Below are 138,534 nucleotides of genomic sequence, written 5' to 3'. Positions count from 1 at the left end.
ACTTCCCAGGGCTTAAAAGGATTGTAATAAACTAAAAATGGGGTAAAAGGCATCCCCTAAGGTTTTCTATACACTGGAAAAAGAGGGACATTTTTGTTGTTGACTTGAAGATTGGGGTGGTGGAGGCATTAATGCTGACGTGAGGAAAGAACTTTTAGAAGGAAAAGTACAGGTGATTCTTGTAATGACCATGTTCCCCTGCACATACTTGTGTGTGTGTGTGTATGTTTCAGGGCACAGAATTTTACTGTCAACTGTAGTCTTATGGGATAACATTTTTATAAAAAAAAAATCATGTCTTGTTTTTTATTTCCATGTGGAGTTTTATTTACCAATTTTTAAAATGTTGTCTCCTATTTATAGGGATTTTCAGAGGTGAGCTAACAGTACTCGGTGTGTGAAATTCATAAAGCAGTGACTTCAATGTTTTTTTCCACCTACATATCTCAGTTGGACATTGTAACATCTTGTGGCTCAAAATAAGCAAAACCCACAGTTTTAGCGTAAGGCAGTCATTCATACTCCAGGAGGGGTCTCGGACTGGTGCTGAGGTTGTTTCCATGGCTACGGGGTGGCAGAAGGTGCTCAAACCTGCGCCTTTGAGATGAGTTGGGCATAAGCTTCTAAGGACAGTGGTCTCAAGATTATGGTCAAAACACCAAACGTCAGGACACAGATCCTCTGCACACACTTGCATCCATCTTTTGTGTGAATTAACTTTAAACCTAGGGGTTAACGTCATGTGAGCCCCCAACACACACCCCCAGGTGGGGCCCCAAGACCAGCTACTCCTGAGTCGGGATAAGAACGTGGTCGGAACCAGAGCCCAGGGTCCAAGGTCACATGCCCAGGACCCCTGTCAGGAAAGTCAGATGTGAATGTCTCCTGATGGGAATGTTCTGTTGAGTGAGAAAACCATGTCAGCAGACAGAGAGATTCCACTTGGAAGGTGATTAAGAAGTGTGCAAGATTTGCAGATACTAACTACTATATATAAAATAGGTAAACAACAAGTTTCTTCTATATAGCACAGGGAACTGCATTCAATACTTTGTGGTAACGTATGATGTAAAGTATGGAGATGAATATATGCACATATATGTATGACTGAAACACTATGCTGTACACCAGAAATTGACACAACATTGTAAACTGACTATTCAATTACCAAAAAAAAAAAATGTGCTCTCAGCAGTCCTGGCTCCAGCTGTAAATCCAAATGAGGGACCTGTGGCTCTGTCATGGCCAGTCACTAGAAACACACATGTGTTCCTCACACACGCTCACGCATGTGCAGCCAGGGGCCAGGGAGCTGCAGAAAGACCATGTTTCTTTAAGACCAGAGTCGCATTTCTGGGAAATTGCCATAGTTTGATCTTTTGGTTATGGGATTGTGAGTGTCCTTCTGGGGGTAGAGTCAGGATGTGGCCTCCGTCCTGTTTTTCTGTAATACTCCTGAAATTAGACATTAAGTTTAGCACAAGGAAAGAGGAGGGAGGGAGGGAGGAGGCAGGTGGCATAGCTCTGTCCACAGGGTGGACTAACCACGGTGGCCAGGCCTCCCTGCCTGGGTAATGGGGCAGTTAGGGTGCACGAAGGGAGTGTTTGTGGAGCCAAGTCACAGTGTCGATCCTAGCGCTCTCGGCAGAGGGGCTTTCATGAGGGGTCACTGGGGAGCTAACCCCAGGGTCATACCAGGTCACTTCCAGTCCCCACTGGGGGCTCTCTTCCTTGTAACGGGGTGCAGGTGGGGAGCCGATCTGTGGGCCCATTTTCTAAGGGAATAATGGTGCCTGTGCTCCAGTCACTGTGTGGCTGGAGGGACTGGTGTGGAAAGACCCAGAAAGTTAGCAGAATTGGACATTGGAGAGTGCCTCTGACAAGTTCCACTTGGAAGACGGCTGCCAGCATGGGAAAGGCTGCAGTGCTGGGGCTCTGGCCCAGCTCCCCGCTCTCCTCTGGCTTCTGAGTGGACAACAGTACTACGGACAGTCCTGGAGCGAGCGCTGCACCGACAGCGGGGCGTCTGGCCGTCTGGGCTTCTCGCCAGGGTCCCAGCATCCGCACCCCTGCTGGCTGGCTGCTGGGAGGGACTGAGGCTGCCTCAGGATTGACAGTGTGTGTGCACTTCAGGGCCCGGAGCGGTGCTGGGATGAGGCTGTGGCCTGCAGTGGCCGTTTCCCATTGGCTTCCATCTCTCACCTTCCTAATGTTGGAAGGGAACCAAGGTCCTATGAGTGGCAAGTTCCGGGAGCGGGAACCAGTGGCCCTGTTGTCCACCTAGGGGTGCCCTGCATGCTGACCGACCCACCCACATGGGTTCCATCTTTCCTGCTTGGTCCCTAAGTTCTGGTTTCTGCTGTTATTGTTGTTTATTTTTGCTTTAACTGCCTTCAATTTCTTTTCTTTCTCATTCTCCAGTTATTACACACCAATGTTTTCTGTGAAAGGAGATGATTGTGAGTCTTTTTAGTGTGAAGAAGTGTCTAAGGGCTTTTTAGTGTGAAGAAGTGTCTAAGGGCACATGCTAAGAGCATGTGTCTGTGACGGGATCCACAAGGAGGGTGGTGCCTAAGAATGTGTGTGAATGTGACCCTAAAGGGGGCTGAAGTGTCTGTGTGGGTTTTCTGAGGAAGGATATCCTTGGAGTAGGCATGCTGCTATGTGAATGCACGAGATCAAAGAGGGTTTGAAGATGTTAGGTAGTCAAATAAATGGGGGCACCGGGCAAGCAGGTGGAGGAGAGGGAGGAGGGTCCGGAAAATGGCATTATGCCTGCCTCCAGCATAAAGGGACTTTATTTCTTCTGCGTAAGTGCCAGCAAGAAACCGGTTAGAACCCGACAGCCGCAACTGCACGGTAGAGAGAAGAACTTAACTGGACGTGACCCAGTGCTCACTGGATTACAATTAGCAATGCAGTTTAGGCCCCCCACCATGGGTTTCTCTGTGTGCATCACGGGTAAGGACATGTGCAAAGGAAGCAAGCATGACTAAGCATTCCAGGGACAAGAGCATCAGTCACTCGAGAGACCACCTCTGAGCCAGGTTGCAAGAGGAAGGGACAGACAAGACAACTGCTCTTCCCCCTGAGACCAGCCCTCCTGCGGTGCTCGGGGGTGTGCTTTCCTTTTCTAAGTAAGTCCTGTAAAATCTTTCTCCACACAGCACACTGTCTCCTGTCTATGACCTTATCTTTCAGCTACGACAAGAACTGGGGTCTTCTCCCTTTCCATTTCTGAAGTAACAGAGAGCTTCTGAATCTTGGACCTTCTCAACCCGAGGACAGGGGAGGACACAGTTCTCATTCAGGTTGGCAATGCTGGCCAGTGAGGTGGGCACTTCTCATTTCAATTTAACTCGTTAAAATTGAATAGCATCATCTGAGTCAGCCTCAGGACGCTGCTGAGAGACGGCCAGCTTGTGCAGGATCACCAGGTTAGAGACCCAGACCATATCCATTCACCCAGCACAGTGGCCTCCTGGGACCAGGCTCTGCACCTGGTCCCACCACACAGCGTGCTCAGTCTGCACAGAGAAGGGTGCACCTGGCAGGATTAAGTGGATGATGGGGCGCACCCTCAGGAAGAAAGCTCATCTTCAGGAGGAGGGCAAGAGGCAGCCCCAGGTCACACGGAGGAAAACAGAATTTTAAGCTATATTCTAAGGACATTTTTATAACATTTCCTGCTTAATAAAACTCATGAATGACCATCTGGGAAATTTTGGAAATTGCAGAAATCTATAATGGAAAAAGCCATACAATTTCACCACTAAAAGATAATCTTATTACAGCATTTTATACTCTTTTTTTGAACATTTTTTCTTTTTTTATGGCGGAAGTCATATTGCCTGCACAATGCGATTTATTATTTCCACCTTAATATAGTATTATCTCATCAGTCTCCATTTTATAAACATGAACACTCACCCTATATTCTACAATATAGATATATCATTCATTTAACTCCAAGAAGTTTACCCATGTGCTCTCACACACAAAGAATGGGGAGAAGCAAACACCAACTCCTGCTGAGCATTTGCTGTGAGCCAGGGACCTTCCCCAGCAAGTTCTCACATGTTAATGCTCATTCACTCTGTGAGCAATCATGCAGCTCAGGAATGACTGCTATCCCCCTTTTGCAGCTAAAGAAAGCAGATGTTTAAAACAGCTTCCTATTGTAAAAAATATGTATGCATTTGATAAATTAACTCAGGAAATTACAAAGACATATCCCTCTATCCAGAGGTGACCACTGTGGCCGTTTTGGACAAGCCCTTACAGGTGTGGCTCAGCACATTTACGTACTCATCTCTGACTTGATTAATACCTAATGTCTATTGGTGAAATTTTAGGGTGTTTTACTTTTACTAGAATTTCTAAGGTATATTAGTAAATCTTGAAAAAAAAAAGGTGTAATTTTAAAATAAGTGATAACGTATGCTTTAAGATGCTTTTACTTCACTTCTTTGGGGTTCACGAGGAGAGCAACTCAGTTCAGTCATGGTCACACTGCTCAGCCTCTCCTTCTGGTTCATTCACCTTGTTTTCCATGGAGCTCAGGTAACAGACAACCCGACAGCCAATGGGATGAAAGCTTGTCTCTGCATCAGTTCTGGAAGCAAAGAGCGTGCATTTCACCCTTAATTCTAAGCATGATAATTGTGGAGGGTCTGCAGTGATTTACTCACTACAAGCGTATTAGATTGACAACTGACAAGCAAAAACTGGGTCAGACTCTTTGAATTGCCCCAGACAAATCCCACTTAGACTCTAAAATACACACACTTCCCCCATGGAAAATGGACCTAAAACTATGTTAGTTCAAAAATAAATTACACTGCCAGATGGCCTGGGACTTCCAGAATGACTGAGTGAAGAGTTTGGCAAATCCTCTTTCCAAAAAAGAAATAACAAAACTTTAAAAAACAACAGTCATTTCAGGACTCTGGAAATGGGCCCACAGGCAGGCAACAAACTGAGAAGCACTTATTCAAGGAACTACTAACCCTTGGACAGAACAGCAGAAATCTGCAGCGGTCAGCCGGTGGCCGCTGCTGTCCACCCAACCCCACCCGCTCCGTGTGTGGTAGTTCCACTGGGAAGGGCTAGCTTGATTTGGAGCCGAGTGTGGGAACACCCATGGCCAGGGCTGTTGTCAACAACAGCGGCCTCAGAGGTGTCCCGTCAGGGAAGGCCAACATCGCAGCTGTCTGCAGCTGTGCTGCTATTTGAGGCAGATGCAAAAGCTAGGAGACCAGGTGGCACCTTAGCTGAGAAGGAGAACCAGGTATCACTGGAGTCCAGAGGTTCTTGGGAGTTCCGAAATGCACAAGGCTGCAGGCAAGCTCAGGAGAAGCCAGAGAGGGTCCTAGCTATGCCTTGTTCCTGGATGACCGTGAAGGCTTACAAAGGCTTACACGTGCAGAGAGTGAGGGCCAGGACAGGCCTGTGAGCTGTTGGAACTTTTTACATGGTCTGAAATGACACACAGATCCACTGGCCAAGGAGGAAGCTTCGCTGGCTCGTGGCGTTTCTGTGGACTGAGCTGTGTCCCCAAATGCGTGTGCTGAAGCCCTAACCCCCAGTGGGACTGTTACTGGAGATGGGCCTCTGAAGAGGTGATTGCAGCTAAGTGAGGTCACAAAAGTGGGGCCCTGATCCCCTTTGACTGGTGTCCTGAGAAGAAGAGGAAGACACTGGGGTTGCAGATAAATGGAGGGAAGGCCATGGAGGACACAGTGAAAAGAGTTCCCACCTCCACCCAGACTGTGAGATGGTAAGTGTCTACTGTTTAAGCCACCCTGTCGGTGGTGTTTGTTACGCAGTCTGAACCAGCTGACACAGTGTTTAAGTACAGCTTCCTGACTAATCATTGCCTTGGGCAATTTCAGAAGAAAAACATCTTTGTGGAACAAAGGCTTACCCAGTAGACTGTAAGCAAAAGAGAAGGAGATGAATCTGACTTATTTACCTGTATCTGCATGGCACCCAGCACAGAACCCAGTACACGGCAGGTGTTCTGGATATCTGCTGATGATGGGACGCACAAGTGAACCACAGAGCTGAGGGCCAGCCCTGTCTCCACCCACGTCAGAACCTCAGAGAGCTCCAAGGGTCAGATGAGGGATCAGAGGGTCCTCTGCTCCGCCCAAGACGATGGCTGGAAGGTCCCTCTGAGGTCAGGCTCGCCCTCTTTGACTGAGCCCCAGGTTCAGAACCTGCGCCCAGGGGAGGCGAGGCCCAGAATCTGCAAGGATGTGCAAGGGTTTGGGGTCGCCAGGTGCAGTCTCAGTGTCCAGACTCCTACAGGGGTTGATGCTTGCAGCACATCTGCTTGGTGATTCTCCAAGACTGAACTTCTGGAAACAGATGGAGAGATGCAGATTTGTTCACATGATGCTGCAAGGAAAAGCTGGGTTGTGACATGGTTTGGAATAGAAAAAAGGCCAATTTTTCCGAATATATTTTAAAAAATAAAATTTAGGGCCCCATTACCAATGGATAGAATCGTTATGTAAACTGCTGGCCGGATTGTAGAGCCTGGAGCCAAAGTGCCAGCACCATCAACCTGTAGTTTAAACAACCTGTCCCTCCTCCTCTCTGACTCCCAGAGCCACCTCCCAGCCCTCCTGTCACCTCGACCCGCCAGCCACACTGGCTGCCCTCTCCAGGTCTCTCCTGTCCAGCTCAGCCCAACTCTCTCCACTCTCACCCCCTCTGGTACCTCTGTTTCTGCACCAGAGCCCCTGCGTGAGGAGACGGCTCCAGCATCAGTAGTGTCCCTGAACCGTGTCCATCCCTACCTCACTCCAACTCTCCTCAGTATATAAGGAGATCCTCATAGTCAGTAACGAAAGGACACAGGTCCCAGTGAAAATGGGCAAAGACCAGACCAGAAAGTCACTCAAGAAGCAGAGGTGTCGGTGAGAAGTCAAAGACATGTCCAGAGAGGGGCTTCTTCCATCTTTTCAGGCTCTAAGCCAGCATCCTCTCTCCGAAGCACAGTCAGTGGCACATTTATTTGAAACGTGCCTTTGCCTGTACACTTGTGACCAAACGTGGGTTATCTATTGTTCATTTTTTCAGATGCAAACGTGAGTTTTGCTTTCATGCCTGAGGAGTGGAAATGTTGGAACTTCTGGGACTCTGAAATTAGGATTTCTCAAAATGTATTTCTTCCCATAGTCAGGTGAAACACAGGCTGACCAGAGGGAGCTGGTCCTGCTGGGACAAGGCCAGAGGGCCTCCCCGTCCAGCTCACGCTGGGCACTCTGGGCCCTTCTTTTGTCCTGCACCCTGAAGTCTGACCAGGATGACCACATTCCTTTTGGAGGGGTCACTGGCAGGGGTGGTTTTGCCAGCCCCTCTGGCTCTAGTGGCCAGGCCCATCCATTATATGTCCCACACACTGCAGCGCCCAGTGAACATGGACAGAAAGGAAGGGGACAAGAGAGTGCCCAAGACAGTCACCTCAGGAAGTGTTGGTGGCCAGGTGCAGTGTGGTGAGTTTACCAGGAAGGGGCTGTGGATGGCCAGGCAGCTCCTCTGATGCTGCCCTCCCCTGTGGGCCCCCATGGCCACCCTAGACAAGTGGTGTGGGGGGGACAGCCATGGGGAATCCTGGAGGCCAGTTCTTCTTGTCCAGCTGGGACAGGGTGAGGGGCCCTTTGTTTGTAAGGAAGCGGCTATCCCACAGTGACCAGCTTTAAGGAGGACCAACTCTAAGGCAATAATCCAGGGGCTTAGCACATCTGCTTTATCGTGAGAGTAAAAGTTCATTAGATTCCTTATAAGAGTGATTTGCCATGAATTTGACAGGATTAAAATGGCACCACATACTTATGGGTCCACAGTTATTTCCTGGTCACACGGCAGCCCTGGCAGGGGGTCCCCTGGTAGATGGCTCTTTCCAGCAAGTCATTCAGAGACCAGGTGTGCCTTCCAGCCTGTGGCCCTGCCTTCACCTAGGGCCATGCCACCTGTATCCAGGTGACAAGGGAAGAAGGGCATGGCGGGGGCTTGGCTGGCTCTCCTGAGGGAGGGAGGGAGAGACAGGGCCTGTGTACCTGCTCTGGGGGAGAGTGGACTTTGGTGGACAAACCCTAAAACTGTTCATGAGAAATGCTGAATAATGTTCTGTGTGTAAATGTGACTTTAGTTACAAACATTTGACTGTCTGCTATTTAACGTCGGCAGATTGGTCAAAACTAACAACCTAACGTGGTATTTTGCTTCACACATCGAAACTCACGTCTTTTGTAAGGAACTACAAAGTGCTGGGGGTGTGTAGGGTGGCCGACACTCCCCCGTGACCTCTTCACACTGCTCTGTTACCGAGGCCTGACATTCCACAGAGTACTGCAAGGTTTTCTGAAGACTGATTCAAAGCTGGGTCCAGACACCTCTGTCCAGGACAAAGAGGCAGGGCCTCCCAAGCCTCAGGAGGACCTTGTGGGAGGGCCTGCCTCTACAGGGGGCTCAGCCTGCAGCCCTTCCCATGAAGCAGCGCGCTGTGGGGACAGCCTGTGAGGTCGCCACTCTGGACCCCTTAGTCTGTGCTCTTTGGAATGGCCCTCTCCAGCCTGAGGGAGCTCCCTGACCTTGTGCAGGAAGTATCAGGTTAGGAAACTTCAGACTCACCTCCGTGACAAAGCCAGGCTCCCTCCTCATGCCTGGTGGGGGTGCCACAAGGTTGGGCCACTCACCCGGGGGTGCTTTGTCTGAAGCCCACAGACAGCCTTGGTTGAGTGAAGAGAGGCTTTAGGGCAGAAAGAAAAGTGCAGATCAGGAGTGAAAAGGGAGCTGGGCAGGTTGGTCTCCGACTGGGGTAAAGAGGGGAAAACGTGCCAGAAAATAGCAGAGGGCCAACAGCAGACATATGTCTTGCAGGGCCAGCAGCCCCAGCCCGCGTCTGCCGGGCCTCCTGGGCCCCGACTGCAAAGGGTGCAGCAGTGAGGGGACACTGGTGTCAGGAACGCAGTGTCTCCTGGAAGCTGTGGCTCAGCGTGCATTCTCTGCCCACTTGGCCAGATTCTTTTCTTCAGGGCACAGAAGGCCCTTTGCTTTCAAGCCCTGAGGCCCTGGGAGCTCCAGTCTCCTTGCTTTGGCTGCACCTGCGGCCCTGGAAACAGGGACCGGGGAGAAGAGCAGTGGGGGAGCCAGGAGGAGGCTGAGCCCTCAGGACTGCCTGCAACTGTGGGCACAGGTCACAGGGAGATACCCGATCAAAGAGGCTCCATCCTGCCTGCCCCACACAGGCCACCCATGGATTTCAGCTGTCCTCAGGAATCCCAGGGAAAGGTGGCTCTTTCTGTCTCTTTGGAACCAAGGTTTCCAGAGTGGAAACAGTCAAGAGTTCAAGAGGGGACATTTTGAAAAGCATTAATGGGAGAGAATTGCCTCCAGCATTACTGCTTTCGGCTTCCAAACAATGTGGGGTTTTTAAATTTTTTTTTTGATTTTAAGATTTCTTTTTATTTTTTAATTTTTAAAACTAAAAAAAATTCTTAATTAGTTTTTTCTTTTACTGAACAATGTGGTTTAATGAAATTTGTTAACTCATCTTTCATGAATAAAATGGTTGGATTGTAGGAACGCTCAACTCACTGTGCTGACGCTATGTTTTAGTTCACAGAGGCAGACTGAGTTGTCAAGGTAGGTTTCATAAATAACCTCATGGAAATTCTCAGACATCAGCAGGGCAGGTGTCGGTAAGCTCAGGGTGGGGCCCTGGAGTCTGGCAGCAGGAGGGACCCCGCGGGGGGATGTCGGAAGGAGTCAGGAGGCGGGGGGGGGGGGGGGGGGGGTTGCTCAGCACGGCCTCATACCCAGCTGAGGGTCAGGGTCAAAGGTGGGACTCCAGCCCCTCATCAGAGCAGGAGGTGGGAATGGGTTAGGTGGCTCTGGCCCGAGGGCCCCTCTGCAGCTGCGGGCTGAGGGCAGTGGTCAATCTGAAGGTCTGCTGGGTCCAGCGCAGGAGCTATGGCCACAGGTGGCAGCCAAGCACTTGAACTGGGGCTCCTTCAAATGGAGAGGAAGAGCAGACTTGACTCCATACTGGGTCTGTTTCTTTCACTTTAACCTTTACATCCCAAGGCTTTTGCTGGTGTTAATCGCTAAAGGGAGGCTGCCTATAGATTAAAGAGTGTGCCTAATGGCCCAGCCCCAGGAACCCTGCCTCCCACACTTGAGCCTGAAGCTAAAATACCTTTTCTGAGCTCACAGGAATATTTTGGCCAGGCCTACATTTGAATGTCTTCAAGAACAAAGACTTTAACGCATCGCCTCCAGGGTCTGGCAGGCACCAGAAATTTGCAATAACTTTCAACCTTAAGCTCCCGCTCTTTGCAGCACAAACAAACCCACATCCACACCTGGGCAAGATGGTTAGTCCGCCACCTTCTCAGTCCTCTGGCTTTCCAAATAAAAGTGCTATTCCTTGCCTCAACACTTGCCTCTCTTGTGCAGCAAGCAGTACAAGCTTGGATTCGGTGACAAGCATGAGGAACACATAAATTTCCAAGACCAATGCAGAATAAACAAAACATCTCAGTAATTTCTCTGTTGCATACATGCCGCCATAGCACTTCGGCTATACTGAGATACATAAAATATGGTATTGAAATACACTTCATCTGTTTAGGTTTATCTCTTTTTACCTTTTTAAATGCAGCTAGCAGAGACTTTCAGACGGCAGCCAGGGTTCCCATTCCCCTTCTAGACCCTCGCCAGGGGTGGAGGGCCTGGCTCCCCTCAGCAGGAGTTTGTCACGGTTGCAGGCTTTAAGCTAAGCTGTTCCTGGTTACTGGGATCCTGTGCAGTGTATAGGACAGTGTTGATCATTGCGGTGGGCAACAGAAATTGACTGGGGCCGCCCACCAGAAACTGCTGGCTGCCACGGAAGAGGAGTGTGACCCTAACAGCTACCTTCCCCACCCCATCCTGCAGTGAGGACACCAAGCAGGGTCCTCTTGGCTTTGTCTGCCCCATGGGGCTTCTGGTATCTTTTTCCATTCCAATGACCATCTTCCTGGAGCAGCTGCTTTACCTGATAAGGAACTCACAACAGTGTTTTCATGCTAAAGGAATTACACTGTAGCTGTGTCCTGGGTTTAAAGCCAGGTTTCTGTGGAATCTAGCTTCATCACTCTTGGAACTCTGCAGGTGGTGTGTGGGGGCATCACTTGGCAGGTCATCCCCAGCATGGTCCTGACTTCGCTCTGCAGCCAGCCCTTCATCTCTCCTGGCCCTAACCACACCCCCTCCCCTATAGGTTCTAGTGATTCGGGGACGGGGACGGGTGCTGCCCTCCTGGAGCAAAGCCCTACTGGGGAAGGCAGATGTTAGCCAGACAGCTGACAACAGCAGCAGCTGCAGCCTTTGGGAGGGACCCAGCAGTTTGCAGAGGGAGGGATTAAGCTAAGATCTGCAGATGAGCAGGAGTTGGGGTAGGGGTGGTGGGGACAGAGCATTCCAAATGGTGGGAACAGCATGGGGAACAGCATGTGTGGAGTCCCTGTGGGCACAGCTGGTGTGTAGGCTCTGTGTGCCCCTCCCACTCACACTCCACCCAACGCAGCTCAGACCTGACTCCAGAGCAGTCAACAAACTTCTGCAGCAGCTGATGCTGGGCCTCAGAGCCCTGCAGTATTCTTGAAGCCCAGCCCAGCCTGGGCCTGCAGCGTCTGAGCCCACACCATGCTTTGTGTTTACATGGGTCCTTCCTGTCCTCCAAGGCAGGTCTCCCTGTGTGCTGAGACACACAAGGCCCTGCTCTGAAATAACGCCCATTCCAGGGAGGGGGAATATGTCCATTTGTGCTCTGCTGCATTGATGGAACAGTTGTGAGCAGACTCTCCCGCGTGGCCCACTGAGTGCCCTAGAGGGGACAGTAGCTGTGCAGGGTTACAGCAGGCGGATTTCATAATACTTGGTTTTGACTGTTTCTGAACTGAAACAATTTTAGTTTATATGCTCCGTGATGTTCTGCTAGTGATGGAGGGTGTAGCTCCCATTTGTTTCTTGGAAGAATTAGCAAATTAACATGGTAGAAACATCTAACATGTTAAAAAAAATTTTTTGCAATTACATTAGAGTTTTAATCTTTATTGAAATTTGAAATGCCAATACTTTGAGACAAACACATTAAACATCAAAGCAAAACTTTTTAAAAAAATGCAGCTCTTTTCTTGTTGTGCTTGAGTAAAACTTTCAGCTGCTTCAGACAGGCACCTGTGGATCGTCTTTGTTTTCCTACTTTGTCCACAGTGAGCAGATGTTTAAGTGCTTTTGGAAAAGCTCAGTCAGGGAACCAGGACATGGGGATTTCCCCTCAGGCTATGTGGACAGGGCTGCCAGGGACACAAACCCTCTCAGCGAATCAACAGCGCCCAGTGTGCATGGTGACCTATGAACAGGGTCGGCGGCCAGTATCTTGTCACCAGCAGGGCAGACAGAGCGAAAGCCTGGCCTTGGGTCCAAGGAGACTGCATCTCTCGGCTGCTGTCCCTCAGCTGCTCTTAATGTTTGGTGACTGCGGACATATTTGCTGTGATCTATTGAAACAACAAAGGCTTGAAATAACGTGAAGTGAATTTGCCAGTTTTTACATGTGAGGTCTGTGAAAAAAAAAATGAAAAGTTAAAATGTTCCACAAACAAGTAAATGAAGAAGCGCAGAATTCACAACAAATTCGGGGCACTGAGCATGCTCAAAACGTCTCTTTATTTAAGACTTCTAAATGAACAAAGAACAGAACCTTAAAGTTCAAAAAGTAAAAGCTAACAGCAGCTGTGGCCCACAGCCTGCCAGGGTCGTGACTTTTGATGACAGAGCCTCATAGTCCTCTCAGCAGGGGAGTCCTGTCCCATTTCCAGACACTTCCTATTCCTGCCACTGACAGCCAACAGACAGCCCAGGTCACCCGGACCAGCCAGAGCCAACGGACAGCCCAGGTCACCCCCGGGACCACCCAGGGCAAACGGACAGCCCAGGTCACCCCCGGGACCACACAGGGCCAACGGGACAGCTCAGGTCACCCCTGGGACCACCCAGGGCCAACGGACAGCCCAGGTCACCCCCGGGACCACCCAGGGCCACACTGGCTGTGTCTCCAGCCCCCTCACCCACACACCCCTCGCCAGTTCTGGGGCACACTAGCTCTTTGTGGTCTCAGAGCACACTGTGTTCATCCTGCCTAGGGGCCACCCTGCCTGCTGTTCCCTCTGTGAGGTGGGCTGACCTCTGGGCAGTGAGCCCCTTTCCCCCTTCATCATCTACAGCTGAACCCTGGCCCACTCCCGCTATCCTTCTTCCTCATGGCGCCCCTCATAGCTTGTTTTGTCTTTTCATTGGCTGAGGCCTCTCTCCCCAGGGTACCGGGGGCCTCTGAGGGCAGGGCTTGCATCTGCCTCTGTGAGGCTCAGAGTCCCGAGCGCAGCAGGTGCCTAGGAGGAGTTACTGGGCCCACAAGTGCCTCCCTCATCTTCTTGCTGCTCCCCTAGAAGGTAGACCTCACGGCCACCCTGGGTCGGAGGTTAACAAATGAGCTGCATCCACACCCACTCCACAGACACAGTTCCTTCTGTGCGCAGCCGTCTCACAGGACAGACGGGGCAAGCAGGGAAGGAGGCTGGGCGCCAGGCAGGTGAGTGAGCGAGCCTGCAGGGGAAGGGTGGAACCAGGATGGGGCTGGCCGACCACCAAGGTTTGCCGAGGCCCTCCCAGTACCCAGCTCTGCCCAGTGCAGCAGCTGCTCCATGGGGTACACCCAGGCCTGCCCACAAGGGCTGCCCTCTGGCCTGTGAGTGGAACTGCCTTGCAGTGAGTCTCCACCACACTCTCTAGGTGTGCAGCCCCGTCAAGGGGCTCCCTGAGCAGGACGCCTGTGTGGATGGGGGCGGCATAGGCTGCTCCTAATGGAATTCTCATTTGATTCACACTCCATCCATCCTCAGCCTCCCCAAGACACCCACCTGTTTGTTTCACATGTAATTGTTGTCTGCAGCCAGGACATTTCCCAAGATAATCTTTGATTACAAATTCAAGTGAAAGCAGAGCAAATGCAGAGTAGAATAGAAATCTAAATTTGAAAAGCAGTGTGAACCATAAGCCCAGCCCTTGGCAGCTCCCATAGCAGAAACCCCGGACAGTGCACATTGCAACAAGCCTGGTGGTTCCTCATGCAACATCCCACTCAGAGAAAAGGCATCCAGGCCCCAGGGCCCCAGAGCCAGATCTGAGCAGACACACAGGGTGCTCCTGGAATAAAACCTGTGTGTCACCTCACACATGGCTTTACACTTTAACAGCACGAGCACGTGACGGTAGCAGTCCAGAGCACTGGGGGTACTTCTGGGGTTTTTACCTAAACGACACCATACTGTTCTGGTCCCTTTGTAACTTGCTGTCCTTTTACTCAGCATCACTTTTGAGGCTTCTCTGTATTCATTCACTTTACGTGCTACTCTCCTTTGTATAAAGGTCACGATTCATATTTTCATCCTCATGTTGATACACTTGGGGTGCCTCTGAGCTGAGCTCTTTCAGCACCGTGGGGAGGACTTTAAGCCTCCGCTGCCCAGTGCAGGCACTCCGCTCAGGTGTGTGCCCAGATGGGATTTGTTGACCAGGAATTCACTGCCATATCCACCAACACTGGGCAAGCACCAAACACTTAGGATTTTTCAACCTCAATATAGAAAAATATTAAATATTTTAGCTTTGTATTACATTTTAGAAAAAACATTTTTAACTTTAAATATTTTAGGCCTTAAGCATTTTGCTAAATGACAGGTATATGATGAGAGCTTGTTCACACTTGCACTAGAAAGACTGAACATCTTTTGTTTATTGAACATCAGGGTTTAGTGAGAGTTTCAAAACTGACCTTTTGAAATACCAGTTTACAACCTGCCTGATTTCCCATTAGTCTGTCTTTCTTATTGTAAGCTTTTAGGAGCTCTTTATATATTCTGGATTCTGACCATTAGTTGTCCACAAGAGGTCCAAACATCTCCCATTTTGTGGGTCATTTTTAAATTTATCACCCAGAAGTATGAAACTTTAACGCAGTCAGGTGTATCAATCATTTTATTCATAGTCTGTGCTTTGTACATCTCATTTATTAAATACTTCCCTATCCCAACTTTCTAATGATCTTCTTTTCTAAGTTTTTGTTTTGTCATATTTAGTTCTTCACTCTATTTGCAATTTATTTCTACTGAGGTGAAATTTATGTAACATTCACCATCTTAAAGTGCATAGTCCAGGGGCATTTAGTACATTCAGAATGTCGTGGAACCATCCCCACTACCTGGTTCCAGAGTGCTTTCATCTCTAGAAAAGGAAACCTTCTATTTAGCAATCATTACCATTCAGCTCCTACTCCCAGCCCCTAGCAAACAATCATTTGCTTTCTGTCCCTGTGGATTGATCTACTTTATGTATTTCATAGATAGAATCATACGATGTGTGGCCTTTTGAATCTGCTTCTTTGAGTTAGCAAAATGTTTTTAAGGCTCGTCCATGTTGTAGGGTGCATTAGAATTTTACTCCCACCTATGGATGAATGATACTCCATTGTATCATTCATGGACCATATTTTGTTCATCTGTTCATCTGTAGATGGACTTTGGATTTTTTCTACCTTTTGGCTATTGTGAGCAGTGTTACTATGAACATTTGTGTACGGGTTTTCATGTGACCTTACATTTCCATTTCTCTTAGGCGTGTACCTAGGAATGGAATTGCTGGGTTACATACTGACTCCATGTTTAACTTTTTGAGGAAATACCAAACTGTTTTCCACAGAGGCTGAACCACTTCACATTCTCAAGAGCAGTGTACAAGGATTCCAATTTCTCCATCTCCTCACCTACATTTACTACCTCTGTAGTCATCCCAGTGGATGTGAAGTGGGGTCTCATCGTGGTTTTGATTTACATTTCCCTAGTGATTGGTGATGCTGAACGTCTTGTCATGTACCTGTTGACTGTCTGTACATTTTCCTTGGGGAAATGTCTAAGTCCTTTGCACATTGTAAATGGGTCATTTGTCCCTGTTGTTTCTAGGAGTTCTTTCTATATTCTGGATGTCAGTCCCTTACTGAATATATGATTCACAAATATTTTCTCCCATTCTATGAGTCATTTTTTCATTTTCTTGACAAAGTCTTTTGAAGAACAAAAGTTCTTACTTTGGATGAAGTCCAATTTATATATATATATTTCTTCTTGTGTTGTTTGTGCTTTTGGTATCATATTTAATAAACCACTACCAAATTCAAGGCTATTCAGATCTATCTCTGCTTTCTTTTAAGAATCTTGTATCTTCACACTTAGGTTTTAGAGCCTTTTTTAATTAGTTTTTTGTGTGTGGTATGAGGTAAAGGTCCACCTGTACCCAGTTTCCCAGCATCAGTTGTTGAAAAGACTGTCCTTTCCCCACTAAATATTCTTGAATCCCTTGTTGAAAAGTATTAGACTATATATGTGATGGTTTATTTTCAGGATCTCTATTCTGTTCCATTGGGGTATGTCTGACCTCATGCCAGCATCGTACTGTTTTAATTGCTGTAGCTTTGTAGCAAGTTTCAAATTCAGGTTCTGTAAGTCCTCCAACTTTGTTCTTTTTCAAGATTGTTGTTGCTATTAGTGGCCATTTCCAAGTGAATCTGAGGATCAGCTTTTCAATTTCTGTGAAAAAGGCTGTTGGAATTTTTATAGGAGCTGTCTTGAATCTGTAGATCATTTTGGGTGGTATTGACATCTTGACAATGTGAAGTCTTCCTATACATAAACACCTGATGTTTTCCCATTTATTCAGGTTATCTTTAACTTCTTTCAGCAATGCTTTGCAGTTTTCAACATGCAAATCTTTCACCTCCTTGGTTAGATATATTCCTAAGTATTTCATTCTTTTAGATGCTATGTTATACATGGAATTACTTTCTTAATTTCTCTTTTGGATTGTTCATTGCTGGTGTATAGAAACGTGCCCACACTTAGAGGTCATGAGAATAGATGAGCCTCCTTCTCAAACTCTTCCAAAAAATTGAAGAGGAGAGAATACTTCCCTACTCATTCTCTGAGGCCAGCATTACCCTAATATCAAGGCCAGATAAGACATCACAAGAGAAGAAAATTATAGACCAAGATCCCTGATGAATAAAGATGCAAAAAATCCTCATCAAAATTTTAGCAAATAGAATCCAATAGCGTATTGGAACGATTATTCACCACAAACAGTGAAATTTATCACAGGAATACAAGGGCAGTCCAACATAAGAAAATCAGTCAATGTAGTACATCACATTAACAGAACAAAGGTAAAAAAATGATCATCTCAACTGATACAGAAGACGTATTTTTAAAATTTCAATACCCTTCATGACAAGAGCTCTCAGAAAACTAGGATTAGAGAGAAAATTCTTCAACAGGTTAAAAAATATTTATGGAAAGCCCACAGTTAACATCATACACAACGGCAAAAGCCTGAAAGCTCTCTCCTTAAGATCAGGAATCAGCCAAGGATGCATTTTGCTGCTTCTAGTCAACATTGTACTGGAACTTCTAGCCAGAGCCATTACAGACACAAAAAGAAATAAAAGACATTCAAATTGGAAAGTAAGACGTAAAACTATCTCTGTTCACAGTGACATGATCCTATACATAGAAAATGCCAAAGAATCCACACACACACACACACACACAAAAGGTTACTAGAGCTAATAGATAAATTGAGCAAAGTTGCAGGGTACAAAACTAACACACACAAATCAGCTGTGTTTCTATATACCACCAATGAACAATCCAAAAAAGAAATTAAGAAAGTAATTCCGTGTATAACATAGCATCTAAAATAATGCAATACTTAGGAATATATCTGATCAAGGAGGTGAAAGACTTGTATGCTGAAAACTGCAAAACATTGCTGAAAGAAATTAATTTCTAACCCTAACCCTAACCGTGGTCCCTCTTCCCTTCTGTCTGCACATTCAGTTCCCTCTAGACACACCTACGTGTGGATGCTTCCAGGCCGGTATTTCCTGACTTCCTCTCGGCACCAAGCTCTCACAGCAGTCCAACCACTCAACATGTCTAACAGCATCTCAGCACTAATGTGTCTTCTCCCAAATCTGCTTCTCCCATCTCAGTAAATGATACCAACTTCCACCTGCTCACCAGGCCTCAAATCCCTGAATTGCTGTCTTAGTGCTAATTCCTAACTGCAGAGAGCAGAATCCACTGAAGCTAATTTACGCAGTATGGGAAGCTATCAGGTGAGGTATGCCATCTGTGACAGGGTGGGTAACCAGGAACAGCCAGTAACATCAGCAACCTGGAAAAATTCCTGACAAGTCTATAGCATCCTTTTAGGAAAACCCCACGGCCCTGTTCCCTCCTACTCAGCGCTAGCGCTGCCAAGGACAGGCCTTAACTGCCCCGGATGAACCAAACACCTCAACCGCCAATTTGCTGAGACAGCCACCACTCCCGTGGTTCCTCCCACACCTTCGGTGGTGCATGTACGAGCACAAGCAGGCACATCTGTACCTCAGATGCAAAGGACCTGGGGCAAGTGTCTTTGCAGTCGCCAGCATCTGCACGCAGGGAGCACGCACGGTGGCTGGCAGGGGCCGAGATCAGCTAGTTCACTGCCTGCCACCTACCTCCTTGGCTTCTTTGTCCCTCACTCTCCAGACAGCTATCAGCCAGTCCTCTCAGCTCTACCTTTAAATGGATCCTGCTTCGATCATTTTTCACACCCTCTGTGATTCCCACCCTAACCAGCCCCCATCGCTCACTCGCCCCAGGATCACGGCAGTCACCTCCTGACTCACCCTGCCTCAACCAGCTGTGGTCTCCACCCTGAGCCAGGGTGAAAGGTTTGGAACATAAATCAGATAACATCACTTCCTGCCCAAAGTCTCTGCGCAGTGGTTCCCCATGACACTCAAAATAAAACAAAACTCACCTCTATCACTACATATCCCTGCAGACTTTCCCATCTGGTCTCTTCACCTGTGCCCTTGTTCACAGTGTCTTAGGTACAATGGTCTTCCCGTTGTTCCTCAAGCACACAGTTCTGTTCCTGCCCACCTCAGGGCCTCTGCACAGGTGGGTCCTTCTGCCTGGAAATCAGCTCCCTCCCTGGTCCCTGCACAGTCTTCCCTGGCTCAGCCATCTGCCTTACTCAGATGTGATTCTCTGTTCTTTGGTTTACTGTTTTGTCTCCCTCCATTGGAATGTCACACCCCCCAGGAACCTGACAGGTGTCATACAGTGGCTGGCAGAAAGGAGGTGGTAAGTACCTTCTGAGTAAATCAAACCATTTCAACAGTCCAAGTTTGGGAGGAAATTTCTTAGGAAACATCCCTGTTTCTATGCATGCACAGCAAAGGACTCAGATCCCGGGACACTGCAGCTGGAGAGCACATGCGGACTACCCTGTGCAGGCCCGGCTTTCCTTCTGCACAGCAGAGGTACAGCATCTGTGTGCCCCAGATCTCTAGTAAGAGCTGCACCCTGACCAGGCATCCAGGTCACTGGTGACCTCCCCTGCTGCCAGCCCCTGGATCCTGGACGACAAAGCCGCCGTTCTGGAGGCATGCCAACAGCCCGAGGTGTGTCCTGGCAGGACGGCAGAGGTTTACGCAGCGCAGCATGGCTGCTGTCCCTAGAGCGTCAGGCAGGTGAGCAGGTGAGAAGAAGGTGGGGGAGGGGCTGAGGGAGGGGCACCCAGGTCCCCAGCACCGAGAGGAATCCGGGAATCCTAGCAGAGGAGCCAGGCAGGGAGCCAGCAGAGGAATTCAAAGCCCGGTACTGGGCGAGGGAGCCGAACTCAGGCCGCCACCTCAGCTTCCTTCACCCTATACCTGCCGCCCTTCGGCTCCAACACGGCTGAACTTCATCGCTAAGTGACTGGCCCGTCCCGCAGTGGGCGGGCTGAGCCAGTGCCCCTGCTTCTAGTCCGGACGCCGTGCTGGATGAGGCACCGGACGACGGGCGGGCGGCTCTGAGGCCCCTGCGTTCCCCGCACACCGCGGGTGCTCCACGAGCCGGAGCCCCCGGCTCGGAGCTACAGGGAAGGAGCTGGCTTCCCGGGGTCGGGGAATACTTCGTTTTCGGAGGTTCTCCGCAAACCTAGGCGTTAGTGTCGCAAACCCAGAGAGAGCGCGTTCAACTCTGGCGCCCGACTCCCGAGGAGGGGAACGCGGCCGCTCGCTCGAGGCCCAGAGGCGCGCCAGCTCTGTTTACCCGGCAGAGAGCGTCCCGTCCGGCAGGCAGAGAGGCCAGCACATCCACGCCGGCAGAAGGCGGTCCGCTCCACCTGCCCCAGGGGGAATCGCGCGCTGTTGTCTTCACTAGTGTGTCTACCCCGGCGCACGTCAGGTGTGAGTCTGTCTACCCTGGGGAACATCACGGTGCGATAGTCTTCACCAGCACAAGTCCGGGTCCGGTCCGCCCCCGCGGAGATCAGACGCCGTGATACAGACACTGGTCCGAGAACAAAATGGCAGGTCTCCAGCCCGTGAGAACAAGAGCAACTGGGAACGCCGCCCCTGTCCGGCCCCGCCCGGCGCTGGGTGGGGGGCGGAGCTCGCCCCCACCCCCGCCAGGTGAGGGCGCGGCGCCGGCACCCGCCTCTCCCCCGACCCGGCCGCAGCCCCGGCCGCGCCCCGGCTCCTCCTCGGGGCGGGGAGGGGGCGCGGCCTGGGAGGGTCCGCCCCGAGCCCGGCGGGCGGGCGGCCTCCGCGGCTCTGTCCTCCCCGCGGCCGGGACAAAGGAGGCGCCACCATGGCTCTCCCCGCGGCGCTCGGCCGAGGCGACCGGGGCTCGGGCGCCCAGGTAGGGACCCCGGGGACGCGGCGGCTGGAGCGGGAGGGCGCTTGCGCTGTCGGTCACTTAAACGAAGGTGTAGCAAACTTTTCGCTTAACCTCATGAATATTTATGAGAGAAGTGTGCTTGTCAAGACAGATTTGCATTGCTGGAGTTTGAAAGGGGTGCAGGGGGAGGGGCTGTAGGACAAAAAGAGGCCTGAGAAGTTGTCGCCGACAAGGAGAATGTTCCTAAGCTGTTCACTACCTCAAAACTGGTAGGGCAAACCAATGAACTTTGCTCACGAAGACAACGAATTTTACTTTAAAAATACCAGGGTAGGCTTTTATATACTGGAACAGCCGCTGATTTAGACAACCGACCCTGCCTGGTAAACAAGGCCCTCCATCCAGGTTCGGCAGAGTGTGGCGGGAGCGGTTTCCTACTTCACCTGATCTGCAAAAAGCGTGTGGGGCGCGCCTTTCCCTTTTTCCTGTGAAACGGGATCACAGAACAGTTTGGTACAGTAATTACACTCTGCTTCTGTTACCCAACAGCACTTTCACTTCAGAAGTTTAGCTGGTACTTTCGGGTGTCTAATTAAGACTTAAAACATATAATTTAAAAATCAAGTTAAACATAACTGAAACTGCATAATTTACAGTGAGTGTTAAGTGAGCTTTGCTGCATCCTGAAGAGCGATTTCAGAGTGGGCAGAGGGGAAGTGAGGGTGGGCTTCCCCTTCTTGACCCTCCCTCGGATTCCCAGGTTCTCTGGGCCAGGAGGAACTTTAGAGACCACTATTTGCTCTCAGTGGACACGTTCAGACTTGGAGATGCTCCTGTTCACGATAGAGCCACCTCCCTGTCCTGGGGGGCTGGGTTTCCCCCGCAGAGACCATGCACCCACTTCTGAGGAGACACCCGGCTTTGATCTCACTGTTTGGTATCCAGTCTGCAAATAGAAGGGAGGCCTGGGTTGGGTGCACAAGTGGACTGTCCAGGTGGGCCACAGAGGGCAGAGCACTGACCTTCCCAGTGGGCTAGGTACCCAGGTGCAGGTGACCTGTGGTTTCATCCTGTTAGAAGGGCCCTATGTGGGTCTAGTCTGAAATCGCCTTTGTGAAAGGTAGGCCTTTATGTCTGTGGTATCTGTTAGTTCCCGAGCCTGCTAGTGGTCTCACATGAATACTTTATTATTTGTAAAGCATCCCAAATGCTGTACTAATGAAATAAAGTTGGCCCTGAATTTGCCCTGAGGCTCTCTGAGATATGTGTTCACAGCTTGTATCATCCAAGCAAATACAGAAGACCCCAGATTCCCAGATCTCAGCATTTTTTATGAGAATCGTTCAAGCACAGCTCACATGCCTCCCTCCTCACAGGCAGATAATGTGCCCTCTATTTGTGCTTAAACAAAAATCAAGTCACTCAGAGTCTGCTAGCCCTAACAGGAGTCTGCCATGGCAGGCTACCCATTCTGCAGATGGAGGGAGCCAGGCTTCTGTACTTGTCCTGTGGCTCCCAGCCGAGAAGCAGCCTGGAAGCAGTGGCTTTCCTCTCCACACTCTGGGCCCTGAAGCAATGGTGCCTCTGCCCAGTACTTACCCTCCTGCCCTGTAAGAATAGAGCTTCTATGCCCTGCTCTCCGTGGGAGGGTTACTGGGGATTACAGACTCCTTATCTGTGTCCCTCTGCCCCTGGCAGGGCCTGGCACTCAGTACACGTGCACAGGCCAGTGCTCACTGGTCTGGACAGAAGAATGAACCCAGAGAGATGACTGGTCTGACCTTAGAGTCCAACACACTCCTGAGGGGGGAGTGAGGTGGGGGATGGAGGGGTGGGCTGTGAGGTGGTATGTCCTGTCCTCCACCAGTTGATCCTAAGAGGTGCTGGGAATCTGGGGTCCTGTGAGCAGAAGGTGTCCCTCAGTGGCCATTTACCCTACAAGAGGTCCAAGAAGACAGGTGCCCGTGGAGTGGGGAAGAGGCTCCCACCCTGACCCAGATTAGAGGTGCACCCACACTCACCCTCTGTTAGCTGTCAGCCCTGGGCAGGAAGTTCAGCCTCTTGGAGGTTGTCTGTTTGTTTACAGGAAGAACCTGTGCCCCACCCACCTCTTGGAGCTACAAAGGCTCTAATTTTAAAATGGATGTGTAGGTGCTTCTTGAAAGGAAACCTAGGTCATCACTTACCTGAACGTTCCTGAGTTGAGGGCTGCCTCTGTGCTGATGTCTGGGACAACTTTCCAGGTGTCTCAGTTCACACCTGGGCCCAAGCTCTCAAAGACAGAGCTTTCAGATACTTCTAGACATCATATAACCTTACAGAATTTTCCCCCAAGGTGAGAGAATCAGGTTGTGCAAAAGATACTTTGTGGTGAATTTCTTCTATATGACATTAAAACTACGTCTGTTTCTGAGACCTGGGACAGGGATTAAATCTAATGCCAACAATGGTTTGGGACAGGAATTAATTCAAAGTTCTGCACTAGAATTGTTCAAGTTTGCCAGGTAATGAGTATGTGCACCCCCAGGAGGTGAATTCTCCTGGAGAAGTCTCACCTGCCTGCAGCCGCACAACCTGGGACCCCCAACCCTGGTAGGCTTCAGCCTCAGAAAGCCCCCTCTGCAGCATTCCCCCCCCTCCAGGCCCTTCCCTGCCTGGTTTCTCCAGACAGGATTTGAACCCACATCACCTTGTGCCTGACTCCTCAGTTGCCTGTCTCCCCAGGTGGCACTGGCTTTATTTCATTCCCCTGTTTCTCTGGTGCCTGGAATAGTACATGGCACACAGCAGGTGCTCAACATGGTGACGACCCTGAAGCTCACTCTCACCCCCCGCCCAGTGCTGGCCTCTGGGGTGGCACTGATGCACAGCTTGCCCTGTGGCCTGAGCTAGCATGATTCCTGAGACTTTTAAGAATAAAGTAGCAGTGCCAGGTTACAGCTGATTCTGGGAAACAACTTGTCCAAGTGTGATATGGAAAATAAGGCCCAGGACGCTTGCAGCAAACGGCTTGGCAAGACCTGGTGTGACGTAATGCATGTGCTTTGCGTGTGGTTTTTGAGGTGGGGATGATGATGCCACAGAGCAGAGGAGAAGAAATGCCTGCATTAATTTTCTGGGACTTTATTGCCAAGTGGTTTGATAGAAATGCTCTGACCTGGAATTAGCTGCGGGCCATCAGGTGACCTTGCCCGGAGAGTGAGGAGGTTGGAATGAGTTTCTGAGAGCTCTTGGGCTCTGTCCCTGGCTAGATTGAGACATCAGGCAGTGTGGACGGAGGCAGAGGGCTCGATGGTTGGGGATGCAGGCTATGTGGCCAGTGTGGCCTGGGATCAGTCCTGACTCCCACACTGGGTGGGTGGGCAAGGAAGCCCCTCAACCTCACCATCCTTAGAATGGGGAAGACAATCACATTACAATGTGCTTAGGATAGTGTCTATTATTCTGTGATTCTGTGAGTCTGTAATAGAGAGGAAGAGTTTCATACAAATGGGAGATAAAAAGATCGAGTTATCATTTTTCTGTCAAATCATTTAAGGAAAGATGTTTGTGAAGCTGTCTTCAAGATATGCTGATACACAAAGATATCCCCAAGGGAGAGGAATTGCAACTACGATTATGTGCTATTTTAACAATGTGTTCGGGTAGCTTTTTAAAGAAATGCTTTGTACAAGTGCCAAGATCAACATGTCATGAACTCCACTTGAGTTCAAGGGTCCCAGAACTCTCTCTATGGCTTAATCAGAAGGACGAAAGAAGACTTCATTGGAGCAAGCACTTAGCTAGCCCAGAGCACCAGGCCTGGTAACGCAGAGTGTTCAGTTCTCGGACTGATTCTTGCCTGTCCAGAGACACCAGCAGTCTGTGACGGCAGCCCAGAGAGTCACGGTGACGTTGGCCTGAGCAGACCAGCCTTGGAGACCAGTGTGACCTCTCCCAAAGCACATGTTCAAACAGGAAGAGCATGTGGAAGGCTGCTGGGGACAGCGAGCAACAACAGCAACAAATGAGGAGAGAAGTGTCATCCCGATTTCTGGAAGGTGCTGGAACTAATTTTCATTTTAATTTTAATGGGGTTAAATTCACACAACACAAATTTAGCCATTTAAAGCAAACAATTCAGTGGCATTTAGTCCATTCACAATATTGTGCAGCCACCACTCCTGTCTAGTTCCAGGATTCCAACACCCGAAAGCAAAACCCCACAGCCATGAAGCACTTTCTTTCATTCCACTCTCTCCCCAGCCCCTGGAAGCACTACTGTGCTCTCTGTCTCTATGAATTTTTCCACTCTGAATATTCCATATAAATGGAATCATAAAATATGGGACCTTTTGTTGTGTTAAAATACGTATAACATGAAATTTGCCACCTAAGCCATTTTAAGGGTACAGTTCAGTGATGTTAGATACATTCACATTGTTTTGCTGCCATCACCACCATCTGTCTCCATGGCTTCTCCAAGTTGTAAATCTGAAACTCTACGCCTGCTGAGCAACAGCTCCTCACGCTGCCCTGCCCCCAGACCCTGGCAACCACCATTCTGCTTTCTGTCTTTATGACTGTGCTACACTAAGTGCCTCTGTGAATGGGCTCACACAGTATCTGTCGTTTTGCAACTGGGTTACTTCACTGAGCACAAGTCCTCAAGGTTCATCCACATTGCAGCATTATCAGAACTTCATTCCTTTTTATGGCTGAATAATACTCTGTTGTACGGATGGACCACATTTGGTTTTTTCATTTATCTGTTGATGGACATTTGGACTGTTTCCATCTTTTAGGTTTTGTGAATGATGCTGCTATGATCATGCATTTAAAAGTTTCTGACTCTAACTTCTCCCAGCAATGTTTTGTAGGTTTCAGTGTACAAATCATTTATCTCTTTGGTTAAATGTATTTCTTGATATTTCATTCTTTTTAGATGCCATTATATAATGGAAACTATTTTCTTAATTTCATTGCTGGTGTAGAGAAACATAAGTGATTTTTGCATGTTGATCTTGTACCCTGCAACTTTGCTGAATCTATTTATTAGCTCTAGTAGCTATCTTGTGGATTTTAATTTGGGATTTTCTGTATGTAAGATCATGTCATCTGCAAGTAGAGATAGTTTTACTTCTTCATTTCTAAATTGGATGCCTTCAATTTTTTTTCCTTGCCCAGTTACTCTGGCTAGAACTTTAAGGGCAGTGTTGCATAGCAGTGGAGAAAGTTAGCATCCTTGACTGGTTTCTAATGTTAGAGGAAAACCTTTCAGTCTTTAACCACTGAGTGTAAAGTTAGCTGTGAAGTGCCTTTTTATCATGTTGAGGAAGGTACTTTCTATTCCTAGTTTTCTGAGAGTTTTTTTTTTATCATGAATGAGTGTTGGAGTTTGTCAAATGCTTTTTCTGCATTATTTGAGATGATTATAGGGTTTTTTCTCTATGTTCTATTAACATAGAATATTATTTTGATTGGTTGTTGAACCACCCTTGCATTCCTGGGATAAATCCCACTTCATCATGGTGAGTAATCCTTGTAATATGCTGTTAGATTTGGTTTCTTAGTATTTTGTTGAGGATTTGGAACAAATGTTATAACTCTGCTTTTAAATTTCATTATATTATGCAAGAATACTTTTTTCAAGTATATATATATAATTTTAATTGGAGTATAGTTAGTTTATAATGTTGTGTCAATTTCTGGTGTACAGCATAATGCGTCAGTCATACATGAACATACATATATTTATTTTCATACTCTTTTTAACCATAAGTTACCACAAGATATTGAATATAGTTCCCTGTGCTATACCGTATAAACTTGTTGTTTATCTATTTTATATATATTTGTTAGTATCTGTAAATCTCAAACTCCCAATTTATCCCTTCCCACCACCTTCCGCCTGGTAACCATGTTAGTTTTCTACCTCTCTGAGTCTGTTTCTGTTTTGTAAATAAGCTCGTTTGTCATTTGTTTTTTCAGATTCCACATATAAGTGATATCTTATGGTATTTTTCTTTCTCTTTCTGGCTTCCTTCACTTAGAATGACAATCTCCAGGTCCATCCATGTTGCTGCAAATGGCATTATTTTATTATTTTTCATGGCTGAGTAGTATTCCATTGTATAAATATACCACAACTTCTTTATCTAGTCATTGGTCAGTGGACATTTGGGTTATTTCCATGTCTTGGCTATTGTAAATAGTTCTGCTATGAACATTGGGGTGCATGTATCTTTTTGAATTAAGGTTCCCTCTGGATATATGCCCAGAAATGGGATTGCCGGATCATATGGTAAGTCTATTTTTAGTCTTTTGAGGAATCTCCATACTGTTTTCCATAATGGCTGCACCAAACTACATTCCCACGAGCAGTGTAGGAGGGTTCCCTTTTCTCCACATCCTCTCCAGCATTTATTGTTTGTAGACTTTTGAATGATGGCCATTCTGACTGGTGTGAGATGATACCTCATTGTAGTTTTGATTTGCATTTCTCTGATAATTAGTGATACTGAGCATTTTTTCATATGCCTATTGGCCATTTGTATGTCTTCATTGGAGAATTGCTTGTTTAGGTCTTCTGTCCATTTTTGGATGGAGTTGTTTGTTTTTTTCTTATTAAGTTGTATGAGTTGTTTATATATTTTGGAAATTAAGCCCTTGTCAGTCTTGCAAATATTTTCTCCTGTCCCATAAGTTGTCTTTTTGTTTTGCTTATGGTTTCCTTTGCTGTGCAAGTAAAAATACATTTGAAGAATGTAAGTTTTGAAATAAGAGGTGACCTCTTTAAAAACAAATTGTTTCAAGGCCGAAACATAAAATTACTAGGAAATCTGCAGAAGTTTAAGACTAATTTTTAAGACTTCAAAATGTAGCAACTGGGAAAAAAGCCACTGGGGAAGGAGTGCTGTGAGGTGAATCCCTGTAAAATGCTTAAGCAGTGTCTAACAGGTACCAGTGCCTGTGGATCCTTGTGAGGATTCAGCAGCCTGGGTCAGGCCTTTTGCACTTGAAACACCATCATCTGAAGGCACAGATGTCAAATGTTTACTACTGTCTAATTAAACTCCTGAGCCATTGAACGGATGTGCAGACCCAGCAGTGACAGCGCTTCAAGTAGAGTCTTGATTAAGTGGGTGTTCAAAATATCCTGAATTGGTTTTAAATAGAATTATAACTGGAAACTACAAAAAAAAAACCCAAACTCCTCACTCCCCTCCACCCCAACCTCCGCCCCACCTCAACCTTCACCCACCCCAACCTTTTGTTCGATGGTGTACTCATTAGTGGTACCAATCAAAATGAAGATTCAGGATTAAACTTTGGTTACTTGAGCTGAGAACTGTCACTTTATGGGCTCAAGGAAACCTATGTTACAAGCAGAGTGGGTCTATCACTTGTTGTCCAAGTTGAAACATTTTGAGGCGAAAAGAGAGCTATTGCCTTAATCACAAGTGAAAACCTGGACTACGTGGGAAGCCCTGGACAGGACTCTGGCCTATGACTTGGGGCATCACTGCCTCCTGGAGATGGCGTTCTGAACAATGAGGGTCGCTCTCCACCGTGGATGGGGGACACTTATGGACAGGTGTCTGCCAACTTCCCCCCTGGACCAAGTGTGTGACTCCCAGTGTGAGCACCTCAGCTGGGCAGTGTAGACCTGCTGCCTACATGGCCCCCAGTCAGTCCCCAGGGAGCCCCCACGTGGAGCCAGCTGGACCATCAGCAGGCGGGGCTGCACCCTGTCTTCACGAGCCAGCACCCGGCAGCTCTGCCTGGTCAGCTGCCCACACTCTGAGCCTGGCAGCCACTGATGCTTCTCATTTGCACTGACTCTGCTCTCCTGTGTGGACTCCAGGAGTCGTAAGCCCCTGTCAGGCCGTTCTGAGTGTGGTTTGGGGCTCCAGGCTCAGCCTCATCACCAGACTCAAGATCCCACCAGTGTCATGTGGCACGTCTTTCTCTGTCCCTCTCTCAGGCCCCCACGTTGGAAACCCACCACCCACTCACATTGCAGCAGCCACACTCACCCATCTGCCTGTGCCTGGGACCTTGTGCTTTGTGGTCACTTTCTTGGGGCTGGGGAGGCAAAATCACTACTGAACACTCCAAGTACACTCATCACAGATTTCTCCTTAAACTGCCTGCTTTGCTGTTCTTATCATGCATAAAGGTACTTTGGAGGGGTGGGGGTGCAAATTTTGCTTAACTGTGCTGCCGCTTCCCTCTGCCTTCCTGCATCCCAGTGTCGCCTCATGAGCTAGCCCTGTAGAGCTTTCCCTGCCAGAACTTCTGCAAACTTAGAGCCTCCACTCCACCTTCTTTCTGAAAACCAAAGGTGCTTCAGCCCAGGCCCAGCAGAGATTCCCGACAACCTCAGCCCAGGGTCAGCAGTCAACATCTGTCCCACCAAAGCTGAAGATTAAGTCTAAATCACGAGGTCCTTTAGGAAAGCACAGAATCAGGGGTAATTTAAAAGCATATCTGTGGTTTTCCAGTAACACCAGAAATTGTGGGCTTCGTACCTTAATGGTTAATATCAAATTAGGACCTGTAATCAGCCGCCTTCAAGGCACTGTCAGGCAGAGGAGCACTGCCAGGCTGAGAAGCACTTTCCTGGGACTCCTGCACTCCCGTTTGAAGAGCCCACATCAGACTGACCCCAACTTTGCTCACAGCTGTGTCGGGGGTCCCCACTCAGGATGGTTTGGAAAGATGTTATTTAACACTTAAAACTAGTAGTGCAAACATAAACTGTCACACTCCCACTTACCACGTTGTATCTGATGCTCTTGTCTGTGTAGGAATGTAATCTGAAAGTGTAAAAAAAACCAAAAACACAAACTTGCAATTGGTGATTTAGGTGAAGTCTGCTGTCATATCTACAGTTTAGAGAAATAGTTCCAATCGTCCATCAAGAGTGTCACTTGGAATTAGCTGTTTCTCTGTGGGAAACATGTGAACGGTGTGGGGAGGCCAGGTGTGCTGGCTGAAGCCAGGATACCAGGCAGACACCGGCCAAGCGGCTGGGCTCAGACAAAAGGAAACTTAATCTGCTTTTGAAGTTGTTCTGGTTTGGCTCAGTTTAACAGTGAGGTGAACGACAAAGGACGACAAAAACTTGGAGGGATGAAAATAAGTTTTCATCTTCACACATGAGAAGCACACATCTGACCGAGCTGAAAAATTTCAGGAGCACTTTTCTCTCCTGCCAAAGGGTCTTCTAGATGCATTAAGCGGGAAAGAAAGGCTGTTACCCATGTTTCTCCGAAAGAACTGTAAGTATGGATGCAGAGACAACAGATGCGCCTTGGCCGAGCAGCCCAAGCTCGCCCACAAGCCTCCTTGCTCACTCGCACTCTGCCTGGACTGCATCTGAATGGAGGAACCAGGGTAGGAAAGCTAAGTTTGTTGTCATTAAGACTACAGGAGATTTTTTTTTTAGGTTGACACGATCTTTTCTGGTTTAGCATGGTTTAGAATAAACAAAACTCTTACTTCCAGCTGAAAGCATATTTCAGCATGAGGACACCAGTCTGTGCTGATGGTGGTTAACATCAGTTTTACACACTTTTTATCGGGCACCTTCAAAGAACTGAAAGAACTAAAGAACTAAGTTCACCCAAACTGCCTTAAAAACCAGTATTTCGTTGTCAGTTTGCATTTTGTATTAAAAAATAAAAAGCTTTGAAGTCCTTTCAAGATGAAATACACTGTTACCCTTGTGGACTAATTGGTGGGTTAGATTCAGAGTAATCTTCCATTGACAAACAAAGAAAGCAGATAAGCAGAGGTCTGGGGGCTTTGTGCTGTGCCACCGCTGATACAGAACTGGTTGACGTTTACTTGTGGTGCCCCCAGCCCGCCCTGGCTCAGCCCGGAGACCAGCCCGCCCTGGCCAGCCTCTTCATCCTCTGCACCTCCACACCTGCCCCTCGCTTCCTTTACTTCTTTGGTAGGTCCGTTTCCCCTTCACACTGAGGGTGGGGCCATGTGTGTTGACCGACCACTGCAGGATCAGCAGGTGAGCAGTAAGGTGGGGTCACTCCCTGGTCACTGCTGGCACAGTGGGCTCCTGAGCCCTGGGAAAGCCTGGATCCGGGACCTTGTGTTTGTAGCTGCTTCTGTCCTGGGCAGAGACCAAGTGAACATGAGCAAGGACTTCCTGTGTGTCCATCATTACCGAAGGGTAATGCTGCGTGGGAGGCTCCTCCCAGGACTCCACAGCTCCTGGGTTTTGAGCTCCTTGATGAGGCCATGAAGTGCGAGAAAGGATAACTGCTTTTAGACGTTTTCCATGCACTTGACCATGAGGAGAAATCAGCAAGCCCCCAGAGACAGAGGCAGTGGGTGGCCATCCCCTCAGCCTCAGGCTCAGACCACTAACTGCCCAGCCTCCAAGCACAGAGTGAAATAAGGAGGGATTCCATGTCACCGTCAGTCATTTGGAATTTGTGTTGGGTCAGAGAATGGTGGTGTTAACACAGCACTTGCTCCTCCATGTCTTCACCCAGAGGTAGCTGGGGCCCATGGGACTCGGCTCAGGAGGCAGAGTGGGGGCTGCCTTGTCCTCTGTTCTCATGCCCCTCGCAGCCTTGCAGGGGTTCCTCCCCGGAGGTGGGGTCAGCAGGCTTGCAGTGAAGGGCCGGACAGAAAGCAGCTGAGGCTTTGAGGGACCATTGGGTCTGGGTCCTAACTCCTTACCTCTGGCTGTGTCACAGCAGTGACCATGGGCAATACACAGAACGAGGGTTGCTGCATTCCAATGAACTTTACTTATGGCCGCTAAAATTTGAATTTCAGATAATTTTCACATGTCATTGACTAGTGTTTTTTTCCTCAAGCACTGGTTCCGTGGTTTGCCGGCCCCTGAGCATCAGGTAGAGAGCTGGAGGTCACCAGGGTGCCCCCCACACCCCTGCTGACGTCCTGGTACCCCGTCTGCTGGGTGGAGGCTGAGAGGCAGCCTCTGCAGAGAGCGCCCAGAGGAAGAGTCTGAGCGCATCTGGTGGAGGGCGACTCACCAGAAGATAAAACAAGCCAATTCTGTGAAGTCGGGCGGACTCAGGGGTAAGAGAGGGGCCACCTTCATGCCTGCAAAACTGATGCAGCCTCCTAGGCCTAGCCTGCAGCAGAAGAAGGTGTGCAGGAAGAGAGGCAGGCAGTCCAGGTGTGCAGCTCCTGTGGGAGAGTGGCCAGCAGGAAATGGCCCCCACCTGCCCACTCGGCTTCCCCACCTCTGAGGGAAGGCACTCTGATGTTCTGTCCGGGGAGGGCTGGTTTTAGAAATGCTTGAGAAGTTATGTTTATTTGATTTTGTTGTCTAACCTAAGGTTGCTTCTGTTTGTGATTTGTTTAATGCCAAGCCTGGATAGGAAAGCAGGCCCCTTAAAACATGATTAAAATGGAAAAATGAGATCCTGCTTGAACAGAAAAGGGAATCGTGTTGATAAAAGGCCTGTGGCTTTGGAGCTGAGGGCTGCAGGGCGTGTTGGCAGGGAGGGTGCAGGTCCGCTGCTTGTCCCTAGAAGAGAGCCTCTGGTGGGCCCTCTCAGATGCCCGCTTGGCACCTGCGTGGCCAGGGCCCCTCCTGAGGTCCAGCCCTCCGTCCTTGCAGCCACTCCGTGTAACAGCTGAGGGAGCAGAGGTGAGACTACGCGAGTGCCGGGCCTGGCCTCTTCCTCACACCTCGGTCCCCCGGACACATGCCAGGGACCTGCGGGGCTCGATGGCAGGTGTGGGGGAGGGTCCCGAGTCCTTCCCACAGAGCAGCCTCTGCCCACCACACTGCCAGCCAGCTAGTCTCAGCGAGTCCCTAAACCTCGCGCTGGTCTGGAGTCTGGGTGGGCCTGAGGAGCGAGGATCAGTTTTAAGGCGAAGTAGATGGGATGTAAGCCTTCCTTGCTCAGGGTGGACTCGGGGGTGGACTGGGGCATCTGATGCGGGAGGAGAGTAAAGGAAGTGCAGCCTCTATCCTCTTGGCCCCAGAGAAGCGGCGTACCAGCTCCCCGCTGGCAGAGTGTCCAGCGCTGGTGGATTTCCAGTGATTACACGCCAGCTTTAGAATTATCAGTCAGGGATAGCGTGATGCAGCCTCAGTAAGTCATGTGTAAATTCAGAGAAGACATTTTCAGGGTTTATTTGGAATCATTATTTTCTGGATTCACCTGCAAGGCCTGTTACAGAAAGTACAGCCCTGAAGCTTGAACCCTGAAATAGCTCCTTTGTTTTGGCATCATCCTAATTTGGCCCTGAAAACTGAAAAGTGTTGGTACCATGAAAAAACAAAGTCTGTGGATGAAGAAACTCAGTGTGGAGATGTTTCTGGAACACTGTCAGTCCCCCCACCCCTGGAAATACAAACACCTAGAGCCACCAAGCCAACAGGGAGGCTGGAGCCCAGGGTTCTGCTCCTATCCCACCCCCCCAGGCTAAGTCCACCAGAAAGCTCCAGCTCAGGATGCACCCACGTGTCTGCACACAGCTGGTCCTGCAGGTACACTTATCAGGAGGGCACCTCAGTGTGGGTGTGGCTACCCTCGTGGGAGGGGTCCCAGATGCTGCAGTCACCAATGCCCTGCCTCCCAGAGGGCATCACATCAGCTTCATCTGGGATCTGGGGTGCTGCCCAGCTCGCGGCAGAGGGAGGGGTTCGAGGCGGAGCATGGGTCTGCTTGCAGAGCTTCTGCTCAAACCGTGTGTGCACTGCCACCACGTTTCCTTGCCAGGAGCCACTCCTGATGCCAGTGGGTGGGGGCATGCCATCCTCCCAGGGAGGCAGGGATCCGTGGATAACTGTCCCCACAGAGGGTGTGCAGTTTCTGCCGGCTCCGTGCCCATGTGGAAGGCAGGTCCTCTCTGTCCAGCACCCTGCAGGACAGGTGTTCCTCAGAAGGGTCTTCCATGTAAATTCAGCTCCTTTAGAGCCTGAGCGTCTTGGTCATAAGATTTGGTCAGGCATTTCCCTGCCTCCCTCTTCTAAAGATGCTGTAGGTGTAACTCAACTCCGTGAACGGTCCAGGCGACCACGTGGTGCACTGGCTGGGAGCAGACCCTGGTTTTGGAGACATGGGCCCAGAGGACAGCTAAGCGCTAAGTGAGAGTCTGAGCTTACAAGAGAGCTCTCCTGGGTTAGGGAGGCTGAGAAGTGTCTGTGGAGGGTGTGCAGTGAGCCACAACAGCCTGGGATCAGTGCCGGGAGCACTGGCCAGAGAGAGAAGACCTCAGCCCAGGAAAGGCCCAAAACTGGAGGCTGGACTGGGTGGTCCAGCTCCTGCCTCCTCAGCCCAGGACAGGCAGGCCACACCAATGTGGATCTTGTCCCCGGGCCCTCCATTCAGAGGCAGCTGCAGCAAGGCCATCCTAAACCTCCAGTCCCCTGTAGAACGGACGCCTCCCACCCTTGGGGCCCTTCACACAGGGACGTCACTAGAGCAGCTCCTGTGTGCATCTCGGACGTGGGGACCTGCCGGCATCTAAGACTGGCAGGTGACAGGGGCTGCCAAGGCTGCTTCCAGAGTCTGGCAGTATTTCTACTCCTTGTTACGAAGCCCCTGCCTGATTCATAGTTCACTGAATCCTTAGAAACCAACTCCTGGGCATCTGCTCAGAGGAGCCAGAATTTCCCTGGAGACAGCTGCCTTCTGCATCTGTCTGGACACCTGCAATATGTTTAATTAAAGACCACATCTCTTTTAGGCCTGCTGCTTCCTCCACAGGCCGGTAACCTTAGCAGTGTTGCCATGGCTCACTGACAGAGCTGTGGCAGGTCTAGTCCAGGAAGGAAGTCGTGGATGCATGAGTCCTGATCAACATCCACACAAGACCCGTGCTGTTAGTATCAGAAAGGAAAGCAAGGAGCTCAGACAACAGGCTCCTTCAGAGGCTCTACTCGCTGCTATGAAATTTACGGACCCTTAGTTTGAATATGGAAGAGCTGGGAATAGCCTAGTCTGCTTCCTTTCCTGAGAAAAACACCGGTGGGGCCCCGTCCAGCACTTGTATTTTCAGATGAAGGTCCTGGTCCTTAGATTGAAATTTTGCTTTTGAGATTTTAAAAACACCTTAGGCTTAAATACAAAGTTGTTTTTTAACATTTGCATGTCTATTTATTTTAACACTTTTTTGTTTTTAGTCTGATAGAAAAAATTGTATGCAGTGTTTAATATCATAATTTAATAACTATGTAGTATTTAATAATGTAGTATTTCATTACACACTGCACTTTTAAAAGTTTCGAGTTAGACAGTATTTTCTCATGACTGTCTCTGCCATCTCCCTGCGTTTCTGGAGTTCTGTCCAATGGCTCCTCCCACTGCAGAGTGGCCGAGAGCAGCTCTCGATGAAAAACAAGGCTGCAGAAGTGAGAGGTAGAGTCCAGGGAGGTGCACGGCAGGAGTGAGGTAAGTGTGGGCGTGCTGAGTGTTTGTGTACATGCCTGTGCCTCGTGCTCATGTGTGTACACGTGTGTGTGCATGTGCATGTGTGCAGGGAGGTGAAGGTGCAGGGCACTGTTCTGTGTGTGTACATGTATGTGTGTGTGTGTGCATGTGGGGAGACCGAGGTACAGAGTGCAGTCCGGTCCCCTTGTCCTCCCCTGGGGTTTGCTCAGTGTGCACTGTGGATGGCAGGCTGGAATGTGTGGCTTTCTGGGGCCTGCCCGCTGGGACATGCTCTCAGGCTGTAGGAGTTAAACACAATGGGCTGATTATCAGTCTGTAAGCCAGCTCCAGCTCCGCCCTCTCTTGCTGCTGGAGGAGGGGTGTGCCCAGTGGGACAGCCCCTCGTGCCCCCAGGGCACTTCCTCCCAGGACCTAGCCCACACCGACACCTGCTTAGCCCACTGGGCTCTGCCGGACTTGCTGTTCTCAGCTGATTGCCCCCATCCCAGGCACCCAGGCACCCAGACCCTGGCCCCACCCTGTCCTCCTTGTGGGTTCCTGGACAGCCTCTGGCCATTGTAGGGGACTGGGGGGGCCCTGCAGGAAGGCAGAAGGAATCCCTGGAATGCTTCTTGCCCACATCTGCATTCTGCTTCCATGGTGAGGCCGGCCTGGACCCCAGGCACTGCTATCTGCTTGCTCTGTGCTCCCGCCTGCCCTTCCTGCCTGGGGTCTGGCCTTGTTCCCTGGGGTCAGTTTTGAGGGTCCTCTCCACCTCAGATTGTGAGTCAGTGAAAGGCAGGGTCACCTTGAGCAGGGGTTTCTGGGAATGTTGGTGTGGATGGGGGTAGGGAACTGGGCCAGGCGTGGGCATCCTGAGGCTTCAAGCCGGACATGCCTGGTGTGGGAGGGGGCTCTGGCCAGATCACAGGGGTGTCTCTCATGGCTCACCTGGATGCCCCGCAACTGAGTATTCCAGGTGGGGCTGCAGCATGAGACCAGATTCCAGGTGGGCCAGGTTTTCTGGGCTTCAGAGAGGACAGGTGTCAGAGGAAAGGCGGAAAGCTGTGCTCTTTCTGCAGTCACCACCCTGGGCTCAGTTACAACCGAGAGGTTTAAAAGGCAAGTGTTGAATGGGCTGTGGAGTTGGGAGAGAAGGGGTCTCAGTGACATAGGGCTCCCTGGAGCCCCATGCCCAGCTGCTGGCACCCAGAGTCTCCCGGAGGCTTCTTGTGCCAGTTTTGGTAGAACAGGGCCAGGAAGCTGTGTGTCAGGGAGCTCGACGTTTGTGGACAAAGCTCTCACCAAGGCCCAAGGTCTCTAAACCCTGTCAGAGAGATTAGGGTGTGTGATTAGGACGCTCTTGGTGATCCTGAACTCTGACCTCTCCCTCCCCGTGCAACTTTGGGCCAAAGGAAGCTCCACCCCTTAGAAGCATCTTCAGCCTCCCCTGCTGGGGTGGGGCAGGGAATCCCTAACGAAGCAGCCTACCAGTGGAGAGCAGGGCCGGGTACAGACAGATCGGTTGTAGACAGGCTAGCACACCAGCCCAGCTGGGAGACTAAGCTTTCCAGACACGTTTTCTTTGACTCAGAGGTGGCTTCCTGGTCTCCACACACAGGAAACAGAGCCGGCCATCAGTCCCCTTGGGCAGGACCCCACGACCATCGCTGGGTGCTTTCAGGAAGAGGCCTCTCTTAAGAGCACCTGAGTGGTTGGAACCAGGTCGGCTGCCCAGAGCAAGTCTCCTGGGGAGTGTGGGTTTCACCCCCACAGGGCTGAGAAAGTGGCTATTGATGGAAAGTGGGCCAGAGCGAGGCCCAGTGTGGACGCCCCTCCATGCCTGGGGCCCCTGCTCAGGGGAACTGCAGGAAGGGCTCCAGTGCCCCATGGCGGGTGCCTGCTGCCCCCACATCCTGATTTTTGTGTATAAAATCTGGCCAGAGGCAAAGGCCACAGTGGTGAATTAAACAGTTACCTTGACCTTGTGGGATGGAAGTGCCTAGCTGACGGACCCTCCTCAGATGGTCCCATCCTAGGCTGTCGCCACCAGGGGTATCGTGGGGCTGATCATGGGGCTGCAGGAGGGGCCTTGGTGACCACAGCCCCCACCCCACCCACCACTCAGGCCTTGCCATGTTCTGCTTGCTCTTTGCACCCCAACGTCCGCTGCCTGTGGATTCTCAGGACGAGGTGACTGGCTGGGTCCAGAGAAGCCCCCGCCTAGCTGATGGTTGTGGACAGGCTGTGCCACACAGCTGCCTGGTTCTCCCCTCACCCCATCTGAGACCCCATCCTGTGTCCTAGACACCCCTACTGTCCCTGGGTGCAGTGACCCAGGTATCAAGGGCCCCCCACAAGACTGGGCATCTGGGCTCCTTGGTCACCTGGGGTGGTCACAGGGCAGGCATCCCGAGGTGGCTGTGCTGCTGCCTCTGACATTCTTGCACTTTCTGTCCCCATGGGGACATCGCACCCTGACTGTCCAGCAGTCTGTCGTCTTGGTGCCTTCCCTGGGGGTGGCCCTCAGTGAGTTCCTGCAGACCCTCTCCCGATGTGTGGGTCTCCCTGCCTGTGGCTGCTGGCGACCAATGGCTTTGTCCTGGGCCCGCACCTTTCACTCCCTCTATGAGACGCTGCACTTGAATTAAAATGAGAGCACTGAGGGGCAGTCTGGTAGGCTGGGCTCGGCCACATCTTTCCAGTCAGCCAGGCCCTAAATGGGTGCCCCATTCAGCTGGCATCGTTTAGGTCCTCACACACCTGCAGAGAGAAAACATCCCTTTCCTGTGACATTTAGCTGGTTCTTGCCTCCAGAGGAGAAGCAGTTTTTTCCAGCGGGTGTCCTTCCTGCATCTCTACGACAGGCCCCCCACGAGGCTCCCAGCCCCTGTCGTCTCATCGCCAGCACTTGCAGGGTGTAGAGGGTCATGGGGAGGGCCTGTGCACTGAGACCTCATCGTCTCCCCCAGGCCCTGCGCTGGGAGGAGCCTGCTGAGTCGGGGGCACCGCTGTGACGAGAAACGAAATCGCTCTCGTGTCAGTAAAATTTTACTAAAGTTCATGGGGAAAATACATCCCTCGTTGAAGAGCGAAGCTTTCAAATGTTTTCCCAGGCATAAATTTCCTGTTGTTAAAATGCAAAGGCAGCTCTGCTGTTGGCCAAATGACAGGGAATTTCCAGTGCAGCGGAATGGAAGTCACATGCTTTTACACCAGCGCTGGGTGAGCTGTCCCACTAACTATGTCACACTGGCCACAGCCTAAGCCACGGTGAGGTTTATGGTCCAGTAAACAGATGCAATCCTGAGTCCTGAAGCCAACTCGTGTTCGTGTGGGTGCGTTTGCTTCAAATTGGAACCCTGAGTTACCTCCGGAGAAGTCAGCCCTTTCCTGTCTACCAGGTCACTGGGATGTTTTGACAGTTTGCTAGGTTTTGGTGAATGAGTGAGTTACAGCTAACGGAGAGCGGAAGCAGGTGGAAACAGAAGTGCTCGACGGACATACTCCCACCCTGTGTCCACGCCCTCCTCATCCTCTGCACCCGAACAATTTTAAGATTCGCCCACACATACTTCTCCTGGGTCAGTACTTACGTACACGCACACATGCACACACACACTCGGCCAAGCAAACATCAGGGTGCTGATGCCAAACAGGAAATATTCCACGTGATGGAAACTTACCCTTGAAGATACTCAAACAACATTCTCTTTCTAAGCATTCTTATGGAAATCTTTCTGAAACATACTGTATACTTTCCTATTTTCTTAAGTGGAATCGAAATATTCCAGGTAACTTGGTTTTGCTGTGATGTGGTAGTTTTTGCCTCTCTGCCCGCGGGCTCCTGTGTGTCTGCTACTTCCTCATACAATTTGTATGTCCTAAGCACACTAAGTTGTCTGAGTCGTGTGCAGGTGGAAACGGTTTCCTGTACCCATGGCTCCAGCCTGGGGCCGCCCTTCATGCTTCGAGTGGTTTGTATCTGTTCTGGAGCGCAGACCCTAGACGTCTGCTCTGGTCAGGTACCTGGCTTATCCACCAGAACCCCCTCCCAGGGCAGGAAGGGCACCATCAGAGTGACTGGGGGCTCTGTCAGTGTCCTGAGCGCAGCCTCATGTTGCCAGCTCTCCCTGGACAAGAAGTGCCCAGACAGCAGTGTCAGCAGGAGGGGCTGTGCACGCAGGGGAGGCTGGAGAAGTCGCTCCGTTGGCTTTCCCAGGGATTCCTCGACTTACGTGCCCAGAAGTAGCCTCACAGTCGGCAGGCAGCTCCCCTTGGCAGCTCTTGCCCAGCCAGGCTCTGAGTAGGGATGGCCACACAGGGCGTGGGGCTGAGTGTGGGGCCTGACCCAGGCACGGCGGGAACCAAAGGGCAGAAAAAGGCCATGGAGGCCGCCATTGCCCCATAGGTGACCAGGGCTGTGGGATCTCGGTGAGTGGCGGTCCCTCCTCCTCACACTGGGCAGTTTTCAGAAGGTGAGCCGGTGAGACAGAGGCTGGAAGGCTGCTGACCACAGCTAACCTAGAAGCAGACCTGCCCCGTGGGTCTGGGAGAGGAATGGGCCTGGGTTTGGGCATCTGAGTGGCAGGAAGATATCTCTCCCCAGGAGGGCCCAACATTTGCGTTTCAGTTCAAGGGAGGTCCTTCAAGACTGTCCCCAGGATCACATCCCACTTTGTCCTGCCAGTTTCTGTCTCAAGTAAGCATTTGCTTCCAAGGAGGGTGGGTCCTGCCCCTGCTCGGAACCGGCTCCGTTCAGTCCCTGCACTGATGCTTGGCCCTAAATCAGGTGTGATATGGGCCCTTGGAAGTCAGAGCACATGGGCACTTTGGGGATGCAATAGTGTTTAGAGTATTCCCATGGCCAGAGGAGTGGCCCTGCCTAGCGGGGAGGCAGCCGTGTGGAGAGGGAGCAGACAGGAGGCCTGTGCGAGGGACAGGAGGCCTGTGCGAGGGACAGGAGGGAGTGGAGCCGGTCCCAGCAACTGGACGGATCCAGCAACGCATGGCTCCCCAGGTGCTGTGTGGCCTGGCCCACTGGCAGGACAGACGGCTTCTCTCCTAGTCCTCATCCACTGCAAACCCAGAGGATTCCTATTTTATTTTCAATTTTCTTGAGATTAGCCATTCAGAAGAGTCTGAGACAGTAACCATTGTTCCTTTGAAAGTTGATTTTGCAATTTTAACCTCTTTGGCTTCTGTTATTTGTGGCCTTGCATGTCTTCTCCAAACGAATGAGCCTGGTGGTATTTCCTCAGGAAATGTTACATCTAAAAGTAGAATTAACATTTTTTAAACTAAAAAGCATTCTGTCTCTACATAGAAGCATGTTGCACCAAAAATTTAAAGAGGGATTCAGACACCAATGATACTGTTTTCCAAATGACTGCTTGAGCACAATCCTGTGGTTTTGAGGAAGGCTGCCGTAATGGTTTCTGTTTAACTTTTTAAAAATCATCAATATAAGTAAAATGTTTTCTGGGATGAAGTTTTCTGACTATAAAATGGGACATGGACCAGCTCTGACCTCCCCCAGGGCCCCGATTCCCTGCGCAGACTAGGAGTGCCGGGGAGAGGGACCAGGGAAGGGGAGATCCCCAAGAAAGTGTACAGGCTCCCAGAAGACCCTAAAACACAACATTTAAGGTGCATATTTCAGAATTTGATGGGATGGAACTTAAGTCAAACCTAAACTCACTTGTGCCTTGTGTAATAAGGGACAGTCGTCTCTCATAGGTGTTAGATAGGGTTCCCCACTTAGGGACAGGTGTCAGGTGTACCTGTCACGGTGTGCTTCTGCTCTGTGATGACGTGAGGACCAACAGCAGGAGCCCTGCTCTGTGCTGGGGGTTCGCCAATACCTGCTTCATTTCACAAAGATGATTCACCATCCCGGACGTGAGACAGGCGCCTTCAGAGTGGACACTTAAGTGCCAGCCTGGGAGAGTGTCCACTGCACCTGTTCCTAACTTCCGGAACCTCTCTTCCCTTTCAGGACCTGGAATCCCTTGACACCTGTATTCAGAACACACTCTCTGCTCTCTACCCACCTTTTGAGGCCACGGCAGCCACGGTGCTCTGGCAGCTGTTTAGTGTGGCCGAGAAGCTCTACGGTGGGGACGGGCTGCACTGCCTCACGGACTTCCTCCTCCCAGCCAAGAGGGCTCTACAACACCTGCAGCAGGAAGCCTGTGTAAGTACCTCCCTTGGGGTGGAACATGTGAGCCCCTCCCTCGGGGGTGGAGCCCGTGAGCCCCTCCCTCGGGGGGTGGAACCTGTGAGCCCCTCCCTCCGGGGGTGGAGCCCGTGAGCCCCTCCCTCGTGTAATACAGCCTATGTGAGATCCTCCAGCGGGGAACCCCTTACATTTTTGAGTAGCTTAGAGACAGGCAGTGCTTTATCTGGTACTTGGAGAGCATTTAATCTGAACAGTATGAATTTTAGATCCAAGGAAATATGCTGGTGAAGGGGCAAAGGAGAGTGTGCTTCTGTGCGTTTCAAATTCATCCAGGAATTAAGCAGATGTCATTCAAATGGGCGTTTGTCGTTTCCTTTCAGAAAGAAAGCGGGAGATTATTAAAAAATAAAAATAAATTGTCATCTCAGCCATTTTTTTTTTGTAGCGTTTAAACACACGACTGGGGAAACCGCCCCATTTCCTCTATTTTGTTGAGTCCACTAGGCACTGGCTCCACCCTCTTCTGGGTTCAAATAACGGTGAAATAGGCGCAGGTCCAGAAACAAGGCTCTTCAGCCTCCAGTGGGTGGGGGCCCGCTGTCTGCAGACCCCTCCGGTTCTCCCAGCCAGCTCCCGTCTAGTGGCTGAAGGAGGGAACTGAGTCCCTGCCTGAGCAGTGGTGTCAGGGGTTGGAGCAGCTCCAGTTCCTTCACACAGACTCTACTTAATAACTGTCCAATGCACTTAGTTTATTGGGGGATATTTTTGAGGCAAGTTGAAACTAATGATGGCTAAGTTGTAGATGTGTTGTAGTAGGCTGCTGGAAAGATTCATGGCTAGATCTTAAAAAGTACAGTCTTTATTCATCCCCAATATTCCACAGTATACGTGTTAATTTAGGAAATGGTGTCTTGATGTAAACCTGTGCTGCTAATCAGCTGGTACATCTGTTACTGTGACAGATACTGAGCGTGTCTCTTGATGACAAATTGGTCACGAATCATAAAAGACCCTCATCGCCTTTGATCCTGTAATCTTAACCCCAGAAAATGATAATTTAAAGGAAGAAAAAACTGTCACGAGAATGCTCCCTGCATTTTTTATTTACGGTGGAAATGCACAGAAGCACTGTCAGTTTCTAACAGTAGAGGCACCGCTACATAGTCGTCAGGATGGTAACTGAATAACAGAGAAACGCTTGCTGAGGGTGGCTGCCAACAAGAACACCGAACCTGTCTACATTATTATTGCTTTTAGAATAACTAATAATAGTAATAAATTGTGCATAAGGGCACAGAAAAGTTTAAAATCTCTTTAGATATATTAGGATGAGATTCTCTTTTTTTCATTTTCTCTATTATTGTAATAGTGTTTGTGCAGTAAGTCAGTGCTGCAATAGGGAAATTTGCGCACAACACAAAAATACCGGAACTAAACCCAAATGGTAGCATGCAGTCCCGTTTCAGAGCCTGTAGCTCCAGCTCTGACATGTCAGCGGAGTCCCGCCTACCCCTGCTCTCTACCAGCCTGACACCCCCATGCCCCAAGAAGACACTGGTTCATCCATTCCTTAAATCGAAACCTTTTCTAGAGCAAGTTCTTCTCAAAGAAGCGCTTGAGGACTCACCCATAGTCGACAGCTTGGTTACAAACTTCACTGACCCCTTCAAATAAGCAGAAAGGACCGCTGTTTTGGGTGGGAGCTTGCATGGTGTGGGGTGTCCTGCCCGATCAGTGCCCTCTCACCGTGGCCCCCACACTGTGATTCCAGACGCAATACTCAGCTTGGGGGCTGCCTGTAGGTGTCAGGAGCTTCCACCAAGGGCTGCAGGGACAGGTGAGACATCTCAGCCCTGCCCAGGGGGGACGACTCCTGGGAGGGGCTCACCCCTCGCCCCTGGAGCGAGACTGTGCCAAGGGTGGCTCCTTCACTTGGCTCCCCTTCCCCAGCTGTCCAGACCCCCAGGCTCCCAGGAAGAGCTGTCAGAATTAGTTTCTAGCTGCCCTGCTTTCAGTCCTGATGATTCCTTTGGGGTTTTGAGGTGCTGGGAGGCTCAGTTGCTCAGCCCCCTGCTGGACAGGTTCTGTGTTGGCTGCTAATCTCCCTCTCTCTTGTCCCAGGCCAGGCACACAGGCTTCCTCTTCCTGCATGAAGGCTGGCCACTGTGCGTCCACGAGAAGGTGGTGGTGCAGCTGGCATCCCTCCGTGGAGTCAAGCTCAGGCCCGGGGACTTCTATCTACAGATCACAGCGGTGGGGAGGCAGTCAGCCAGACTGGTCTTGAAATGCCTCTCCCGGCTTGGACGAGGCCTGGAGGAAGTTGCTGTACCTGAGGCCCTGTATGGCTGCGTCTTCACGGGAGAGTTTCTGGACTTGGTGAATGGGGAGCGGAACTGTGTCCCCTTGCAAAACTGTTTGCTGACCTCGGGCTCTGAGGTCTACCGCACCCCTTGGAGCAACATCACAGACCCCGTCTTTGTACCCACCACGGGAACTGGCCTGTCTAGCTTCCCCAGCCATCCCAGGCCTCAGCAGCTGCCACCCAGCAGCACCTCGGAGACCTCAGCCCCAGAACCAGCCGTGATAAGCTCCCCTCCTCAGGGGGACACCCCTTCCAAACACACTGCGACTGTGCCCCACCATGGTGGGCATCCTGGCAGAGACCAGCACCTCCACCTTCCTTCCTCCCGAAGAGCTGAGTGTGAAAGCCCCAGGAACCTGTCCAGGAATTCTGACAGAGGCATCTCGGGTGTCAGCCCCTCAGAGCAGGGCCCCTGGGAGCCCCCTGAAAGCCTTGCAGGACCAGGAGGGAGGCTGGACCCCAAGGACAAGAATGATGGCCCCCAGGACCTCACCTTCCATGCAGAGGGGGGCAGCCCAAGCTCCAGGAGGCAGCCACCTAGGGCGCCGGCCAGTGTGGAGGCCAGACGCTGGTTCAGGAAGTCCTACATGGAGGCGCTGCAGAACCCCATGCCCCTAGGATCCAGTTCTGAGGAGTCCACTGGGGACGAGGCCTGTGGTTTCCAGATCCAAGGCCACAGAGCCAGGGGAGCCAGGGCAGTGACCAGCCTGATCCAGAAAGAAACAACTGGCCACCGAGGAGACCCCCAGGGGATCCCGAGTCAAGAGAGTGTTTCTGGAGCCACAGGGAGAACCCTTCCCAGGAGGTCTCAGTCCTGGGACAAGTCCCTCAGAAGCTCCCGAGGAGACACCCAGCGGGCCTCGCACCACTCAGCCAGTGCCAGGCCTGGGGGCCTCCTGGGAGGACAAGCTGTGGGGACCAGACTCACAGGGTCCAGCCGTCCAGGCACAGCGGGGAGTCCCAGCTGCACCGGTTGCACCAGAGAGGAAGGTAAATGTCCGCCCATCCTCCCCCTGCCCTCCCCTCTCCTCCTCTCTCCCACCCTGTCCCTCCTCTCCCCGACAACTCCACTCGTCCCCACTCCCCCCATACACCCTGCACAGCCTCTCTTCCTCCCTCCTCCTGCTCCCACCCTGTCACATTTGGTCACTTGATTGAGTCAAAGCCCGTCCCCATACCAACTGTTGAGTTTCTGGACCTGGCGAATGGGGAGTAGAACTGTGTCCCCTTCCAAAACTGTCTGCATACTAACTGCTGAAAGCATTTACATGTATGCATTTCCTGGAGCCTCCACAACAAAGTACCGCAGACTGGTGGCTCAGGACAACAGAAGTTATTCCTTACAGTTCTGGAGCCAGAAGTCCGAGACCAGATTCCCCAGCACCTCGCTCCCTCCAGAGGCTCCAGGGGAGGGTCCTCTTCCCAGCTGCTGGGGCCCCAGGCATCCCCTGGCCACACTCATTGCCCTTCTCTGTGTCTCTCTGTCTCAAACCTCCCTCTCGGTTCCCTTGTATGGACACCTATCATTGGATTTAGGAACACCCTAAACTTCATTAATTCACTTCTGCAAAGCCCCTTTCCCAAACAAGGCCACATTTACACATTCTGGTGTGGACACTGCCTTTGGGGGTCACCATTCAGCCCACCACATTGCATTAGTACTCCTCCCAAATATACAAATCAAGTGTAATGTTCATTTTTAAATGGGACCAGGCCAGTGAGTTTGTGCTGCTTGAAGGTGTGTAACGTCACTGAGCTGTGCCTCTAAATTCTGGAATTGCTACCTTTCCTTACAGCTCTGGAGGGAGAAGGAGATGATATAACGGCGTGTTTGCAGGGTACAAAGAAAGAGAAAGAGAGAATGACAACGTATTTCTTAAGTCAAATATTTCTCTTTTTTGTTTTTTTTAAATATTTTTTAAAATTGAAGTATAGTCAGTTTACAATGTGTCAATTTCTGGTGTACACTATAATGTTTCAGGCATACATATACATACATATATTCGTTTTCATATTATTTTTCATTATAGGTTACTACAAGATATTGAATATACTTTCCTGTGCTATAAAATATTTCCCTTTTTTGAATAAAGAAATATTCTGTGGAGAAAAAAACAATGCCTTTGGAAGCAGTGAAGGTGTGAAAGTTCCGTTGAGTCTCAGGAACCTGATGCATCAGCTCTTCTCTCTGTGGCTCCCTCACCTGTGAGACCCACACCTGGCTGCCCACCTGGCCCTACCTGGGCTCTGCGGAAACTGCCCCTGGGCTCTGGAGACCCAGAGCGTTTCTTGCAGCTGTGGAGGGCCTCTCACTTCCAAAATTAGGTTGCCTGCTCCGCTTGAAATCCTGACAGAATTCCGAAAGTGCAGAACACACACTGGACTTACTACAAAAATTTTTATAGCAAAATTATTTACTTAGGGTTAACACTTTTAAAATATATTCTATTGCCTCACTGCAATTCAATTAAAATTAAAATAAAAACTGGACAGCTACATGTAAAAGAATGAAATTGGAATGTTCTTTAACAGCACATACAAAAAAAAGTTCAAAATGGATTAAAGACCTAAATGTAAGACCAGAAACCATAAAATTCCTAGAGGAAAACATAGACAGAACACTCTTTGACATAAATCACAGCAATATTTTTGGGGATCTGTCTCCTAGAGTAATGGGAACAAAAGGAAAAATAAACAAAGGGGACCTAATTAAATTTAAAAGTTTTGTGCAGCAAGGGAAACCATAAACAAAACGAAAAGACAACTTACAGAATGAGAGAAAATATTTGCAAATGACATGACTGACAAAAGGCTAATTTCTAAAATATACAGCTTATGTAGTTCAATATCAAAAAAAAAAAACAAACAAACCAATCAAACAGTGGGCAGAAGACCTAAATAGACATTTCTCCAACGAAGATATACAGATGGCCAACAGGCACATGAAAAGATGTTCAACATTGCTAAGTATTAGAGAAATGCAAATCAAAACTACAATAAGTTATCAACTCACACCTGTCAGAACGGCCACAATTAAAATGTCTACGAATGATAAATGCTGGAGAGGATGTGGAGAAAAAGGAACCCTCCTACACTGCTGGTGGGAATGTAAATTGGTACAGCCATTATGGAAAACAATATGGATATTTCTTCAAACCTAAAAATAGACTCACCATGTGATCCAGCAATCCCAGTCCTCAGCATGTATTCGGAAGACACAAAAATCTAATGCGAAAAGACACATGGACCCCAGTGTTCATACCGGCACTACTTACAATAGCCAAGACTTAGAAGCAACGTAATTGTCCACTGACAGATGACTGGATAAAGAAGATGTGGTATACACTACTCAGCCACTAAAACTGAAATAATGCCATTTGTGACAACGTGGGTGGACTAGGGATTATCATACTAAGTGAAGTAAGTCGGACAGAGAAAGACGAATATCATACGATATCACTTATATGTGGAATCTAAAAAATGATACAAGTGAATTTATTTACAAAACAGAGACTCACAGACATAGAAAACGGACTTATGGTTACCAAAGAAGAAAGTGGCAGGGGACAAACTGGGAGTTTGGGATTAACAGATGCACACTATCAACTACATCTATAAAAACAGATGAACAACAAGGCCCTGCTGTACAGCACAGGGAACTACATTCAATACCTTGTAATAATCTATAATGGAAAATAATGTGAAAGAGAATATACACAGTATAACTGAGTCACTTTGCTGTACACCTGGAAAGTAACACAATGTTGTAAATCAGCTATACATCAGCTTCTAAAAAAAACTTCAAACAATAAAAATAATTAAAATGAAGCAATAACTCACTGACCATTGTTTCTAGGTCCTGAAAGTTCCTTTATGTCCATTTTCTTTCCTGTTTGTTTTGGACGGAAAACACACACAACCACACCCACAGGATGATGCAGTGAAAACTCATGTCTGCAACTTCTTCGTGGCTGGGAGACAGTCCGTCTTCAACTCCTGCGTCAATATAAACTAAATCCAGCGAGTTTCTCTCGAGGGAGACATGCTAGCTGTGCAGGGCTCCCCCCGGCATAGCCCAGCGTCGCAGGCATTGCACAACCGGGAGGTGGATGTGGGGCCTTGGCCGGCAACTCCCCTGCGTGGAGCAGACGTCTAAGAAACTCGAGGTCTTGTCCTCAGAGATGTCGTGATCTTAAGAAATCACATCTCTTGGCCCCATGGGCTTTGCCTACACACTATTCAGAAATTGCTCGTGAGTGGACACTGAGGCTGTTGGGTCCTGGGGAGGGGTTCACAGCCTGGGAGAGGCCTCTTCCTGGCTAAACACAAGCTGGCTGTGCAGGACAAAGGAAGACGCTGTGCACGTGCAGAAGCTGCTTCTACCCACGAGGATGTAGGTGGTGGTGCCAGAGGTCTGGTCAGAAGGGCCGGGACCACTGATCACAGATGCAGGAGACCTGCTTCCATCCCTGCTGCCTGGGACCGCACACCTGTCCCTGGAGCCCACAGTCCGTGGTGTGGGCCACACCCCATGTGCTCATTCACAAGGAAAGAGCCTCAGAGGGGATCCCCTGCCCCCGCCTGGGTGGGGCCCCACCCTTGAGGAGATGGGTGAGGGCGAGACCCCCTCTCTGAGGGGATGGGTGAGGGGTTATGTCATCCTGAGGTTTCACTCTAAGGTGACATTATTCAGTATTAAAATATTTCCCCTTAAGATGTTTTCAGGTGGTGAGGATCTGAGAAGCGACCTCCCTCATTGTCTCCTCTCTGTGTTATTTATTCATGACTTCTCAGGGAAAGCCTGACCCCTAGTCAGGCATGCTGACCTCTCCCACCGTAAAGAGGACAAATTCATAGAACTCTCGGTTTCTTCTTGTGTTTGTGGCTCACTGAGCCTCCTTCTAATCAGAGAAGTGCTTCATTTTCCACCCGGTCTCTCCCTCGTGCAGCCCCTGTCGACGCAGAGGCCAGCCCCCTCCGGGGAAGCAGCCTCAGCAGGTATTCAGAGCTGCCTGGAGGACTGCTGTGCCGGGAGAGAGAAGGGCGGACGCCCCGCACAGGAGAGCTGCCCAGCCCGGTGCCCAGGCCAGCGCTGGAAATCAGCCAGGAGCTGCTGCAGTCTGGGGTGGTCACCCTCCCAGGTGAGCATGGCTGTCTAGCCAGCAGAATACACAGAGATTAACAACAGAACTTTGTTCCTCACAGTCCTGGGGCTGGACGTCTATGGTCAAGGTGCAGCACGGTGGGTTCTAGTGACTGAGAGCCCTTCCTGGTTCATAGCCAGCGCCTTTTCACTTGTCCTCACGTGGCAGGTGGGCAAGGGAGCTCTGTGGGATCCCTTTCATAAGGGCACTGATCCCATTCATGAGGGCTCCACCCTCAGACCAAAGCACCTCCCAATGTCCCCCATCCAGATTCCATCAGAATTTCAACATGAAAAATATTCAGAGCATGCCGTTGGCCCTCACCCCCCAGGTGAGCACTGGGCTCTCCTCTCCCTCAAATCTCACACTAAGCCAGTAACTCAGCAAACGTTTGCAAACCCTGGCTCTGTATTCCTCAAGCCTGAAGCCACACGTGTTCCCTTTGGGGTGCCCCTTTCACGACACCCCCTTGTTAGTTTGTAACCTCCTGAGAGCTTCCCAGGTAGAATCTGAAATTGGTCACATTCTCACAGAGGCAGAAAGAGACCCGAGAAATCGGCAGACGCGCCACGTTGGTAGGTGTGAGGATTAATAAGCAGGTAATTTGTGTTGGACGATTGCAGGATTTCTGCCCTTCCCACCAGAATCTTAAAGTTTATGCAGAGGCCTCAACTGGGCTCCTTCAGGTCATCATCCACGTGGCCTCAACACCACATCATTATCACAAAGCTGTATCCATGGGCAGCTTCTGGGAGCGGGGAAGGCAGAGGAGCACACAGGACCGGGGTCCAGCTCGGGGGTCAACCTGTGGTCAAATCCTGTCAAGTGACCCTCACCAACCCCTCTCTTTCCACAGGAACCCGAGACCGGCAGGGGAGGGCGGTGGTGCAGGTCTGCACGAGAGGCCCACTCTGGTCCAGTGAACACACATCCAATGTTGAGCTGACCCGCCTGCTCAAGTACCTCCACAGCATCCCCAGGTGGGACCGTGCCAGCCGCCACCTTTCAGACCCTTTGGGGGTGAACCCACAAGAGGTGTAACCTCGGGGGCTCCTGGGCTCTGCAGTCTGGTGCCACTGCCGCCAGCTCCATCTCCCATCTCCCCCTCATTCTGGGCCCTCGGCTGTCCCCACACACCACTGAACCCCTCTCCTCCCAGTCAGGCTCTGCCACACTCTGGCCTTGAAGTCTGCATTGCTCCAAGCATCCTTTATTCACATGTTTATACACCACCTCATTCTAAAATAGATTTGAAGTGGCCTTGATTAGGACATGAGCCGATACAAAGAGAATATTTAGAATAAAATGGAGGAGGTACTTGGTACCAGGAAGCAGGAAGGACCGAATCATGCTAACTGAGACTGGTGTTTATCACTGGGCCTCCGAGCAGTCAGCAGTGCTACGTGCCAAGAAATCTCAAGAGACACATCTCCCTGGTGTGGAATTCCAGGGGAACTCCTCCTGACCCTGCGTGAGGAAGCAGACGTGCAGCCTCCTTCGGGGCTCTCCATGGACCAAAGGTGAAGATGGGGGTAGACAGGAGAACTGAGGTCAAGGATGTTTAAAGTGCATTATTCAGGGCCCCTCAATCCCGTCAGGTGCAGACACGCTTAGACCTCACAGCTGTCAGACCAGGAGCCCCCGTGGTGCTGGGTGGAGGCAGTCCCCAGGGCTCAGTCCTGAGCAACTCAGTTCTAGGTCAACTGTCCAGGTTTGAACCCTGGCTCCGAATGACATGGGATGGTGGCAGCTGTCTGTCTCACAGGTGTGCTTCAGGGGTTGGAAAAAATCTCCACGCAGTCCCAAGACCAAAGCCACGTGACGCACCATCAGGTGATGTGACCTCATGTGAGAGCATGTTGGGTGATGGAGCACGTCTAGGAACATGGACCTGGTGCACCCCCACGTGACGCAGGAATGTTCCGTGTAACCGCACCTCTTCATGGTTTATCGACTTTATGTTGAAATGCCTTCTGAAGTAGCACAGGTACAATCGGTGTGGGAGCATGCAGGCAGAAAAGGAGTCAAGGTATCCTCCTAGACTCCTTCACGGAGCCAGGCTCCCCGTCATCTGCAGCGCTTGGTTTTACTGCCTTCAGGTGAGCCTAGGATTTGAAACATCCTTCAGTACAGGTTGCAAAATATCATAAAGCATCTCTGAAAAAAAATAGTTTCATCCTTGCATTAGTTCCTGCTCTATAAGCCTCCAGGAAACACCTCCAAAGCGTGGGATAACGACATTTTCTGTTTACCAGGAGCTCTCCTTCGGCCGTGACAGAGAACATCTCCGACTGACAAGGCCTGTTGGGGCCACACCCTTCCAAATGCTTAGCTTCTGAGCTGTGTGCAGTGCTCTCTGCCTGGCAGTGAAATGCCCAAGATAAAGGAGTGGGACTGCCATGGGGCCTGCGGGGCCAGGGCTCCAGCTAGGGGGCCAGCCCCCCGCTTTTCCACTTCGCTGCAGCCAGTGGAGACCCACCTCCCCTCACCAGCTCATGAAGCGCTGGGAGGAAAACGTCTCTAAAGACTTCGGGAAACTCGTTCTGGAGCCTCAGGGTTTGGCTGACTGTTTCCCCACAAGCGCTGTCACTTTGTTACATCCTGACGATGAGCAGCACCTTGAGAAGCCATGAGGTACCTGGGATGTCAGCGTCTTGGGGAGGTGCATCCTGCAGAGTCCCACTCCCGGCTCCCGCAGATGTGTTCTGAGAGCGTGCCTTGGGGACAGACCGCCATGCCAGTCTCGGATATGTGGCGCCTTGGAAAGGGTCTTGGCTGCCACTCATCCAGCCTCCTGTGGGTGCAGGAATTGACCTGTCCATCCCTCTGCCGACACTTACTTGGAACACAGAAGCTCCGAAGGAGACACGTGTGTGGACCCAAGTGATCACAGCCCCCAGCGTGAGACAAGCCCACGGAGCTTGGGAGGAGCCGCAGCCACAGCCTGGCTGGACCTCCAAACACGCTCTGCGTCCTGGAGGTGGGCAAGTGTTTGCAGACACAAAGCTCCTGGGCAGTCGGCCACTTTCTGAGTCAGGACACGGCCCTGACGCAGGCGGTGAGTGAGGATGAAGGACACTGTAGAGGCAGCAGGCCTTCCTGGGCCAGAACCATGGTGTGTGGCAGCTGAGGGGCCAGTGGTAGCAGGGCAGTTCTGTGGCTTCTGCAGAAATGCAGACTGGACGCCCAGGAGTGGTGTGCCCAGATGACCAGGGACCCCAGGGGCCAGCCTGCAGGTGGACCAAGGCAGGAAGCAGAGGGGCTAAGAGGCCACTCTGTCCACCATGGGGGCAGGGGGGTGGGCAGCAGAACAGAAGCGGATCTGGTCTGGGAGTTCACGGGCAGTTTCCTCCCTTCTAATCCAGTGCCAGCGTGGCTGCAGGAGTGAATAAAGGGTCTGTCTGGGGCGCTCAGGACCAGGGTCTGGCAGCTATCTGACCCAGGAAGGGCAGGGTGATCTCCCAACACAGTCACCAAGCGGACGATTGCGGAGGAGAAGCTGTGGTCCTGCCAGAGGCCACTTGCTGGACGCAGACTCTGGGGTGCAGTCGACTTTGTGGGTGAAGGAAAACCCCAGGGATGGGGGCCCACAACAGAGCGAGATCTGGCCATCCCTGCCCCGAGTAGCACTGGGACCCCAAGGAAGTGAAGTGTGGTGCCCAGCTCCTGGCAGAACTGACCAGGACTGCAAGGAGAAGGCCTCGGGGCAGGGACTCCGCGCCCACCACCTCCTCCCGCCTGGGCCTCCCAGAGCAGTCAGTGCTGGTGCGTCCATCCTTGATCTGCAGCTCCACTTCTGTCCTCAGGAACTGGTCTTCCCCAGGAAACAGCCTTCAAAATGTTCTTGAGCACTCATACCCCACAATGAACACAGCCTGACTCGGGGCAAACAGGGACTCGGCACTAAAAGTCGGTGTGATTCTGCCGCTTTTGTGTGAGTGGACGTCACGCCCCCGGCTCAGTGAGTGCTGCATGTCCCGTTAAAGACTAGCATCCAAACGTACACCTGAAGTAGAATGCTAACTGATGCTGGAGTCAGGGCTGGAGACAGATCCCGGGGAACACCGAAACCTTTGAAGAGTGAATGTATCAACTGCCAGCCTGTTATTCTTTCCTCCCGAATTTAGAACAGGAGCTTCCGCACACTCACAAGAGACAAAGCTTTTAAACGGGGATTTCAAAAGCAGGTGGCGAGATGTTTAGTTTCAGGGGCTGCTCTGCAGTCCTGCATCAGCTCTGGGTCAGTGACACCCCAACAGACAGGCTAGTGAAGGAAGCTCTGGAGCCCTGGTCTTCTGACAAAGGCCTGCCTCGTCCACCCAGAGCTGCCCCTGGGGGCAGTGCAGTGGGCAAGGGAGATGGTAACCCCGCAGACGTGGCGCTTCCCTGGCCTGGAGATGCGTCCGCTGCAGTGAGTCCTCTCTGCCCTGCCTCCAGCTGATAAGAAGCTGATTCCTCAGGAGCAGAAGGCTGATGTATGAAAAGTCAAGTCCTGAACTTCTGGAGCCAGGATCTGGGAGGGGATGCGTCCCCTCCAGCGATGGAGAAACTCGTTCTGGAAGAGATTTAATACCTCCTGCCTTTCTTTCTCCAGGAAAGAGGTACGGGAGCGGGGCCTGGTCATCCTGGTGGACGCACGCAAGAGGCTGGCCACCCCTGCCCTCTTGCAGGCCCTGGCAGCACTGCAGGTGAGTCAGTCAGTCCTGTCCTGGGGCCTGAGCCTCTTCAGGTGCAGGGGAACTGCAGCAGCGCTCCCTCTGCCTGGACCTGGAGGTGTGGGGAGGGCCTGAGCTCAGAAGGAACAGAGCAGAGAGCCCTCTCCTGTCCCCATCGGACCACGTGCCCCCTCCGGGTCTTGCTGCAAACCTTACCAGCCCAGCTGGCCAGGATCAGTCATGCAGGCTCGTGTCCTGACTTGGCAGGAATGGTAGTGACCTTCCCTTCACAGCATGTCCATGTCTAACGTCTGACTAAGTCGGGGTGCAGGGTGGTCTGTCACCTCCCAGACAGGGACAGAAGCCTGGAGAGGCAGCTGCTGCTCACGGTGGGGAGAGGGCCCTGGACTTTGTTGCCCAGGACTCCTGAGAGCCCTCTGGGATGGGGTCCAGGGAGGTGGTCTAGCAGTGGCCTCAGGGAGCCCCATCCTGGATTCCAGTTCATAAGTAAAATCCAGAGGGAAATGGGAGTCCTTGGAATGGGGAGAGAGGCACCACTGGGATGTCTCAGGGACCCAGAGCCAGACAGGAGCCTGAAAATTTTGTCTCCCTTAGATTTGTGTATAGGGGCCCCTGTGCACCCAGCACGGCGCGGGGGTCTGGGCTCTCACAGGTGCCCAGAAGCCTGTCCAGCTGCTCCACAGGCTCTCTGAGCTCCTCAAGTTCTGTCTCTGCTAATGGTGCAGCCAGCTCACTGTTCTCCCCCCAGTTCCTAAGTTTTGGGAACACTGAACAGGAGTTCTTTCAAGGAAAGATTCAGTGACAAGGTTGGGGCGAATCTGGTCCGCTAGAGATGAAACAGTAGGAACTGGGAGCCCTGCAGACAGGCTGTGCGCAGGGCAGGGGCTGGGTGGGCCTGGCCGGAGAGGCCTGGGGAGACGACCCAAAGTTCCAGGTAAGAGGAGAGGTGTGTGTGCCATGGCATGTGCGTGCTGGTCCGTGTGCATGCTGGGTGTGCTGTGTGCTGGACTGGGAGCAAAGCAGGGCAGCACAAGCAGGAGACGCAGGTGCACGCCCATACCCACACACTTCCACAGGCATTTCCTGAAGCCGGAGGACTTGGTGGTTTTGCTCCTTTGGCATTCGACAAAAACATGAATATTGGCAATGCCAAGGAGCAAGGAAAATCAAGTGTCAGCTTCAAACAGAGACGACTGAGTCTTTTGTGGAGAGTCTGCAGCGCTTCCCCACCTGCGTGAGCCCCAGACGGGCCCACCATCAGCTGCCGATCTGAGCTCTAGGCAGACTGGACAAATCAGCCCAGAAGCACCTACCTTTCTGCTTACCGGTTTTCCCAGCATTTATTTTGTACAGACTACCCCTAAATCCTGGGCCCCTTGAGTCCCACGGAGAAGACAAGCCCAGAGAGAGACAGTCCCTGTCCACCCACGTGTCTCCCAGAGCAGAAGCTGGGAGCCGGGGAGACATAAGCTACATCGCGGACTTCTATCACAAGCAAATAGTCTAAGGAGCTTTGTGACGGGGTGCGAGCCAAAACCCAATTCCGTTCCACATCTGGACAGAACGATTCTTTAAAACTGGCGTTCAGACCTTCCTGAGGACGTTGCTCTGCTGACAGCAAGATTGTGACCCACACAAAAGAAGGGGTAACAACAAACTGAAATTTAAGGGTTACGTGTCCATTTTCAGTTTAATTTTTGAGGGATGTAAAAAAGTAAATATTTTTACAGAGGGCAAAAATTTCAACTCTTTTTCACATTTACCTCAAGTAAGTATACTTCAAATTTATTTAATTACTAAAGTTCAGATATGATAAAAGCCTTCCATTTAAAAAAATTTTATTTTTTCTCGGTGGAAAAAAATTTTAAGAATTTGCTCATTCCTGCCCCACTCTCAACATGTAACTGTGAATTAACATAGTGATTGTCATAAAGCACTAACTGTTCTCACTTTTCTGAGAATTAACAGTAATTCTCTTTGCAATAGTAACATCCTAATAGTGAAAATTCACTCAAATAGGAATATATGAGAAATATAAAACACTTTGCCAAACTGTTTGTAGTTTTATTGCCTGATAACTCAAAATTTTAGCTAAACTGAATGAGAGAAACAGAATATGGCTCTAAAATAAGAAAGCAAGATGGTCTTTCTATGGCTTTTCTATGGCTTATTCATTTAACAGATATTTACAGAGCGTCGTGCACAAGAAGCCACTTAACAAAGATCTAAGTATATACGATGGACTTACTGCCAACAAGACATCAGTTAGTTCTGAGGCCCATCTAGTAAGTTCCTTTCAAAACAGGGGATAACAGAAAAGCCTAAAATTTATCACTACAAGAAAGTGTTAAAAAATAAAGCCTTAGGAAATATAAGTGAAGAAACTCTGGGTATATAAAAGCATTTTATTGCTGAATGATCTGGCCTCAATATAATCTAGCAAACAGAAACCAAGGAGGTTAGATTAAAGTCATAGACACATCAAAAAGCAAGATTTTTTTCAGCCAGTAGAGTTGGAACAATTGCACACCTGTATGCAAAAGAAAAGGAAAAAAAGAAATCCTCAACACATACCTCATATGATGTACAAAAATTAACTGAAAATGGGTCATAGACCTATATGTAAAATCTAAAACTACAAAGCCACCAGAAGAAAACAGAAAATCTTCATGACCTGGGTTTAGGCAAGTATTTCTTAGCTCAACCACAATAGCATAATCCATAAAAAAAAAATGATAAATTGGGCTTCATCAAAATGTAAAACTTCTCCTCAAAAGACACTAGCCAAAATGAAAATGCAGAGCCAAGACTGTGATAAAATGTTTGCAAAACATGTATCTGATGGAGGACTTGAACCCAGTATATATAAAGTCTTAACACTCAATAATAAGAAAACAAACAACCCAGTAAAATGTGGGCAAAATAAAAATTTGAGCACACTTCCCCAAAAAAGATTGATAAACGGCAATAAGCACATAAAAATATGCTCAACATCATCAGCCACTGGAGAAATGCACCTTAAAACCAAAATGAAATCACACACACAACCACCACAAACGTGCCAGAATAAGAGCTCGGTGTGCTGCTGGCGGAGCGCAGGGCAGCGTGGCCACTCGGGAAGACTGTTTGGCTGTCTCTTCAGAAGCTGAACACACACTTACTTAGCTCCCAGCTAAGTATCCATGGCTGGACGCTTACAGAAAAGAAATGGAAACACAGCATTTACAGCTGCTTTGTTTATGATCGTCAAAAACCAGAAACGTTTGAGATTTACAAATGTTAGGCACTATACATAAAAATGGATTTTAAAAAAAGGTTTCTGTTGTACAGCACAGGGAACTATGTTCAATATTTTGTAATAACCTTTAATGGGAAAAATATAAAAACAAATGTATGTCTGTACATGCATGACTGGGACATTGTGCTGTACACCGGAAATTGACACATGGTAATTGACTTCACTTCAATTAGAAATAGTAATAAAAATGAAAACAAATTTTTTAAAAAGCAAAAAAAACCAAAAAAAAAAAAAAAAACAACCCCGGAAACAACCCACATGTACTCCATCTGCTGAATGGATGCCTGTGTTTGGTGGGCTACGACCCAGCTGTGGGAGGAATGACCACTGATCTCACAGCAACTTGGATGGACTTCAGGGCACCATGCTAAGTGAGAGAAGCCAGTACTGCATGAGTCTGTTTTATGACATCTGGAAAAGGCAAATTTATTGAGACGGAAAACAGATCGCTGGTTGCCAGGGGCCTGACTACTAAGGCATGTGAAAAAATTTGGAGGGGGAGCCAAACTGCTCTTTATTTTGATGGTGGTGGTGCTGACATGACTATAAGTTATGTCAAGACTTAGAGAACTGTACACCAAAAAGGATGAATTTTACTTTATGTAAATTATAACCAGTAAACCTGATTACAAATTCGTAAGGGCAAATACTTCACACTCAGAGCAAAAGCAAGTACATTTTATGTGTTCTAGCTTCTTTGGGAAAATATCAAAATAGAAGTAGAACCAATTAAAATTGGACAATTCTATTAGCTCAGTGAAGTTAAAAATTAGAGAGTGAATCAATATTTCTTTCTAATTTCAGAACACATCTCCTCCCATAATCCATAGTATTTTGCTATTGGTGGAGAAAGAATCAGCATTCAGGCCTGACAAGGATGCAATAATTCAGGTAATGGTTTTAGACCCTCAGCATAAGAGGTGGCGCTGAGTGATGCATAAAACTGGATAGTCAGGCACCTGGATGAGAGAAAACGTATTGAAGAGTTTCTGTAGGTTCTGGTTGCATCCGTACAGGAAGCTAGAAACATGTCTCCGATCCCTTGAATTCTTGTGGGTGTCCTGCAGAGCATAATAGCAGAAAACTTTTAAATATCTGGTCTTTTTTCTCAACCTCTTTTGTTTTCTTTCCTCCTCTTTCTTCTTGCTTCTTTCTCTTTTACCTGAAAACGTCTTTACTTTGCCTTCATTCTTTTTCCTTTTTAAAGCAGTCTAATTTTATTTATTTATTTTGGTTGGGGGGAAGCAATTAGATTTATTTATTTATTTATTTAATGGTGGTACTGGTCATTGAACCCAGGACCTCACGCACGCTAGGCATGTGCTCCACTGCTGAGCTATACCCTCCCCCACTTAGCCTTCGTTCCTGAAGGATATTTTTGCTGGGTGTAGAGTTTGGCTTGACAGTAGGTTTCTTGTTTGTTTGCTTGTTTGTTTTTCAGGACTTTAAAGATGTTGTCCTGTTGTCTTCTGCCCTGCATAGTTTCTGATGAAAAGTTCATAGTGAATCAAAAATTGCTCATCTGTAGGAAACCTACTTCTGAGATTTTCTCTTTCTTTTTAGCAAATGGACTGTAATGTGACTCAGCTTGGTTTCTTCTTACTTATACTGTTAGGTTTGGCTGAACTCTTGAACTTTTACTTTTATGCTTATCACCGAATTTAGGAAGTTTTAAGTCATCATTTCTAAAGAGTCTTTTTTGCCTCATTCTCTTTTCTCTTGATTTAAATTACATATACGTTGCTGATACTGTCCCATAAACCTTTGAGAATCTGGAGGTTTTTCTGTTTTTAATTTTTTAAATGTCTTTAATGTATTTTATTTATTTATTTATTTATGTTGGTGGGGGGAGGTAGTTAGATCTGCTTGTTTATTTTTGGAGGAGGGACTGGGGATTGAACCCAGGGCCTTCTGTTTGCTAAGCTTGTGCTCTACCGCTTGAGCTATACCCCCCCTTCTCACTCTTTTCTTCTCTCTTCTTCAGATCAGACTGTCTCTATTGATGTATCTTCACGTCTGTCATCTTCACTCAGCTCTTTAGCCCATCCAGTGAATTTTTTTAGTTCAGCTATTGTATTTTTCAGCTATAAAATTTTCAGTGGGTTTTAAAATACATTTTCTGTACCTCTGCAAAGATTTCCTATCCTTTCATTAATTTCAAACATTTTTCCTATATATCATCAAGCATAGTTGTAATAGCTGCTTTAAATTTTAAGTCCTTGTCTAGTTTTGACGCCTGTGTCTCTTCTGGGTTGGTCTCTGTCGATCATCTTTTCCCTTCAGAGTGTCACGTTTTCCTGGTTCTTTGTAAGTCAAGTAATTTTGGATTGTATCCTGGACATTGTCAGCATCCTATTGTAGAAACTGGATCCTGTTACAAACTTTCATAGAATGCTGTTTTAGTGAGCGTTTGCTTGATTAGACTGAGAACGATCAGCTGTGTGGGTCCAGCTACACACGGCTGGAGCTCCCTGCCCCTGCTTTCTCCGCTGTGGAAACTGACCTTCACTTTCTACCACAGCTCAATCCTCTGGCTGTTCAGGCCAGAAAGATGCCCATTTTCTATCTGAGCTTCAGCCACACCAGTCCCACCATATTGGCCACCTGCCTTCAGACCAAAGCCACAAAAGCGAGGAGCCACCCACGCTGGTCCTTTTACACATGTTCAGCTGCCTCCACCGTAGCCGGGTTGTGCTCACCCTGCAGAGCTCTCAGATGGGTGTCATGACACTCAGCGGGCGTAATGGGTCTGTGTGGGGAGGGGCAACGTGCCAGACCAGGGGTAGCTCATCTGTGATGTGTCCTCTGCCTTTTCCTGTCAGCATCTTCCTTCTCTTCTTCCCTGATTTCTCCATTCCTTTGGCCTTTCCTTCATTTCTCTTTGCTGCCCTCTCCTTTCACTTCTCACCTTCACACCTGTCCCCAGTCACATGCCCTCCAGTAGTGCTGCCAGCAGGCAGGATAGCTGAACCCCAGACTCGCCTCTCAATGCCCTCAGCCCAGGAAGACCAGTTCTCCTGGGAGTGAGCCATTCTAGGGGTTTTCCTGAGAGCTGCCTCTGTGACCGTGACCAGTGAATGCCTGTCCTTGGCAGTGTGAGCTCGTGGGCTCCCTGAAGGCCCTGCACAGACTCATCGACTGCTCCCAGCTGACTGCAGATCTCGAGGGCTCCTTTCCCTACAGCCACAGTGCCTGGCTCTGCTTCCGTCAGGTAAGATGCAGCTCACAGCTGCTGCCTGGGCCAGTCCCCTGGGCTTCTCCTCGGATGCATGTGTTCACTCAAATCAGAAAAGGCTGTCACCCCCCTGAGTCACAGTCACCATCCGCAGTCTGTTTCTGGACAGCTGCACAGTGGCGGGCTCAAGACACCCAGCCCTGGGCAGAGCAGAGGCTTCTGTGGACACTTGGAGGTCACTGGGCGACTGGACAGCAGGCTTTACAACTTGGGAACTCGCTACTGCTGGTTCAGCACCTAACAGAACCTGCATTTCTGTCTCCTGCCTCTCAAACCTCAACAGAAGCTGGACCCTTTTACCACAAACTGCGAGGAGGCCATTGTTTTCCTACGACACTCAGTCTGCTCCCTGAACACCCCCAGGACCCTGAGCACAGCACAGGTAGGTTCTTGTGCATTTTGTTTTATTTGACAGGTGGGTGGGAACACAGAGGTTTGGCCAAAACCATCATTTACAGTGGAAATTTTTGAGCCTGTTTTGACTCTATATCCCTTTCAATTAGCAAAAATCTTCCAAACCACTTCCTCCCCTTTGTGACCATAAAAGTCCCACTCCGCCCAGAAGAGAAACACCACCTCTACGTTTGCTGATGCACCGCCGAGGCACAAGTAATTGCTGTTAGGAGTGAGACACAGAGGTGGACTGGTGGGAGGGACCTCGATGGCTTAGGGACCCAGGGTCTGGAGACGGTGCCCAGGGTGTGCGGTGAAATCCGCTGGCCTCATCTAAATGCCAGGGTCTCTTGCTGCTGCCTTCAAGCTCTCCTCTTTCTACCTGCCCTCAGCCCTTCCTTCCCTTGGCCGAGGGCATCTGCGGCTGTGCAGCCTTCCTGCTGGTCCAGGGTGGCAAGTGTGGGTGTGCCCAACCCGCCGCACTTTAAGCTCAGTTGAAGGAGAAGGGACATGGGTCGGAGCCAACATGTCCACGTAGTGCTAGGCTTAAGAGGAGTGGCCTGGAGGAGGAGTTCCATGCATGTTTCTCCCACCCTGTGCAGGAGGTCGCAGTGTTGATCAGCAGGCACAAGGCAGTGATGAAGCATGTCCTGGAGGACGCACTGTTGGTGGCCCTCCGGCTGGAAGGTGGCACCGTGCTGGCCCAGCTGAGAAGGGAGGGCTGTGGTGCCGGCCAAGACTGCCGGTGAGTGTCCCCCAGAGCCGCGCTGGACTGCAGCCCACCCATGGCGATTCCCAGTGCTCTGCCTGGTCAGGGGAGGCCCATCTCCATCACATGCAGTGTCTCCAAGGAGTTCAAACCTCCATTCCCCTGACGGACACTCTGTGACTGACTAGAGCTCAATTCCCTCCAGAACCAAGGGAACCTAGCAGATTCCTCTAGGGCTCAAGTAGAGACAGAGTTCATTTCATGGGATTCAGCAGCAGTCTGTCCTAAGCGAGTGCTTCCTCGTCATTCCCTCGTGGTGCTGGGTCCACCCACCCGCCTTCCTCTGCCACCAGTGCAGTGTCTGAGCCCATGGCTGGTGGGGCATCACAGCTCGCAGTCTGTGGGCCTGCTTGGGCCGTGAGCCTCCTCTGGCTTCCATTTCTGTTAGATGTAGAGAGTACAGTTGTGTTTGTAACCAGGTGGTCACAACAGATGTTGCCTGGGGACTGGCTGTGAACAAACAGGTGATCAGGACACCACACCGACTGCTGCCTTCTCTTTCCAGAGATGCTGTCGAGGCTGCCTCCAGGCTGTACAACCAAGTGGACGAGGAGGTCCACAGGCTGGTCCTTGCATCCAACAGGTGTCTGCAGGAGCTGGAGAGTCTACAGGAAGGAGGTGACCAGGTCAGTGTCCACGGGGAGGCAACCAGTCAGGGCTCCAGGAAGTATGGGACCAGGTTGGTCTCTGCCACCTAAAATGACTGGTGTAACACTCAGTATTTTAATCTAGAGTCTTTTCACATACATAGGCATATAAGGCTTTTTAAAAGTTTGTATGTATTTTCAAGTGAAATCTGTATTATTCCATGAAGCACTAAGTCCAAGTTACGAGTGTGTAGCCTGGAGCCCCCGCACGGCCGGCAACATTGGGCGACAGGAAGAGGGACTGGGAGACGCTGGATGCTTGTGGCCTTTGCGTCCCTCTGGTGGCAGCTTGCCATGGGGCAGGCAGGGTAGGAGTCCCCAGGAGGGCCAGCAGACCCGGTAGGGTGTGTATGCTGTGTATTTTCCCTCCCTGGTCTCCCCACAAACAACTCCAGCTCCCCGCCATGGGCCAGCAGGGGCCCAGCTGGTGGGAGACGGTGACGCAGCTTATCCAGGCTTCAGGGAAGGGAACGAGAGACTGCCAGCACCCCTGGGCAGGAGCACAGGTAAGAGCCTGACCAGCTGGCCAGGCCTGGTGGTGGCCGCCTGGAGTGTGGCTGGCTCAGGACGCCCCGGCCTGGAGGCGGCCCCGCCTGGGGCTCCTCTGTCCTTGGGAAGTCCTGGAGTGGGGTCTCCTCGGCCTCCTCCTCCACCCTGTGGGGCCAATTCCCTGTCCTGCAGGGCCTGTTATTTCTTATCCATCATGTATTTTGTTATAAACATGCTTCAGGGCTTTCTGGAGAAAGACCTGCGTGTCCGATGATACCTTTTCTGGCTTCACTCTTCTCAGTAGCTTGTCTTCCCAGTGGTGACTCTGGGTCATTTAGCTTCATGGGTGCAGTCGAGAGCTTGCTCTGCCCTGCTCTTGACTTCGGCCTGCGCCCTGCCTCTCACTGGGCGCTCGCCCACCCAGGGCCTCAGAGCACCTCCCTGGCCAGCCCCGGCCCCCTGCTCTGGGAACTCTGGGGTTTCCTGGATCCCGCGCTTGCTGCTGGCTCACTCATTTTCCTCCTGTTCCATCTTCGGTGCACCGGGCTTCCTCCACTTCAGCACAGGTGTTCTCGCCTTCAGCGTTTACCCTGCTTGAGAGTTCTTCCTTCTTCTCAGACGTCTTGGTTTCCTTGCAGTTCTGTTTGCCGGTTCCTCTCAGTGTCCCCTCTTCACGGCACCTGCAATGCTGAGCGTGGTGTCTGGCCAGCCTCTGCCCCTCCAAGGCGCTTTCTGCAGGCTTGTTCTGGCTTCTCCTTTTCATGCTCGAGGCTCCCTGGTGACCTGGGCTGCTGCCCAGGTCGCTGGTGGGGATGGGCCATTGGAGGCTTCGTGCTGGTCCCTCTTCCTGGGCTGGTCATCCCTCTGGAGGCACCTACAGGTGAGGGAGGAGATGAGACTGGGTGTCCACTGGCCTCCTGCCGGCCTCATCCCCGGCAGAGAACACCCCAGGCCCTGCAGTGGGGGTGTCCACGTGGGGCTCCTGCCCCTCCACAGCACCCCCAGTCTACGTCACCTCCCCCTCGGGTTCCCGACCGCTCAAGATGCCCCAGGGGCCCCCACTGCCCCTGCCTGCCCTGGCTGTCTGCTGTCCCCACCCTTTATACCTCAAAAGAGTTTACTAAAATTTCAGCAGTGCTTCAGGAAGGAGCAAAATGAGTTATGTTTTAATCTGCCATCTCTGCCCAAAACTAAACTCATTTTAACCTAAAAATGAAATCATCCTATACAGCATGTTAAATTGTCTTTTTGACCTGAGATATGCATGCACACTGTGGAAGAATTAGCAAGGAAATAGGTTTCACCGGAGTGGGCTCGTGCTGCACATGCAGCGCTGCTCGGCCCTGACTGGGGCCAGGGTCAGGTGTGGGTGCTGCACACTCCAGCGGGAGGCTCCTGGGCTCTGTCCCACTGTTGGCTGTTACAGAAGTCACCCCATGCGCTTCACACCTTGTGACTGTTTGCAAATTACTAGGCTGGGATGACAGGTCAGAGCACGCATTTTCTAAGGTTTTCGCACACCTGCCAGTGGCCCTCTGACCGTGGCCGGCCTGCGCTCTCTGCATCCTTTCAAGGCCCACTTTCTCATTTGCCAGTCTGACAGGTGAAGATAAAATGGCTCATCACTGTCTGAGTTCAGATTTTTTATGCTACAATTGAACGTTTTTGTCATATATTTATTGGTTATTTTTATTTATTCTCTAATAAATTGCTTTTTCGTGCATTTGGCCAATTTCTCAACAATTTGCAATAGTTCCACTATGTTACATCTAATCCTTTGATTGTGTTGCAAGTATTTGTAATTTGTCCTTTCATCTTACTTATGATTTAAATGGCCTTTCCTACCTTAAGGCTACAGAACGACTAAAGTATTCCATCAAAAGACTTTCATGGTTTGAATTTTTCCATTTAATTCTCCAAACCAACTGGAATTTATTAATTTTGGGACTCCACCGATAAGGTGCCTCTGCTCTGCTGACCCGTTCCTCTTTCTCACCTGGCAGTTCCAGAAGCTTCCTCACAAAAATCTGGGTTCATGGTGTTTTCCATGACTCTGTCCACAAAGAGCACATACACTGGTCTCTCTCCTCTGCTCTTACATCTAAGACCATTAAACACAATTATTCTGGTTGCAGATCTAGCCCAATGGCTCTATTTTTAATAACAAACCTTTTCCTGAGTGAAAACAACCAGATGCCCCTGCATTGCTTTGTGACAAGAACTGCTCGTGGAAATGAAGGCTTACCTTTGACGCGCTCAGTGTGAGCCCAGTGATGTTGCCATGGGAGTTATGTCTCTAAAGCAACAACCTTGACCTGGTGGGGCTACATCGCGGGCGGGCCTGCCATCACCCCTCCATCTCCCAGTGGCCCTCCAGAGTCCCAGCGCCACCAGCCTGAAGAGTATTTCTGGGGTTTGGGTACCATAGTAACAAATGTGAAATGGAAATGTCTGGATCTATTTTTCAATGACCTTAATTTCCTTTTCCAAACAATGAAAATAGTTATAAACTTGAGCTACAGAGATCTGTGGTCATCCCTCCCCAGCCCTATCCACAGACTGAAAAAGCGCAAGTGTCAGAACAGTGGTTCCAGCTGCAGCTGCGTGGCCTTCGTTGCCATGATTACGTAGGATGCAGCCAGGAGATGTGTCAAGACAAGGCGTATGGCTGTAGGAACCAGGTGTACCAGCCCTGAGGAGGCGTCTGATGCCTCCTGCATCCTCTGAAATCTTAGATCTGGACTCCTTCACATGTATAAAAGTAAACCCTTCTTTTCCTACATAGATCAAATCATGGCTTGGAAAAGGAGGGGAGGAACTCCTCGGGCCTTTGGAGCTGCTCTCTCCGGGGAGCATGAAGCGAAGGCAGGCGCCCCAGGACAGGCAGATGGTGGGTGCCCCCCAGGATACACGCAGGGATGCCCAGAGGAAGTGCCAGGGCTTGTTCTGATTGCTTCTTGGGCCACAGCGGTACTGTCAGAGAGGACTGAGGCCGACGGGAGGGAGCGCTCTGGGCACAGAGGAGGTGACCCAGGACTTGAGAAGGAGTCTAAGCACCACAGCCAGCCAAGCGGAGCAGAGGGAGGGGGAGTTCTGCAAGGAGGTAAGAGCCCCAGCGCAGTCTCTCCTGGCCCAATGCTTTGCTGCCAGCACTCACTGAGTGTCGTCTGGGGCCCGAGCGGGCCGGGCTCTGGGATGGCTGCAGCACCCCTGTCAGACCGCCCCTAGGCTCTCCATAGACCTGTGAAGAGTTTATTTATCGTACCAGACAGATAGGCCACAGGGACACGTGAGCTTTATTTCATGTTTGCCAGTTCAGTGATAAAAGCTCCGAAACCATCACTGCCCATGGCAGGCACCTGCACACTTGCAGTGCTCTAGAATTGCCCACCGTGTAGGTGCCAGGGCCGGAGCCCTCAGGACACAGAATCCAAGGGGCCAGGGCAGGGCAGGAACTCTCTGCCCTGTCTCTGCCCCTCGGACTCCCACACCAGGCAGAGGTGTAGATTGCTTCACGGTCTCTCCAGCCCTGAGGCCCCCAGTCAAGTCTGGTCAGCAGTTGTCCCTGTGGGCCGAGGGTCTTCCTCTCACTCTGGCCTTTGACTCACCCTGGTCCTTGGTTTGGGCAACCTGGTCAGCAGGACGAGCGTGACCTGAGTTTACTCCAGCTGCTTGTTGGCTACAAGCTACTGAGTGGGGCCCACCAGGCCATCTGGGCCATGACCATCCCTCATTGCTCTGACCAGTGCCCTCCTTTGCTGTGCAGGTGAGCGGGTGGACACCGCAGTGCAGTGAGTGCCTGGAACACCTGGTTGCTGAGGATCTGAAGCGTTGTCACCAGGAGACCACAGAGCCACCCATGCAGAGCCTCCCCAGGGCGAGCGTGGCAGTGTCGGGCCTGGGCGGCCAGCAGGCACTGCCTCAGGGGCACACCTCGTGGCTGCAGTGCCAGCAGACCCGACTCCCCTGGCAAGAGGCCTGTGGAGAGGCAGCCCTGGGCCCTAGCACCCCGCCTGTGGTCCACAGCCCCCCGAATCATGAGCTTCCCCGGGGGCTGGAGGAGCAGCCCCCTGAGCCTACCTGGATCCTCGTCAGTGACCCTGAGGGCTGCACTGGAGAGTGGTCCCAATGGCTGCCCAGCTGCCCTGGACAGGCTGCTCTGTGTGGGCAGGAGGGTGAGCACCTGGGCACAGGTGTGCAGGACCAGAACAGCAGCTCCACAGGCTCCTCTGAGCCCTTCCAGACACCAGCTTCCCAGCCCAGGAGGCACCCCCTGAAGAAAATTATGAGAAAAACACAAAGCTTTGAGATTCCTCCACCTGAGAGTGACCCCAGGGACTCCCACCAGCCAGGCCACAATGAGATCTTTATCAAAGGAGTGGAGGTGACCAGCATTGCGACCTCAGAGAAGCAGCCCCTGCCAAGACCACGTGCCAAGAGCCCCCTGGTCCCTCGGAACCGGAGTCTGTCCTCTCCCTCCAGGATCCACCCCACTGCAGAGGACAGGCAGGGGCAAGCAGGAAGGTAAGGTGAATGCCCTCCAGCCTGGTGGTCAGGGGGACCTAGACCAGCCTGAGGGCCTGGTGGTCAGTGGGGACCTAGACCGGCCTGTGGGCCAGGTGGTCAGGGGGGACCTAGAAACCCAAAGCTGTTAAGTGTGCTTCTGCAAGGTGGGAAATCCACAGACACCCTGCAGGCCCACCCCATTCAGTCCAGGTGGAAATGCTCAGGTCTGAATTTAAACATGACATTGGTTACCTCCCTGTGCTCAGAACAGAATCCTGAAAACTGCTTCCTTTTCTGGGCATGTGGTGACCTAGTACACCCGCTCTGATGCTTAAACAACCAACCCGAGTTATTTAGAGTCCATTTGTAGAAAATCATAATAAGCGAATCGAGCCCACAATATGAATAAATTACCTTAAAAACTGCTTTTTAAAAAGTCTCTAAGTATTGAGGTAAGAAGTGTGCTTGTTTATCTGTTGCCCAAAGATGTTTATTTCAGTTTGTTAAATCTATAGGAAGATGTTTGCAGAAAGATACTTTTTGTTAGTTGTTGGGATAAAAAGTGGTCGAGGGCCCCGCCCACCCCGGTGGTGGTCAGTGGCACTGGCCTGGCCTCGCAGCCTCTGAGTTGCTTGTCCCTGTTCACAGTGAGCGCTGGGCTGGAGGGGGTGTCCTCCTGGGGGTTTTTTGCTCACTTGAAGAGCCCATGTGTGCTTCCTCCAGAAAGCAGCTTGAATCTGAACTGAGATGGTTATAGAATTCTCCTCTGAAACACCTTCTACCTTGTTAAAGGTGGAACCTTGTAGGGGACGAGGAGGTGGCAGGGGTGCATGTTGTGGGCGGCCTGCTGGCTCCTTAAGTTTTCGAGACAGCAGAAGGCAGGAGTTAGCCGGTCCACTCGCAGAGAGCCACACGGTCACCCAGAGTGGATGTCTAGGGTCAGGGAGGGAGCAGGCTTATGAAGCTGTCCTGACTTTGCCACAGGGGACATGTCCCCCTGTACTGTTCACAAGTCTGGAACCTCCAAGCCCAGGTCTGGTCACCAGGACTCCATGCAGCCAGGAAGTCCTCACACACCAGGGCCGGGGCGGGGGCTTCATGTGAACCACCCCATCTTTCCTGGAAATCCAGACCTCCTGCCTGTTGTCCAGAGGGAGCTCCTGTCCCCTGGCCAGCAGTCATTTCCACAGAAATTTCTAGCCCTTATGACCTCGTGAGTCAATGTCCATTTACTTGGTCCAACTCTCCAGAACAACTGGTGTGTGTGTTTTAATTCTGGGTGCTAAAGGACACGTTTTCAGTGAATGTCGACAGGGCCTTCTGGTGTGTGGGGGCATCTCGCACCACAGCTCCAGGACCCTGATGAGCAGAAGGTGCTGTCTTCCCAGAAGCAAAAAGCACCTATAAAGTCTGTTCTGTGCTGTGGAATGGGGCAGCCTGGGTCTGCTGCAAACAGATGAGCTCACGGCATTCTGACCATAGTGCTTTTTTTCCCAATCGAAAAAAAAAGACTCAAGCAAGGACAAATAATGGCAGAAAACACCTGCCAGCCCCCATTGGTGTCAGCAGGGTTGGGCAGTTTAAGAAGGTCACTGGTAGGGTGCCATCACAGGGTAGAGAAGCAATGAGCCTCATTGCTCGTGATGGGGCCAGTTCACCAGCGACCACAACTTCGAAGTGCAGTTGGTGGGTGCCGTCCGCAGGACAGAAGTGCATAGCTGCATGGACCCCACACCAGCCAGAGCCCAGGGAGCCCTTGCAGGGGGACCCAGCCCAGGCAGGGGGGTGGTGTCTGCTGCTGCCCATCTCCGCCCGCACCGTTCCGGGCCTAGGCCAGGTCTCCGTCTTCTGCTCCAGCTGCTTCTCTGCCTCTGGGTTGGATGCCGCTAAGTAAAGCTGACTTGTGTGTGTCAGGAGCCTGTTTTCTCATGAATGTCCACTACAGCCTTCTTGGCAGAGGGCATGCTGTAGGGGGCCTGCGAATCTTCCTCTTGCCAGAGCTGACCCCCAAAGAGGGTGCAGGGGTCAAACCAGCTGGGCCTGGGGTTGACTTTAGGGAGCCTGCGAATCTCCTCCTCAGTTTCCAGAAGGGTTTTCCCTGGAAAAGCGTGGTCACAGCGTGGAAGTGCTTGTACAGCAATGTTCTTCCCGCTATGACCCCTCCATGCTACTGCTTGTATGTACGTACGTACGTATGTATGTACGTATGTATTGTGTATGTATGTACGTATGTACATATGTATATACGTACCGTGTATGCATGTGTGTACGTATGTACATGTGTATGTACGTATGTATTGTGTGTATTACGTACGTACGTACGTATTGTGTATGTATGTATGTATTATGTATTTTCGCAGCAGAGGGGCAGTAATTAGGTTTATTTACTTGGTTTTTTGTTGGAGGTGCTGGGGATTGAAACCAGGACCTCGTGCATGCTAGGTGTGCAACTCTGCCACTGAGCTACACCCTCCCCGCCCTTTTTAAATTTTTTTTTCTTGCTTCTTGTCTTTTCTCATCTCAGAGGAGCAACTCCAGTAACAGATATGCAGCATGCTCAAAGCTATTTGTTGCCAAAGACAGGAAACCTTATGGGACTCTTTTTTGTGCATCTCTGCTGTATTTAACCCTGTTAATTTCTCTGGAGTTTCAGCCTCTTCTGTTTCTCACGAGGCAGGAGCCTCATGAGGCCGCCAGCCGCTGGCCTGAGCATTTCCTCCGGCTCTGTCTTCCAGCAGCCGACTGCAGCACATAGTGGCCGAGATGATCTTCACAGAGAGGGAGTACGTGAGGTCCTTAGGATACGTCATCGACAACTACTTTCCAGAAGTGGAGAGGACCGACCTGCCCCAGGACCTGCGAGGGAAGTGCAGTGTCATCTTTGGGAACTGGGAGAAACTCTACACCTTCCACCGCCAGCACTTCCTCCAGGAGCTGGAGTGCTGCAGGCACTGCCCCTTGGACGTGGGCCGCGGGTTCCTGAGACACGTGAGTACCCCCAGGCCCAGTGTGAGGGCAGCGCAAGGCCAGCCCAGCGCCTCCTGGGAGAGACCCACGTTTCAAGCAGGTGGATCCTTGCGTCCAGGTCGGGAGACGCATCCCTAACAGTCACCACCGTCGATAGGCAGAGACCACAGCCCGTAGGTCTCCCAGCTCTGGGCTCTCCACCCCTCGTATCAGTGGATGGCACCCTTGTCAAGAGCCCCTGGCACAGGGGCTGCACCTGCATCATCACACCTAATCTGTCCACAGCCCCGCTGCTCATCACTTGAGGCTGGTTGGCCAAAAGAAAATTCCAAAACCAGTTTGCTCCCTGCATGTAGGAAGCCCACCTAGTCCCTGTCACAGGCCTCCTGTGAGCCCGCCCAGCTCTCCTCCAGGTGGGCCCTAGGACCTGCCTGGCCAGTTCTGGGAGCCACGTGGACGCATTAGTCTGAGATAAGTCTCTTCTCAACGTGAATGTTGAGTCTTCAATAAAATCCTTAATTTACTCTGAAAAGAAAGCTCTTTCAACAAGTAGTTACCAAGCACTGTTCAGGGCACTGGGGCAGTGTCTGTGCTGGTTATCAAATATGAATTACCGTGACCAAATGCCCGTGCATGAAAGAAACCTCACGTTGTGTCTTTTCAGCCATTTCTTAAGAGCTTTTTGCCATAATGTGCAACTTCCATGTTGTTTTATGTTAACAGCAATCCTGAGAATTTTAAATGTTAATGAATATTGCAGACTATCCGCAGGCCTTCACTCTGAGCAGCCCCCTCGCCTCTTCCCCAACACTCGGTACTTTAAGACCATTTCTAGGACTGTGGCATTGACCCCAGCAGCTCCCACCATGCTTGGGGAGCTGGCAGTGTCTAATGTAGCAGGGTCCCCTCTCCTGACTGCAGAGAGACCTGCAGGGCTGGGCGGGCTCGGGTTCTGACCCCAGGCCAGCTCAGGCACCCCGCTCTCCTTTGCAGGAAGAGCAGTTTGGCCTGTACGCACTCTATAGCAAGAACAAGCCACGGTCGGACGCCCTGCTCTGCACCCACGGCAACGCCTTCTTCAAGGTTGTCCCCTGCCCGTGAGCCTGCGAGCCTCGTGGCCCAGTGCAGCCCAGGCTGACCCTCTGCCCCCTTGCAGGACAAGCAGCGGGAGCTGGGGGACAGGATGGACCTGGCCTCCTACCTGCTGAAGCCAGTGCAGCGTCTGGGCAAGTACGCACTGCTGCTCCAGGACCTGGTCAAGGAGGCCAGCCACTGCCCCACCCGCGAGCAGGAGCTGGGAGAGCTGCAGGCTGCCGAGGATGTGGTCCGCTTCCAGCTGCGCCACGGCAATGATCTGCTGGCCATGGACGCCCTCCGTGGCTGCGACGTGAGTGCCACGAGCCCCAGTGGGCTAGAGCAGGCCTGCGGGGGAGTGTCCACGCTTAAGACCCCAAAGCCCCACCCGGAGGGGAGGGGAGGGGGCTCCAGGGAGACACAGTGTGGAAGACAGGATGGCTCTCAAGGTACCTCAGCTTGTTGGGCAATTTTTAAATAACTGGATGCCTGAAAATTTGACCTTGGCCTCAGGCTTTGGGCCTGGACCTACCAGTTCGCCTCCTCTGGAGGCTGGCAGGGAGGGCGGGGGCGAGGCCAGTGCTCAAGACCAGCATGGGACCTCCCTCCCAGGCGGGACAAGCCCAGAGCTCTCTGGTCGGAATGGAAACACTCGTAGCTTGCTAAAGCAGCATTAAGAGTCCCAAGACACCACAGATTAGCCCCAGGTGGTCACCCCCAGAACCCGCTGGCCTGATCTGATTGAGCGATTTGGGAGGGCTCAGCGCCACTAAGGACAGGGCCATCCACGGGAGGGAAATGTGGGAGAGACTGCTCCCCTGGGCTCAGTCATTCGGGAAGCTTTCCACAGAGAGACGTCAGCCTGACCCCCGCCCCAACACAGCCGGCACACGGGCTCCAAGGACCGCCTGGGCGTTAAACACACAGTGAGACTCCAGCAGCATCGACAGGGGGCTTTTGTTAAAGTGGACAAAGCGGCTGTCAGGTGGAAAGTTAAGTAAAACTGAAGAGAAGTTTCCGCTGTAACCTCTGCACAGCGAGTGGGGACGTGTGCACGCAGCCCCCACGGATGGATGCAGCACCCACGTCCCAGCACAGCTGGTGTCCTACAACCAGCCCAGTCTGACACTGTCTCCCCAGCGCTGGCGTCAGACCCCAGGCCAAGGGCTCAGTCACAAGACCACCCCCGACCCTGCACACACTCCAGACGCCAGTCTGAAGTCAGGCCATGACCTGTGCTTCTGACTGACTGGCTGTAAACCAGGGGTTCCCACAAGCCCCCCAGGGTTCAATTAATTTGCGAGCATGGCTCACAGAACTCAGGGAAACACTGACCACAAGGTCGCAGTTCATCTTAAAGGCTATGGCTCAGGAACAGCCAGCTGGAAGAGACACATAGCGCGAGGAGCGGGGAGGGGGCTCAAGCCCTCGCCCTCCCCAGGGGTCAGGGCTGGGGTCAGGTCCCACCCTCCCTGAGGGAGGCTCGCTCACCTGCAGGTGGACCTGAGGGAGCAGGGGCGGCTGAGGTGCCAGGACGAGTTCCTCGTTTGCTGTGGGAGAAAGAAGCACCTGAGGCGTGTGTTCCTCTTTGAGGACCTCATCTTGTTCAGCAAGACCCAGAGGGCGGACGGAGGCGGGGCCGTGTACCTGTACACGCAGTCCTTCAAGGTAGTGCCAGCAGTGTGTGTTGTTTTCTGTGGTTCTTCCACTGAATTCGGAGAGCCTTGGGCCTCCAGCGGCTGCAAGGGGACATTTGTCCTTCCCTGCTCCGGGTGCACATCCCAAATGTCTCCTCAACCAGTGGCTTCATTTCGGGCTTGGGTGAAGGCAAACAGAACACAGAGGAGGCATGGCCCCCGCCTGTCCCTCTGCTGGGCCCTGGGGGCGAAGTCTCCTGGGAAGGGCCCCACCCCAAAACCTCACCTGCCGAGCTGGTCAGTGGGGTCCTTAGAGGAGGAGCCAGGGAACTTTCCTGGGGAAGGGATGACTGAGGCCCACGAGGGAGCTGTGCGGTCAGGGCAGGAGTGCAGTCATCCAGCCTCGAGCCAACAGCTCGGTTTCTGGGGGACGGGACCTCCAGCACTGAGGTGTGGGGTCAGACATCAGCCAGGAAGCAGTCAGTTGTCCAAAGGGAAGAGTCTGAGGTCCCCTTGGTGCTTGTGGCTGCAGACGGCGGAGATTGGGATGACAGAGAACGTCGGGGACAGCGGCTTGAGGTTTGAGATCTGGTTCCTCAGGCGGCGGAAACCCCAGGACACCTATGTCCTCCAGGCGAGCTCCGCAGAGGTCAAGACCGCCTGGACGGATGTCTTAGGGAGGATCCTGTGGCAGCAGGCGCTGCGGAACAGAGGTGGGGCAGGGCAGAGGGGAGGGCCTCTCTGCATGCAGGTCTGGGTATGGGTCACGGGCAGTCCCAGGGCCCCTCAGTCAGCTCATTCACCAGGTAGTGCCTGGATCCACCCCTCAGCACACAACACTTCCTCTTAGAACAATGAGTAAGACCCCTGCCCCACACGCTAGAGAAGGATCCCACCCAGGCTCCCAGAAGCCCTCAGACCTGCTGAGTTGAGTTTCCTGCCCCACCCTGTTGTCAAGGCCCCCGGTCCCCTGGATGCTGCACTGATGGCCAGCCTGTGGTCTCCCCGCAGGGAAGGCCCCCCACCCCCGTCCTCTCCTCCCCTTGACTTCATCACTGGGGCACCTCTGTCTACCCCCAGGTGCCCGGCTGCTACAAATACCACTGTCATAGCGACCCCTCCAAGCAGGTGCTCCTCGAGGCTTGACCCCAAGGCCTGAGAAACCCTAACACCCTAGCATCCAAACACGACCACCTGGCCCTCAGGGCCTGCCACCCTGGCCAGAGCCTTGACTTGTCACCAGAGATGCCCCACAGCACCCTCAACTGCTGCCTCCTTCAGCACACCAACGTGCACAGACATGCACGTGCTCATACACAAACATACGTACAGACACACGCGCGTGCACACACACACACATGGCTGCTGTACTCAGGGCACCCAGTGGCTCCTCAGCCCCCTAGGACTCAGTCAGCCCTCGTGAGGAGTAGGACGCCTAGTCCCTCCACCCTGCCATCCCCTCTGCTCCTGTCTCTCCTTCAGCCCCCCAACCACAGTTGCCGTCTTGTTTCTCTCTGCTTGGTTTTCCAAGCATGAACTCACGCTCAGACTCTCACCTCCTCTCAGTATCAGGCACGTGGACACTTGTTAGTTTGTCTTTCACGTGGCCACGCCCTGCCTGGGGGCCTCTGTCCCCCTCCAAGATCTCCCTTCATCTGCAGACAGGGACTGTCCCCTCCCTCCCCGGTTGGACACCCAGTTTCTTGGCTCACCCCCCTGGGCTCCCTGAGAAAGGCCGGGCCGGCACTGCAGCAGGCGCAGTGTCCCAGCAACACCCGGGAGCAGGGCGGGGAGCAGAGCGTCGTCAGGGTACAAGTAAACCCAAGGAGTCGCGTGGAAACCTACCCCACACGCTCCTGTCTCAGAACTCAGGGTGCAGGAGACGGTGTCCTTGGGGCTCGGCAGCAAGCCGTTCGTGGACGTCACGCCCAGCCACGCAGCCATAAGCCACCGGGCCATCGATTGTACCACAAAGGGAGCAGGTCAGCAGCCGTCGCCCTCTCACTGCACCCTGTCTACCCCGTGGCCACCACCTCGGGCTGGATGGGTGGCGGCCACAGGGTGCCCGATGTGACCGTGGGGGAAGAAACCTGGTCGGTCTTCCAGGTGGCCATCTTGTTCTTGAATCTAGGCTGCACCTCCAGAGTAGAGGCCAGACTTGTCTTCTGTTCCCATCCAGAGGGACCAACCCCAGCATGCATAGCTGTGCCCTCCTTCAAGAGACCGCACTCCACCATCTCGGACAGCAGCACCTCCTCCTCCAGCAGCCAGTCCTCCTCTGCCCTGGGGCCGCTGCACCTGCAGGCGTCTGCCAGCACAAACCGTGCAAGCCTGCTGAGCCCTGCCTACTGCCCTTGGCCACAGGACATCCACGAGGAGGACGAGCCGGGGCAGGGTTCCGGGAGCCCACCTTCCCTGCGTGAGTGCCCTCGTGCACTGGAGCAGCTCGGGTCGGGTGCCAGCTCACGTGTTCAGTATTTCACCTGATTTTATACACTGCCAAAAGTTTCCAAACAATGTGGAAATTTTCTTTTATTAAAGCAAAAAAAAAGGTCTTCCGCTTCCACTCCAGACAAGGTAACTGGAAAAGATTTATAACAAACAAGCAAAAAAACAAAAACAGACAGAACAAATGCCCTCCAAAGCCCCAAATGTGCCACTGCTACCCATGAAATCATTTCTGAGGGTGTCCCCCACCTACCCCAAAGGCATCTCTGTGCCCGGGGGTGCTGGTGCTGGGCATGAGACCCACTGGGGGAGCCCAGGCGAGCTGCTCCATCGCCTGCCCTGAGCGACCACTCTCCTGGGCGCCTCCTTCATGCTCAGGCTGCAGGTGGCTCCATCTGAACTGCAGGAGGCAGCCTCAGGTCAGGCCTGAGTCTGGATGTGGGGTCTCTCCGGCATGGAGCCCATTTGTAAGACGAGGCAAAGGGTCTGTGCTCGGCCTCCTACCCCCAGCACAGCACGTGGGGAAGCCACCCGACTGCCACTTGCAAGGTTGCTGCTGAGCTCAGGCTGGGGCCCCACTGTGGGGAGCAACCCTGTGGGCCTGGACCCTGCAGCCGAGGCTCCATCTGGGGTGACACGGGACAGGCCCCTGGGAACACGCCTCCCATCCAGTCCTAGTCCCGCTTTCTGTGGAAGCCACGTGGTCCTTCTTGCCTCACTTCTGGCTTTCCTCCCGTGGACTAGCACTTGGTGCCAAGTCTGAGACTTCTGCTGGCGGAGAGCTCGGCCTGAGCACCTCCCTGCCAGCCTTCCCTGGCCTCCTGATTTCCGAAAAGCTGTCAGGACCCTCTTGTCCAAGAGCATCAATGTTGTCTGACCTCTAGTGGTGCCGTCCCTCCTGCTCTGACCGGCTGTGAATCTGCACTGTCTCATCCTCCCTTCACAAGGCTCAGGGTCCGAGTGCCGGCCAGGTGGTGGTGGGGCACCGTGAGGCTGGAGGACAGTCCTCACTGGGCCCCTCTTTGCAGAGACTGAGAGCTTTGAGCCTTCACACTGCACGTCGGGGGACGGCGGCCCTGGCCTCCACCGGCCGTCCCAGCACCCCACAGAGCTGTTCTCTGACGAGGATGCTTGCCTGGCCCTTCCCAGGAGGGGCTCACAGCCGCAGCGCGACGGGGGCCAGTTCATCACCACGGTGAGTACCCTCCTCCAAGCCCCCACATGAGAGGCCAAGGTGCTTTGGGGGGTCAGTGCCTGCCCAAGTGATGCTGGGGTGCCCGTGACCACACAGACCACCCCTCATGGACCACCCTGTTTGTGAATCGGCCCCACACTCCAGCGCCCACTGGCTCTATCCCCAATTCCGAGTTACGTAGAGATTTGCAGGCCTCCTGGGCACCTGGATTCCACCCACCACACAGGCTGCACTCGTGCTGTCCAGCACATGCTGGTTCCAGGCTCAGCCAGGCCCACTCCAAGCCTTGCTCAAGCCCCCACAGTCCTGGGTGAGGGAGGACTTGCAGTTGGCCAAGGAGGTTTGTGAAGCCAGCCCCAGATGGGCCAGGGTCAGGGGCTCACCTCCAGCCCCGCCCTCTGACAGGATCGCATTCTGGGCAAGTCACAGTATCTCCCGTGCTGATGCAGGTGTGGGGGTGTCAGGAGGGCCTGACATCTGCCCCAGCCTGGTGCAGAGAGCACGGGAGACCCCAGACACCCTGGATGCGCACAGAGACCTCAGACCCTGAAAGGGAGAGACTGAGGGGACAACCAGACAGGAAAGCACACATCACCTCTTTCAAAGACCTTTCATCACCCGGGCCCGGCTGCTGGTTCAGTTCTCTGCAAGCACGTTCCCCAGCCCTGTCGTCGGCAGCACCGGGAGAGAAGGTCCAATTCTGAGTGTGTGCTGAGCCACAGTCCAGAGAACAGGTTCCTCACAGTGACTGGTGACCTCCTTGCCCTCTGCCAGAACAAAACCCCTCATGGGCTGCTCCCCAACCCCTGACTCACTTCCCCTGGAGTCTTGCTGCCTAAACACCCTGGAGCTGGCGTAGCCGCGAGGGGCAGCATGGGTGAGTTCTGACAGCTTAGGCATTTCTCCAACAGCAAGGGGTCAGGTCCACAGAGGCCCAGTGAGGGGGCCAGCAGAGCCCACCTCCACCCACCCCAGCCTCCAGGGGTGGCTCCTTGGGCCCTCAGCACCTCTCCCTCTGAAAGTAGGGGTCTCCCTGACACCCATTCACACCTGCCTGCCCCCTACAGCCCCAGTCCACCTGTCCCCACAGCCCCTCCTCCTGCCACAGCCGGCTGCACTGAGGGCCTTCAGCTGCACACATAGGTCCGGAGCTAATCACAGGTCTACCAGTAACTAAAATAGACTGTTTCCCACAAACCACATATAAAGTCGTCTAAGTGCTTCTGTTCACACAATCTGCTGCTTGTGACACGTGGACAGACACACACATGTTCTGGGGTCAGAGCAGCAAACACTGAACTGACACCTTTCAGGGCCAGATCCTTTCCCCTTGAACTAAGATGCCCGGTGATGCTGGCTGGCTGGCTGCTACAGCCCCGCCGCTCACTCCATTGCCCAGACCTGCGAGTGTCAGCCTTGCAGAGAATGCGTCTGGGTCTGGAGCCCTGTCCCGTCCTTGCCTGGCCCCAGCTGCTTCTTCAAAAGGATGCATGTCCCCGAATCTGAGCACGCCTCAGGGAAGGAGGTCAAGGGGCCAGGTGGGAGGAGGGGACATTGGTAACAGTGGTCCTTCTTTTGGCAGCTGTGATGGGTCTGGATGAGAAGCAGCCCCTCCAGGGAGAACCCCTTGCAGAGCAAAGGAACCTCAACCTGGACATGTGCATGAGGTCACAAGGTCTGGGAATGAGACACTAAAGCTGGGGCTCCTGACCACCCCCTTCTGCCAGTCATGGGGCCACCGGTCAGCATGCCCCCTGAGGCCTGGGCATCATGTCATGGGCCTCCCCCATCCTGCGTGCACAGATGCCCCAGGACGCCCTGAATACTCCTAAGCAGCGGGAGGCCAGGGCAGGAGCACAGGGACCCCCACCTCCGGAGCAGAGGCCCAAGGAGGGGGGTGTCTCAGAGCAGGGGGCCTCTGGAATCATGTTTCCCCTGCCCTCTGGGCAGCTCAGACCATGTCGATGGTCCCCAGGTGCAGCCCCTACGAGGTGTGTCCCAGATGCAGGGGCTACTTTCCTGAGTGTAATTGGAATCTCGGTCTTGTTTCCTTTTTAACAAGCCGTGCGTGGCTAGCAGCACTAGAGTTAGGCTCCACCTGTGAGTCTGGGATGAGGCCACACCCTGCATCCCAGGTGGACCCCAAGCTGGGGCCGGGGCACAGCAGCTGGACCTGAATCTCTGATCTAGCCTGTGCTAGGAAGTCCTGTCGGTGTGGGTGGTGCCCCAAGAGGACCCCTCACCACACAGAGGAGAGTCTGGGTAGACACAGCCCTTCAGTGGCTTCCTGCCACAGGTGTACCCCAGATCCCACCCTGGGGCAATGGCGTCGCCCAACGTCAGCCACCCAGCACAGGAGCAGGTGGATGGGCAGCGTCCTCACCTTCAGGATTTGCCGGCTCTGAACCGTTTTCCCTGTCACCAGTCTCGGTGCTGACAGTCTCAGACTTCAGGAACATAAATAAACTGGACATTGTTTTTTCTGCCACGTGGTCATGGTTCTCTTGCTGGGTTCTGTTGTGTTGGGGACGTCACCAGCACGCCTCCCCCAGGGAGCTTGGCCCCTGTGACTTTGAGGGGACAAGGCCCTGGGAGGCCCTTCAGCTGGAGGGGGGAGCACTAAGGGGGAGGACAGAGGGGAAGCCGCTGCCCACTGTCCTCAGCCTCAGTCCCTCTGATAAAAGAAGGGGGTCCCAGCAGCGTGCAGGCACCTCATGGGGCCATTACTTCTCTTCTCTTGAAATCAGGAATCAGGTGTCAGAAGTGCCCTCGCATGCCCACTACCATGTCCCTAACTCCAGCTGTGGGTCAGAAAGAGGGACTAGGCCCCCAGGGGCCCAAGAAAAGTTTCGCTAGTTCCTCCAACTGTGGGATGGCCCAGGGCTAGGGCAGACGCAGCCCAGGGGAGGGCGAGCAGCCCCCAGGATGGGCCACCCCCACAGTAGACACAGGGAACACTCCCAGGGGCCCAGCCCCCTTTCCCCAGCCAAGCACTGGGCAAGTGCACTTTCACCAGCTGAGCATCAGTAGGACAGGCTGGCCACCACCAGACACCTCCACAGCCAGAGCCAAACCAGCACCCGGGATGAAAATAGCCGTCAGATGACCAGAGGGCTGGCTCACCACCGTCCAAGCAAGCTGCTCAAAGCAGCTGCAGCTAAAAATAGGCCAGAAGGGGACTGTCTTTGGAGAAGCACAGGGGAGAGCTCTGTCCTGCTTGTGGCCAACACGGGCAGGCACGATGTGGTCGCTACGCTTCATTTCTGCTGAGGCTCTGGTGTCCCACCCCAAGATAGTCCAGCAGAGTCTGGGCGGGGTGGCCCACAACATCTACCCATTGCTGTTCAAAGCCAGCTATCTGCTGGAGCAGCCAGAGGTGGTCCGTGCTCTGCTGGAACACTGGCCGCTGGAAGAGTTCCGGCTGGGTGCTCTGCTGGGGCCCAGCACAGAGCACCCCAGGGACCTGCGGGACCGGGCCTGCAGGGCCTGCCTGGAGGCCTGTGTGCGGGGCCTCGCGGACCACGTGCTCCAGGGCAAGGGCCGCAGGCGGCTGCGGCTGGCGGACCTCACTGGCATCCGAGACGTACAGGTGCAGCAGTGCCCCTGTGGGAGGGCGCTGGGCAGGTGGGGCCGCACGGAACTGCTGGCCAGGGTCTGCTGCGAGCTTCAGGCGGAGCACCATGCAGCCTGGAGCCCGGTTGAGGTCCTTGCTGACCTCTTTGTCACCGGGGGTAACTTTGAGATGGTGGTGCAGGCCCTGGGGCCCCCGGGCCATTCCCCACTGCGCGTGCGCTGCATCTCCTTCCGGGCGGACAGCCTGGGCCCCAGCCAGCTGCTGCAGGTGCTGTGTCTGGCTGGGCCTAGCGAGCTGCGCCGGCTTGAGGTGGTGCACAACGTGCGGCTGCACGCCGGCCACGTGCAGCAGCTGCTGGCCCAGGTGGGCTTCCCCCGGCTGGTCTCACTCACCCTGCCCGCCAAGGCCTTCGACGCACCCCCTGCCAGCACTCCAGCCCCAGACGGCAAGGATGCCCTGCTCACCTCCGTTGCCAGGGAGCTCAGCCGGATGACGCAGCTCACTGAGCTGAGCGTGGCCTTCTCCACACTGACCGGGAAAATCCAGAACCTGCTCGGGTGAGTCTGGGGTGGCCGGAAGGAGGGCGGCACAGGGGGCGGGTGACCAATGCACCTGCTCAAGCCCCTCAGCCCCAGACAGGGCGACATGGGACCCTCCCTAGAGCCCAGCTTAGGACACGCTGCAAGACTGCAAATCAGACTGGTTACTTACAAAGCCACAAGCCCCCAGCTTCTTGACTTTTGCCCGGCCCAGAGCAGCAGGAGGGGACAGACAGAGGAGGAGGCGGCCTGGCCGAGGCTGCTGTTGTGTGAAACCTGGGAGCATCAGGACTCAAGGAAGACTGTCTCCAGTTGTAAGAAAAAGGGACACGTCCTGATTAGCAAGCAAACAACATAGAAGTAGCTCCATGACCTGTGGTAAACAAATTCACCCAACGCTGGGGCTTATGACAAGACAGGAGCCTGGGGAGGGCAGCTAGGGTCTCCCCTGAAGGCTTGTTGGGGTGGAAAGGTGGGGCCATCTGCTTCCACGCTCAATCACATGGCTGTTGACAGCCTCGGCTCCTCAGCACATGAGCCGCTCCACAGGCCACCGGGAGTCCTCCAGATGGAGGCCAGCCTCCTGTAACCTTCCCTGGAGAGCACCGTGTGGTTGCTTCTGCACATTGTGTGGCGAGGGCCGGTCACCAGGTGAGGGGAGGGCACTACAGGAGGTTTGGAATGTCCGAGGGCCGCAGGGCCACCTTGGCAGCCACCAGCTATGAATATGCTTATAAAAATTTATGGAAAATTAAACTTCCCATTCCTTGAGCCAGTGAGTGTGAGGATGTCTTTTCAGGTTTAGGCTGTCTTTGACTTACAGGAATTTCTCTTTGACTCAGAGGAAGCCCGAGGTAGCTGGCCCCAGTTGGCCGGGCCCACATTTGCCTCCCCTCCCCTGGGGGACACCTGGGCTCTCCCCATTCCTGCTCCTCCACCCCAGCACCCAGTCTCCCACCTTGGGCGAGGTGGCCCTCGAGTCCACACACAAATACAGCTCTGCCACACGGTGACTCCCTGGGACCCTCAGGATGGTCCTGTGTTTGGCTGACCTGGGTCCTCAGCCAGAGGTGCCTGCGCTCTGGGGACATGTGTTCCACCAGCCAGATGACTCTTCACAGGCCTGCGGGGCTGTCTTGTTAGCTGGGCCCTGACATCACCCCACATACTCTGACCCTCTGCTCTGCACACCTGTGGGCTTCGGTCAGCTGGTTGCTGAGAGCCTGTCCACGGCCCCAGGACAGTCCAGGCGTGGAGTGTGTCAGGCCTAAGTGGCAGGGAGAGTAGTGGGTGGTCTGGGTCCCCAGGTGACCTTCGAGCAGAGGCCTGGCACAGTGGGCGGGCGGAGGGCTTGGAGAGGGCATGCTAGGCAGGAACCCCGCAGGTGAAGGGCCTGAGCTGGGGTGAGGCAGGACAGGGGTTGGTCCACAGGGAGAGGACTGGGATCAGGAGCCGCACGTGAGGGAGGGAGCAGGGAGGGGAGGAAAGGAGGGACAGAAGAGACAGGCCAAGCCCCGGAGGCTCTGAGCAGGATGATGTGCGATCAGCTTCATGTTACAAGCGTCACTCTGCTTCCTTGGCCCACACAACAGACAGATGAAGGGACAGGCAGACAGAGCAGGACCCCGAAGACCACCCAGGTTTGGTGCGTCCCAGTGAAGACTCTCTGCTGAGATTTATTATAGCAGAAGGACACAGGGCAGAATCCACCAAAGAAAAAGGCTTGTGGAATGGGGTCTGGAGGAGATGGGCAGGAGTCCAGAGTCTCGTCCCAGTGTAGCCAGCACCCACTGTGATGACATATGGGAGGTTTACATTAGAGACACAGGCCCAGGGGTTTTACCTTGAGTGGTTGGGTGGGCACCCCAGCCTGGCACACACCGAGATTCCAGACCCCAGAAGGAGAAAGGTGTCAGGCAGGGACCACGTTGTTTGTGCAAACAGCTCAGGCCAGGGACCCCTCATCAGTTGGGTGAGGGACCCTCCCTAAATCCAAGCTCCCAGATGCAGGTGGGCAGTCAGGCCTGCCCTTTGACCCTTTTCCACACCGGAGGCCCCCCCAAGGGTAGGGAGCAGTGCAGGTGGTGAGAGGGCTCCTTGTGGCTGGATGTGGAAACACTGCCCGCAGCTCAAAACCTGAGCAGCTGCCTCTGCAGAGCCAGGCCGTGGGGCGGGCACTCTGCACACAGAGTACAGGTGCAGGAGGCAGTGGGAACGGCATTCTCAGCAGGCGGACAGGACAGAGAGCGGGGCCCTATGTCCCCTGGCACTCAGCACTCAGCCAGCTGACCCCGACCCAGGCCCAGCATCCCAGAGGGCGGGTGTGGGTCTGTTCCTGACTTTGAGAACCGCAGGCAGGACAGTGACTCACCCACCCATGCGTTTCCTGACGCCAGCCACCTACACACCTGGTTCAGAGCGCCAGAGGGGCTTTCAGGTCCCAGGTGATGCTAAGGACGGACCGGATAGCTCCAAGGCGCACTCAGCCCTAAAACCGTGGGCTTTGTCTCTTCATTCAGAGCCAAGCCAGTGTTTCATTTCCTGCCAGTTCACAGCTATCTCACTGCCCCACAATAAGCTTGTGAACACACAACATGCCGACAAAACAGATTTATTACTTTAGTTGCTGAGGACAAGGGCCAGGCCTGTCTTCTCTGGGTAAAGTTAGCTCTTCCTGGACATGACCACACACTGTCTCCATGACCCAGCTCTGCCATCACCCCAAGGCAGCCAACTAGCAGTAGGTCAACGAAAGTTCCTGGCTGTGTTCCAACTACACTTTATTTATGGGCACTGGAACTTGAATTTCATATCACTGTCACACGTCACAAAATATTCTTCTTTTGACTTGTCCAACTATTAACACGCAAAAACCATTTCAGCTCTCTCACACTGAATGAAGTCAGGGGCCGGTAGGTTTGGCGCTCGGGACAGGACTGGCCTAAACAGCCCCAGAGCTCCTGCGGCGGGAGGGCCCCTCTCACCGGCGCTGCTTCCCGCCCTGCCCGCAGCCCCCTGAGGACCCCGCTGAGAGTGCTGGACCTGGCCAGCTGCTCCCTGAACCATGCGGACATGGCCTTCTTGGCAGACTGCACCCACGCGGCCCACCTGGAGGTGCTGGACCTCAGCGGCCACAGCCTGCTGGACCGGTTCCCCTCGTCCTTCTTCCGGCTGCTGGGCCACGCCGCCCCAACACTGAGGGCCCTCACCCTGGAGGAGTGCAGCATCACAGACCGCCATGTGAGCACGCTGATCCTGGCCCTGAGCCCCTGCCATCGGCTGCGTGAGCTCCGGTTCTTGGGGAACCCACTGTCGGCCCGTGCCCTCAAGCGCCTTTTTGCAGCTCTCTGTGAGCTCCCCGGGCTGCAGTGTGTGGAGTTTCCAGTTCCCAAGGACTGCTACCCCGAGGGCAGTGCCTACCCGCAAGACGAGCTGGCCATGACCAAATTTGACCAGCAGAAATACGACGTGATCGCCGAGGACCTGCGCGCGGTGCTGCTGCGGAACGGCCGGGGCGACATCCAGGTCTCCACGCCCCTCTTCGGAAGTTTCGACCCAGACATTCAAGAAACCAGCAATGAACTTGGAGCTTTCCTGCTGCAAGCTTTCAAAACTGCTCTGGAAAAGTTTTCCAGAGCACTGAAGCAAATGGAGTAGGCCCTGGATGGCCCAAGGCGGGGCTGCTACACGGCTGGTGCCCTGGGCTCGGCCAGACCACCAGCATCCCAAGCATCTCTTGTGAAAGCTGCGAGGCGTCCTTTAGGCAGTGTCCGAGCAGGAACCTGCTCTCCAGGAGCAGTGGCGGCGACTGTGGGGTGTCTGAGCGCAGTGCGGTCCTGGAGCGGGAAGCTCCGGGGGTGACCACCGCAGCGGTGACAGCAGAGGAGCACCCGACCCCGCGGGCGTGGCCAGCCCGGTCCCCATGTGCCTGGACTTCAGTCCGTGTGCGGTGTAGATGAGAGGATGACAGCAAGCAGCTGAGGAGAGTAAAAGCGAGCTGCAAGGTGGGTCCCTTGAGGCAGTGGCTGGCTCCAGGGGTGCAGGGAGCCCACAGGGCCGCCCCCAAACTCCAGTCCAGCGAGGACGTGGGCTTTGATCGTTTATGGCTCTGTCCCTGCTCTCTGCCGGTGGGCGGCAGGCCTGGGCTCTGCTGGTGCCAGGCGGAGCCCCCAGCACAGGGCAGCCTCTGACTCGCAGTCGGGACTGTGATGTCCCATCAGCTACTGCTCCCACTCCCACCTCCACAGACTCTAGGCCGGGGTGGGTGTGGGGCTCGGACTCCTCTGGGCAGTTGTCTGAGTCCTGGCGCTTGAGGAGTGGTTAATTCCAAAGTCTGGACTTGGTTTCTACCAAGATCTGATTTGTGTAAAGGGCTGAGTATTAGAATAATTAAATACTAATAAAACAGAAGTGTGGCTTGTTCAGATGTGGTTTGCTTTCTTTCTTTTTAAATCTAGTGCACGATAAAATGTCTTGTATTACTGTGTATTTCCCAGACGTTCATGAAGCCGGGCATGTCTCCATATGCTTGTTGCCTGTTTGTGGTTTTCTCATGATTTCATTTATTTAAACAAAAACAAAATCAGTTCACCCATTTCTGCCCCACACGGCCCCTCCACCTCTGGCGACCACCAGTCTGTTCTCTGTGTCCATGAGCGTGGAGACATATATCTATATCTCAGTCTATAAAATACATTCCACATAGAGTGAGATCATACGGTATTTGTCTTTCTTTGACTTACTTCACTTAGCACAATGCCCTCCAGGTTCATGTTGTCACAAATGGCAGAATTTCATTCTTTTTATGGCTGAATAATGTTCCATGGTGTTCCATATACCACACATTCATCCAGTCATCTGTTGATGAACACTTAGGTTGCCCTTGGCTATTGTAAATAATGCTGCAACAAACACGAGGGTGTAGATATCTTTCCGAATAGTGAATTTTTTTTTTTGGATAAACACTCAGAAGTAGAGTTGCTGAATCATATGGTAGTTCTAAGGTTAATTTCTTGAGGAGCCTCCGTCCTGTTCTCCATAGTGGCTTCACCAATTTACATTTTCACCAAGAGTGCACAAGGGCTCCCTTTTTCCCACACCCTTTCCAGCACTTGTTATTGCTTGTCATTTTGATCATGGCCATTCTGACAGGTGTGAAGTGATATCTCATTGTGGTTTTGATTTGCTTTTCTTTGGTGATGAGTGGTAATTGAGCATCTTTTCATGTCTCTTCAGATGTTCTGGCCATTTCTCAATTAAACTGTTAACTTTTTTCCAAATGAGCTGATAAATTATTTATATATTTTGGGCATTAGCCCTTTATCAGGTACATGATTTGCAAGTATTTTTTCGCATTCTGTAGTTTGCCCTTTTTTTGTTGATGGTTTTCTTTGCTGTGCAGAAGGTTTTTAGTTTGATATAGTCTCACTTGTTTATTTTTGCTTTTGTGTCTGTTGCTTTAGGTGTTAGATTAAAAAGATCATTTCCAAGACTGATGGCGGGGAGCTTACCAACTATGTTTTATGATTTCAGGTCTTATGGTCAAGTTTGAGTTAATTTTTCATGTGTGTTGGAAGACAGTGGTCCACTCTTGCTCGTGGCTGTCCAGTTTTTCTAGCACTATTTATTGAGGCAGCTGCCTTTTCCTCATTGTATATTCTTGCCATAAATTAACTGACTATATATGCATGGGTTTATATCTGAGCTCTTTATTCTGTTCCATTGATCTATGTGTTTTTATGCCAATACCATACTGTTTTAATGACTATTACTTTGTAGTATAGTTTGAAATAAGGGCATGTGATGCCTCCAGCTTTGTCCTTCTTTCTCAAGAGTGCTTTGACCATTTGGGGTCTTTTATGGTTCCACACAAATTTTAGGATTTTTTGTTCTATTTCTGTGAAATATGCCATTGGAATTTTGATAGGGATTGCATTGATTCTGTATATTGCTTTTGGTGGAATGGACATTTTAGCAATATTAATTCTTCCAATCCATGAGAATGAAATAGCTTCTTCAGTTTGTTTCATTAACATCTTGTCATTTTCAGCATACAGGTCTTCCACCTTCCTGGTTAAATTTATTCATATTTTTGATGCGATTATAAATGGGATTGTTTTCTTTATTTCTCTTTCTGATAGTGCATTTTTAGTGTATAAAATGCAACAGATTTTTGTGTATTGATTTTGTATCCTGCAGTTTTATTGAATTTGTTTATTAGTTCTAACAGCTTTTTGATGGTGTCCTTAGGGATTTCTATATATAATATCATGTCATCTGCAAATAGTGACAGTTTTACATCTTCCTTTCCAACTTGGACTCCTTTTATTTCTTTTTCTTGTGTGACTGCTGTGGCTAGGGGTTCCAGTGCTGTGTTGAATCAAAGTGGGGAGAGTGGATATCCTTGTTCTATTCCTGATTTTACAGGAAATGTTCTCCAGTTTTCACCACTGGGTATGATGTTAGCTCTGGGCTTGTCTTATAAGGCCTGTATTATATTGAGGTACATCCCTCCATACCCACTTTGTTGGAAGTTTTTACCATAAATGGATATTGAATTTTGTCAAATGCCTTTTGTCAGAGTTGGAAAGGAGAAACAGCTCAAAGGGCAGATTCAATTCTATTTTTGGAAAACCTGCAGAGGGGGTCTCCAGTTAGACTGGAGCCTGTGCTCTGTGTACAGGCTTGGGAAAGACCTAAGAGTATGAAAATAAAACATTTTATCAAGAGAGAGGCTAGTGTTTGATGTGTGTGTGGCCGAAAGCTCCTCACAACAGAGCCGAGTGCTCAGTGGGGGTCTGAGTCATCGTGTGAGTGGGCTCTGCCCTCTGGTCCGACTCCACGTGGCCCCTCCCCCAGATGTGTCCCCCTCCCTGTGCTCCTGCGCTGCCCCTCCCCCAGGTGGAGTGAGAGTCATCTCAGGGGTTTGCCTGCTAGGAAGGCAATAACCTTCCTCCTGGGTCTTCAGGAAAGAGCTGATGCCCCTGAGTGGGCAGGAGCAGGGAGGGATGTGGTAACTTCTCACTCCTTGGGCTCCTCAGCTCTGCTTTCTTAGCTAGCCTCTGCGCATCTCCTCAGATGTGTTGTGCTGGTAAAGTCTCATTGGAACCCAATTTCAGCCATATGGACTTTGCTACTGCAAGTTCTTGGAGAGTAGGCACGGGGGAAATTTTTTTGAAATGATTTGATTCTAACCCTAAAGAGCAGAGTAGCTTCTGCTGATTGTGCCCATAGAATTTTCTTGACAAGAGACCTGGCCTCTGGGTGGTCAGTGGGTAGAATCCAGCATGTGCATGGCTGAGCCAAGCAGCTGTAGTAGACAAGGGCCCAGAGATGCTGCGGTGGCCTAGGACCTGAAACTTGGGGCAGGAGTGGGCACACAGGTGGAGACTGCTCCTGACAGCCCCCGCCTCACCTGGAGGAGTAACCCATTCTTATGAAACTGAAGAGGCTGGGAGGCTCACCTAGAGCAATTCTGAGGCACACAGAGCAGCCCAGGGTAGACCCACACCTCCCACACATCCCAGGGCATGGATGCACTCATTCAGGGGACCTGCTCAGCCCCAATCCTGAATGTGCCACTTGCAGCCACGATGGGTTTTGCCTGCACCTGCCCAGCCCAAGACTGGTGGCCCTGAGCATGCAGGTGTGATACTGGCTGTGACGAGGGTGGGGGTATCTGCCAGGGCCCAGGAGCGCCCCTGTACTTCTTGTGCTGAAGAGGGCAGGGCTCACACACAAGGGCAAACTGAGTGGGACAGAAAATGCACTCAGCAGAGGGCCAAGGATCAAGCGGGTGTGAAAACGCCACAATGAAGCTGGACTGGGGCTCCTCCTGGTGGGCTTGTAGCAGGGGGCTGTTACCTGTCCAAACCCACCTGGTCTTCCGAGCGGCCAGATATTTGAATTGAACGGGGACATTATGGGATCACCATCCTGGGCACATAGGGACTACCAAGATGGGCACCCCTGTCCTGGGCATGTTGGGGCCCTCATCCTGGGCACATGCGAACCACCGTCCTGGGCATGGGGGGGACCCCCACCGTTGCCTCCTTCAGCCCCCTGCAGTGGACTCATCACTGCCCTTCCTCCAAGAATCAGCACTGCCTCCTGTTGACCACCCTGGCAAAGAGTGGCATAGATCTGATGGCTTCCTCTTGTCCTTCCCACCATAACAGTTCTTGCTCCAGACGGTTCTCTTCAATTACATACTTGGAGCTTAGGAGACACCTGCAGACCCAGTGGACTCTGTGCAGTGGCCGTGGCCAAAGACCTGGGGACTTCAGTCTGCAGCCCCCTCGTCAGCTGCCACCCACCAGATCCCAGGAATCCTCCTCTCCACCAGCCGCTGGCAGGCCCCATGGAAAAGTGTACTGTGGTCTTGACACCCATCATGGGGTTCGCCTACCTGCCTCCACCAACCCAGGACCCAATTCCATGGTGTCACCTGCGATAGTCAGCCCTGGCCTGCAGGCAGCAGCCACCACTGAGCCACCCCACTGGAGCTACAGCCCTCATGAGAGGGGCCGGAACTCCCTGTCCTCCCATGGTTAACACCCCCGCCTCCACTGGTCATGAGCCCCGAAGGCGCCAGCAGGTCCAGGAGGGAGGTTAAATACAGGGTTGCACATTGACTACCCACAGTGGCACATCCCCCTCCGCCTGGACCCCAAAGCCTGCACTTCCTCCAGGAGCAGAGGCCTGACTTCAACAAGCAGCAGGCGATGAGGGACTGAGCATGGCCTAAGGCAGGCAAGGGCTGACCACCACCGTCCCACTCGGGGCTCTGCCTCTAGAGGCATGGCTTTGGCCTAGGAGCCCTCAGGGATGTGGTTCAGGCCCCCTTGCAACCCTACCATCCTGACATAATCCCTGACTTGCCAGAGGGCCTGCAGGTGAGCTTCCTCCCCCAGGGCTGCCCACGTTGGTGCCCCGCTTTCTTCTCTCAGCCCCAACTCTCGCTCGCTTGCCACAACAACGCGCAGCCCACTGTTTCCTGGATTTGGCCACTCGTGGGAGGACAGGTGGCTGCTCTTATTGCGGGTTCTGAGCAGAGAAAGCGGGTTTGCAGGGAGAGATTAAACACACACAGAGATCTCAGGCCAGAGTCATCACTCCAAGGCTCTTGATGTTTAAGAGTCGTTTCTGGTTCTTCTCTGATGCTTGGCCGACTCTCCATTCTTGCCCTGAGGTTTCATCAGGCAGCCTTAAAACAAGCCCCTTTAACTGGCCAGGCTGGCCTGAACTGATCTCTGTTGCTTGTTGCCAGAGTCCTAATGCAGAAAAACAGAGAGCTATTTCTGTCAAACCGCAGGTGGAAGGCAGAGAAGGGCACTTCTGGCATCGTCCCACATAACCCGCTTAGTTACTCAAAAAGGATCTGGTCTCACGTGGGTCAGAGAGACCTGAGGCCAAGCTGCCTGGGTTCCTTCTGGCTCCAGTACCACAAGTGTGACCGCGCCTCAGTTCCAGGTCCCTCACCCGCCAAACGGGGTGGTACAGAGCCCTACAGCAGTCCAAGACCGCGGCCCTCTGCTGGCACCTGCACTCCGATAGGAGGGCTCCCTCCACCCATACCCTGCCTACAGCTTGGACACAGAACCTGCTTTCTTTGGGGGGTTTGGAACTGGGTCTGTGCCAGGCAGAGGGTGCCATGCAACCCACCCTCCGAGGAAACCCAGGACACTGTCTGAGGAGCCTCCGCGTGGCCGTGACCATGCGCAGGACTCAGAGCTGTGCCTGTCCCTCTGCTGACCTGGCCTTGCACCCTTCCTGCATGAGTCTCAGCTGTGCGTGCGATCACGTGCCGAGTCCTCAGCACCCTCAGCGGGTCGCTAAGCCTGGTGAGGTCGCAAGGACTCCACCCCATGGGTAGCGACAGTCCTTCCGCATAGGACCCGGGGCAGGATGACACGGGGGATGTGCCTAAAGCATGCAGAAGCCAGTTCGTATTAGCTTTGTGGAAAATGGGCCTAAGTTTGCAGTAAAACTTGAGATAACTCCTATAAAAAACCTGCTTTGTAAAGAGGAAGGAATCACACTCATAAAAAGTGGCATACTTGCTTTTCAATTGCAGGTGTTTTAATTATACATCACGGCTAATAAATTTTTCCTAAAGCTGAAATAGGAGGTTATACTGTTCTGCCTAATAAAACATGGACAGCGTAAAAAGTGCTTCTGAGAATCTGCGTCCTTAGCTGCGGAAGGGGATGGAGCGGGAGCCCCGTCTCCCAAGGCCTGAGGTCCTGCTCGGGGGAGAGGGGCGGAAGAAGTGGCTGTGAGTGCGCAGGCGCAGCCAGGGCGGCACCGGCAGAGGATCAGTCCCAGGGACTGACCCAGCCAGAGGCCCGCCCACCCTCGAGTCACTTCACTCTGGCCTCCTCTTCCAGGATGGCCTTCTCCGCGCTCCTGAACTTCTTCAGCTCCACGACCAGTTCCCAGTACTTGAGATACAGCCACATAAGCCTCCCATTCTGGCGCCTGTCGGTGTTCCAGACGTCACCACAGTACGTGTCATGCTTGAATATGTCAACCAGGCCAGCCGCCACCCCCAGGTCCACAGCTACTGGGTCCGTGGACGCTCGGACCAGCCAGCTCTTCTCTAGCTCCAGCCGGCGGCGGCGTGGGAGCAGGAGGCTGCAGTAAATGCCCTGCCTCTCAGTGAGGGCACCTTCCAGCTCCCGCAGCAGGAGCCGGGCCCTCCGCTGCCAGTCCTCCTCCCTGTCCAGGCAGCTCAGGTAGGCCCTCCGCAGGGGCTGTGCATTCTCCCGCAGGACCCGCGCCCGTTCCTGCTCCAGAAGCTTCCTTTCCTCCACCATCCTGCGCCCCTGAGAGATGAGGGCTTCTCGGTAACTAGTCGTCCTGTTCTGCTCCTTTTCAAGCTCCAGGGACAACTGGGCCACAGCACGCCGACTCTCTGAGATTGTGGCCTGGTACTTGGCTTCGAGGTCCTGCTGGAAGGCAGCTGTTCTCTGACGACACGCTTCCCTCTCAGCTTCTATTTCTTTCTGGGACTCCCTAGACCAAATCCAACCTGCACAAATGAGTTGGGGGAGGAAAACACATGTAATGAAAAATCAGAGCACAAGTTCTATAATCTTTAAAGAAAACATAAAGCTGCTAAGAACAGCATTTCAATAAAATCTTAAGTCTTGAGAGGTACGAATAAGATAGCATTTTGTATGAAACTACATAATACACAAAGTTCTTAACTTAAAAATCAGATAAGGGCTCCCAAAGATAAGCACGGGACGGCTGCAGAGAATCTGCCTTTCAGCCTCCGAGTTTTTGAGGCTGAGAAAATCTACCACTGCTTTCTTTTGCTCCCAAGCCCATCACCGTTTGTCTGCTCTGGGCACAGAGCCCTCACGTACCACTGGCAAGGTTTAAGAATGAACGTGGGTGAGTATGCTTCAAACACTCTCAGTCAGGTTATTGCAGAACTAAGTTCCAAACGTGTTCAGCTTTGCCTGCTCATCAGAAGTAAACAGCTGAAGCCCAAGATGTTTGCTTATGTTCCAACAGGGGCCACATAAATAAGGAGCTAGGAGTTCAGCCTCAAGACAAGATGAGGCCCCACCATAACCTCACAAACACGGGACAGAAGAGTGCGGAGAGCTGGGGTGGGTAACACCCAGCTTTGCCTCACAAAGTGAGGAGTCACCAGGCACCTGCAGCGTGGAGAAAGCCAAGGTCAGAGAACGGGAGTCTGACGACCACAAAGCCTGGGGCCAGCAGGTGTCTGGCCCTGGGTGTTGTTGCCAACTTGTCCCCATCCCACCAACAATAAGAGGAAGATGGTGTGACGCCTCCACTGGTATAGGATACACTCCTGCCCAGTAATTTCATCAATGTGGGGGCAGCCACGCTGGGTCCTAGCCTTTCACAGTGACAACTCGTCCGGCCAGTATTTGTGAGTAGCAGCAGGGATCTGAGCCCCTTGGAAAACAGCAGGATTGCTCAGTAAACCTTCAAAGGCACCAAGAGGACCACTTAAAGCATCATTTTACACCCAGCCCTCCAAATGCAGCCAGGGGGCTCACACATTTCTCTCCCACTTCCTCTGCCTCCCTGGTGTCCACCCCCCAGTGGAAACTGCTGGAGTGTCCATCAACCGTCGGTTCTCTTTCTGCTCTTGATGGTCCCTCCCCATCAACACCAAGGCGGTGTCCTTGCTGTGCGGCCTGTCCCCTGGTCCCGATGTCACTGTCACCCATGAGGACAGCACTTCCAGGCGCCTAAGAGCCGCCTTCATTCTACAACCATGAGACCAAGTGCACCCTTCCTCACTTAAACAGCCTCCAGTCCCTAAAGCTGAGGGGTGGGGCAGGACAGAGCTAGCCCTGCTGTACCAACCCAATCCGAGTCCAATGCCTCACACATGGAGCCAGCGGAGGCTGATTAATAACATGGCACACACCTGACATCGGAGCACAGAACATAGCTCATCAGGAGGGCCTCCAGGAAGAGGAGGTGACTGGGCAGCTATGGAGACCAAAGTGCAGGATGGAACGGTAGGTGGACACCCCAGTTCTGGTCTGGGAGTCCTGCCTCATGACTCTGCAGACACAACTTGGTGGAGCCTCAGTTTCAGAAGGCACATGAAAGAGCTGTGAGTCCTGCTTTTGGGAAAATGGAACACAAGCACTCTCTCCTATTCTTCTTGCTAAGAACAACAAAGCACCTGGACGCTGTACGTAGAACTAACACAAGACGCCCATGGAGGGCGGACAGGAGCAGGCAGGCTGGCGAGGGATCTTGGCACCCAAGGACACCGTGGCAGTGGGTCCCCTGGGGCTTCATTTTGCCTTGTGGTCCCAGATTTGAAGCTGAAATGCCACAGCTAACATTTACTTAATGGTGAAAAGACCGACTGCTTTCCTCCAAGATCAGGAACTATTCAGCAATCCTGGAGGTTCCAGACAATGCAAGAAAGGGTTAGAAAGGAAGAGAGAAAACCTGTCTCGCACCTCACAGAAAAATTACCTCCAAATGGATCATGCACTCCATGTAAAACGCAGAGCTAACACTGCAGGGAAGACACAAGAGAGAACCTTCTGGACTCAGGGCCAGGCTACGCGTCCCCACACTCGGATTTGAAAGCATGAGCCATCAAAGGAAATACTGATAAGCTGGACTTTATCAAAGCGAAAACTTCTGCTCCATGGAAAACTCTGTTAAGAGGCTACAGGCTGGGAGAAGATACCTGAAAACCAGACAGCCAACAAAGTACTAGAAGCTAGAACACAGTAAAAACTGTCCAAACTCAACATGAAAAAAAAATCTGATCAGAAAACAGCCAAAAGACAGGAACAGACACTTCAAGGAAGCAGGTAAACCAACGCAAGTAAGTGTGAAAAGATGTCCAGAATCATCAGTCGTCAGGGAAATGAGGTCAAAACCACAGGGGGTGTCACTGCACGCCCGCAAGAACAGGCAAGGGCAGTGGTGACCACACCAGAAGAGGGGGGAACCCAAGAGACCGGACGAGAGAGCAAAATGGTTCAGCCACTCTGGGGAACATCTGGCACTTTCTCAAAAAACTGAACATCGACTCCCAAGGAGGCTGATGAACAGGCGGGTTCTGTGATTCAGGGATCTGCAGCCCAACTCCAGCCCTAAGGGCGCTGCTGTTCACAAACTAGCCTGCCAGCTTGCAAAACCCTACCTAACACCCAGAGAGGCTGCCTGTGGCTAGGGCGATGAACTGCTGAGTGACACCACTTACTCAGGTAATAATTAGCTAGCTTTGAGGCTGGGAAAGGCCCAAGGGGACTTGTTTTTCCGACTCTCTGGCTTTTACAGCTTGTCTGGTGTGAATAGGACGCTGTGGTTATCAAGCCTTCCTGGGAGCCCTGAAGAATAGACACCAAGCGGGAAAGGGGGAGGCTGCCTGCTGCCAAGCCCTCGGCCACAGCCACGTCCCCAGTAGTGGCGCCTGAGGGGACTCAGGGTAGGGAAGAACAGGACACTGGCCCTGGGCAGCTCAGGTGCACATCACAGGAGTGATTTCAATGAGCCCAGACGCCTGCGTCTTTCCGTGCGTGGAAGAGTGCTACGTATTGTACACATTGTATTAATGTATTAACACACTGATCGCCATATCACCCAAATCTGGGTGACAGCTGTGCTTCCTCAGGCACACCAGATCCACAGCATTAACTTAAGATGCCTGGTTTTCTTTAATTACCAGTAATCTTTAATGTTCCAACCACCTGGTCTTTGTTGACTGTTGAGCAAACTCCTACACATCCTGGCTCCTCCCCTCCCTCTTGGGAGTGGTCCCTCAGAGCATCTGAGAGGCTGCCTCCTCGGGCCTGAAGTCCTCAGAAAGTCTGCCCAATGAAACCACCCTCAACTTTCAGGCTGTGCATTTCTTTTCAGGCGATGATGGTAATCAGCACATTTGAGGTTCCGGCCTGCTTGTCGTTTTGAAATGATACTTTCTGTCCCTCAGAAGGGTTGAGGAATGTTGTACTTTTTCGTCTCGGTTATCTTGCTCAGGGTAATGTGATCAGAGAAAACTTCTAAACTTTGCATTCTTGTATGGATTCTCCAAAAATGTGTTATTACAAGGTTAAGAAATTATATGGAAGACATGAGGGTTAAGCAGCCCCCAGCACAGTCTGAAAGTCACAGCAGACAAATGGAGTGATAAATGCTACTCTCATCAGCCTCCACTTTCTCGGCTCCAACCTGTGGGAGCCACTCCACGCGCCACACAACAGAGGGGAGCTCTTGCTGGTCTTCCTCCCAAGTTTTCAGTTTCTCATACTCTTAAGTGCCAACCCAGAACCATGGGAGGTGATACGGGGTAGCAGAATATGCCACCCTCACTACATCTCTTTGGCATAAGGGTTACTTAAGACTGGTTATTTTCTAAGAAACAGCAGTCATGGGAGAAACTTGGAAAACCAAGCAGGCATTATCCTTTCGTAAGGAACACTTAAAGTTACAAGGGAGACCTCCATTTGTAAGGGTGTCTCCCTGGCTGAAGCAGGAAGAGGCTGACCAAATCTCTGGAAACTCTTACCAAAGGAGAAGGCTGCATAACCACCCCACCCTTGAATACTGCACTTTTTCTGGTCATCTCTGGTAACTAACTCTCCACCCCGAAACCCTCTTTTATCTTCAGTGGGGGATGGTATGCAGGGTGAGGGCTTACGCCCTTCTGGTGAGTTACTCAGTTTTCCTGGGTCTCTCCTACGTATACATGTTAACAACTTCTGTTTGATTTTCTCCTGTTAGTCTGTCTCATGTCAGTTTAATTCTTGCACCAGCCAGAAGAACTCAGAAGTGTAGAAAAAAATTTCTTTCTCCCTGACAGTAACAAAATATAAAACTAACTCCTGCACATCAGGATATTTATCGGGTGGCAGGGACATAAACTAAGAACTGGAATAATTACGACTGACTGGCGACTGGTAATTTCCCCAGAGTAGACAAAGTCAGTTCAAAGCAGAGTTTCTGGCCTGAGCAGAAGTTTCACAGAGGAAGCCTCCCGAAGACCAATTTCCTAAATATCACACAGACATCCAAAACAGCTTTTCTTTTCTGCCTGTTTTATTCTTCCTCATAGGTCCTCTTAGGGCAGCTGAAGCAAGGGAGCCCCTTCAAAGCAAAGACGCTGTAAAAGGGTGCAAGCAGTTACTCAACTCACTCCACATGAAATGCCTCCAAATGTCCTGTCTTATTTACCCCTCATAGTGCATGCAGATGACTGACAGTCAGAGTGGCCAAGGCTCAGAGGGCTAAGTACTATGCTAAGACACACATCTGTGATAAAACAAGGCTGTGCGCATGCATCTGTGTCAACAAAGACTGCTGTCCAAAACTCCAGTCACAGAAGGGTCAAGCCATCAGCTGCAGCAGCCGCTGACCTATAAGTTCAGCCTGAAAGGCATTTGGGACGAAGGCGTTCTGTGTTCTGGATGTATAGGACCCTGCACAGTTAAGACGCACAACTAAGGAAGAATCTCAGTGACCTTCCCTTCAGAGGTAAGCACTAAAATCATTAACTTGCGATACCTGGATTGTTTTGTGACAACTGGTAATCTTTTACCAAGAGGTACGCTTCCCAGCTGAAACATTCACCTGTATCCCAGCTCCTCCCCGGCATCTTCAGAGAGGTTCCTAAGAACTGTCTGAGAGGCTCCCTCCTGGGCTACACTCCTCAGTAAGACCCTGAATAAAACTCAACTTGCAGCTCTCACTTTGGGCATTCCCCTCACGACCCCAAGTCAACAGCTGTCAGGTTCCAAAGCCCAAGATGTTTCGGCTCCACACTTTCAGCCCAGAAAAGTGAAATGTCAGGAAAACCATGACTTACGAAAAGCAGCCAGCCCCAGCATTGGCACCAACAGGGCATAATTCCATCTGCTTCCATCACCACCATCAGCCCTGGAATTAGGCCGGATATTCCAATTTGGAGGGTTATTTAAGTTATTCATGGAGATACACCTTGAAGTAAATAGTAACATCATTAACCATACAAAATGAGTAAAATAACACTGGTCACAATTATGACATCTACATGGCTCATGAGTCCTTTTTCCCTTCCAAAATTTTTAGATCTAGGTATGTGCTGCACAGCACTGAGCCCTATGGGATTAAAAGGAGGAAAAAAACAAGATTTCAGGCAAAAGCCGCTCACAAACCGTGGTGGAGAGAGATGTGTCTCAAATAGCTGAAATACAAATAGAACAAGGCGAATATATGTAAAAGGAACCCAATTCAGCTTTTGAAAACTCTTAATGGGCTTTCCAATAAATACCTGTTAAACACCTAAAGACATAAAATTCTAAATGGCAATAAAGAAACGACCACAAAAAAAAGTTTCAGGACTTACTGTTAAGGAGCTTGTGGCGAGCACGGAATAAAAAACTCAGAGGATGAAAAGCACTAAAGCGTGGAACCCTAAGAGGGTAGGTCTGGGAGCAGCTTTCCTTCCCCTCGAACCCCATAAACTACAGGGTCCGCCCCCCCGACCCCGCAACCTACGGGGTCCTCCTCCGGAGACGCACAGTCCTAGAGCAGCGGAACCCGGCACGCACCGGGCGCCGCGCAGTTAACCCCCGAACGTCGGCCCCGGGGGCAGCCCGTCCAGACCTGCTCGGCACAGTAACTCCCGCTCCGTCCCGGAGAAAAAAGCGGGCGGAGACCACGTACCGGCGAGCACTGGTTCATTTCAAAAACTCCAGTAAACTCAACAAAAACCAAACACCGTGTGGACAGGAGGAGAAACCAGACGAGTCCGTGAAGACGCCTGACCCCCGATTCGGCCCGGCCCGCGGGCCCAGACCCCCGGGACGCCGACCTACCCCGAGCGGGGAGCTCCGGCCCTTGTCCCGGGCGCCGCCGTCTGCGGGTCGTCTCTGCGCAGGCGCGGCGTCGCCCGTTGACCCCGGGCGCGGTGACGTTAAGAACCCGGCGCTGCGATGTGCGCAGGCGCGCCGCTCCTCCCCCCTGCCCCGCGGCCAACCCCGCGTCGCGGCGACGTGCGCAGGCGCGGTCTGCGCGGGGCTGGCGGACAGCTGCGGAGAGCGGACATGTCGGGCGTACGCGCGGTGTCGCGGCTGTTGCGCGCCCAGCGCTTGGCGCTGAGCTCCGGGGTGAGTCGGCGCCGTGCGTGGGTGGGTGGGCGGGCGGGGCGGACGCCGGGTCCCGCGCCCCAGCCCGCGGCGGGGCGTGCTGAGGAAGGCCCGCCGACTCCGCGCGCGCCGGCCGGTCTGCGGCGCGGTGAAGGTCACGGCCCAGGACGCCGGTCCTCGGCGCGGCGGCCCGGCCGCGGTGGGCCGGGGCTGGGGTCCGAGCCGAGCCCGGCGCTGCGTTCGGGTCTTCCCTCTGGGGTTCGTGCGCTGACCCTGCGCACTGACCGCAAAGCCACAGGGGCGGGCGCGGGACGCGCGTGCTTTCCTGAGTCCTGGCTGCTGGACCGTGTTCCGTGCACTCCTGGCAGGTCTTCAGAGTCGACCCTTTAGGGTTCTGTTGAAGCACTGGACTTAGAGGGTTTAGTTATTTGGCTTTTTTACGTGAACTCGCCCAACCACCTAATTAGTAATTTAATTACAAAGTAAAGGACCTAATGGGAAACAAGGCTTTTAACAACGTTGATTTATGCTCGTAATTGTACCCACAATTTTCTCCTTTTTAAAATACAAGAATTAAAAGTTACGTTAAATGTGAGAAGGTTTAGTCAGACATCCCACCAACCTTTTAAATGCTGGTGCTTTTGAGACCCCAGATCTGGGGCTCAAAGACAGTGGTAGCAGGGGACCCGAAGCAGGAAATGGTCGGTAGGGTGCTTTTAGTCAGCCCAGCATGAGCAGACTTGTGAGTGGGCCCACTTGTCCGGTGAGAGGAGATTGGAGAAGAGCTGGCACGTCTGTCTTGACACAGACTGCACCCAGTGTTCCATGTTGCAGCCTGAGAGCTCCCCTCACCCACACCCGCCCTTTGTCAGTTTATGAAAATGTTGATCTAGGCTGGCCTGGAAGGAATTCAGCTCTGAGCTTTTAGCTGAGAGTGAGAGTGCAGTTCGAAGCAGGACTGGTTGGAGTGTAAGCCTCTCCTTTCCTATTGGCTTGGTTGAGCTAGCTGTTAGCGGCCAGCAATTCACTTCATTATCTCCTTGAATCGTCACCACCAACCCGGGCTCAGGTGCTTGTGAACATGGTGGCAAGCTAGCGTTTGCAAAACTGAACCACAGGTCAGGTCTACCAAAGAGATGGGCTTAAGTTTTTAAAGCCTCTTTATCTTGGTTAAGATAGCTGTGGAAATTGTTTCCATCTGTGGAAATGAATTCTGTCCCCAGGCAGTGTTTATTAGAGTTTAAGATTGGTGAGAACAAAAGCATCAAGTTAGCAGAAGGAAAAAAAGAAAGAAATTCTTATCTCCAGCTGAGGAATGTTCGCAGAGCGTTGTTGATGAGGGTAATTTGAATAAAGTCCACAGGAATTTTTTCTATATCTCATTTTGTTCAATTTTGTGGTGTTTCCATGTCATTTTATATTTATAACTGCTTTCCAGTTAAAAAGCTATCCAACCTATCGTGACTTTGTCTTTTTTGATTGTCCCAATGCACTGACAAAATTTGCAAACTATTCCAAAGTTGTTAAACCGAAAGGAAAAGTAAAACCAAGGACCTTAAATAGTAGTTGGCTAACTTCTCATTTCAGATGAGATTTTTCCATTTTCAATAAAATATTGTTCTAGAGTAAGCCAATTTCTTTTCTTTGTGTCATTCTGAATATGTTTTAATGGTGTATCTAGATTTACAGTATTTAGGCCACTGCAATAACCTTTTGTTTTGCTTCTTGGGACGTTACAATGCCACTAGCATTCAGTTCTGCATTCCATGTGATGTTTTTCCTGGTTGACTTGAAAAATTGTGGCTTAATTTGGGTACATAACCTGTATATTCATCTTAGTTTGGAGTCCCAGAGATTTTTCTCAAGGATCCCTAGTTAGTGGGGAAGTACAGGATCTGGAGCCAGCCAGTCAGACCCAGTCCAGACCCCTGTGCGCTGCAGAGACTTGGTTTCTCTGTGGGGTTAGTGAGGATTTTGTGAGGTAGCATGAGAAAGTTTTGTGTGGTGCTCCTCCTCTGTGCAGGGCTCACAGCCTGTGCTTAGTAACTGTGTGAACTTTATTTTAAACATCCCTATTTTTAGAATCTTTAAATTTTTAGTGAAAATAATTACACATAGTAGTTAAAAAAAAAAAGTCTGTGAGTACAGAAGGCTTTATACATGAAAAGGGCTAAGGCCACCTCCCTCCCCAGACTTGTTCCCCAGGGAAGCAGTGCTGAATTGTGTTGGTGTTGCCCTCAACTGTTTAACCTCCATTTCTCTAGCTAGTATGCAAGTGCGTTTTTATCCATTTTAGACACTGGTTTTTGCTGGTGAGTGAGGTTTTCGTTCACTTAACCCTTCCTACTGCCCACATCCTCAGTTCTCTCTAATGTAGTTATGCAACCTCTCGGATTCTTTACTGGCTGCTTTTGTAATTGTATAGGTTGTACTTACAAATTACCTCCTTGTTTGTGATTCATAGGTGTATTTTATTAGATGAGGACTCCCCACTTTGCAAGATGAGGGTATCAGTGTCTCTACTCTTAGCACTTTTTTCTCCCTTTTTCCTCCTAATTCAATTACCTGTACTTTTATGCTATTAAGAGCTCTGTGTCCTTTCAATTCTACCTTAGGTAGATTTCCACATTTTTCATGTTACCATCTTGAAAAATGTTTGATAGTTTCTCTTCAAAAAACATTAGACTAATAAGTGACACAAAATGAGTTTTATCTAAAGACAGATGTTGGATTTAAATTGGACTCTCCAAATTCTAAAATTTTTCCCCAAATTGGTTTTAGATGCAAAGAAGTATTGCCATTTTCCGCACAGAGTTAACGTGATAATTTGTTCAAGATTTCTTTACAGTAACTGCCACTTTTTAAGTTAGCTGTGTGTGTGGTGTTTGTGTCTGTCTTTATTCAACACGAATATTCTGGAAAGAAGAAGTAAATACCTAGGGAGTCTGTTTCTACTTTAATTTTCTTTGGTGTCACAAAGTGTGTCTTTCTTATTGGTGCTATTACCTATATTTATATTGTACTTTATGAAGTTTTCAAGAACAATTGTATTAAAATTCTTTCAGTGACTTAGTTTTTGTTAAAATATGGTTTTACCATATTTTATAATATTTAAAAATTAGAATAAAGCTGAAGAATATTTGTTCTTTTTAATTCATATCTGAAAGAAAAAAATTAAATTGATTTTGTTGGTAAAAAACAAATGTACTTAACATTGCTATTAGAGAATCAAGGATATCTCTCTTAACAGTTCAGATCTACTTAGAAGTCCAAAGAACTACGTTGTGATTGTAGCCATTAAAATAAACTCAAACATCTGTGTCAGCCACCACTCGGCCTCAGGGTTAGAGGGGCTGCCTCTGCCCCTCCTTACAGTGGCCAGGTCCTCCATCCCTGCCCGAGTCCTACATCTTGTCGGGATGTCTCTCCAGTTTAAAACACTCTGTTGAAGTTCATTTTTTGTTGGAAATTCTCCCTGTGACCCCAGCTTGCTTGTCCTGTAGTCATATCTGAAGGCATCTCCCATATCCCCTCTTGTCATTGTCGAATGTACTTATTTCCCAAAACTGTTCTGTATGGTATTTCTAAGACTCTGTCAGTAGTCTACAGTCAGCAGAAGGGAAAGACGTACTTTCTAAATTGCTGACATTCTTAGCACATGAAGAATGTTGCCTCTCATGCTGGGCTACGTTGGGGAAATGGTTACAGGATGGGGCATTGAAGATGGGACTTGGAGAGTTGCAGAGGTTGGCCAGGGACAGGTGTCCAGGTGTCCAGGCAGAGGGCAGCATAGGTCAGATGAGGGGTGTGGCTGAGCCTAGTGCCCACGTGGAGAGTGGTGAGGCAGGATGGGAAGCATCCCTGGGCCTGCGTCTTCACGTCTGCAATGAAGGGATGGTACCACTGGTGCCTCAGTGCCACCATGAGGAACAGAGCCTGCTCTGGAGCCTCCACCCCAATGCACTGCTGTATGCTGGTCCCAGGTCCCAGTGAGCTGCAAACCTCCTGGGGCACCAGTGTGAAGAGGGCTGTGATGGGTCCAGGAAAAGCATCTCACTGTTTGCAAAACTCCCACTTAGTCAGTAATACAGACATCCTTCCCATTCTCCACTAAATACCATGAATTGAGAAACTAACGTGAAAGTGTGCCTTTTTCCTTTCCCGAGTCAGTGAGCATCCTGTCTGGAAATATGCTTCATCTGGAAGGGCCTTGCCAGAGTGCTGGGTCCTCGCCTCCTGGGCCTACCTTTGCCTTACCCTTCAGGGTTAAGTGGAAGGTTCCAGGTGAGGTTTCTGGGTGAAGGGGAGCACCTGGGTGCATAGAAGGGTAATGACTTAGAAGGGAAGTTTTGATTACAAGTCCCTGTTCCTTGAAGACACTGAACACTCATCATCTGTGTTTCAGCAGCAGCCAGCAGCATTGCAGACAGGATCCCGCAGTTTCCACTTCACCATTGATGGCAATAAGAGGTCGTCTGCCAAAGTTTCAGATGCAGTAAGTTCATGGCTCTTTGTTCCATTATAAGTGATTTCTTGACTTTGTGGAGTGGTGTTGTATGCCAGTTTTTAATATATGTGAGTAATACACAGGTCTTACTTGAAATAAAAAATTCTCACTCTAATAATGCTTAAATTATTTTTAGTGTACAAATGCTTAATTTTAGCACTAATATAAACATAGGTGTTAACATTTTTGCTGTAGCTTTTATATATCTATAAACCAGGTTAAACTTTAAATCAAGTAAACAGAATGATGAAACAGACGTCAGATGAGTGGCATTTACTGGGGTGGATGGTGGCAGCCACGCTGCTCAGCTGAGCACTGTGTAGCCCCTTCGGCTCTTGAGTTCACTGGGCCCATCTGCTCTCTGTTGGAGGAACTGAAGTTTGCTTATGAGTTCTTTTCTCACAGTCTCACGATCGTTACTAAATGCTAGTTGTCACCTTCTCAGACGTAAACACAAAGTGGATCTGGAGTAGCCTTGTGTCCTGGGATCCTGGGTGGTCACCCAGGTGAACTGGGCTCTGCTTACCTAAGTGAAGACAACACTTCAGCATTTTCATGAGCAACTTGTGAATCACAGGCTGAGAATCATGGTCTGTACTACATTGTAAGTTTAGATTTGTATAAGCGTATGTATCTGGGTACAAACATAAAAAGAGAAGACAAGTGAAAATGATAATTGGAAAGAAAACCCATAGTTGAAACTGGTATTTTGACTTGTGGTGTTGCTTTCTTTGTGTCTGGTTGCTTGCCCTGGGTTTTTGGCATTTCAGCTAACGGTGAGTGTCCTAGCCCCGTGTGATGGGCTCTGTGCTGCTGATAGCTGTTTGGCGGCCCCGTTCAGGGTGAGTGTGAGGGTGTGTCCGCTGCCCACCTGCCATGACGGCTGTGCTGTGCTCAGTGTTCGGGCCCAGCACCGGGCGGGGCCCTCTGGGCATGGCAGTTGCCCTTGTGTTACTTCTTTCCCTTCAGGCTCTATCACCGCAGCCACAGTCTCTGTCTGGCCTTGTTGCACCAGTGACTGACAGGTCGATTTTTCTTTTCCAGATTTCTACGCAGTACCCAGTAGTGGATCATGAATTTGATGCAGTGGTGGTCGGCGCTGGAGGGGCTGGCCTACGAGCTGCATTTGGTCTTTCTGAGGCAGGGTTTAACACGGCCTGTGTTACGAAGCTCTTTCCTACCAGGTCACACACTGTCGCAGCCCAGGTAGGAGGAGGGCTCACTCCGTGCCTTCAGTGTCTGCACGGCGGCACTGCATGAATGGCACTCTGCCAGAGCAGCCTTCACCGCAGGCTGCTCTCACCGTGCTCCCTCTGCTCCTGGCACTCACTCGCCAGGTCTTGGGGTCTCTGTCCACACTGCCCCCAGCCCACTGCCAGCAGCCTTTTTGTCACATTTTTCTGCTCCAGTCACACCCCTGGTGCCTGCCCCCCGTGTGGTGTGATTTCCTTCCTTGCACCTCCCCGATCTGAACCAGCTTGCTATGGACTTGTCCGCAGCTGCCAGAACCCTCAGGGCAGCTCTTCAGGGTGGGCCTCCAGGGTACGGCTGGCGAGCTTTCATGGTGGCACAAAGGTGCAGCACAGAAAATGGTGGCCTTTGATGCTCTGAATTGAGGGCAGGAGTGAAGGCATGATGGGAAATCATGTGGTGATTTTATCATTTTGTTTTGTCACTCTAGACACCTTAGACAGGGCCTGGCGAGTGTACAGGTCGTGTTCTGTAGTCACGTTTGCCGTCTTTTCTTGTATTTGAACGCGTCTCCTCTTGGAGACGACAGAGGGTGTGGTGACTTTCTGGGAACAAGCGAAAGCCTCCCAGCCGTTACATCTGGTGCAGCTGTGTTCAGGGCCCAGCGGCATCCTTCAGGCACTCAGCTGCCCAGATACTTGTGGGGAAAAGCTCTGCTTTTTAAACTGAAGAATAAGTAATATATATCTTTGGGGAATTCATTGTCTGGAAGGAAAAAGGGACATAAACAGGTAATTTGGAATGATATTGCAAAACAATACAGCGTTCAGGTAGTGCAATATTAATAAAATCAAAAGAATGAGAAAAGGTGGCTTAACTTGAGTGCTGGTTCTTGAGAAAAGGTTTGAATGGAGGAAGGATGGCAGCATTTATGCAGGTGCCCGGGCCACATGTTTCTGCATTATTTTAAACCAGCTGTCTACTGCTGCTGCTCTGAAACTGAAGATTTTCATCAGGATTGTGTTTGGGTTTGCAGTTGGAGGCGGGAGGGAGGAAGTAACTTGATGGCTCCTGTAGTGTGTCTGTGCTGGGTTCCTTGCTCTGTGCCAGTGCGAAGAGAGAACATGAGGAATCAGGCAGTGCTCAGGGCGAGGTTCTGCTTGACTCAGAAGTTCTGAGTGAATAACAATTGGGAAAAAGAGGGAAGTTAGAAAACATGCCTCTACTTGAGAAAAAGAGAGAGAGGAGTAACTTGGTTTTAAGGTGTGGGGGGTGGGTAACGTTTGTCCCTTTGTCCCTGTCTGTGATCTGTGTGACTGAGGGACGTGCAGTGGGGGTCGGCGGGGAGGCACAGCAGAAGGAAGTGGGGGTTTACCAGCTCCCTTGGCAGGAGGCACTTCTGTCTTTAACACTTGCCTGTAATACCCATTGGGAACGCTTGTCACAACATTATTGGGTACAGGTGGCGTGTCTGTTTTACATGTGGGCTTGGGAGTAGGAAGTCTTGTCTGAGGAATCTTGGTGACCCTCCAGGAGCTCCCCAAGGAGCTGAGCACCACACCCTACCACAAATGAGGCACCGAGGCTGGGGGCTTCCAGAGCTGGGCCCCGTCTCTAGGTTGGCAGGGAAGGGACGCCCGTCGAAGTCTGCCAGGTCGTGAGACCTCTTTCCTGAGCCTGGTCCCAGGGCAGAAGGTGGTAGGGAGGTGGGCCTGGAAGGTGCTGCTGGGTTCCTGTGAGGCTCACGGCGGCTCCTTCCTCCAGGGGGGCATCAACGCTGCCCTGGGGAACATGGAGGAGGACAACTGGAGGTGGCACTTCTATGACACTGTGAAGGGCTCCGACTGGCTGGGGGACCAGGATGCCATCCACTACATGACGGAGCAGGCCCCCGCCTCCGTGGTGGAGGTAAGGTCTCGCCGCTGTCCAATGCCCAAGGGATCGTGGCGGGAGCAGTCAGCCGGAGGGATGGCGGTGAGCTGCTGTCATGGGAAATCTTCTTTCTTGGTGCTGACGTCTTCATAGAATGTGTTCATTTGGGTCTGCAGATTAGTGTTGAAGTCCTAGTGTAACTTAGCCATGAGCGTCTTGACCCCTTTAAGATACTAGGTGTTTGTTTCTGTGTTTCTCAGCTGGAGAACTACGGCATGCCGTTCAGCAGAACTGAGGATGGGAGAATCTACCAGCGCGCCTTTGGAGGACAGAGCCTGAAGTTCGGGAAAGGCGGGCAGGCCCATCGGTGCTGCTGTGTGGCTGACCGCACTGGCCACTCACTGCTGCACACGTTGTATGGAAGGGTGAGGAGCCCTGGGTGCTCGGGGGGGAGACGTGGCCAGGCAGGCCAGGCCCATGGTGACAGGCTGGAAGCAGGCCACCCTGGGGATGGGTCAGCCTGTCAGCCCACAGATCACTTAAAAAGTAGCAGAGTAACTTTGTCATTGTTAACTTGGAAGTATCTGTTTTAGAAAATTCAATTGATAATCATTCATACCAGGTTTGGACTTGGGGTCTGTCACACTGAAAGTGTGAGAACAGAGTGTAAGTATTTTGAGGCTCTTTTCCCACCTCCGAGTTCCTCAGCTGATTGATTTGTTTTAATATTTAACTGTTAATACTGGCCTGTGACTTGAGGGACAGTAGTCACTGGTTAATCAGGGCCAGCGTTGCTAAATAATCAATATTCTGAATAATACTGTTTTAGCACAGTCAGACAGTCCTGAATTCTCATTCTCCAGCCAGGACAGATCATTGATTTGCAAGTGCTGAGACACTGGCCTCCATGGCTGAGTGTTGGCAGTTGTGTAGCAGGATCTGCCCATCCCTGGGAATCATGTGTCACTTGTAGGGCTGGTGGCTTGACGGCCGCCCTGTCCATTAAACTGAGGCTGTCAGATTCTGAGCCTGGTGCCAGGGCACTGCTCAGGTTGACTCTCCTGCTGTGTGGAGATGAGCTCAATGTTTCGTTTCCTTGGCCTAAGTGGCCACGTGGCAGCACACCCCCATGGTACAGGCTGGTCCAAGTCGAGGCCCTGTGGTCTGAGGGGAGCTCAGTGCTGCAGGTGGCGCCGCTCCGGGTTGTGTAGAGCTGAGAGCTGTGTCCATGTTGTGGCATCCTCTTCTGGGGTGCATCGTTTGTGTGGCGGCACCGTCACATGATGGCTTTGGCACAGTCATCCATGGGCTACCGTCTGCACCTCTTTCCAGCCTGGTGCTCCCTGAGGGTTTGCCTGCACCAGATCCAGTCTCTAGCCTGTTGGCTTTGACAATGTGATTGCAAATGCCAGATCCCTTACTTTCTCCCCCTTTCTCAGTCTCTGCGATACGATACCAGCTATTTTGTGGAGTATTTTGCCTTGGATCTCCTGATGGAAGATGGGGAGTGTCGTGGAGTTATTGCCCTGTGCATAGAGGACGGGTCCATCCACCGCATCAGAGCAAAGAACACTGTTGTGGCCACGGGGTAGGGATCTGCTTTTGCTGTGTTTAGTTTCTTCACTGTGGTGAAATAGAGGCGTCACGGGGTCCTGGCTGAGGCGCAGGCTGCGACTTTACCCAGTGAAGGCAGTCGCTTTGCCAGCCCAGGGGCGACACCAGCACTTGCCTCAGGTGGCGGGCAGGTGTCCTCAGCTCACAGCTGGGGGACCCCTGAGGAAATAGGCCTGGAGGGTCATGTGATGTTTTCTGGAATAACATCTTTTTTGCTTTAATGGATGCTGTGTTTATACTGATTTCTGGGTAGATAAGTGGTGTTCATTCACATGAGGAAAGTAAGTAAATTCCATCTCATCCGCGATCAGTCTGTTGTTTTAACCCTTTTAAGTAGTGAACTCCTAAGTGGTTTTTAATTTGATTAGGAAAGTAACATTAGCTTATCAGGGAAATTCACACAGCATGAAAGTGCCCTAAAGTACAGTGACAGCGCCGCCTCTGCCCCAGGCTACCTTCCGGCACCCTGGCACCCTGTGCGGTCGGCACCCACAGAGGCGCTGCCTGGGCTGCTCCGTCTGCCCAGGGTCGTGAGAAGGGAGGTCCTGACGGGACGCTGTGCAGTCAGCTCTGCTGGTCCATCTGTTTTCCAGAGGCTACGGGCGCACCTACTTCAGCTGCACGTCTGCCCACACCAGCACCGGGGATGGCACTGCCATGATCACCAGGGCAGGCCTTCCCTGCCAGGACCTGGAGTTCGTTCAGTTCCACCCCACAGGTAGGGCAGGGCAGGGCTCTCTGTCCTTGGAGCACTCAGTCAGTGCCTGCAGTAGCTCCTCTGTGGTTCGTGCAATGCTGCTTTCTGGATCTCAGACCCTGATTGAGACTTGCTCAAGGAGGCTCGGCCCTGTCTCCCCCAAGGCAGTGGAGGTCACCGTTTTACCTCTGCACCCTGTCTTGGCGCGCTTACCCAGCCAGGAAGCGGTGGTTGTCCAGTGTCATCCTCCTCTGCTAGGGGGCGGGGATGGGTCTGCCTCGTGTCCTGCATCCCTTGGTGCCCAGCCCGTGGTCAGACCTCAGGCAGTAGAGAATGGTGCAGACTGCAGCTTGCAGAAGGGTGTCCATCAGGCTGCTGTGGGGAGAGTGTGATGGGGGTCCCTGGGCTGTGGACGAGTGCGGGGACCAGCGTGTGTGGGAGGGGAGGCTGAGGGGGTGGTTGGCAAATCCTGTCCTGAGCTTTCTGGGTTTTCTGACCTGTCCACGGAGGAGCTGCCACTGCGCCGAGGAACCAGGTCTGTTTTTCTCTGTGCTCCATCAGTATGTTCTTTCTGAACCCTGGCAGAGATAAGAAGTAAAAAATGTATTATGTGTTCATCTTATTGCTATTTTTAACCAACAAAATGAGGCTTCTGAGTTCTCTTTATAGTTAGAACTCCAATTCTTTTGCTTCCTTTTCAACATGTCAGAAGTAAACCACTGGAAAAAACACCATCGAAACCAGGAAAACTGGAAGATGAGATGCAGGAATTTGCATCTAATTCTAAAAGCACAGTGACCTTTTGTGCACTGCTTAACGTGCCAGCCCTTCCAGCTGCACTGATGGATGTGTTAACATCCCACACTGGGCGTCCTTGTCCTCGTTGTACTGGGCGACAGTCCAGATAGGGCACAGATCCCCCCCACCCCCACCCATTGGCAGACGTGGATTTGGGCTCTTCCCTTCCTAGCGTCGTTTTGGTGGGCTCATCTCTGAAGATGGGAGCCGTCCTGCTGGGACTGTTGTGAGGCATAGCTCTCGCACAGCAGGTGCGGCCTGAGGGCAGTGCAGCAGCTGCTGCCTCGTCATCTTGTTACTTTAGAGGCCAGCTTTCCAAGATCCCTAGTCACCACAGTTCCATGGTGCAAAAGGATGTTCACAAATTAACACAAAAGCTGAGGCATTTAACATACACTTCGTCGTGTTGAGAGTTTAGAACACAGCTGTAATTGGGGTATCGGGCAGAGCTGTGTTGTCCACGCAGCTGACCTTTCTGCGACTTGGTCGTTGCTTGTCGTTGCCAAAGTGTCATGAGTGTCATGCCCTTTGTACACCCTTTCCTCTCTCCCTCCAAATGTCCTCTCTACCCCCAAAATGTCTTGGGGAAAATATTTGCATTTGAGATGTAGACCCAGCGATTGTCGGGTCATAAATGTTTGATCAGCTCGTTCCTTGCAGGCATATACGGTGCTGGCTGTCTCATCACGGAAGGGTGCCGTGGAGAGGGCGGCATCCTCATTAACAGTCAAGGCGAAAGGTTCATGGAGCGGTACGCCCCCGTCGCAAAGGACCTGGCATCCAGGGACGTTGTGTCCCGGTCCATGACTCTGGAAATCCGTGAAGGAAGGTCTGTCCTCAGAGGGCGTGCACCCCCTGCCCTGATAGCTGTGGTTCGTGTCTGCCTGTCAGCGTGAGCTGGGTGGCTTCTGTGTGAGTGTCGGCCCCCCGCCTGCCCCAGGGCACGTGTGTACTTACCTCTGACTGCCTGGCAGTTTATGATCTCTCTCTGTGTTTTGAGACATCTGGCCAGTTTGCTGTAAGTCTTTCTCAAATCCGTGGAACATAGTTTGTGTGAATGAGTGTGTGACAGGGGCAGAGACTTAGTTGGGGGCAAAGACATACCCCCAACCTGAGGTTAGTGTGTGAGCCTCAAACAGCGTGTTGATTTAACCCCCAGACAGTTGGGGCCCTCAGGGTGGGTGGGCTGTTCTTCAGTAAAGCAGCCTGAGGCGTCAGTGCTCTGCACTGTGCCCACTGGTTAAATGCCTGGAGATGTGGCCTCTAGAGGTTTGACATTTGTGCACAAGGAGTGAGAAGTCAGATGGCTCCTTGGAGCTTTGGCGTGAAAGGATGTTGTAATGCACTCACCAAGGAGAGCGTGGCAAGTTGTGACCTCCCGACACTTGGGTGAGCTGTTCAGGGCAGGCTGTCCATGGTGTTCACGGATGCGTCCAGCACCTGGAGTCCACCCTGGTATGTGATGGGAGCCGAGAAGAGGTGCCATGTAAAGGTGGCCTTGGTGAAGAGGACATTTTCTCTGGGACCGAAGAACATGGAGCCTCCTGGATTGCTACTCCTGGCCTCATGCTGTGATGTCCTTTATCCCCAGAGGCTGTGGCCCTGAGAAGGACCACGTCTACCTGCAGCTGCATCACCTGCCCCCAGAGCAGCTGGCAATGCGCCTGCCTGGCATCTCAGAAACGGCCATGATCTTCGCAGGCGTGGATGTCACCAAGGAGCCGATCCCCGTGCTCCCCACCGTGCACTATAACATGGGCGGCATCCCCACGAACTACAAGGGGCAGGTGATGGCCAAGAGTCCCCTGCAGGCCCTCGCAGATGCCTTCCCGCAGGGTCCTGGGTGGTTGGGCGGGGGCTGTGGTCACAGTCTAATTCCTGCATTCATTTCTTGATTAACTGTGAACAGTTTATAATCTCTGCTTAATGAACTGTCACAGACACAAGGTCACGTGCAGTTTTTCCAGTGTGTAATTACATTTTCCTGCGTGGTTGCATGTTGTAAATGGTGAACTGTGTACTCCTTACAGTCAATACCTTTGTGTGACCTGTGGTTGACAGAGCTTTCTTGCCGTTTTGCTTGAGTCCCTCAGTGGGCGAGGTGGGAGGGAATTGCTGGAGGGGTCTGAATCACCACCCCAGGCATCTGCCTCCACCTAATTATTCCTCCACCCGCCGTGCACCCCTCCTCTGAGTCCACAGTGGGGGTGTGGACCTCTGACCTTGGCTCAGGGTGGGAGGAGGCTGGATGATGCTGGTAGGGTTCCCTGCAGGTGGGGCGGGCCCAGTCTTGACCTCTCTCCTTTCTCCCACCCCTCGTAGGGAGGGGGCATGCAGACCACGCTCCATAACCTTAGTCTTTCGCAGGTTCTGAAGCACGTGAATGGCCAAGATCAGATCGTGCCAGGCCTATACGCGTGTGGGGAGGCCGCCTGCGCCTCTGTGCATGGCGCCAACCGTCTGGGGGCCAACTCACTCCTAGACCTGGTGGTCTTTGGCCGAGCGTGCGCCCTGAGCATCGCAGAGTCCTGCAGACCCGGTATGTGCTGCCTCCAGTAGCCTGGCTGTTCCAGGAAGCAAGAGGTTACAGTCTCGACTGTGATTGGAAATCTGCTTTGTGGTCATACAGCGTGGGTCTGGATTTTTCCCCTGGAAGTGAGGAAACAGGGATTCCGAGACTTTTGTGGTGATAGACTTGAGACTAGACACAGGCTACGTGGGACAATTAGGAGAGTAACCACTTTTTTCAGTCAGGTTTTTTGCAGTCATTATTACCTGCTCAGGAAAGTCACTACTGGAAAATTGTTATTTCGAGGGGGTTTATCACGTTACTTGCCTGGTATGAATTACCTCCAAAGAAATGTTTTAAATGGTAGGTATAAATGAACGTACTTACAGAAAGTTAGTAAAATAATAAAAAAAGAATAATCTGTTGGAAGAAAAGGGATGGGTTAATGCAAACAGTAGAAGCCTGGGTCACGGCTCTGCCTTTTCTCTGAGGGAGTGGACTCCGCCAGTGATTCTCTTCTCGTGGCAACTAAATAATTTGCCAAGGAAAAACATACTACGTGTTGGTCTGACGCCAACCCTGGTGCTCATGGCTAGTCTCTCAGAGCAGAGCAGGAAATTAGAGGTTCCCTTTCACTGACAGTGAGAAAAAGGAAGTTTTGTAAGAATGCTTTACACTTTTCTATCTGAAAAACCAGTGCACACTTTAAAAAATTTTATGGAACTCAGCAGTAAAAAGGAGCAAACTACCCACACGTGCAGTAACACGGATGCATCTCCCGTGTGCCAGGCGGTGTGATCCCGAATCAGGAGGCCACACGTGTGTGGCTCTGTCTGTGTGGCGTCCTGGAGAAGGGGAGCGAGGGCAGGAGCCAGGGGGCGGTCAGCAGGGCTGGGGCCGCATGTGGTGGGGCTTATGCAGCTCTGCTTGTCAGAACCAGCAAGCTGCTCTAAAAGTGATACCATGCTTTAGTTACACTTTAATTTCTAAAAAAAAGAAAAATGTTTGTACCATAAATTTTCCGAAAACATGCGTATTTTAAACATTAAGATGCATAAACTGTGTTCTGTGCTCTGATGTTGGCGGTTACAAGAGTCTAGACATGCGTTAAAATTTATGGAACTGTGCACCTAAGGAAAAACTCAGTTTTATGGAATGTTCATTTTTAAAACATTAAAAATAAGAGCTCAGGCAGGGCTTGGCCTTGGAGGCCTTTGTTTCACACTGACATGTTTTCTTCTGCAAAAAATAAATCTAAAAACATGCCATCCCAAAGTAAGTTTAAAACCCTCAAAACGTTCATCCTTTTAGAAAGGCGAGAATAGCAAACCTGGAGGTTTGGGTAAGAGCTGGTTCAGGGCAAGGATCAGCAGGAGGCTGTTAAACACCTCCAGCCAGTGAACCCCCCCCCCCACCTCCAAGTCTGAGAACTGCTGTTCTGGATAACAGAGCCGCGGTGTAAGGGCTGTTTGCATAAATCTAACTTCCGCCTTAGGAGATGGTTTCTGTTTTGCTTATTCAGAGGTTACCTATTGGACACCTACTTTTTGCCAGAAATTTTGTCTTTTTGTTACTTTTTGGTCCCAGGTTAGTAGCTACCTCCTCAGGAATAGGCTGATCTAGTGGAGGGTTAGCTCAGGTTATGTGTGCGTTTCCCAGACTCCCTGGAAGGGTGTAATACACATTTGATGTCATGGAAAATCCATCTGGGTTTTCTCAGTGTTTTACAGAGGTTAAATTCTGGCTTTTTTTTTTTTTTCTTTAAGGAGATAAGGTTCCCTCGATTAAACCGAATGCTGGGGAAGAATCTGTCATGAATCTTGACAAATTGAGATTTGCTAATGGAAGCATAAGAACATCGGAACTGCGACTCAACATGCAGAAGGTAGGAGCCTGGACACTCTGGAGCGGCTCAGGCCTGAGCAAGAGAGAAGTGCGTGTGTTCCGCACTGAAGGCTGGGGGTGGCAGCTCTGGTGTCAGCACTCAGTCTCCTCTCAGATGCACCCGGGTGCTCGGTGCAGCTGCCCTCCTCACACCACCTCTGGCCATCATTCTGTGTCCCAGCCTGAGAAGGGACAGGGGAAAGTCCGGGAAGCTCAGTTCCCAGCTGGGAGCGTCCCCAAGCACAGCGTGTCTCATCTCTGAGGAGCTATCCAGCAGCTCTGGAACTGTCCTCAGACTGGGCCTGTGGATGCCTCTGAATAAATTCAAGGGGTAGCATGGGAACATGCAGAGGCCGTGGTCTGTACACTGAGTTACTGCCTCCTAGGTCAGCACGTGTGGTGGGGCGACCTGTGTTCTGATCACATGTGATCATGGGGCCAGTCTCAGTTTTAGTTCATTTCAACTTAAGCATACATACCTGTGGTTAGTGGCTGCTGCACCAGGTAACAGGTTTAGGTTAATTGAGAACATGTAAATCAGCTAGGAATCAATAAAGTTCTTTTAATATAGGGATTCTTGGGCTGTGAATGAGGTATCTGTCCACCTGAAATTATTTGCAAGGATTTCTGTATGGGGGTATTTTCTGGAAAGAAGCCCCTCACTTTAGTTTCATTCTGAGAGGGTTCCAGTGGCCCTGACACACAGACACCGAAAGGGAAAAGGTGCTTCAGGCTATTCTCGTAGGGCTGTGTGGTTCTGTCTTCAGATGAGGCTGGGCTTCAGAGAGGCCTCATGCGATGTAAGGAAGGTAGCAGGAGTGAAGCAACAGAAGCCTGGGTAAAGGGAGTCGAAAGGTACAAACCTCCAGACAAATGTAACTGCATCCTGGGGATGTCAGGTGACATGAGTAATGTCACTGTACTGTGCATTTGGAATTTGCTTGGAGGGTACATTTTTAAAGTTCTCATGAACAAGCAAACTTCGTTTTAAAATTCAGAGTAACAAACTCATAGTCTGAATTTCCTAGATTTTCTGTTTACATAAATATTTTACAGAAAATGAAATGCATCAAAAAAAAAAAAAAACACTAAAGATTCCTGGCGTGGCTTTTCCTGATACTTTGTGTTGCAGTCGATGCAGAGCCATGCTGCAGTGTTCCGTGTTGGGAGCGTGCTGCAGGAGGGCTGTGAGAAGATCAGCCAGCTCTACCGCGACCTGCAGCACCTGAGGACATTTGACCGGGGTGAGTGTTCCAGGACCCTGTTCATACTCACTGTTGCTGCTTGTCCATGGCGGGCTGTTGTCAGGCCCAGCTCGTCCCATTTAGTCGAGTGACCCCTGGCTGGACCCTGTTGTCTGACGGGTGCCTTGTGTCCATAGGAATGGTTTGGAACACTGACCTGGTGGAGACCCTGGAGCTGCAGAACCTGATGCTCTGTGCCCTGCAGACCATTTACGGAGCAGAGGCCCGGAAGGAGTCACGGGGCGCTCATGCCAGGGAGGATTTCAAGGTGCGCCGTCATGTGCACCCCTGTCCCCCCAACTTTGTCGCTCAGCCCCTGACCCTGCACTCTGCGTTTCATTTCTCTGCACTTCCTCTGTTTTTCCCAAGAGTAAATTGAGAAGAATGCTTTTTCTCTTCTAATGACTCAGTTCAGTGCTAGTGTGACCTTTTTCTTGCTCTGGATCAGTGTCTGCTGCTGCCGACGGTGGCGTCCCCAAGCCTCACTAGAGCAGGTGTTAGTGCACAGCAGGTGCTGTTGCCTGAATGTGCTCACATGCTGACTAGAAACGATGAGTAAATCATTGGTTCACACCTGCCCTCTGGTTTGGGAGAGGGATTATAGAGCCTCATCTTGGGTCACTGTTTTTTTTAATGAACTGATTTTTATGCAGAGCTCACATGTCAGATTCTGCAGAAAAGAGCTCTCGGCATGGGGTAATGGAAGAGGGTGTTTGGGGGCCGGTTGGGTTAAGGATGGAGCACATGTGCTGGACCTTAGCTCCTTTCCCTACAATGGACACACAGGCTTTGGTCCAGGACAGTGTTTGGGTGGCCCAGCTGGAGGCCAAGCAGGAAGAACTAGGTTTTGATCCCCTGTGAGACTTAGTGATCCCGTGATGATTGGGGCGGAATTAGGTTTGCCGTGTGCGCAGTTAGAGGAGGAGGTTAGTGAGCACACCCGTCTGCACAAAGGACAGAAGCCTCTCCCCGAGGCCTGGGGTTGGTGGTTCATGTGGCTGAGACGTGACAGCGGACATGCAAGGGGAACATGCTTGCCCTGGGAGGGCTCGTCCCCCACAGGCACAGGTGTAGAGTAGGCAAGTGTGCCCTGCGCCACGTGGTAAGATTAGCCAAGGGGGTGGGTGTTTTGGGTTTCATGTGAAGAGGCTCTTGTGTCTTATCTGTTACCCTGAGTGAGCAAGATATTCTTTACTAGCGTTCAGCTTCTCTTTAAAAGTTTTTGAAAAATTTAATGTGAATGCCAAAACTACATAAAAATAAAAAAGTCTTAAAGAAAAGTTGAACTCTCCAAGAGTACAGAGCAAAAGACAGGAAAAATATTTGCACTTTTTAGTGTATAAAAGACCAATTTAATTGCAACATCTGTCCAGTAGCCATAGGCAGAAAACGCAGAAGCGGGTTTCTGCTCCTCGCTGTGCTGCAGGCCTGCGGCACAGCTGTGTGGCTCGGAGGCCTGACCTGTTGGAAATGGAGTGAATGAGGGGTGGGGGCCCCAGGCTGGGCCAGCACAGAGGGAGGGGCTTGTCAGTGTGTCTGGAGGACCGACAGCTCATCAGAAAGGGCCCATCGGTAGGTCTACAACGCTGACCGCTGGCCAAAGGATCCCAAGTCTCATTCCCATCCCTGCGTGTGGTGCTGGGCGACGTGTTCTTGCTGTGTACTCTTCCAGGTCAGACCTGCACACGCAGTTTCAGTGGGAATTGTAGCAGGGACGCAGGTTGGAAATGGACCGGGAAGGTCCTGGCTCTCTGAACAAGGTCTGCGTTGGCGGTGGGGCCCCCCCTGCTGAGTGGGGTCTGGAGGATTGACGTCAGATCTCTCTGATGAGTTTGCCATGTTTTCTGGTTTTACTGCTCTGTAGAGGAATGAGTTTGGACATGGTGGCGGGTGGCGTTCTCTGAAATGAACTTGCTTTCTCTGCGGCCTTAGGAGCGGGTTGATGAGTACGATTACTCCAAGCCCATCCAGGGGCAGCAGCAGAAGCCGTTTGAGCAGCACTGGAGGAAGCACACGCTTTCGTACGTTGACATCAAGACAGGGAAGGTACGTGTTGTGCGGTTGAGCATTTGGTAAACTGGGAGAAGCAGCGTGGATTTAAATGGACTGTTGGCAGATTTGAGACACCACAGAAGACACTATCAGTCAGGCTTCTGCCTGGAAACAGAGCCCAGCACAGGTGGTCAGAAGGGTGCTCCCACAGTACTGGTGCTGGGCAGGTAAGCGCCCGAGGCCTGTGGTGGGGCAGAGGTGGTGGTTCTGAGCCTGGTGGACAGGGACAGACAGGAGGACCCCCTCCCCTCCTGTCCCTTTGGCAGGCCATCTGGAAGCAGCCTCAGGGGAGCCCAGGCAACGCCGTGCAGCCTCAGCTTCCCCTGGGCAGGAAGGGGCGGGGCACCGGGGTCTGGAGACAACCATCCCAGATGCAGTGGCCCTCAGTCGGTCTTCGTCAAAGCATAACGCATCCTTTTGGCATTTCTGCTAGGCATTAAGATTCAGAAATAATTACGGTATTAAGTGTTTATGCCCTTAAGCTTTCCAGAACTTGTAAAGGATAGTCTTAATCTTTTTTGGGATCTATAGCAGTTACCTTGTGCCGTGTCCTCATCACTTCCACAGAGTGCCTGGTGTGTATTTAATCAGGCGGCGGCAATTTTTTAATTTTTCATGTGGGCTGTTTTCTGGCAGTGTCTAGAGTCAGAGTTCCCTCTTAGTACAAGCCAATTTTTGTAACATTGGGGTTTTTTTCTGATTGTAAAAAATACACGTTCAGTTTAGAAAATATAGATAGAAAGAATAAAGTTAACGTTTCTAAGCTCACCAGAGATGCTTTATTATCATTTTGAAATATTTTCTTCAAATTTTGTGTGTATATAAACTTTGATTAGAAGTAGAAAAAGCTGCAGACAGTTTACACAGACTCACAGGATGACAGTGGACATGGGGCTCCTACTTCTTGAGCATTTTCAGTGTCAGTGTCAGAGCACTGGCAGCTCGGTGCACTGTAATTATAAATTATGTGTCCACCACGTGGATTCATAGTCCTGAGTTTGTGGTTGAGAAACACTCCAGTGAATGCCTTTGTGTTTAAGTTCCTGAAGGCTTGTCTGCAAATCTGCTTTTATGGTTGATTTTCCTCAGGCACACAAGGGAGTGTGCTGTTTGTGCATTTTTGTGCGCTGACTCACCACCAGCTCTTCTTCTGTAGGTCTCGCTGGAATACAGACCTGTCATCGACAGAACGTTGAACGAGGCTGACTGCGCCACTGTTCCCCCAGCCATCCGCTCCTACTGAGGAGACTGGAGTACCCCGCTCTTGCAATTATGTGTAACAGCTCACACCCGTGTTCGTGTCGTGACCGCCGCCTTCAGCTGAGGACGCATCCGAGGGAGACTGCCTGCAGTGACCAACAGCCAGGAGTGTTCCACTTGTCTTTATCCCTGCTTCATTCTTGGAAAGTAATCAAACTGGGCACGATTCTTAAATGAAGCGAAAGTTACAAACTTGCTTTTACTTCCAAGCTCATTTATAATCTTACACTGTTTGACTTGAGGCATATTTGTTGACCTGAAATATGTGCCTGTCTTTTTATTCTGTCACATCAAAGTCCAGAAATTTTGTTGTAGTATATGTTTGAGTAGAAATGAATTTTGGTGCCTGACAGCAAATGCAGAAAACAGACACTTCCTCCTTGTTCTTAGCATATGGTTTGATAGGTGAACATGTGTCCTGAAGTATTTAAATGACCAAATACTAATGGAAGCTGATGTGGCTGTGAATGGATTTCTTCCTTTTCCCACTTCTGTGCAGATGCTGCTTGGGGCCACCTTCCAGGTTGTTGTCTTGGGGCAGTTTTTGTAGAATCCAGTCCTAGGCAGTCAGGTTCATTCGTTTCAGATTCTATTTTTCAAGTTTAAAGGTTGCCTTTAAGATTTTCAGTTTGTAAATATGTTAAGTGTTTACATGATTCCAAGGCCTGTGTGTTCAGAGCTCACCTCCTTAGTTGTCCCCCCTGCTCCCCACTCCCCTCCATGGCCCCCACTGTGTTTTTTCTTTCTAGTTAGTGTCCTGAGGAAGAAGAAAGGAAATACATGTTTGTATTAATTAGTAAACTGCTCTGCCCCTTGCCTGCACATTTGGGGTCCTTCCTCATCAGCCGATCTTCCTCCCTTCTCCTTTTGGCTGCTTCGTGCTCCACTGCACGAGTGTTCTGTCCTCTAGCAGGACATTTGTGTTGTTGCCTCAGTGAGTAATTGTGTGGAGTCGTTTTCTTTGCCAGTTTCTCAGAGGGGGAGTCCTAGAAGTAGGATCCCTGGGTCAGAGGGCAAGTACACTTGTTTTGTGAGATGCTGCAGAATTCTCTTCCGTAGGGGCTGTGAAGTTCTGCGTTGCCACCAGTAGTGCCCGAGTCCCTGTTTCCCACAGCTCTGCAGAGAAAGTGTGGTGGTAAACTTCTACCATCCAAACTGTAAAGACTACATCTGATTGAAATAGGTTGAATATATTAAAAGCTGGATTCATAATGGTAATTTTAAAAAACCAGAACCAAACAGGAATGTAATGAATGACTCTCGGAAGTAACTAGGGCACTGACTGCTAACACTGACAATGGACAATTAAAGGAAAATGATGAAATGACTATCCTGCCTTTTCTCTACAAATTGCAATTCATGATAACCTAGTTGATTAGAGAACTTCACAGAGGGCTTCCTGAGATAGACGAGTGGCACCATTCTGCAGTCCGGGTGCACTTGACTGTATCAGCATCACCTTGTTAGAAAATTCCCAGCCCCACTCCACTCCAGAGCTGATTCTGTAGGTCCTGGGGTTGGGCCTGAGAATCTGCATTTCTAACATGTCCAGGGACCACACTTTGAAAACTACTTGCATGGAGTGATGTGGTCCAACAAAATGAATGAAGTGATTTCCAGGAGAATATAACAGGCAGAAGGACTGCTGACCACCTCAGACCGCTTCATCCCAGCCAGGAGATATAATGAAGTTTATACCAAAGTGCTTTGTAAACAAGGTGGAAGTGTTACTGTGGGCATTCGAGCAACATTTAAGTGTTAGGACAAGAAATTTAAAGCCAGCACAGTTACCCCTGAGGCATGACAGGATGGTGACAGGATGGTAACAGGAGGGCTGATTCGGTTGCAAAGAAATAACTGATGGGGTGGTTTCCTTATCTCATCTGCTACTTCTGAACCAAAAACAAATTTTCAAACTATTTTCATGAATATTCTGGGACCAAGAAAACCACTGGGAAATGGGTTGTCTGGAAATGTAAGTTTCTACGGGCTCCACGAGGTAAGGAACCACGGGAAAGAACATTTCGTACTAGAAATGTTTGTAAAATGTGTGTTCAGGGTTTTAGAGGAACGCATGTGTGTTGGGGGAATTGACACACCAGGGAAGTAAAAAAGGGGGAAAAAAAGGTGTTCCAAGCTAAAAAGAAAATTTCATTCTGCCCGGAGAGATGTGGGTAATTTCTAGTGTGGGTCGAAAGAATCAAAAAGGTAAGCTACATAGTAAAATACTCAGACCTGCACTGTTCATAGCAACAGCCACTTGGCTATTTATATTTAAGTTCACTAAAATTATGTAAAATTCCATTCTCCTGTCACCTGGATCCATTTCAAGTGCTTGGTAGCCATGTGTGGCTGGTGGCCATCACACTGGACGGCAGATACAGCAATTCCATCATTGCAGGAAGTTTCAGGGGCCAATGCTAGTGAAGACTTTGGTCATACCTCCTTTAACCTAGCATCGTGTGTTCCATAAATTGACCACTGCTCAGTAAGAAGCCAGAGTTAAATACAAACTGGAAAGTCATTCGCTTTCGTATTGAATTCTGACAAGAATATTTGCTGAAAAGGAAGGAGAGAGCAGGACACAGACTGCCCTGCATTCTGTGCCAAAGGCTGTCAGCAGGGAAGTGACTGGAAAAGGAAAGGTCTCCAGTGTGCCATAGTGGTCCTGCTGAGAAGATAAACACAAGTAATGAACCCGAGTGTCTTCTGAGAAAAGCTGTTGAGGTAGATGATACAAGATGTGTCTGTGAGTGCGTGCGTTGACACACGTGTACGTAGGACAGAATGAGGGCATATAACCTACTTGGTCATCCATTTATTTCATGTGTTTATTGAGGGCTTACTATATGCTGAAGACTGATGAACAAGATAGTGGACTGAAAACTGTTAGGAATACTAGCACCTTATGTTTAGAGCCAATGTTTAGAAAAATTCTAAGGATGATAAAAGAGGCATTTTTTCCAATTAGCTCGGAGAAGTTAGACCAAAGGAATGACTGGCCCAATATTAGGGAAGAAAGCCATGTCTTCCCGTTCACTTCTCTTCACCCAGAGACATCATCTAAACGGAAGGCTTAGAACAGATCTGGTTAGGAGGGAATTGAATCCCAAGATAGGCGAGGAGATAGTGGCAAGCACATCAATACTTTACTGACTGGTCTGCAGAGCCAGGGGCGGGAGATTGTCTGCCTCTTTCTGTTGGCAGAAGGTGGGCACTGCTCCTGCTGTACATCTTGGCAAGGTGGTGTTGGCACTCCAGGTGACACCCCCCCAAATGGATGGCAGCGGTCTGTGGCCAGGACTGTGGGTTAAGTACTGCACTAGGGCATAGCACAGGTGCCACGATCCATGTGCATGCCTCGATTAGCCTCACAGAGCTTCAGCTCTTGGCCATCAGGGCTGAGGTGAAGGGAGGGACTAGGGCTGCCTAGTTGCGAACGCTCCAGGCCAGTCTCTGATGAATCCTAGGCTCATTTGTACATATATATGGGTATGCATTGAGGGGTATGATTTTTTTCGTTTAAATCTTCATTTCCTAAATTAACCTCCCTCTTAAGAATAAGCCTTGCCACCACTGAGGTGGCACAGAAAAGACACAGACAGACCTGGACTAGAATCTCTTCTGCCTCCAACCTTAGGCCAGCACATTTTTCTTGCCAGTAAAATGTGGGCCTTGATACCTTGCCACAAGGTGCTGGGATGAGGATGACAGGAATATTTAAACATGAAGGTAGATTCAGTAAAAGTGCTCCTTTTGCATGAAGCATTTCCCATCTCTAGACCTAAACAGAAAGTGGAATGGAGCACTTCTGGGCCCCACAGACGGTGCTGGCTGTGGCAATCTAGGCTGGAATCTTGGCTGAGGATTGGTGGAGCCCATGACACCGTCTGGAGAGGGAGGCCAAGGCCAGCTGAAGTCGCTGAGAAGTTTCTTGCTGAAGTTACACAGTACTGGAAAACTTACAAATTCGATCGTAAAATCGTACGTATTAATTTTGTGGAGTTCTAGAGAACAAAAAAGGAGCCAGAGATGGGAGATAGAAAAAAATAGATTTCAGAAACTACAAAGAGCTGTGGAAAATTGTAGCTAGGGTTAGTCAACAAGTGATGTGAATGTTTTATGAGGATAAAACTAGAAACCACTTGAATTCATTAAGTGATTTAAAAAGCCACATTGTTGAAGAGGCTTGTAGACTAAATGATCTGTGTGAATGTCGAAGTCAGAGTATCTTAATCTCTTTGAAGAGTTAAAAAAAACTCTCCAGCATATGGTCTGGTGGGTAAAAGAGAGAGAAAAGGGACGGAAAACAATACAGCTGGAGAATGACAAGGGGTCAGACACGGAGCCAGAGCCCTGAATAATGGAGTCATGTCCAGGAAAAGTCTCGGGCGCCTCCTCGGTGCTCGACTCCTCAAGCTGTAAGCCGCGGAGGAGGATGAAACACGTCAGCGTGATCTGGAGCAAGAACTCAAACCCCTGAGACGCTAGAAGGCTAGAAGCTGATACTGGGCTTCCCCGCGTGGGGTGCGCTGCGGATCAGCGGGTGCCCAGACGCAGGTGGCAGCGTCTCCCACTGGCCGCCTACCATTGCCTGCAGGGGACATCTGGGTCTGGCCACAGGGAGGACGCACTTGCAGGCCGAGCCGGCGGGCAGTGGGCGCTGTCAGATACTGGAGGCGGCGTCGTGCGATCCCGAGAAGCTGGGGGGCAAGGACGCCGAGACGCGCAGTGGGGTGGGAGGGGCGGAAAGTCCAGAAAAGCACCGGAACGTTGGGAGCGCTCTTCCCCTCGACCACAGTCCTTCCATGACCTCTACTCGGTGCAAAAATGGACCATGCTCTAGGGAGCTATCTCCACCCTGCACGTCCCCTCTGCACTGCCGGGGAAGCGGCTCCCAACGCGCGTCTGCGACCCTGGGGGCAGCCTGGCCTCGGCCACCAGCTCAGCAGCGCCCCAGGGACCGAGACACGCCCGCCGGACGCGCGGGCGTTGCCCGGCAACGGGCCGCGATGGGATTGGCCCCTCCCGCTACCGTGACCGCCCCGGAAGTGGCGTAGGCGCCGGGGCCCGCCCCCAGCCCTGCCCCGGCCGAGGCGGAAGTGGAGCCGCCCGGAGCCGCCCGCGTCCAGCCAGAGTCTCAGCCCAGCCGCGCCTCGGCCCATGGCCGCCTACCCGTACCGCCCGGGCCCTGGGGCCGGCCCTGCCGCGGGCGCCGCGCTGCCGGACCAGAGCTTCCTGTGGAACGTCTTCCAGAGGTGCGGCCTGCCGCGCGGGCGCGTGCGGGCCTCCGCTCGGCTCTCCTCGGCCCCAGCCCCGGGCCTCCCCGCGGGCCTCCTGTCCGGCCTCTTCCTGGACTCCGCCGGCCCTGCCCCGGCCCTCCACCCCCATCCTTGGGCCCCACCGCCTCCGCCTTCTCCTGCCGCCCCGGGGCCCCTCCCGAGCTGCAGAGCGGCCGCCGCCCGGGGGTCGCAGTCCGCTGGCCCCTGGGCTGGGCCTCCACCGCGTCCCCTAACCGCGCTGCCCGCTGTTGCCCCCGGAGGGAGAGTCTCCCGGGGATGCTTGTTTAGGGGAGCAGAAATGCCAGCAGCCAGGAAGGAAGCTGGGCCGCGCGGCTGCTGGGCAGGTGACCGCCACCGTGGCGCCTTCTGTCCCTGGTCGTCCTTCCAGCAGATGAATGGCCGAAACTGGAGTAACTCATGGTCAGGGAATGGCTTAATTGTCAGAGAATCTTCTGTTTGTGAAAAAGAGAAAAGCTGATGCGGGTGGAATCAGGCCGAGGGAGAAAGGCTTGACAAAATGGAGAAGGAGCTCGGACTTTGGCAGGGAGACGGCCTAAGAAAGTGAAGGAGGCCGGCTTCCGTGTTCCCCGGTGGGCCAGCGTGGGAGTGAGCCGCCAGGGAAGGGACAGCCAGAAAGAGTGCAGGGTGGGTGGAAGAGTTAAACCTGGTGCTTGCTCCGCTTTGCTTTTCCTGCTAGTTCAGTCTCCAGCTTAACTGCTCTTTAATTTTGTAGGGTTGACAAAGACAGGAGCGGCGTGATATCGGACAACGAGCTTCAACAAGCGCTGTCGAACGGTAGGTGGCACCTGGCTCTCAGGACGTGTAAGCTGCAGGCCTGACCACCCGTAGTAAATAACTTCTTTCTCTAATTTATTTTCCAAGCCATTATGACTTAATTATTATTGCTGGCCTGTGGTGGGGGTGCTCCTGGTTGTCCCTGCTGCTCTGAGTGGGTCCTTGCCGAGCTAGTGGGGCAGCGGCGTGGACGAGCACAGGGAAAGCCTGAGAGGCGGCTGGGTGTGGGTGTCAGGGAGCAGCAGGGAGCCTAGCTCTGTGCAGCAGACGTCCTTCACCTGTATGAAGACCATCGACGTTCTCAGGTAATTGCAACTTGGGCCTCCTCTGGAGAGGAGCATCAAGGTCTCAGAGGCACTAAAGGGGGAACGGCTGGGGATACTGGAGGCGCTGGCGGCCAGAGTCCAGGGAGGTGGGCTCGTCAGAGGGGAGATGCTTGTCATTCCCTTGGGGGTGCTGGGGGCTCGCCGTGGAGTCACCTTGGTGCCGGTTTCACTGTGATTAATCTATGGAGGTGCTCACTTCATTAACTGCCTGGCTGCGTTGCCCTTTTTCAGTCCCTCACACACCACCATCTTTTCTGACTTGTGTCTGTGGTGCCTTTGCAGAGGTGTGCTATTCAAACTGGAAGAGGGATGGATCTAAGAAGTAACGAAGTTGTTGAAAGGCTCATCTTTACTAAAGGGGAGCAGGCTGGTGGTGCAGGAGGCAGAGGCTGCCTCCCAGCCTGGGGTGTGGGTTAGAGGGGAAGCGTGCCCCCACTGTCGCACACACCATGGATACTCTGTTGTTACTGCTGGTGGATTTGTATTTACAGGTTGCTGCAGGGTCATGTTTGCACTAGAGGGTGTCAGTACTGCCCCGAGTTCAGCTGGTCGTTAAAACATACGGCTCTTCAGTCTTCACAAGAACATAGTCTTGAACCAGGAGCCTGCTGGAGAGAGATAATTTTAACAGAAGTGCCCACGGGATGTTTAGTCCACCATTCCTAAGATCTTTGAAATCAATACCTGATTGAACCCAACCAATAAGCGTGAATCGGGACCATCTCACAGTGGCCCCTGTGAGTCACTTTTCTTGACTTGCCCTGTGGGATTCCCTCAGCGTCTGTTGAGGACAGGTGAGCACTTGCCCCATGAAGCCGATAATCGCTTAGCCCCGAGGGTGGCTCACGTTTGGCCGCCACGCCTTCTGTGGGGCGGCCCCCAAGGGAAATGACGGAAATGACGGTCTCACTCCTCCCTGGGGTTATGATGCTGCTTGTGTGGAAGCAACGTTGGTAGCTGTTCTGTATTACTTCATTTGTATCTTACAAATCCTAAATCTTTTAACCAATCGCATTTTCTTCACTTTAACTGCTAAAATTTTAAAGTTAAATGTCTTACTTGTCGGTAGCGAGAATTTAGATTTTTTAAGAGGTGAGTTTTACTGATAGTCTTAGACCTCTTTCTTTCTTATCCTTTTCTCCTCCAGTCCCACATAACTAGGATTTATTTTGCTCTGTGGTAAACATCTTCATAAATTCTGTTAGGTCCTTTCTGCGGTGAGGTGGGTTATTAATGAATACGGATCTCGGGTTCTGTCACAGCCTCATAGCACTTGGCCCAGCTGCCTGTCCTGCTCTGCAGGTGAGAGCCAGGACTGGAATCCAGGTGTGTGCCTCACAGTTAGGTGCTCACCTGAACCCTGTTCTGTCTCAGCTGCCTCTTCACGTTGGCACCCACTCAGTGCGCAGCTGCGGGGAGCTCTGCTCCTTCCGCCCAGAACACTGGCCTTTCCTGGGGGCGGTGCGTGGGTCCTGCCTCCCAACCCTGCAGCACCTTCCTTCTCATTCCACTGAAGTCGTTTTTGTAGCCACCTCTGGCTACTGGACGCCGGCTTCCTGGAGGGAGGTGAGGCTCTTGTTCATGGTGGTGTCGTTTGTCCTGGCTTCAGTCACCAGAAGGACGCGAGTCAGTTCTCTTCCATCTCCTCTTTGAATTCCCACAGCCGGTGACTTTCGGTTTTTCCCGCAAGAATGGACTTCTGTTTCCATATTAGGACTAGAATATTAGGGTATTTCAGGACATTAGTTTAATTAGTTTGTTACTGGTGAGAAAACTGACGCTACAGAATAGCATGGGTCCCTCCTCAGTTAGGTTTGTGCTCTGCGGCTGTTAGAACCCAAGCAGCCCCGCCCTGGAGAAACACTTGTGGGTCCTGGACACTGAGTCCTTTATGTGGCTTGTTTGCCTAGGAGAGCTTCTAAAAGCAGCTGCTCTCAGGGAGGGTGCAGTTAAGAGGTATGAAGAAGGAGGGCTCTGCTGTCCTTTCTGTTTGAAATAACGTGTCACAAACTATCTTCACTTAGGTCCTTTTTTAAAAAAAATTTTATGCTTTCATATTGTTCCTTGGAACTATGGAAGTTAATATTGCTTGAGCCCCTTTTTTTGCATTTCTGTAGGTTTGGGTTAACGTAACATGTTGATATTGATGTATTTTGAGGAGGCATTTTTTAGCTGGACTTTAAACAATAAGTCATGTATTCTTTTTGAAGGTTTTTTTTTTTATCAGAATAGACATCACCTTTCCTGGGGATCCCACATTGAGAAGAAGTGAGAGAAACCAGACCACACAAGCCAACAGTTCCATGCAGACTGTTCATCAGGTCCCCTCACTGCACCCTCTCACAGGCCCAGCTTGGTGAGGCTGCAGAGGGCCTGGTGTTTACCTTCCTGACCTTCCACCTGCCTGCTCAGAGCCCGCGCGTCCCCCAGGTGGGCCTTTGTGACAACAGGCTGCCCCAAGAACGTTTGCCCCTTTGCCTGGATAGCTCACACTGACCATGAGACTGTGGCAACCCTGCTCCACCACCCACTCTCCCCGGGCGCCTGGAGCCTCCCTGGCTGACGACATGTGCGAGGTGTGGTCACAGCTCTTGATGGAAGGTGAGGGGTGCCCCCTGCCACTCCCTGTGCCACACCTGGGAGGCAGCGCCTGGTCTCCCTGGCCCTTTTCCCTCTGCTGATTCTACTCTGTGCCTTTTGCCACAAACTGTGCCAGTGAGTTTTGTGAGTCTTAGCGATTCATCACGCCAGGGGTGGTCTCAGGGACCCCTGACGTGGCCTGTTGTGTCTTCTCTTCCCAGAAACTTGCACAGTGGAGTTTCAGGTGGAAGCAGAGGAAGGTGGGGTTGCTTTACTCCATGACCGTGGCAGGCCCCACTCTGGGATGGCTGGAGGATTAGCCCTCCCCTCCAGCCAAGCCTGTGACCATCAGGTCCGCATTGCCTGGTGCAGAACCGGAGACGCTACTGTATCTGTCAACTGAGTGCACAGTTTCACTGTTAGACTCTTAGGTTGCTTCTGATCTTCAGGAATGTGCTGTCATAGAACAAGTTTCTAGAAGTGGTGTTTATCAGACCAAAGAGGTGTTGCTAAGGCGGTCGTAAGTGTTCATGCTGCCTCTAGAAAGGCCGTGTTTCCAGTCGTGACTCTTTGAGGCCGTGGTTGAAGGTGCCTGCTGGACATGGAACTCGGGAACCTGAGAGGCACCAGTGTCCTGGCAGATTCCACGTGGGCCTGCAGGACTGTTCACACACCTTCCTATGTGACCTCTCTGGCAGAAATGCCCAGAGGGCTGGGAGTCCCAGGTCTGATGCAGTGAAGTGGAAGGAGATCATCAGTGATGCTGCGAAAAGTCTGATTCTCCCCCCCAGAGATTCCAGGTGGTCAGGTATTTCCATGTGGGTGAGCTGGGTGCTGTGACGACTCAGCCCTTTGTCTCTTCCTGAAGTCTGAGTTAGTGGTCAGGAGGATACAGTTTCAAGAAGGAAAACCCACTGGAGAATGGAAAGAAAGAATATATTCTCGCAGAGCAGGATTTCCCCCGTTGAGGAGGGTCGGATGTAAAGTCCTCAGGTCACCTGTGTGCTGAGGGTTAAAGAGGAACATGCTGAGCATCCTGATGTGACTGCTTCCCCCCATGGAACTGTGGCCTATTCGTCCCCAAATTATGGGTGAAAATAGCTCTGTGTACTCCGTTTACGTGGAAAATACTGTGTATGTGTCTGTTTTCCTTGGTTCTTGCAGGTAAAATTGAGGCAAGATTTACAGAAGTGACCATGTATTTCCAAGTGGAAGTCTGTCAGGAGATCTTTTGCGAGCTGTAGTTGTGACATTCCCAGGTGTGTCGGTTACTGGGAAAGGCGGGTGAGAATGTGTGACACTGGGGCTGGCCCAGAAAATCTGGGGCGAGGGTCATGGGTGGTGCAGGCTCGTGGATGCAGTCTTCCTGCTGCCCATCCTGTGAGCCATGGGCTCCAGCTTCCCTGCGGTGTGGTGTGTGTTTTCTCACAGACCACGGAAGATTTTCAGGCGGACACTCCAGTGTATTTAAATGCCTGCCTCGTTAGGGGCTGTTAAGCTTTGGTGTTCAGTCTGAGGACCAGGCAGCAGGACTTGGTACGCGATGAACAGTCAGCTAGCTGTTGGCTGTTGTTACTACCGTGGTTTCTGTGCAGAGCTGGGGCCCGTTCGGGTGACAAGAAGGACCAGTGGGTGTACCAGGAGCCTGCCTCCACCTCCCGTAGTTCGCCAGCCTGCAGGTCACCTGCCAGACAGGCCACATCTCTCTGTCCTTGACTCAGCCCGAGGTGACCTGTTGGTCTCCTGAGCCTGGGACCCCTGCTGTCCCCAGGGCCCCTGGTGCCTCTAGATCACACCTCTCAGCGGGCACCATCTCTGCACTGCAGGGGGGCTTGGTGCTCACATGAAAAGTGCCTGTGTCTGTGGCATCCTTTAACTGTTCCACTTGTATTGCTTCTATTTAAAACTCGTTTGGCCAAGTCGTTAGCTGATGCGGCCAGTGATGCCCCTGCTCACAGTTGGGAGGGACGGTGCGTGCAGCCTCTGCGTCCAGGGTCGCTGAAGTCGCTCCAGCTCTGCACAGGCAGCTCTGTTCTGTGGACATTCAGGACTCCTCTCCATGTGGTCCCAGCCTATGTCAGAGGTGGAGGGAGATGGGAAAGAGTCTCGTGGCTGCATTTGGTTCCTCGGGCTTCTGCTCAGTGGTGGGTTACGTTCTGTGGAAACACCAGTCAGCGTGGGAGGAGCTGGAAAGTGAGAAGTGGGTGAAGAAGCCGTTTTCTCCTTGCAGAATGCTCCTCTTCCTGCTGGGTTCTCTGCAGCCCGGTTTTCTTTGTGCGCTGGCGTCAGTGATGCTGACCTCCCGTGATGCTGCTGTGCACGAGCTCCTGCCTGCTCTTCCCCAGCGTCTGTGAAAACTGTGTGGAGATGCTGGCCCAGTGCCCGGGTGCCCTTGAAGGGAGGGCAGCCCCACTTACTAATCAGGGGTCCGCAGGGGAGGGGGAGGGCGCTGGCGGGGCAGATGGAGTGACTTGGGGGCCAGTGTTCGGGGCGCTCAGGAAGGCTCCCCTGAGGAAGCCTGTTACAAACCGAGGCTTAAGGAGAGGCAGAGGTTCGGATGAAGGTGTGCATGGGTTTGGGGGTCACGCTGGGCGTGGAGAGGAGTGTGTGTAGGGGCCGTGTCTGGTGGGCATGTCGGTGGTACCTTTAGTAGCAACTGTGGCCAGGTAGGAAGGGGTTGTTGCTTTGTGTGGGGTCCGGGGATGGGTCTGTGTGCCACCGAGAGCTGAAACAATTTGTGTAGAGAAGAAAAAAGGGGTGTTTTTGTACAAATAGGTGATAGGGTGAGACACTGCTTTCCCTCCACATAAAAAATGTTTTTACATTCTTTTTCTCGGTATAAAAATTGATAAAGGTGTAAGCCACTGTGAAAACAGGTTCCCGGGTGTAAAGGTATCTGGTGAACACTCCATCATCACAGCTGATAAATGGTTCTAAATTATCAAGTCTGTCAGATTCAACAGTTCCTTCTGTAACAAATACCTGGCAACGTCCCCATTACTACTCTGAAGGGAATCATGGAATAATCTACCCTAACCGTTCACGATTTCAGAGAAAATAGTCTGATGCCCAGACTAAGTTTAGGAGAAGAACTTGAAGCATGGTTTTATGGTGTGCTTTTCAGCGTGTTCTGGCAGGACTGCCCGCCCCACATGCAGAGCTGCTGTGAACACAGTAGCTGCAGGGCACAGGGTGGGAACCCTGGTTGTGGGAGCAGTAGTGCCCTGGGGGTGGGATTCTGTGAGACGGTCGTTGGTGACATTCCTGACAAAGCTAGGTGCCACCTTCTGGGCTGCCTGGTGGCTGTATCCTGGAGAGTTCAGTGACTGTTAAAATGGTCGTCTCCGGGTTATACAGGGAAAAGGTGCACTTCCCGGTGCAGGTCTTCAGGAACAGCCCTGAGCTTCTGGCTTGACCTGAGGGACTTGAGTGTCTGGGTGGACAGGACGCTGGCTGACCTGTGGCCCAGAGTCTTCATGCTGAAAGCCCGTCACTTACCGTCTCTGGCTCCTGGGTGACTGACTGGGGGCCGGTTCCTTGTCCTCCTTTAACTGCTGCTGTTTGTTTCTCAGGCACGTGGACGCCATTTAACCCAGTGACTGTCCGGTCGATCATATGTAAGTACGGGTACCACTGTCCTGCCTGTACCCGACCCTGCTCCCAGGACTCTGGCTGCAGGGGCGGGGCCCTTTCGTCCCGCCCTCCCCGGCCCTCGCTGACCTTTCCTTTCAGTGTCTTGACTCTAAAGATGCCACGTACTTCCGGGACCAGCGCGTTCCATACATGGTCCGTGTCTTGCGTGGCTCATGTGAAATTTCATTGACCTTTGATGTACCTCTGACCCAACCAGGAACACTCAGACTACCTAAAAAGAGGTCAAATGATTTATTATTTTCTCTGTAGCAGGAATTCAGACTGAGTTTTATATATACATCTTAAGCCATTTTGTATGCAATTATATATAAATGGAGTTACAAGTTCTTTCCTGGATGAACTTGGAATTAGGCTGTTTTGTTTTTTGTTTTTTTTTAAAGAAAGGCAGGTTTTACTAAAAAAAAAGTATAAAGCTAATAGCCTTTTTCTCAGTGGAGTGGCCTCCCTTGACAGCGGACTCCTCTGAGCCCCAGCTTGGGGCCAGGGGTCCTCTGGGGAAGGGAGGGGGCGGCTCCAGGAATCAGGCGGTGTTCCAGGCCCAGAACCGGGAATGGGAAGGGCCGTGGGAGGGTTGGGACCAGCCCTTCAACGCTTCTGGCCAGGTCTCTTCCTTAAAGTGGCTGTGCTGCAGAGAACCTGCTCGGGTACCGTGTTTTCCTCGTGGCTCTGCACCTTGCTTCCCTGGGACTGGCTGGCTGGGCCCCAGGCCAGGGACGGAGAAGGGGCTGCCAGGGAGGGACTGATGCCACCCTCTCTCTCAGCCATGTTTGACCGGGAGAACAAGGCCGGCGTGAACTTCAGCGAGTTCACGGGCGTCTGGAAGTACATCACGGACTGGCAGCACGTCTTCCGCACCTACGACAGGGACAACTCGGGCATGATCGACAGGAACGAGCTCAAGCAAGCCCTCTCAGGTTTTGGTAAAGCGCGGGTCTCCACTGCGTAGCTGTTTCACTTTGGAACCTGGGGCCGTGAAGTGGGTCTCTTACTTTGTGCAACTTAATGATTTTTAACATGGTCTCTGAAAATTTTGTTTGATTGCACAGATTTATATTTTGATACTGTTTATATCATGAAGGCTTATATTTGATTTAGAGTCTTTGATGTGGTTTTTCATCCAAAATGAGACAAGGGCTATGCAGTAGTTTGTCTTTTGTGAAGTGGAGTGACGTCACAAGCACACTGAGAATGTGACTTCTGAAACAATTCAAAGTGAAGAGGTGACTGTGAAGCGGCGGGGGCAGTTTATGTCTCCTAACAAGTGGAAACCCGCAGGAAGAGCACAAAATGCCCCCCAGAGACGGGCCTGTGAGCTGCACGGAGGCTCCCATTCTCAAGTGCGCGTTGGCATGTGTGCACATGCCACACACGTGGCAGGCCTGCCTGTGAGCCCTGCTCGCCGTGAGCAGTGTCCACGTGGTGCCTTCCAGAGCGGGTCAGCGGGCCTCCGGGTCCCAGTGCCCTCATGGGCCTGAGGGGCAGTTGGGGTTTCTTACTTGTGGAGGAAGGACTGAAATGGTCAAGGCTCGCAGTCACCACCCCAGGATTCTGATTTGTTTGAGAGGATTTCTGTCAGCCGTCTATTGGCTGGCCCTTCTGTTAGATCACAGTGTAGTTCAGGTGGTTCAAATTTCAATAATGTACGGGAAGTACATTTTAGTTCCCGTGTGTGCCCCTCGCCTGCTTTCTCTGGGCGTGCTTTGTGGCTGTCTTCTGTTTCTCTCCTTTCTCGTCTTAGAGGCCCTGGGCCCCGGGAAGTCTGTGTTGTGAGCTCACCAGGTGTGGGTCAGGATTTGGGCAGGACGTGGACCGCAGGTCCTGGAATTAGACCTCAGAGTGCAGCTGGCCTTGCTGCGTTGTTGAGGGTTGGGTCAGCCAAGTCGGGGTCCCAGCAGATCCGCAGCAGCCTCTCCCCTTTCTTGGCCCATTGGCTGCATGTAGACACGGGTGGCGCCCCAGTCCCTGACTGGCCTCCGCCTCTCCTCCCCGGTTTGGGTGACGGCGAAGCCATCGAGGCACCTCACTAGTTCTTAGGAGCCTTTCCTAAGGGCTCGCTCTGTCCCCCAGGGACTTCTGTCCCCGGGCTGGCAGGGTTTCCACCCGTCTCGCCCTGATCCTCACACTGCTGCTGAGGCAGGGCCCCGCCGTCGGTGTTGAGGGGGCGGGCCTGGACCGAGAGCCTCAGTGTCCAGCAGAGCCTTGTCTGGTTCTGGACCTCAGCCTTCCCTGCTGCCATGTCTCGTCTGTCCTTTCCTAGTCTGGGCAGGAAACTATCGCATGGCGACGGCTGGACAGGCACTGCCCCAGTCCTCCTGTCCACATGCTGGGTGGACACTGCCCTGTTCCTGTGCCCCAGCCTGGGCCACTGTCTCACTGCCCACAGGCGCAGGTGCTGGGTGTGAGGAGGGGTCCCGTCCAGCACCTGCTGTCTCTCTTTTCTGAGTCAGAGTCCTGTCTCCTACTCAGCTGCAGGGAAGGGGGGTCCTGGGTTCAAGGCACAGGATGCATAGAGCACGCTGACCACTCTGGAAAGTACAGTCAGGTGTTTGCATGTTTGACTCTCTTTCAGTAAAGTGATGAAGTGCTCACACAGGTAATTAACTGTGGCATTCACTCAGACAATAGGTGTACGTATCCTTGCAAAGATTCCAGCAGGACTGAAAACCAGTAGAAACATTTTGGCACCTGGATCTTGTCTCCTGGACAAGTGAGGATACGGCAGTCACACAGGTGGTGGGATTAGGAGGGAAGGGAGGGGGAGAGTGGTGTTCTCACTTAGAGTGGCCCTGGGCCTCCCGCCTTGGAGCCATCCCCTGCTGGAGGCCTTCTGAGACACTCTGTAAGTTGAATGTGGAGGTGGTGACTCTGCCTGACCTGGGTGACCCTCCAGGGGCTTTGGTGTGTGTGAGGTGGCCTTGCTTCTTCCTCGTGCCTTCGATGTCCTGATGTCAGTGTGCTGATGGGTGGGGGTGTCCATCGGCTAAACTCCTGTTTCCTTTAGTTGACATTGTGTTTAATTGGGAACCTTCGTGAGGGCTTATCTTGTGAAGCGTTCTCTAGTAATGAGTAACGCAGGGCAGCTGAGTTACTCAGAACTTCACTTCTCGGTTAGTAACCTGGTAAAACTCCTCAATGAAGGCTTTTAAGAAGGTCAACTCTGCTGCATCCCAGAAGACCCTGTAGGGTGACTTGTGGTTGGTGGTGTAGCCCTCAGAGCTGGAGTGAGCTTAGTGGGTTCACGTGGTCGCCCTCCAGCTCCCAGCACAGCCTTGGCCTCCATTTACTCTTGTCCCTCTCAGAAGGGGCTGCTGGTTGCGGTGTGAGACGGATGTCACTGCACAATGACCGTGTGGTTCTCAGTGGAGGAAGAGGCTGGGGTCTGTGGGCAGGGGTGTGGGTGTTGACTCTGCTCTCCCCCTCAAGGGTACCGGCTCTCCGACCAGTTTCACGACATCCTCATTCGCAAGTTCGACAGACAAGGACGAGGTCAGATTGCCTTTGACGACTTCATCCAGGGCTGCATCGTCTTGCAGGTGCGCGACTGCTGGAAGCGGTGCAGGGGGTCCCGCTCTGGACGTGCGACTTCGCAGAGTCAGATGGTGAAACTAGTTCTGGAGCTGGTAGGAGGGAGCGTGCTTTCTGGAGAAGTAACTGTTTCTTCTGTTAAATGGAGACGTAGACAGTGGTGCCCTTTTTCCCCGGAGACGCCCGAGGGACATCCATTTGAAGGGGCTTTAGTGGGCTGATTGCATGAACACCGTGGCATTTATTATTTTATCCTGGGAATTGGGTAAGTTTCTGTCATGATCCTCACAGTGTGCTGCCTTCGAGTGTGAGGCCAGCTCCGAAGCTGGGAGCCCTGGAGGCCCTATCTCAGTGTTGGGAGCAGTGTCTGGTGGGGCCGGTGGTCTCAGTGGCTGCTGCTTCACACTTTCTGCAGTGCTTCTGTGGTTTCCTTCTGTGGCCTCACGACTTTACCAGATGGGAACTAGTGCAGGGCTGGAATAGGCACCCAGAGGCGCCCCCAGGATGGAGGGCAGGGGTACTCAAACCCTCCCTGGCTGTTCCCACACGGACCCTGCTCCTGTTTGTAGGTAGGATCCAAGTTCAGCCCCTGGGTAGCAGGATCTGAGTCCTGTGAGGAGCTCGCTCGGCACCTCTGCAGGCCTGTGGGCTGCTCTCAGACTGGCGCCTGGTCCTGCCACCCCTGGAGAAGGAGCCTACAAGCTGGACAGAGCTGGGGAACTGGAGAGGAAAAGCAGAGCCTCGGGCCACACGCAAAAATTCTCAAAAGCGTTTTCCTTCATTTGCCTCTTTCCAAAAAGAAGGCTTTTTGAAAACTATTTTTTACACAGCAGTGTGAAAACTTAGAAATCTTGGGAAAATACAATGAAGTATAAAGAAAGGAAGGCCACCTTTGTTCTCCCAGCGGGAGTCCACTGCTGCTGGTGGCTCTGTGGTTTGTTCCACACCCATGTTTCTCACACTGACACCTGCGTGGACCACCACCTGTGTCGGCCCCGTTTGTCAACCTGCCCAGCACAGGAAGGGTGGGACCAGGGGCCTGGCGACACAGGGGTGCAGGTGGCATGGCTCCCAGGCCAGGCTCCAGTCTTGCCCTAGGCCCCTTGGCGGCAGTCAGCTGGCCGCCAAGGTCGCCATGAGCCTGAAGTGTTGTCTCCTCCTGTGTCGGGACTCTTCAGGGTCTGTTATGGTTGCCCCGCATCTGCATTTCCGTGGCACTTACCTGACCTTCCCTGCTGGCAGGTGGCCAGGCTTGTGAACAGATTGAAGTGGAGCCCCTTGAGTGGAGGTGGGAGTCAGGCAGGAGGAGAGGGGGCAGGCGGGTTTTGAGCTGTAGGGGGTCGGATGGGGAGGTGGGGCAGGCAGGTCCTGAGCTGGCTCAGAAAGACCCACCCTTCTGGCTCTGGCCCTAACCCTGCTGGGGGGGAAGAGGGGAAGAGGGGGCAGGTTCTCAAGGAGAAGCCCCAGAGGGGACTGGTTCCCCTTTGTCCTGAGCAGCATGTGTCCAGAGAAGAGTTGAGTGGTCAGGAAAGCCCTCCAGGAGATGGTCTTAGAGTGGGAAGGGAAGGCCCAGGCTCGCCACTGGGGAAACAGCCAGGACCCAGGGCTGGGGTGTGTAGCTGATCTGGGCCTGCAGCCCACACGTGGCCTCTGACCCCTGTCGTCCTGCCCGACCCCCACGTCTTCCTGGTAGACCGGCCTGGCTTGGGGGTGGTCAGGGGCACTCCCCCCACCCCCGTCCATGCCTCCCTGCACTGGTCTCAGGATTAGGGGTTGTGAAGATGTGAATGCTTCTGAATTTGGGTTCCTAAATGTCTTTTTACCAAACACATTTTGTTCCTTCTGTTTAATAAGTATCAGGTCTAAATATCTGTTGTCTTTTCCTCAGAGGTTGACAGATATATTCAGACGCTACGACACGGACCAGGATGGTTGGATTCAGGTGTCGTATGAACAGTACCTCTCCATGGTCTTCAGCATCGTATGACATGGGCCTTCTGCAAGTACCAACATGGCTTACGGATAAAAGAGACTGAAAATGCCAAATCTCTTATTTTAACAAAACGAACACGGATGCAGTTAGATTCTGTTCCTGTTTTAGGTTTTGTATAATGAATATTTGGGGACCCAACTGTACATATGTGGATAAGCTGATTAATGTTTCACAACTGTAACAATAGTCGTGTCAGATATAGACATTTGATTTGAGACTTCACCTGTGCCATGAGGTGAGATGTAATGATGTTTCAGGTCTTCTGCATGCACAGAACTCATCATGTGCTTTTCTAGATAGCTCCCATTCTAGAGTGAAGATACCTTATTAGCCAATAGGAATTTTAAATAATTTGGAACTTGCATAGAAGGCTGCTCACGTGCCTTACTTTTTAAAGAGGTTTATTGTATTCACTTGCATTTGCAGCACAAGCAATAAAGCACACAGGCCCTTGTCCCCAGCTGGCTCCTTCTGGTCGGCTGGGCTCCGAGGGGTCTGGCATCTTCCGGGGTAACCCCTGGCTCTGCTCCTGGAAATCCAGAGATTTGCCCCTCCTCCATGATAGGAGTTGGTCTGTATTTGTACAGCGTTGGGCGTACAGATCCAGATTTGGGTTAGAAGGGGGTGGGATTTCTTTCACTTGCTAACAACGCCCCTGTGCGCCAGTGGCGGTCTGTGAGTTGCAAGCAAGAGGTGCAGCCAGTGCTGTGCCTGCCCCCGTGGAATCACTTCAGGCTCTCCTGTCTGTCCCTCCCTTCGTGTGCTTCCGCAAACCAGGATTCGGGGCAGAGGCTGTGAGGAACCTGGGGTTCTGGGTGGGTACCAGGGATCGATAAATGGGGCTGGGGCACCAAAAACCGGGTGTCTGGGGGGGTTCGTTTGGGGGACCTGTGCTGGGTGGGGAACTGGGGGCTGTGGCTTCCTGTCTGTGGTGTCTGTGATTGGAGGGAACGTCACTGACCACAGTGTACTGGATCAGGGTGAAGAGTCTGTGGCTCAGAGACCGGCCTTCCGAGCTGGGGGGTCTCGGGGGATTTCCACCCTTTCCATTTGGGGGCCTCTCTGGATTTCAGCACACTCGTGAGGGCACCAGCACGTGATCCCAAGTTCTACTCCAGTGAGGTCAATCCCCAAAGTTTTTATTTTGAGAGTCCTTCAGAACCCCAGGCCCCAAACTCCAGACTCCCTGAGGCCTTCGTGAATCTAGAACCCAAGTTCCTGACTCCCTGAGACCTGGGACGTCTGGGTGCTCAGGTGGACTCAGCGTCTTCCAGCTAGTACTCCACCACCTCCATCGCCTTACCCCCAAGGTACCGGTAGCCTGCCTCCCTGTCCCCTGTGCACAGAGGTGTCCTTCCTCCCCTGGGGGGCCCTGTGCTTAGCTGTCCCTTGACCTGCGCTGCAAGGTCCCCAAGCTTAGAGTGAGGGCGGTGGGAATCCACCTCGCTGATCTCTGACCCCACAGGCTGCCCTCCCCCCCCCACCACTCCGCAGGCCGGCCCTGCCTTTGTCCTGGATTCCTGGGACCTGGAACCCCTCCAGCTGCTCTCAAGCAATGGCGATTCATGGCCTCAGAGCAGAACCTGCCCAGTGCACAGTCGGCGTTTGATCTCTGCAGGTCATTGGAGGCCAGCTCGCACCTGCGAGTGGCCGTGCTCAGGCGCATCCCCTGATTCAGGGACATGAAGGAAAAAGGGGAGACGATTTTGAGAGAAGGTCTCATTGTGGGTGGGTTTTGGTCTCTCAGGAAGTGGCCATGGCACCAGTGAAAATAGTTTGGGCCTGTCAGCACCTCACAGGTGGATGGCTCAGAAGTACTCAGGTGTGAGGGACAGACACAGGTGTGTGGTAGGGATACAAGTGTGCCATGCAGATTCGCTCAGGTGTGCGGTGCAGACGCTGCACACTGTCAGTGGAGTCCAGGGTTTTGGCCAGTGAAGGTACGTTGAGAGGCATGTAGGGGTGTGAGGGGTGGGGACGTGGCTGCCCCCCTGGAAGGCGCGAGAGGCAGGTAGCCTTAAGGGTTGGGGGTCCGTCCTGAGCCCCGTTGCTCACCAGGCTGCAGGGAGGTGAGGACTCCCCTGGATGGGCCATGGCTGCTTGGTCTCGGAGGCCAGTCGGCCACATGGGGGCAGTGCAGTCCCACCCGGAGGGACGCATCTCCCCCAGAACTGGAGCCCTGACCTCAGTGACCAGCCAGCGGGGAATGTACGGAAGCAGCAGTGCCACCAGAGGGCCCCCGGGCTGAGCTGTGAGGGCAGCAGCAACTGCCCTAGAAAGTGGCCGTGAAGCACGCGGGATGCTGTGTGGCCAAGATAGTCCCCACAGAGTTCCCCTGGGTGGTCCTCCGGTCACCCGAATCCCTCTAGCCGAGGCCCCCCACCCGCAGGACCACCCTGCTGCCCTGGGAGGCGGGGACTGGACAGGGGGCTGGGCAGGGTGTGCCCCCCTCACCTCACGCCAGCTGGCAAGGCGGGGCACTGCCCTGCTCCATGGCGTTTACGAGCACCTGTGAGTGTGAGCGTGCATGATTATTTGGTCAGTGTCTAGAGGCTCCAGGAGGCCAGCACATGACCACGTCTGCCTCTGAGAGTCAGCACGTGCACCCCACGGAAAGATAGTTAAAGGTGGAGATTCTTACCTGCTGTGTGTGTCTTAAACTGTGCATAACATAAAATTGCCCATTTTAACCGGTTTTAAGTGTGCTGTTCAGCGGTATTAAGTACACTCGGGTGTGCCAGCACCATCGCCTCTGTGACTTCATCCTGTAAAACTGAGCCTCTGTCCCCCTGAAAAATGCTGCCCACCCCCTCCCCCAGCCCCTGGCCC

General features: G+C 51.8%; 5 protein-coding genes and 2 long non-coding RNA genes across 16 annotated transcripts; 4 read left to right on the top strand and 3 right to left on the bottom strand.

The window, feature by feature from the left end:
* Window positions 1–4,434: 4,434 nt before the first annotated feature.
* On the bottom strand, window positions 4,435–5,569 carry LOC140690168 (uncharacterized). Its single transcript, XR_012065342.1, has 2 exons — window positions 5,269–5,569; window positions 4,435–4,615 (listed from the first exon to the last, which is right to left on the bottom strand). It is a non-coding gene; the product is annotated as an uncharacterized lncRNA (long non-coding RNA).
* Window positions 5,570–20,729: 15,160 nt separating this feature from the next.
* On the top strand, window positions 20,730–78,709 carry PLEKHG4B (pleckstrin homology and RhoGEF domain containing G4B). 4 transcript variants are annotated; one of them, XM_072958924.1, is made up of 21 exons: window positions 20,730–20,852; window positions 41,199–41,396; window positions 43,503–44,733; window positions 48,693–48,884; window positions 49,744–49,867; window positions 53,482–53,575; window positions 57,666–57,752; window positions 59,956–60,072; window positions 60,380–60,478; window positions 61,092–61,234; window positions 61,764–61,884; window positions 66,161–66,918; window positions 69,639–69,888; window positions 70,861–70,950; window positions 71,024–71,254; window positions 72,439–72,609; window positions 73,111–73,291; window positions 74,444–74,560; window positions 74,758–74,997; window positions 76,055–76,221; window positions 77,804–78,709. In XM_072958924.1, the coding sequence occupies exons 1-21, from the start codon at window positions 20,802–20,804 to the stop codon at window positions 77,807–77,809; spliced, it is 4,668 nt and encodes a 1,555-aa protein (XP_072815025.1). In that variant the 5' UTR covers window positions 20,730–20,801; the 3' UTR covers window positions 77,810–78,709. The 4 variants fall into 4 exon arrangements, with proteins under 4 accessions (XP_072815025.1, XP_072815027.1, XP_072815024.1 ...); XM_072958926.1 differs by having other exon boundaries at window positions 69,636–69,888; window positions 73,213–73,291; XM_072958923.1 differs by having other exon boundaries at window positions 69,636–69,888.
* A 753-nt stretch (window positions 78,710–79,462) lies between these two features.
* On the top strand, window positions 79,463–83,991 carry LRRC14B (leucine rich repeat containing 14B). The gene is made up of 2 exons (XM_072951661.1): window positions 79,463–80,352; window positions 83,346–83,991. The coding sequence occupies exons 1-2, from the start codon at window positions 79,463–79,465 to the stop codon at window positions 83,989–83,991; spliced, it is 1,536 nt and encodes a 511-aa protein (XP_072807762.1).
* Window positions 83,992–90,392: 6,401 nt separating this feature from the next.
* CCDC127 (coiled-coil domain containing 127) lies at window positions 90,393–97,858 on the bottom strand. 2 transcript variants are annotated; one of them, XM_006198366.4, is made up of 3 exons: window positions 97,653–97,858; window positions 96,662–96,792; window positions 90,393–91,366 (listed from the first exon to the last, which is right to left on the bottom strand). In XM_006198366.4, exons 2-3 carry the CDS (start codon window positions 96,780–96,782, stop codon window positions 90,696–90,698), a joined length of 792 nt encoding a protein of 263 aa, XP_006198428.1. In that variant the 5' UTR covers window positions 96,783–96,792; window positions 97,653–97,858; the 3' UTR covers window positions 90,393–90,695. The 2 variants fall into 2 exon arrangements, with proteins under 2 accessions (XP_006198428.1, XP_015107019.1); XM_015251533.3 differs by lacking the exon at window positions 97,653–97,858 and adding an exon at window positions 97,501–97,643.
* Window positions 97,808–118,878, top strand: SDHA (succinate dehydrogenase complex flavoprotein subunit A). 2 transcript variants are annotated; one of them, XM_015251517.3, is made up of 15 exons: window positions 97,808–97,943; window positions 102,331–102,417; window positions 103,474–103,635; window positions 105,385–105,528; window positions 105,753–105,917; window positions 106,932–107,080; window positions 107,700–107,824; window positions 109,262–109,430; window positions 110,193–110,388; window positions 110,969–111,140; window positions 112,877–112,995; window positions 114,127–114,238; window positions 114,376–114,506; window positions 116,171–116,284; window positions 117,447–118,878. In XM_015251517.3, the coding sequence occupies exons 1-15, from the start codon at window positions 97,881–97,883 to the stop codon at window positions 117,531–117,533; spliced, it is 1,995 nt and encodes a 664-aa protein (XP_015107003.1). In that variant the 5' UTR covers window positions 97,808–97,880; the 3' UTR covers window positions 117,534–118,878. The 2 variants fall into 2 exon arrangements, with proteins under 2 accessions (XP_015107003.1, XP_015106997.1); XM_015251511.3 differs by having other exon boundaries at window positions 97,812–97,943; window positions 102,328–102,417.
* Window positions 118,879–120,356: 1,478 nt separating this feature from the next.
* LOC140695736 (uncharacterized) lies at window positions 120,357–122,517 on the bottom strand. The gene is made up of 2 exons (XR_012071595.1): window positions 122,139–122,517; window positions 120,357–121,557 (listed from the first exon to the last, which is right to left on the bottom strand). It is a non-coding gene; the product is annotated as an uncharacterized lncRNA (long non-coding RNA).
* A 114-nt stretch (window positions 122,518–122,631) lies between these two features.
* PDCD6 (programmed cell death 6) lies at window positions 122,632–136,165 on the top strand. 5 transcript variants are annotated; one of them, XM_031676916.2, is made up of 7 exons: window positions 124,552–124,747; window positions 126,181–126,554; window positions 127,698–127,792; window positions 130,106–130,150; window positions 130,949–131,107; window positions 133,611–133,720; window positions 135,601–136,165. In XM_031676916.2, exons 5-7 carry the CDS (start codon window positions 130,951–130,953, stop codon window positions 135,697–135,699), a joined length of 366 nt encoding a protein of 121 aa, XP_031532776.1. In that variant the 5' UTR covers window positions 124,552–124,747; window positions 126,181–126,554; window positions 127,698–127,792; window positions 130,106–130,150; window positions 130,949–130,950; the 3' UTR covers window positions 135,700–136,165. The 5 variants fall into 5 exon arrangements, with proteins under 5 accessions (XP_072815021.1, XP_072815020.1, XP_031532776.1 ...); XM_072958920.1 differs by lacking the exons at window positions 124,552–124,747; window positions 126,181–126,554; window positions 127,698–127,792 and adding exons at window positions 122,632–122,808; window positions 123,566–123,627 and having other exon boundaries at window positions 130,949–131,101; XM_072958919.1 differs by lacking the exons at window positions 124,552–124,747; window positions 126,181–126,554; window positions 127,698–127,792 and adding exons at window positions 122,632–122,808; window positions 123,566–123,627.
* Window positions 136,166–138,534: the final 2,369 nt, after the last annotated feature.

This window comes from Vicugna pacos, chromosome 3 (genome assembly GCF_048564905.1).
Source record: "Vicugna pacos chromosome 3, VicPac4, whole genome shotgun sequence".
NCBI classification, from domain to species: domain Eukaryota; kingdom Metazoa; phylum Chordata; class Mammalia; order Artiodactyla; family Camelidae; genus Vicugna; species Vicugna pacos.
The sequence above is the reverse complement of the archived record's forward strand: the minus strand, read 5'-3'. Positions and strand labels throughout refer to the sequence as shown.

Excerpts from the sequence above, each read along its gene's own strand:
- PLEKHG4B (XM_072958923.1), top strand. The coding sequence starts at position 20,802 with ATGGCTCTCCCCGCGGCGCTCGGCCGAGGCGACCGGGGCTCGGGCGCC. Across the intron at positions 48,885-49,743 it reads TGGGGTGGTCACCCTCCCAG|GAACCCGAGACCGGCAGGGG; the intron begins GTGAGCATGGCT and ends CTCTTTCCACAG. Across the intron at positions 71,255-72,438 it reads ACGCCCTCCGTGGCTGCGAC|GTGGACCTGAGGGAGCAGGG; the intron begins GTGAGTGCCACG and ends GCTCACCTGCAG.
- LRRC14B (XM_072951661.1), top strand. The coding sequence starts at position 79,463 with ATGTGGTCGCTACGCTTCATTTCTGCTGAGGCTCTGGTGTCCCACCCC. Across the intron at positions 80,353-83,345 it reads AAAATCCAGAACCTGCTCGG|CCCCCTGAGGACCCCGCTGA; the intron begins GTGAGTCTGGGG and ends CCCTGCCCGCAG.
- CCDC127 (XM_006198366.4), bottom strand. The coding sequence starts at position 96,782 with ATGAATAACTTAAATAACCCTCCAAATTGGAATATCCGGCCTAATTCC. Across the intron at positions 91,367-96,661 it reads GCTGGGGCTGGCTGCTTTTC|GTTGGATTTGGTCTAGGGAG; the intron begins GTAAGTCATGGT and ends TCATTTGTGCAG.
- SDHA (XM_015251511.3), top strand. The coding sequence starts at position 97,881 with ATGTCGGGCGTACGCGCGGTGTCGCGGCTGTTGCGCGCCCAGCGCTTG. Across the intron at positions 97,944-102,327 it reads GCTTGGCGCTGAGCTCCGGG|CAGCAGCCAGCAGCATTGCA; the intron begins GTGAGTCGGCGC and ends TCTGTGTTTCAG. Across the intron at positions 110,389-110,968 it reads CCACGAACTACAAGGGGCAG|GTTCTGAAGCACGTGAATGG; the intron begins GTGATGGCCAAG and ends AGTCTTTCGCAG.
- PDCD6 (XM_072958919.1), top strand. The coding sequence starts at position 122,714 with ATGGCCGCCTACCCGTACCGCCCGGGCCCTGGGGCCGGCCCTGCCGCG. Across the intron at positions 122,809-123,565 it reads CTGTGGAACGTCTTCCAGAG|GGTTGACAAAGACAGGAGCG; the intron begins GTGCGGCCTGCC and ends TTAATTTTGTAG. Across the intron at positions 131,108-133,610 it reads GCAAGCCCTCTCAGGTTTTG|GGTACCGGCTCTCCGACCAG; the intron begins GTAAAGCGCGGG and ends CTCCCCCTCAAG.